The 109,960-nt window shown below is 68.4% G+C and overlaps 3 protein-coding genes across 3 annotated transcripts in view; all 3 read right to left on the bottom strand.

The window, feature by feature from the left end:
- The window catches only part of LTBP4 (latent transforming growth factor beta binding protein 4), a 41,324-nt gene extending 21,888 nt beyond the window's left edge, over window positions 1-19,436 (bottom strand). The window contains 8 exon segments of the mRNA XM_077840739.1: window positions 1-41; window positions 253-357; window positions 360-434; window positions 437-466; window positions 6,387-6,562; window positions 8,044-8,266; window positions 8,931-9,001; window positions 19,216-19,436. The exon segment at window positions 1-41 is cut by the window's left edge and continues 171 nt beyond it. Coding sequence (XP_077696865.1) covers window positions 1-41; window positions 253-357; window positions 360-434; window positions 437-466; window positions 6,387-6,562; window positions 8,044-8,266; window positions 8,931-9,001; window positions 19,216-19,436 — 942 coding nt within the window.
- An 11,563-nt stretch (window positions 19,437-30,999) lies between these two features.
- SHKBP1 (SH3KBP1 binding protein 1) lies at window positions 31,000-48,654 on the bottom strand. The gene is given in 20 exon segments (XM_077840086.1): window positions 31,000-32,151; window positions 32,379-32,511; window positions 32,633-32,687; window positions 32,689-32,812; window positions 33,103-33,199; window positions 33,734-33,889; window positions 34,179-34,349; window positions 34,720-34,836; window positions 35,226-35,313; window positions 35,480-35,577; window positions 35,580-35,594; window positions 39,492-39,682; window positions 39,862-39,952; window positions 40,462-40,632; window positions 41,521-41,601; window positions 42,732-42,790; window positions 44,065-44,138; window positions 44,735-44,780; window positions 46,186-46,239; window positions 48,560-48,654. Coding segments are annotated over 20 exon segments (2,436 nt in total). The 5' UTR covers window positions 48,628-48,654; the 3' UTR covers window positions 31,000-31,604.
- A 4,449-nt stretch (window positions 48,655-53,103) lies between these two features.
- On the bottom strand, window positions 53,104-108,809 carry SPTBN4 (spectrin beta, non-erythrocytic 4). Its single transcript, XM_077840082.1, has 36 exons — window positions 108,770-108,809; window positions 108,161-108,324; window positions 107,618-107,769; window positions 106,818-106,991; window positions 106,216-106,307; window positions 104,373-104,453; window positions 103,656-103,771; window positions 102,956-103,068; window positions 100,477-100,664; window positions 99,938-100,055; window positions 99,355-99,513; window positions 97,088-97,390; window positions 94,639-94,789; window positions 92,534-93,404; window positions 91,958-92,095; window positions 87,399-88,155; window positions 84,669-84,871; window positions 81,510-81,600; window positions 77,378-77,512; window positions 75,318-75,581; window positions 72,848-73,072; window positions 70,086-70,175; window positions 68,724-69,002; window positions 67,220-67,350; window positions 66,878-67,082; window positions 65,526-65,903; window positions 64,264-64,508; window positions 62,985-63,123; window positions 61,587-61,671; window positions 60,899-61,095; window positions 58,842-59,404; window positions 57,240-57,309; window positions 56,526-56,803; window positions 54,496-54,669; window positions 53,972-54,014; window positions 53,104-53,265 (listed from the first exon to the last, which is right to left on the bottom strand). Exons 2-36 carry the CDS (start codon window positions 108,306-108,308, stop codon window positions 53,104-53,106), a joined length of 7,518 nt encoding a protein of 2,505 aa, XP_077696208.1. The 5' UTR covers window positions 108,309-108,324; window positions 108,770-108,809.
- Window positions 108,810-109,960: the final 1,151 nt, after the last annotated feature.

Below are 109,960 nucleotides of genomic sequence, written 5' to 3' on the forward strand. Positions count from 1 at the left end.
GGGGGGGTGCTGCACGTGGACGTTCACCATGGACAGGGCACCTGAGGGGGCAGAGAGGGGCAGTGCCGGGGTGGGGGATGGGGCAGAGCCAGGGACCGGGCCGATCCAAGGGGAGGAGGTTGCGTATGGGGCCAGTCCCTGCAAAGCCCCCAGCTCAGCTCCCACGGTGCACCCCCCCCCCCCCACCTGCTCCCCAGGGAGACACATTTCCCCCCCCCGGCGATCCCAGCCTAGCCCCCCCGGGCCCCTTACCGTCCCGCTCCTGCTGGTGGTTGGCGAGGGGCAGGGTGTAGACGGATTTGGTGAGGGGCTGCGGCCCCCCTGGGCTGTCTTCCTCCTGCGCTGGGGCCGGGGCCTGGGCCGGGGGGCCGGGATCTGGCAGAACTTGCCGGTGAAGCTGGGGGGGCAGAGACACTTGTCCTTCTTGATGCAGACCCCCCGTTCTGGCAGAGCAGGGGGCACAGGACTGCAAGGCAAAGGCGCAAGTCAGGGAGTACCGGGGGAGCGTCTCCCCGAGGGGGGCTGCAGGGGTCTGCTGCCTATTGGGGAGCGAAGGACAGGGCCCAGGGACCCCCCACCCCCGAGTGCCCCTCCCAGGGCTGCCTGCGGTGGGAGGGGCCAGCTGGGGAGGTCTGGTTGGGTCACATCGTGGGTGGGAGCCAAGCGCCTTCGGTGGGGGGCTGTGACAGGGCCTGGCTTGTGTCTCGCTGAACCAGCGCGTCTGGATAGATGGGGCTGGGCTGGCCCAGACCCTGAGCGACACACAGGGGGCTGTGGGTCGGGAGTGAGGGGCACCGGCAGGGCCGGGGTAGCGGGGGGCTGCAGGTTGGGAGTGAGGGGCACCAGCAGGGCCGTGGGGGGGCAGGGCCGGGGTAGCGGGGGGCTGAGGGTCGGGAGTGAGGGGCACCAGCAGGGCCGTGGGGGGGCAGGGCCGGGGTAGCGGGGGGCTGAGGGTCGGGAGTGCGGGGCACCAGCAGGGAAGGGGGGGCAGGGCTGGGGTACTGGGGGGCTGCGGATCGGGAGTGTGGGGCACCGGCAGGGCCAGGGGGGCAGGGCTGAGGTAGCCGGGGGCTGCGGGTTGGGAGTGCGGGGCACCGGCAGGGCCGGGGGGGGCAGGGCCGGGGTAGCGGGGGGCTGCAGGTCGGGAGTGAGGGGCACCGGCAGGGCTGCGGGGGGCAGGGCCGGGGTGTGGGGGGCTGTGGGTCGGGAGTGAGGCAGCTCGTCCCTTGTCTGGCCGTTGCAGGCTCCCAGCACAAAGGCACAGCTGCCGGGCGGTGGGGGGCGGGGGGGCCTGGCTGGATCCAGATGTTCCTCCCACGCAGTTCAGCCATTAACCCTTAGGGTGCTGGGGCCAGTTACCACCATCCCCCCCCCTCCCCCGGCCCTGGGCAGGACGCCGTGGAGGGTCTGTCCTGGGGGGACCTTCAGGGACCCAAAGCTCCAGCCCTGTTGCCCCCCAGCTGGGCTGAGATCCCACCAGGAGCCACCTCAGCCCTGACACACTCCCTCCCTGTGGGAATGGCTCAGCCAGGCCCCAGGACGCCTGGGTCCCTCTGGGCTGCGATGGCTGGGAAATGGGCCCAAGAACCCGGCGCCAGGGCTGTGGGGGGAGTCGGGGGGGGGGGGCCCGCGCCAGGGACGGGCAGAGACCCAGCAGCTCATCTCACACCGACCCAGAGCAGCCTGGGGCTGGGCTGGACCCACAAAAGCTGAATGCCCCCCCCCAACCAGCGCCCCCCCCCAGCCACGGTGCCCCCCCAGACCCAGCCACCTCCCCCTCACCCCAGCGCCTCCCCCCAAACTGGCTGTGGTCCGAATGCACAGATGTTCCCAGCCCAGCCAGCTGTGCCCCCTCCCCCGCCCCAGACGTTGGTGGACCCTTGGCAGGCCGAGTCCCCCCCACGCGGGGGCTGAGCAGCTCGAGGAGACGCCAGGAACCGAGATGTGGGGGTCAGGCAGCCTCAGAGCTCCTGGCACGGGGCCCCCTGAGCTTAAACCAGCCCCTCAGGGGAAGGGGGCAGAGCCCTCCTGGGGGCACGGGAGGGGGCTTTGTCTGCAAAGACGCTGAGTGCCGGGGAGGGGGGCTCTGCCTCATCCCCTCGCAGGCCCCCTGCCTGAAATGAGCTGGGGGAGGGGGCGTCTGCAGCCCAACTGCCCCCCAAGTGCCCAGGACTGAGGGGAACACCCCCCGTGGCCGGGGACCCCATCAGCCTCAGCAGCTGGGAACCGCTGAGGAAGGGGGCTGCTGGGAAGTGGCCCGGGGGGGGTATTCCTCAGAAAGCTCCCCCCCCAGCTTGCCCCCGCCCCCGCTGTTCCCAGCATATCTGGGGCCCTGCCGCCAGCCCCACAGCCAGCAGGTCCCTATGGGGTGGGCGGTGCCTGCCCAGGGCGTGGCTGTGGGTCCAGCCGGCAAGGGGGCCCCGCAGCAGGACGCGGCAGGGGGCCAGAGGAGACGCTGTCTGGCACTCGGCAGGGGCTGGCAGAGCTCAGGGGGGCCGTGCCGGGGAGGGGGGGGCGGAGGGTGCCCCGAGGGACCCAGGCGGCCAGGCCGTGGCTTGCGCTCTCCCCTCGGCCCCTGACATCGGGGGCCGCCTCCCCCGGACCCTCCAGGGCTGGGGCGCAGGCTGGGCAGTGTCCCAGGGGACGGGAACTGGGCTGGGGACACGGCCCCGGCAGGACAGACACCCCCAGCCCGGAGCGCTGGGGACACGGGGGGCTCAGCTGGGTAACCTCAGCTGGAAAGACGGCGCCTCCGCTCAGCTCCACGCCCAGGGAAACTGAGGCACCGGGCGGGGAAGGGCCTCACTCAAGGTAGAATCTAGGCACCCTGGCGCCCAGCCTGCCCCGCATCCCCCCCCCCCCCCCTCGCTACAATCACTGGCCCCACTCCTCTCCCCGAGCCGGGCGAGAACCCAGGCGTCCGGAGGCAGCAACTCGGACTCCCTTGCCTGAGGCCCTTGTTTATTCTCCAAATTCCCAGGTTTTGCCCCCGGACGTTTGGGTGGGTCCAGTCGTCGAGCCGGGGAGGGGCTGGCTCCGGACGAGGGGTCCACACCCACCTGGGGCTGGGGCGGGGGGGCAGTCACACACGAGGGGCTGGGGATGAGCTCATGGGGCAGCGTGGGCGGGACCCAGAGCAGCTGGGACAGGCTGGGAAAAGCCTCCCCCAGCTCCCGGCCAGAGCTAAACCTACAGCCCCCACCAGCCCTGACCCCCGCCAGCCCCCCAGAGCCTCCCACATCCAGCTGTGACCCCCCAAGAGTCCCCAGCCAGCCCTGACCACCGCCAGTGCCTCAGAGCCCCCCACTTCCAGCTGTGACCCCCCAAGAGTCCCCAGCCAGCCCTGACCCCCGCCAGCCCCTCAGAGCCCCCCACATCCAGCTGTGAAAGCCCCTCAGAGCCCCCCCATCCAGCTGTGACCCCAGCCAACCCCCAGCCAGCCCTGACCCCCGCCAGCCCCCCACATCCAGCTGGGACCCCCAACAGTCCCCAGCCAGCCTTGACCTCTGACAGCCCCTCAGCCCCAGCCCCATAGCAACTCCTCAGCCACAGCCCCCCAAGCCTTCCCCCCACCCCGGTGCAGGCAGCAGGGACAGGAAAGGCTGGAGGACAGTGACTGAGCTGGGGGGGTGGGGGGCATGCTGCATCCCAGACCCCCAGGCTGCCCCATGGCATGGGGGTGCCTGGAGACAGTATGGGGGGGCATTGCCACTCCCACGCTGTAGGGCAGCCTGGGGGTCCGGGATACAGCATGGGGCCCCCTCCCCCCGCTCAGCCTGGTGGGGCGAAGTGGGGGCAACCCCACACAGGAGCACACGGGGCAGCTGGGTGGGGCAGCCCGGCACCTCCTACCCCACGGAACCGGGGTCCGGGCCGAGACGGGCAGCTCAGCTCCCAGCCACGCACCCCGCAGCCCCCCTCAGCCAGAGACCCCAAAGCTCCCCCTGCCCAGCCCCACGGCGTCCCAGTGGCCCAGCCCCACGCAGTGGTGACGCCAGCCAGCGCCCACAGGTGCAGGCCCTTGGGGGCCGGGCCGGGCGCGAAGGGGCCAGCGGGAGCCCTGCGGCTGGCCGGGGGCGGGGGCTGCAGGGCCCCCCGGCGCAGGCGGGGTGGGGGCCCGGCTGCCGAGGGCGCCCTGCAGCCGGGGGGAGCCGGGCGCGGCCCCGGTACTCACAGACGCGGAAGCCGGCGGCGCGGGCGGCGGGGCCGGCGTGGTCCCCGCTGTAGAGGACGGTGGCGTTCCCGCGCTCGCAGCGGTGGGCGCAGCGGGGCCCGGCACAGAGCACGCGGCACACCGTGGGGGTGAACAGCACCCGCAGCTGGCCGGGGGCCGGGGCGGCGGCCGGGGGCCGGCGGGCGGCCAGCAGGAGCAGGGCCGCGGGCAGCAGCAGGCGGGCGAGGGCTCCGGCCATGCCTGCGCCTCTGCTCCGGCTCCGCACCGAGTGCCCGGGCGGCTAATTGGAAGCAGCGCGGGGAGCTGGGCTGGGCCGGGTTCCAGCAACAATGTTTGTGAGGGACCTGAGCCACCGCCGGCTGCGTTAACTCTTCCCGGCCCCGCGCCCGGCGCCCGCAGCCGGCCCCCCGCGCCCTGCTGGCCCCCGCCCGGCCCTCGCCCAGCCCTCGCCCGGCCCTGCCCTCGCCCGCGCCCTGCCCTCGCCCGCGCCCTGCCCTCACCAGCCGCTCACGGGTGTCGCCCGGATTCACCAGTGCAAGCTCATGGGCACCAGCAGCCGTGCCCCCCCCCCCCCAGCACACATGCAGAGCCTCGGCTGTGCCCCCCAGTGACCTGACCGCGGCCCCCCCAGCCGAGCCCCCCTCCTTTGCTGCAGACAATGTAGCAGGCAACGGGCAGGAGACCCTCCTCGGCATTGGGGTGGGGGCAGCGTGAGCAGAGGCTGGGTGCCAGGTGTCCTGGCCGGGGGGCACAGGGGGGGCTCTGGGCCGTCCCCAGAGGGACAATTCACCCATGAGGTCATGCCCAGTTGCCATGGAGACAGCTGTGATGTCACCTTTTCCTGCCAAAGTCCGGGGGGGGGGGGGAGGAGATGGGGGAGGGGAGCGAAGAAGCAGCTGCCCCCCCTCGGTCCTGCCTGCCAGTCACCCAACGCTGCACAACTCCTGAGTGGGAAACAAGAGAGGCCCCCCCCAGCTCCGTGGTGCCCCTCACTCCCGACCCACAGCCCCTGCCAGCCCAGCCCTGGGCCCCCCCCAGCTCTGCCGGTGCCCCTCACTCCTGACCCGCAGCCCCTGCCAGCCCAGCCCTGGGCTCCCCGCATGCCCTTGTGCGACAATGTGGGACTGTTCTTAATGTTCTCTCTGAATATTGGGTGGCTGCCTCAGTTTCCCCTAGGCAGTTCTTAAGTTTCTAGGTGGGGGGATCTGGGGGTGTGATTGTCGCAGAGCCCTGGGGCCAGTGTGATGGCGTCTGCACAGAGAATGGCCAACACCCTGTCTCCTGGCCACTGATGGCCTGGGCCCCCCCCTGCAAAGGGGCCGACTGAAGGGGCCGGAGAACAAAGAGATCAGGTGGCCTCCTGGCCGGGAGAGAGACAAAGGCCGGAGGGGCTGGAGAGTTTCAGTTTGGAGCTGGCTGGGGAAATGGAGGGAGGGCCAGGGGGGGCTCTGGCCTCCCTGCCTCCCAAGACGGACCTGACTGAGGGAGTCCCATGGTCTGCACCTACAAGCTCTGTGTTGGACCATGTTCCTGTCGTCCAATAAACCTCCTATTTCCCCGGTGGGCTGAGAGTCCCGTCTGACTGCGGAGTTGGGGGGCAGGGCCCTCTGGACCCCCCCAGGACCCCGCCCGGGGGGACTCACTGTGGGAAGCGCACAGTGGGACAGGGGAGGCTGGAGGCTCCGGGGCCAGACCCAGGAAGGTGGAAGCTGGGGACGCGTCGTGCCCTGGGGACAGTCGGCGCCGAGAGGGGAGGTTCCCCAGAGTCCTGCCCGGCTTTGGGGGAGCAGGTCCCGGGCATCGCCCCAGTGACTCCCTGTCCCAGTGACCCCTGTGCAGCAAGGGGGGTGGGGCTCTGCCCTGGCTCTGGGGGGCCCAGGGGGGCCTCTCTGGTGCCCCCCCCCCCCGCAGCCGTTTCATTCTCATGTCAGAGCCTGGGAAAAGTGCCAGTTAATTAGCTAAATGCTCCTTACAGCTGCCAGGGTCATGGGGGAGGGAGCCAGGGAGGGAGCAGCAATGGGGCAGCTGGCCCCAGTGAGCCCCCTCCCTGCCAATGGGGGGCTGGAGGGCAACTACCTTCCTGGGGCAAGTGGCAGGGGAAGGACCAGGCTGGTGGGGCCACCCTTCCCCCACCCTGCCCTCCAGACCCTCCCCACTGCCCCCTCACCCCCTGCATGGCCCGCCCCCCACCAACTCCACCCTGCCCCCTTACCAGGCCGAGGGCTGCGGTGCAGGGTCTGCCCGCTCTTGGGGGGCCGGGTGCTGGGGGGGGGTGTGGGGCGGGCGGCCCGGCCCCGCTGGGCTTCCAGGTGCTTGGCCAGCACCGACGCCATCTTGTCCGTGGGGCCAGCGGCCCGGCGCCGCAGCACGGCCTGGAGCTCTGCCAGCCTGGGGGGAGCGGGGCACTGAGCGGGGGGGCACCGCGGCCAGAGACCTCCCTGTGCCCCGCCTCTGCCGACCCCCCTAGTGGCCCCCTACCCTCCAGTTCCCCCTCTGCCCCTTCCCCCACCCACCGACCCCCCAGGGACCCCCCTATCCTCCAGTGCCCCCTCTGCCCCTTCCCCCACCCCCAACCACCCCCTGCCCACAGTGACCCTCCTTCCCCTTCCCCACCTCTCCCCCCAGAAACCCCCTCCCCCTAGTGACCGCCTGCCTCCCACCTGCTGCCCCCCCAGGAACCCCCTGCCCCCCTCTGCCCCTTCCCCCACCCACCAGCCCCCCATGGCCAAGCTGGGCAGCTCCTTGGTCTTCCCCCACCCTCAGTTCAGCTGGGACATGAGCTCAGGGCCTTGGCTGGCTGCCTGGGCCCCCGCCCCGGCCAGCCAGGAAGGGCAGGGCCTGGGAACCGCCGGGGCCCCCCCAAACCACATGGATCAGCCCCCGCATGGGAACCTGACCCCGCAGCGGGACAGACGCTGCCCCCCAGGCTGGGGCCCCCACCTGCAGCACAGGAGACCCCAGCAGCTGGGAGGTGGGCTGGGGGGCACCAGAGCCCCCTGGGGAGAGGCCAAGCAGCCCAGGGGCCCGATGCTGCTGAGCCCCCCGCAAGCCCCCTTTCCTGCCACCCTAGAGCATCGGCTACCAAATAGGGGCCGACAGCAGCAGGCCGGGGGGGGGGGGGGATTTTAATAGGTCTATAAATAGCCCCGGAGCAGCCAGAGAGACACAGCGTCGCCCCCCGGGCTCTAGGCGGGGGAGGGGGTCCACTCTGGGGGCGCTGGCCCCCGGCCATTAGCCCCCCGTGTTGTTCCCCCATGGGGGGGGCATGTCTCCTGGGGGGTGTTGGGGGGCTCATGGGGAGTCTGCGCTGCCCCTGCCCCCAAAGAACTCATAGCCGATCCACCCCATGCACCCCAAACCAGGGCCCTGGAGCACCCCAAAATCATCCAGGCTAATGGGGGGGCTCCCCATGGGACATGGCCGGACCCAAGGGAATAATTTGCAGTGAGATTTTAGAGGAACAGATCAGAATCACAGAGGCCCCCCCTCAGTTAGTCCCCGATCACCCAAAGGCCTCACCCCCCAATCACCCCACGGCCCTCACCCCACCCCAATCATCCCTTCCCTACAGCCCTCACCTCCCCGGTCACCCCTTCCCCACAGCCCTCAGCCCCGGTCACCCTACAGCCCTCGCCCCCCAATCACCCCCTGGTCCCTGCCCCCCCGGTCACCCCACGGCCCTCACCACCCAATCACCCCCTGGTCCCTGCCCCCCTGGTCACCCCATGGCCCTCACCCCCCAATCACCCCATTCCCCAAGGCCCTCAGCCCCCAGGTCAACCCCCTCCCCACAGCCCTCACCCCCTGATCGCTCCCCTCCCCACGGCCCTCGCTCCCCCCGATCACCCCATGGCCCCCGCCCCACTTACGTCAGTGGCTGCCAGTGCACGGACGCTGCCCTCCTAGCGTTGGGGGCTGTGGGGCGCGGGGCGGAGGCGCTGGTCGGGCGGGGACTGGGCCCTGGGGGGAGCCCCAAGGCGGGTTCAGGGGGCACCAGCTGCTCACACCAGCGGCCAGCGAACCCCGGGCGGCAGGTGCAGACTTGGGGCTCCCGGCATAGCCCCCCATTGCGGCACTTCGGGGTGCAGATGGCTGGAGGGAGAGACGAGAGGTCACGGGGGAGGGGGAGACATGAGGGGTCTCCCTGTCCCCCCCAACATTGGCTCCCCCCAGCCCCCGCTGCTTCCCTCCCCCAACTCCCCCAGTAATCCCCAATCCCCAACCTCCTCATTCCCCCCTCCACTTCCCAGCCCCTGCCCCCCAGGTCCCCTCCACTTCCCAGCCCCCACCCCCCACTCCCCCCGACCTCCCAGCCCCCACCACTTCCCATGGCCCAGGGGTCTGTGCCCCCAAACCAGGACAGGGGACAGCTTGGCTTCCTCCCCAGGGTCCCCTCTCCTGGCCTGGGGGGTGGGGAGGGTGATGCTGACCCCGAACATGTGGGTGGAGGGAAGGAAGGGGGTCTGGGCAGGCTCCCCCCAGGAGTCACGTGCCCCCCCTCCACGTAACCAGCCCTGGGCTTTGCAGGTGGGGGTCTGCTGCCACCTGCAGCCCAGACTGGGAGCAGCACCGGGGGGGTGGAGTTGGGGGGGGGGAAGTGGGGCAGGAAGGAACCAGGAAGGGGGGGGCACATTCCCGGGGGAGGGGAGACAGAACTCCTCAGTGATTGCCCTGGAGATGGGGTCCCCACTCGGTGTTCCTGGCCCCCCCCCCAGTGTCCCAGGTCCCCTGTCCCCCGCCCCCCCCCCCCCAGTACCTTTTGTGCACTTCTGGGTTTTGGGAGCCAGGCTCCAGCCCGGGCAGCAGGTCACTCCGCACACGTGGGGGCTGCAAAGGAGACAGATGCAGTGAGGGGGGACCCCAGGGCCAGCCCCACCCCCACCCCTGCCCCAGGACTCTGCTCCCCGCAAGGCCCTGCCTGACCTGGTTCCCCTCCCCCACTCAGTCCTGGGGCACAGACCAGATCCAGCCCCCACCAGCAGGGCCCCCCACCAGAACAGCCCCCCAATAGCCCCCCAAGATCCAGCCCCCATCCCCTGCAGAACCAGGCCTAGTCCCCACACCCAGCCTCATGGGGGGTTGGTGCTGAGACACCCAAGCCCTCCAGGATGGGGGGCCAAAGAGGTAGAGGGGGCTGAGGCTGCCTGAGTTAACAGGACCCTCTCCCCATGAGGTGGCCATCAATGCGGGTCCTCCCATTGGGGAGGGAAGAGCCAGGACTCCTGGGTTCTGTCCTGGCTCTGGGAGGGGGCGTGACAAAGTGGGACCGTTCTTAATGTTTTCTTTGAATACTGTGTGGGTGCCTCAGTTTCCCCTAGGCAGTTCTTAAGTAGTGGTGGGATCAGGGGGTGTGATTGTGGCAGAGCCCTGGGGCCAGTGTGATGGCGTCTGCACAGAGAATGGCCGACACCCTGTCTCCTGGCCACTGATGGCCTGGGCCCCCCGACCCCCCACAAAGGTGCCAACTGAGGGGGCTGGAGAACAAAGAGATCAGGTGGCCTCCTGGCCGGGAGAGAGACAAAGGCCGGAGGGGCTGGAGAGTTTCAGTTTGGAGCTGGCTGGGGAAATGGAGGGAGGGCAAGATGGGGCTCTGGCCTCCCTGCCTCCCAAGACGGACCTGACTGAGGGGTCCTGGTCTCTGCACCTACAAGCTCTGTGTTAGACCATGTTCCTGTCGTCTAATAAACCTTCTGTTTCCTCGGCTGGCTGAGAGTCCTGTCTGACTGCGGAGTTGGGGGGCAGGACCCTCTGGCTTCCCCAGGACCCCGCCTGGGCGGACTCGCTGGGGGAAGCGCATGGAGGGGCAGAGGAGGCTGAATGCTCCGAGGTCAGACCCAGGAAGGGGGAAGCCGGGTGAGCTGTGTGTCCTGCAGACAGGCTGCTCCCAGAGAGGAGACTCCCCAGAGCCCTGCCTGGCTTCGTAGGGAGCAGTTCCAGAGCATCGCCCGGGGACCCCGTGATAACTGGTGGCAGGGGTGGGATCTACTGCACCCCATGAATGGCGCCTCTTGCAGTGAGTGGGGAGCAGTAAAACGAAGGGGGATTAACAAGGACCAGGCGTGCTGAAGGCTCACAGAGGAGCAGTTTCGGGGGCAGAGGAGCTACTGTGACACAGTAGGGAGCGGTGTTGACCTGGGAATGTGGCAGGGGAGTTTCATTGGGGATGGGAGACCTGAGAGCCTGTCACCTGAGCCAGGAGTGGGAGGGGGAGGGGGAGGTAGCACCTCTGCCTGGGAAACTGGACAAAGGCTGCAGGAGGGGGCCTGCTGACGGGTTTTGGTTTCAGTTTGGGGCTGGGTGGAGGAAGGCAGGGAATCCCAAGCCTGGGGTCTAAGCTCTCTGCTCCCCCAGAAGGACTTGACTGAGGGGTCCTGGTTGTACCCACAAGCTCTGTTTTGGACTGTGTTCCTATTGTCCAATAAACCTTCTGTTTTACTGGCTGGCTGAGAGTCACGGTGAATCCCAGGAAGAGGGGTGCAGGGCCTGGACTCCCCCACACTTCATGACAACTGGTGGCAGAGGTGGGATCTACTGCACCCCGTGAACGGCGCTTTCTGCAGTAAGTGACTGGGGAACAGTAAAACGAAGGGGGATTGACGGGGACCAGGCGTGCTGAAGATTCAGAGAGAGACGGTTTCAGGGGGCGGTTAACCCCTGGGAGTGTGTGACCAGAGGGAAGGACTTTTGCAGTAATAGGGTCCCCCGAAGGATTGCAGTGAGCGGTCCCAGGGGCGGAGGAGTCTGCAGCTCGACCCTGGCAAAGAGGGGGTGACCTCAAGAAGGACTGGCACACGAGGGGTTCTCGTTGGAAACTGTGGAAAGCTGCCCGGCCTGCGAGTGGCCAGCAGGGAGATGTACGCTAAACGCCTTAAGAGCGACCTGGTGGAGCTGTGCAGGCAGAGGGGGCTGCGCATTGGGGGGTCCACCAAGGAACAGCTGATTGCCCAGTTGGAGGAGAGGGATCGCTTGGATGACCCGATCCCTGTCCCTGAGGGAAGTCCAGCGAATACCGAGGGCACCCCGACCCCAGCAGCCAGCAGGGGATCCTCCCTGCGGAGCTCCCCATCCCTGGAGCAGATGCAGCTGGAATGGGAGAGGGAGATGAAAATGAGAGAGCTAGAGGATCATGAAAAGCAGCGTCGGCATGAGCAGGAGGAGAAGGGGAAACAGAGGCAGCATGAAGAGAAGCAGAGACAGCATGAGCTGGAGCTGGCCAGGCTGAGGAGCAGTGGGGCCCCGGCTGCAGTGAGTGCAGGGGGACCCAAGACTGCAAGGAGCTTTGATAAGTGCTTCCTGGCCCAGCGTAAGGAGGGGGAGGACATAGATAGCTTCCTGACGGCCTTTGAGAAGGCCTGCGAGATGCACAGGTCACTGGACCCCAAAGCTAACCCATGATGCCCCAGGCAGCGGCTGCCGCAGAACTGTGACTGGCCCCGAGTCTGGGATGTGGCCCAGCGGCACGGCAGGTCCTGCAACCCCGGCCAGAGGGAGGGGGAAGGCCGGGATCAGGGTGAAGCCCCCTTGAGACCCCGACCCATCATAGAGGAACCTTTCCAGAAGGGGGCTATGGACATAGTGGGGCCCCGCAGCAAGGCGACCCGGGCAGGGAAGAAATACGTCCTGGGGGTGATGGATCTCGTCACCCGCTACCCAGGGGCAGAGGCTCTGTCCTCCACCGAGGCAGACACCAGGGCAGACGCGCTGCTGACCATCTTCAGCAGAGGGAGGGTCCCCAGCGAAGTCGTTACAGACCAGGGGTCCAATGTCCTGTCAGCCCGGCTCTGGGGCTGGTGGGAGAAACGGGGGGTCTGGCCCACCTGGGCCTCTGCAGGTCACCCTCTGTCCCACGGGCTGGTGGAGAGAGTCTATGGGACCCTGGGGATGACGCTGAGGACTTCTATGGATCAGCATCCACAGGACGGGACAAGTACCTTCCCCACCGGTGGTGTGGGGACGTGCCCCAGGAATCCACCGGGTTCTTCCCTTTGAGCTGCTGTGTGGGAGGAGAGTGAGGGGACCCCTGGACCTGGAAAGGGAGGATTGGGAGGTGAAGGGGGGAGATCCCCTGGGGTGGGAGCCAGTCCTCCCATCAGGTGTCCCCCATTCAGAGTCACTGGGAAAGCAGTCCAGAGCCTGGAGAGAGAGGTCAAGGACATGCGGGCTTTAGAGATGATCCAGCCCTTCAACAGCCCATGGGCCTCACCCGGGGGGCTGGTCCCCAAGAAAGACGGGTCGATCTGGTTCTGTGGGGACTATCGGAAGCTCAATGCCATTACCGTGTCCAATGCCTACCCCATGCCTAGGCCTGGTGAGATCCTAGACAAGCTGGGGGGGCTCGTTACCTCTTTACTATGGATCTCACCAAAGGCGACTGGCAGGTGCCTTTGTACCCAGCTGCCAAGTTGAAATCTGCCTTCACCAGCCCTTTGGGGCTCTCTGAGTTCCTGGTCCTGCCTTTCGATCTCAAGGGGGCATTGGCCACCCCCCAGCACCGGATGGATCCGGTACTGAGGGGGATGGAGAACTTGGCCCTGGCATACGCTGAGGATATCGGTGTCTTTAGCCAGGCCTGGGAGGAACACGTGTCCCAGGTGAAGAGGGGGCTGGGTCGCCCGAAGCAGGCAGGACTGACGGCAACAGCTGGAAGGTGGGGATGACAGAGGCGTCATACCTGGGCCACAAGGTGGGGAGCATCTGCCCAAGCCCAGAGCCGGCCCAGGTCAAGATGGGGGCTCTTAACCAAGAGAGCCCAAATCGCAGCCCTCCAGACTGAAGCGCTGAGAGAAGACCCGATCCCAGTTTGACCCCCTGGGGTTTTGGGGTGGCAAAAGGGCACAAGCCGCATAAACCTTTCCACCTGTGGCCTGCGAGTGCTATCGACCACCCCCGACCAAAGGGAGGGCATGAAAGTGGAAGGGCCTGGTGTAACTCCTACCAAGGAATGGGAGAGATGCTGGGGCATCCATGGGAACGTTGGCGGCTTCGAACTTCCCCAGGTCAAAGGCTAAAGTGACCCCACTCAGCTCGATCTCAAAGGGGGGAGAGATGTAACGAAGTGGGACTGTTCTTAATGTTTCCTCTGCATACTGTAGGGGTGCCTCAGTTTCCCCTAGGCATTTCTTAAGTATCTAGGTGGGGGGATCAGGGGGTGTGATTGTGGCAGAGCCCTAGGGGGCCAGTGTGATGGTGTCTGCACAGAGAATGGCCTGGGCCCTTCCCCCCTGCAAGGTGAGAGCTAAAGGGTTGGAGAACAAAGGAATCAGGTGACCTCCTGGCCCGGGAAAGGGACAAAGCCCAGAGGAGGAGGGGCTGGAGGGAGTTTCAGTTGGGGGCTGGCTGGGGCATGGAGTGAAGGGCAGATGTGGTTGTCTGGCTCACTGCCCCCAAAATGGACCTGGCTGAGGGGTCCTGTTCTCTGCACCTGCAAGCTCTGTTTTAGACCATGTTCCTGTCGTCTAATAAACCTTCTGTTTTACTGGCTGGCTGAGAGTCCCGTCTGACTGCGGAGTTGGGGGGCAGGACCCTCTGGCCACCCCAGGACCCCGCCTGGGCGGACTCGCTGTGGGAAGCGCACGGAGGGGCAGAGGAGGCTGAATGCTCCGAGGTCAGACCCAGGAAGGTGGAGCCGGGAGCTGTGTGTCCTGCAGACAGGCTGCTCCCTGAGAGGAGACTCCCCCAGAGTCCTGCCTGGCTTCGTGGGGAGCAGGTCCAGAGCATCGCCCGGGGACCCCGTGACAGGGGGGTTGGCAGGGGCAGAGCAGGGGGCTGGGCTGAGAGCTGGTCTCTGGTTCTCACCCCTGGGACGCCTGGTCAGTGGACTTATTTTGCCCTGACCCTGGGGCTGGAGGAGACCCTGGGTCCCATCTCACCAAGGGGGCTGCATAGACACAACCCCCGCCCCCAGTCCTGCAGGAATGGGGGGGACGGGACTGGTAGAGGGGCTGGACAGCAGCTCAGTGTCTCCTGGCCCCAAGGCCCCATCACAAGTTAGAGTGAAAGTGGTGGGGGAGGGGCATGGTCAGACCCTCCCTCTGTGGGCAGCACAATGGGTGGGGGGGGGGTCACCTGGCTCCGTGGGGGGGACAGGAGGAGGCAATTCCATAGGACAGATGGGAAAGGAGTGGCTGGAAGGGGTGGGGACAGCCCATTCTGGCTCTCAGCCCCCCCCCCCCACCACTAGTCCCCACCCCCTTCCCAGAGCCAGGGAAAGAACCCAGGAGTCCTGGCTCCCAGCCTGTGCCTAAGTCCCCTCAACCTGTGGGGCGGTGCAGCAGGCTATCAAGGGTGCCCCTCCCCCGGCTGCCCGAAGAGAGGGCGTGGGGGGGGGGGGAGTCCTCTCTCCCTGCCACAGCCCCAGGGCAGCCTGCACCCCAAACCCCTCATCCCCGGCCCCACCCCGGAGCCTGCACCCCCCAGCCAGAGTCCTCACCCCCACCCCGCACCCCTTGGCCCCACCCCCACCACACATCACCGCCACATTGGGGCACATTATACAAATTCATTTGTATGTGGATGGGAAACGTTAGAGGGAACATTTGCCCTGCGGCCCCCCCAGCAGATCCGAGGTGGCAATGGAGGGGGGCAGGGAGTGCTCTGGCTGGGGAAGGTGGGGGGGGCTGGAGGGGGCAGAGTGGGGGCTGGGGACACCCTGGATGGGGAGGCTGGAGGGGTGGCGGGGGGGCTGGGATGCTCGGGGGGGGAGGAGGGGGGCAGGGAGTGCTCCGGACGGGGGGGGCTGGGGACGCTCTGGGGGGGGGTTGTGGGGGCAGGGGGCTGGGGACGCTCTGGGTGGGGGAGGATGGAGGGGGGCAGGGGGTGCTCTGGACGGGGGGGCTGGAGGGGGCGGGGGGGCTGGGGACGCTCTGGACGGAGGGGGGTTGGGGGGGGCAGGGCTCTAGCAGAGCCTCCTGTGCCCCAAATGGCTTTTGCAGCTGGGAGCCACGTGCAGGAACCGTCCCGCAGCAACTGAGCCACCCCCCCCCCCCGCCTGGGGCAGCCCCCCAGCTGTACTGGCCGGGGCCGCTCCTTGCCCTGCCTGGCCCCCAGCCCCCCCCCGCCACGCGCATGCAGAGGCGGGGGCTCCTCTCCTGGCAGAATCAGGCCCCCCCCCCCCGGCGCTGCAGAGACGTGGTGGGGGAGGGGCAGCTCCAGAAGGCGGAAACTTGGCCCCGAAATTCCTCAGCCACGTTTCCTCCAGGAGCTGCCAGGGCCCCCTCCCCTGCAGCCCCCCAGCTGCACGGAAAAGCCATCAGCCGCCTGCCCCCCGCCCCGCAACACGCAGCCTGGGGGCCAGGCCTGGGGGGTGCAGCGGGGCAACCCCCAGACCAGCCAGGGCATCTGACCCCCACCCCCCGGCACAGGGCCCCGACTCTCAACCCGTGGCCAAAGCTGATCCAGTTCCCAGCCCACTGACACCCCCCAGCTCTGCCAATGCCCCTCACTCCCGACCCGCAGCCCCCTGCTGCCCTAGCCCTGCGGCCCCCCCGCCCCAGCTCTGCCGGTGCCCCTCGCTCCCGACCCGCAGCCCCCTGCTGCCCTAGCCCTGGGGCCCCTCAGCCATGATCCCATGGTTACACGATCCCATTACAAGGTGGATTTGCAGCGGGAATGGAGGGCGGCGGGGGCGGGAGTGAGGGTTAGAGGCAGGAGTGGGGGGCAGGAGTGGGGGCCCCTGCGTAACCCAGGATGTTCCGAGGCAGGGACCCCGATGGGCTCCAGCGCCTCTGCCCAGCGCTGACCCCAGAGCCAGGTCCCTGTGGGGCAGGACACACTGGGACCCAGCCTCCCTCAGCCCCTCTTTGAGACGGGGGTCCAGCAGTTCTCCCCCCACAGCTCCTGCCGGCTTGTCCCCGGGCAGGACGCCCCAGACTGGGCTGAGCCACTCCAGTGTGCCTGTTGGGGGGCAACACCCCAGGGAACCCCAGACACTCGGCTGGGGCAGTCGGGTCCCAGGGCACTGGACCGGGGGCTGAACGGCATGGCTGGGGCTGCACCTGCTGGGAGCTGGGTGTGTGTCATGAGCCCCGTAGTGCTGAGCCAGTGGGGAGAACTGGAAAGGAGCAGCCCGGTCAGGGGGCGCAGGGCTCGGTCTCTATCCCCCACAGCACCTCGCCCTGGAGCCTGAGCCACTCCCTGCCAGGTCTGGCCCCATCCCCTCTGGGTGCAGTTTGAAGGCATTTCCCTTTGGGGCAGCCATGGGCCAAAACCCCCTCAAATGCAAATTCCCCAGACCCCCCTCCCTCAGCACCGGCAGAGCTGAGGGGCCAGGGCCGGGCAGGCGGGGGGCTGCGGGTCGGGCAGGCGGGGCGCCGGCGGGGCCGGGCAGGCGGGGGGCTGCGGGTCGGGCGTGAGGGGCGCCGGCGGGGCCGGGCAGGCGGGGGGCTGCGGGTCGGGCGTGAGGGGCGCCGGCGGGGCCGGGCAGGCGGGGGGCTGCGGGTCGGGCGTGAGGGGCGCCGGCGGGGCCGGGCAGGCGGGGGGCCGGCGGGGCCGGGCAGGCGGGGGGCCGGCGGGGGCCGGGCAGGCGGGGGGGCCGGCGGCGTCGGGCGTGAGGAGCGCCGGCGGAGCCGGGCAGGCGGGGGGCTGCGGGTCGGGCGTGAGGGGCGCCGGCGGGGCCGGGCAGGCGGGGGGCTGCGGGTCGGGCGTGAGGGGCGCCGGCGGGGCCGGGCAGGCGGGGGGCTGCGGGTCGGGCGTGAGGGGCGCCGGCGGGGCCGGGCAGGCGGGGGGCTGCGGGTCGGGCGTGAGGGGCGCCGGCGGGGCCGGGCAGGCGGGGGGCTGCGGGTCGGGCGTGAGGGGCGCCGGCGGGGCCGGGCAGGCGGGGGGCAGGCGGGGGGCTGCGGGCTGGGCAGGCGGGGCTGGGCAGGCGGGGGGCTGCGGGTCGGGCGTGAGGGGGGCCGGCGGGGCCGGGCAGGTGGGGGGCTGTGGGTCGGGCGTGAGGGGCCAGGGCCGGGCAGGCGGGGGGCGCCGGCGGGGCCGGGCAGGCGGGGGGCGCCGGCGGGGCCGGGCAGGCGGGGCCAGGGCCGGGCAGGCGGGGGGCTGCAGGCCGGGCGTGCGGGGGGCTGGCGGGGCCAGGGCCGGGCAGGCGGGGGGCTGCGGGCCGGGCGTGCGGGGGGCTGGCGGGGCCGGGCAGGCGGGGGGCCCCGGCGGGGCCGGGCAGGCGGGGGGCCCCGGCGGGGCCGGGCAGGCGGGGGGCCCCGGCGGGGCCGGGCAGGCGGGGGGCTGCGGGCCGGGCGTGAGGGGGGCCGGCGGGGCCGGGCAGGCCGGGGGCCCCGGCGGGGCCGGGCAGGCGGGGGGCTGCGGGCCGGGCGTGAGGGGGGCCGGCGGGGCCGGGCAGGCCGGGGGCCGGCGGGGCCGGGCAGGCCGGGGGCCGGCGGGGCCGGGCAGGCCGGGGGCCGGCGGGGGCCGGGCAGGCCGGGGGCTGCGGGCCGGGCGTGAGGGGCGCCGGCGGGGCCGGGCAGGCGGGGGGCTGCGGGTCGGGCGTGAGGGGCGCCGGCGGGGCCGGGCAGGCGGGGGGCTGCGGGTCGGGCAGGCGGGGCTGGGCAGGCGGGGGGCTGCGGGTCGGGCGTGAGGGGCCAGGGCCGGGCAGGCGGGGGCACCGGCGGGGCCGGGCAGGCGGGGGGCACCGGCGGGGCCGGGCAGGCGGGGGGCACCGGCGGGGCCGGGCAGGCGGGGGGCACCGGCGGGGCCGGGCAGGCGGGGCCAGGGCCGGGCGTGCGGGGGGCCGGCGGGGCCGGGCAGGCGGGGGGCTGCGGGCCAGGCGTGCGGGGGGCCGGCGGGGCCGGGCAGGCGGGGGGCTGCGGGCCGGGCGTGCGGGGGGCTGCGGGCCGGGCGTGCGGGGGGCCGGCGGGGCCGGGCAGGCGGGGGGCTGCGGGCCGGGCAGGCGGGGGGCCGGCGGGGCCGGGCAGGCGGGGGGCCGGCGGGGCCGGGCAGGCGGGGGGCCGGCGGGGCCGGGCAGGCGGGGGGCCGGCGGGGCCGGGCAGGCGGGGGGCCGGCGGGGCCGGGCAGGCGGGGGGCCGGCGGGGCCGGGCAGGCGGGGGGCCGGCGGGGCCGGGCAGGCGGGGGGCCGGCGGGGCCGGGCAGGCGGGGGGCCGGCGGGGCCGGGCAGGCGGGGGGCCGGCGGGGCCGGGCAGGCGGGGGGCTGCGGGCCGGGCGTGAGGGGGGCCGGCGGGGCCGAGCAGGCGGGGGGCTGCGGGCCGGGCGTGAGGGGGGCCGGCGGGGCCGAGCAGGCGGGGGGCTGCGGGCCGGGCGTGAGGGGCGCCGGCGGGGCCGGGCAGGCGGGGGGCCGGCGGGGCCGGGCAGGCGGGGGGCCGGCGGGGCCGGGCAGGGGTCACAGCTCTAGGACCTCGCGGGGGTCATGGCACCTGCTCAATTTGGGTGGGAAGAGGCCTGTTCCGGTGCCTTCCCTTAGGGAGCTGGGGGCAGGGGAGGGGCGGGGGGCGAGGGCAGGTGGGGGCCGGGGCGGAGGGGTGGGTGGGGGCAGACAGGGGGCGGGCACAGCAGCCCCGCCCCATGGCGGGGGGGGCTGGTCTGCCAGCTCAGCGCCTGCCTGGCCCCTGAGCGTGTTTCCAGATGGAGCCGAGCCCGGGCCCCGGCCACCCCCCGCGGCCTGACGAGGGGAACAGACGCCGCCCAGCCCCTGCATGGAGCGTCCCACCCTGGGATTCCACCCCCCACTCGGCCCCTGCCCCCCAGCTCTGGGCTCCTCCAGCCTGGGCGCTGAGGGCAGCTCGCCCCCTTAGGGCCCCCTTTGCTCTGCCAGGCCGGGGGGTCCCGGATGTGGAGACAGCCCCTGCCAAGCCCCCCATGCCCAGAGAGGCTGGGGGTGTCGCTCTCCCTCCCGGCCTGGCTCTGGGGCTGGAGTGCAGGCGAGGGGCAGGGAGCGAGGGAGAATGGGGGGGCGGAGGGGGGCCAGGCGAGGGGCAGGGAGCGAGGGAGAATGGGGGGAGCAGAGGGGGGCCAGGCGAGGGGCAGGGAGCAAGGGGTGTGGGGATGGAGACAAATCTGAGCCCATGGCCCCTGGTGGCCCCCAACCTCCCCCCACTCACCTGGCTGCCTTGGGTGCTCGCTGCCCCCGACGGGCCAGGGTCCGGCTGCGCTTCTCCAGGCGGGGGGGTTGGGGCCCGGCGGGGACGGGGCGGCCAGGCCGGGGGGGCTGGTCCCTGGGGGCGGGGCTCGGCACCTGGGACCCAGCTGTGCCCTCCCCTCGCACCTCCAGCAGCTGCAGCGAGGCCAGCAGGGTGAGGGCAGCCAGGGCGGGGGGCTGCATCCTGGCGGGGAGCCCCAGGGCATCCCCCGGGGCGGCGGCAGCGGCGCGGGGAGGGAGCCCTAGAGCGCACGGTTTGGGGGGGCCAGGGGCTCGGGGGAGGTGCGGCTCGGGGTGCAGAGGGGGCCTGGAGCGCGCGGCTCAGGGGGCCCCAGGGGCTCGCGGTGCAGGGGGGCCAGGAGCTCGGGGGGGGTGCGGCTCGGGGTGCAGGGGGGCCTGGAGCGCGCGGCTCAGGGGGCCCCAGGGGCTCGGGGTGCAGGGGGGGCCTGGAACGCGCGGCTCGGGGTGCGGGGGTGCCCAGGGGCTCGGGGGGGCGCAGCTCGGGGTGCAAGGGGGCCCTGGAGCGCGCGGCTCGGGGGCCCCCAGGGGCTCGGGGTGCAGGGGGGGCCTGGAGCGCGCGGCTCAGGGGGCACCAGGGGCTCGGGGTGCGGGGGGGCCCAGGGGCTCGGGGGGGCGCAGCTCGGGGTGCAAGGGGGCCCTGGAGCGCGCGGCTCGGGGGCCCCCAGGGGCTCGGGGTGCAGGGGGGGCCTGGAGCGCGCGGCTCGGGGGGCAGGGGTTCGGGGGGCAGGGGGGACGCGGCTCGGGCTTCCCTCCGGCAGGAGACAAGAGCGAAGCGGCGGAGCCGGCTCCTCGCCGCCCGGCCAATGGGAGCCCGGCCAGGCCCGGTCCCCGGCCCTCCCTCCCCGCAGCCAATGGCCGGGGGCCGGGGAGGGGCCCCGCAGCGCAGGTGCCTGGAGGGGGCTGCAACCCTGGGCGGGGCCGAGCGGGAGAGGGGGAGTCACCCCTGGGCCCTGGGGGCAGATTGGGAGAGAACCCAGGAGTCCAGGCTGCCACCCCCCCGACCACCAGCCACCCCTCCCAGAGCCAGAGAGAGAACCCAGGAGTCCTGGCTCCAGCCCACCTCCCACCCCCCTCTAACTGTTCCCACCTGTATTGTCTCTGAGCTGCGGGGTGGGGGTCAGGCCTCATCTGCCAGCCTGTGGCCAGAGCGGGGGCCAAGCCAGCCCCACGGGACAGGAGCTGGCCCTGCTGGCTGGGCTTGCTCTGCAACGCCCGCCCCCCCATGGGCAGCCCCTCCACCCCTGCTGTAGCCAGTGGCAATAGGAGGAAGGCGAGGGACTGACAGAACAGCCAGCATCTGATGGTGCCAATGTGTGCCTCAGTTTCCCTCAGCACTTGGCCTAGCTACCCAGCGGGTGCAAAGAGGTTAAAGCCGCTCTGGGGGGTGGCACAGAGATGGGAGGGGCTGGGACGGATGGGTCCTGAGCCCAGCCGGGTCAATGGAGGGTCCAGAGAGAGAACGGAACTTCCCGGCCTGACTGCTGACCCAGGAGGCCGGGAATCCCCAGCCGCTGGGGCCCGGGAGCTCAGCAGGGCTCTGCAGAGCTGGACGATGGGGCCGCAAGGTGCCAGATGGGGGGCGGGGACAGGCAGAAGACGGACAGACAGAGGAGAAACGCCAGGACAGAGGACGTCTTAACCTCGGGGTCTCCAGGCCAAGCTGAGAGCTCCCACTCCTGGGGCCCAGTGAACCCGCCTTTGGCCAGGCGGCCTGGGTGCCCCCGGCTCTGGGCTGGGTGCGTCAGGCCCTGTGGAGCGGATGAGCCCCTGGCCTGGAGCCGGGCCCGGCGGGCCTGACCGGGAGACTCCGGCCAGGAGGCTGCGTGGCCGGCCCTGGGGCTCTGGCATGCTGGAGACGTTCCTCCTCAGGACGGCGGATCCGCGACACGGAGACACCCAGCCAGAGCCGGGGGGTGGCCCAGGGGCTCCATGCACCCGCTCCCGCCTCCAGCAGAAATTCCAGCACCCGGGGGCTGAAGTCCATCAATATTTCATTGTGATTGTTTCACACACCCCCTTGCATATAAAACCACCAATTCCCACAGGATAGGTACAAAAGCTCCCCCCCCCCGGCAGGAGAACAAAGACCCCCCCACCCCCACACACGTGTTTGGCACAATTCCCTCGCCAGAGCAAACGCTGGGCATGGAAGAACAGGGGGCAGGGGGTAAAAAAGTCTGGAACTCTTCCCAGCTCAGGCCGTTGTGTTTGGGGGGTCGAGAGCCAGGGCCCCCCCTGGGCAGGGGCCTCGGGGACTCTCCTGGCTCTCTGGGCCGGTGATGGGCTCACCCTGCAGGCTCACTCGGTGCCCCCCGGACATGCCCTGCCGGCTGCAGCTGGAAAGGGGCCCAGACTCCGCTGGACTTCGCAGCCCCCTTGCAAGGAGCATTCGCCCCAGTGCCGGCCTGGGAAGTGGGGAGCAATTCTCCTCCCCAGGGAGGAGTTGGACTGTGTTCATTCCCCAGGCTCTGCACAGCGGGGTGGGGGGCAGGGATACCCCCCCGAGTGCTCGAAGAGGAAGGCCGGAGAGTGCCGGGGGCTGCACAGAGCCCCGCCGAGCCAGTGCAGCCGTCTGACACCCCATAAAGCACTTGGATGGGAAGAGCCCCCGTCCCCTCCTTGGGGCAGTGGCAGCTGGACCCCCCGTGGGGTAGATGCCCCGTCCTGTGGGGCGGCTGGGGGTTAAGGCTGCGGGTGCAGGGCAACTCCCTCTGACGAGCCAGGAAAGAGCTGACAGCCCACAAAAACAGAGAATCTCGACAACCGACCACTGGGGGGATGTGACTGGAAGGGGGCAGGAAATGGGGCCCAGGGCCTTTCCCCTCGAGGGCGCCGGCTCCCACCCGGCCCCACAAGCTGTTCCAGAGGCTGCACTTATAAGCCATGGGCCTGACATGTGCTCAGGGTCCCAGGGGTGAAAAGGGGCGTCTCAGCCCCCCAGCCTGGCGCAGACTCAGCTGCTGGGGGGCTCTGGGTGGCCTGGACAGGGGTTGGGGGGTCGGGATTGGGAATGGTGGGTGCTCAGCACTTCCCCCAGAGCCCGCAGAGCGGGTCCCAAGAGTGCCAGGCCGGGCTGGGCTCCACCAGCTCAGAATCACCGTTTAGAACAGACCCTGTCCCTGGCATCTCCGCCAGGGCGAAATCACCCCAAACGCCCCCTTGGTCCCCCAGCTCAGAGCCCCGTGCACCTCCCCCACCCACAGCACAGTCCCTGTCCCGGCTCGCGCTGCTGGTGTCTCCTCTCACGGGTCCGCGGGCTCCGGGCTCTGGGGGCCGGGCAGCAGGCGCAGTCTGGGCCCCCAGTGCCCCCTCGCTGTCCTGGGGGGCCAGTCCCTTGTGCTTGTTGCTGCGTGGGGGTGGCCAGTCGCTGGGTGCCTGGCAGGGGCAGATCTCCGCGTGCCCAGGGGCAGGGTCTGGGGCACACACACGGAAGGTGGGAGAGTGTCTCATTGCCCGGTGGGCACCCTCCAGGCCCCATCAGGCTCCCGGCACGGCTCTGGTACGGGTGTCACCAGCTGGCTGGCGGGGCCCCAGCGCGGCCCTGGTGCGGGTGTCTCTGGCTGGCAGGGCCCTGCCATGGGTGTATCTGGTTGGTGGGGCCCTGGCATGGCCGGGGCATGGGTGTCTCTGGCTGGCTGGGCGGGCCCTGCTGTGGGTGTCACCGGCTGGCTGGCCAGACCCCGGTGCGGCCCTGGCGTGGGTGTCTCCAGCTGGTGGGGCTCCAGTGCGGCCCCGGTGCGGGTGTCTCTGGCTGGCGGGATCCTGGCGTGGGTGTCTCCGGCTGGCGGGATCCTGGCGTGGGTGTCTCCGGCTGGCGGGATCCCGGTGTGGGTGTCTCCGGCTGGCGGGGCCCTGGCGCGGGTGTCTCTGGCTGGCGGGATCCTGGTGCGGGTGTCTCTGGCTGGCGGGATCCCGGTGTGGGTGTCTCCGGCTGGCGGGGCCCTGGCGTGGGTGTCTCCGGCTGGCGGGATCCTGGTGCGGGTGTCTCCGGCTGGCGGGGCCCTGGCGCGGGTGTCTCCGGCTGGCGGGATCCCGGCGCGGGTGTCTCTGGCTGGCGGGGCCCTGGCGCGGGTGTCTCCGGCTGGCGGGATCCTGGCGTGGGTGTCTCTGGCTGGCGGGATCCTGGCGCGGGTGTCTCTGGCTGGCGGGGCCCTGGCGTGGGTGTCTCCGGCTGGCGGGATCCTGGCGTGGGTGTCTCTGGCTGGCGGGATCCTGGCGCGGGTGTCTCCGGCTGGCGGGATCCCGGCGCGGGTGTCTCCGGCTGGCGGGATCCCGGCGCGGGTGTCTCCGGCTGGCGGGATCCCGGCGCGGGTGTCTCTGGCTGGCGAGGCCCTGGCGCGGGTGTCTCTGGCTGGCGGGATCCTGGTGCGGGTGTCTCTGGCTGGCGGGGCCCTGGTGCGGGTGTCTCTGGCTGGCGGGATCCTGGTGCGGGTGTCTCTGGCTGGCGGGGCCCTGGCGTGGGTGTCTCCGGCTGGCGGGATCCTGGCGTGGGTGTCTCTGGCTGGCGGGGTCCCGGCGCGGGTGTCTCTGGCTGGCGGGATCCCGGCGCGGGTGTCTCTGGCTGGCGGGGCCCTGGCGCGGGTGTCTCCGGCTGGCGGGATCCCGGCGCGGGTGTCTCCGGCTGGCGGGATCCTGGTGCGGGTGTCTCCGGCTGGCGGGGTCCCGGTGCGGGTGTCTCCGGCTGGCGGGATCCTGGTGCGGGTGTCTCTGGCTGGCGGGGCCCTGGCGTGGGTGTCTCCGGCTGGCGGGATCCTGGCGCCGGCTGGCGGGGCCCTGGTGCGGGTGTCTCTGGCTGGCGGGATCCTGGTGCGGGTGTCTCTGGCTGGCGGGGCCCTGGCGTGGGTGTCTCCGGCTGGCGGGGTCCCGGCGCGGGTGTCTCTGGCTGGCGGGATCCCGGCGCGGGTGTCTCTGGCTGGCGGGGCCCTGGCGCGGGTGTCTCCGGCTGGCGGGATCCCGGCGCGGGTGTCTCCGGCTGGCGGGATCCTGGTGCGGGTGTCTCTGGCTGGCGGGATCCTGGTGCGGGTGTCTCCGGCTGGCGGGGTCCCGGCGCGGGTGTCTCTGGCTGGCGGGGTCCCGGTGCAGGTGTCTCCGGCTGGCGGGGTCCCGGCGCGGGTGTCTCTGGCTGGCGGGGCCCTGGCGTAGGTGTCTCTGGCTGGCGGGATCCTGGCGTGGGTGTCTCCGGCTGGCGGGATCCCGGCGCGGGTGTCTCCGGCTGGCGGGGCCCTGGCGTGGGTGTCTCCGGCTGGCGGGGTCCCGGTGCGGGTGTCTCTGGCTGGCGGGGTCCCGGCGCGGGTGTCTCTGGCTGGCGGGGCCCTGGCGTAGGTGTCTCTGGCTGGCGGGGCCCTGGCGCGGGTGTCTCCGGCTGGCGGGATCCTGGTGCGGGTGTCTCTGGCTGGCGGGGCCCTGGCGCAGGTGTCTCTGGCTGGCGGGGCCCTGGCGCGGGTGTCTCCGGCTGGCGGGGTCCCGGCGCGGGTGTCTCTGGCTGGCGGGGTCCCGGCGCGGGTGTCTCCGGCTGGCGGGGCCCTGGCGTAGGTGTCTCTGGCTGGCGGGATCCTGGCGCAGGTGTCTCTGGCTGGCGGGGTCCCGGCGCGGGTGTCTCCGGCTGGCGGGGTCCCGGCGCGGGTGTCTCTGGCTGGCGGGGTCCCGGTGCGGGTGTCTCTGGCTGGCGGGGTCCCGGCGCGGGTGTCTCCGGCTGGCGGGGTCCCGGTGCGGGTGTCTCTGGCTGGCGGGATCCTGGCGCGGGTGTCTCCGGCTGGCGGGGTCCCGGCGCGGGTGTCTCTGGCTGGCGGGGTCCCGGCGCGGGTGTCTCCGGCTGGCGGGGTCCCGGTGCGGGTGTCTCTGGCTGGCGGGATCCCGGTGCGGGTGTCTCTGGCTGGCGGGGTCCCGGCGCGGGTGTCTCTGGCTGGCGGGATCCCGGTGCGGGTGTCTCTGGCTGGCGGGGCCCTGGCGCGGGTGTCTCTGGCTGGCGGGGCCCTGGCGTAGGTGTCTCTGGCTGGCGGGGCCCTGGCGCGGGTGTCTCCGGCTGGCGGGATCCTGGCGCCGGCTGGCGGGGGTCCCGGTGCAGGTGTCTCTGGCTGGCGGGATCCTGGCGCAGGTGTCTCTGGCTGGCGGGGTCCCGGCGCGGGTGTCTCCGGCTGGCGGGGTCCCGGTGCGGGTGTCTCTGGCTGGCGGGGTCCCGGCGCGGGTGTCTCTGGCTGGCGGGATCCCGGTGCGGGTGTCTCCGGCTGGCGGGGTCCCGGCGCGGGTGTCTCTGGCTGGCGGGGGTCCCGGCGCGGGTGTCTCTGGCTGGCGGGATCCCGGTGCGGGTGTCTCCGGCTGGCGGGGTCCCGGCGCGGGTGTCTCTGGCTGGCGGGGTCCCGGCGCGGGTGTCTCCGGCTGGCGGGGTCCCGGCGCGGGTGTCTCTGGCTGGCGGGGTCCCGGCGCGGGTGTCTCTGGCTGGCGGGGTCCCGGCGCGGGTGTCTCTGGCTGGCGGGATCCTGGCGCGGGTGTCTCCGGCTGGCGGGGTCCCGGCGCGGGTGTCTCCGGCTGGCGGGGTCCCGGTGCGGGTGTCTCTGGCTGGCGGGATCCCGGCGCGGGTGTCTCCGGCTGGCGGGGTCCCGGCGCGGGTGTCTCCGGCTGGCGGGGTCCCGGCGCGGGTGTCTCTGGCTGGCGGGATCCCGGTGCGGGTGTCTCCGGCTGGCGGGGTCCCGGCGCGGGTGTCTCCGGCTGGCGGGGTCCCGGCGCGGGTGTCTCCGGCTGGCGGGATCCCGGTGCGGGTGTCTCTGGCTGGCGGGGCCCTGGCGGGGCCCGGGCCGGTGCTAGACGGTGGTGTACACGTAGACGAAGATGATGACCAGCAGGTTGAGCACGGTGCCCGCTATGCCCAGCATAGCCAGGACTCGCTCCTCATGGTCCTCCTTGGCCTCCTGGCCCGGGCCCAGCCCCTCGCTGCCAGCGCCCCCAGGCACCATCTTCACATCCAGCTTCTCCACCCGCAGCTCCAGGTCTACCTGCTGGGGGGGCGCGACAGGGTGAGGGGCCCTCCCCACTCACTGTCCCCTTCCAGGCCCCACCCCCCCGTCTCTCCGCATGGGGATCCCCAGTTCCCATGGGGCTGGGGGGAACCTGGGGCTGGCTCCACGGCCCTCTGGACAGACACGGGAGGGGATCAGGTCCCCACTTTGCCCCGAGCTGCTGCCCCAGGCCAGGTGGGTCGGCAGCGACCCCTGGACTCCCCCTCCAGGCCTGCCAGTGCCCCTCACTCCTGACCCGCAGCCCCCCGCTTTCCAGGCCCTGGGCTGCCTGGCAGAAGGGGGGGGACACTCCAGCTGCCCAGCGCCCCCCAAAGGGGATCCCAGATTTGTGACCTGCTCCCTCACTGCACCCCCAGCCCTGCCCCTCACCAGGGCAGGGTCCCAGACGCCCCCCATACCCACCCAGCGCCAGGCAGGAAGAGATGTGACACCCCCACCACATGGGCCCCTCCATCGCCCCCCAGGCGTGACCAGCCCCGGGGAGGAGGCGGGGGGACACGGATCCAATGGGTGCGCCTGCCCCCCTCGCTGCCGTCAGCAGCCCCCAGTGACATGAGCACTACGTCAGCAGGGACAGGGGGACTCCCCCCAGCCCTGCCGCTGCCCCTCACTCCCGACCCGCAGCCCCCTGCTCCCCCCCAGCCCTGCCGCTGCCCCTCACTCCCGACCCGCAGCCCCCTGCTCCCCCCCCCAGCCCTGCCGCTGCCCCTCACTCCCGACCCGCAGCCCCCTGCTCCCCCCCCCAGCCCTGCCGCTGCCCCTCACTCCCGACCTGCAGCCCCCTGCTCCCCCCCAGCTCTGCCGGTGCCCCTCACTCCCGACCTGCAGCCCCCTGCTCCCCCCCAGCTCTGCCGGTGCCCCTCACTCCCGACCTGCAGCCCCCTGCTCCCCCCCAGCCCTGCCGCTGCCCCTCACTTCCTACCCGCAGCCCCCTACTCCCTCCCAGCTCTGCCGCTGCCCCTCACTTCCTACCTGCAGCCCCCTGCTCCCCCCCAGCCCTGCCGCTGCCCCTCACTCCCGACCTGCAGCCCCCTGCTCCCCCCCAGCCCTGCCGCTGCCCCTCACTCCCTACCTGCAGCCCCCTGCACCCCCCCCAGCTCTGCCGCTGCCCCTCACTCCCGACCCGCAGCCCCCCCCGTACCCCTCACTCCTGGCCCGCAGCCCCGCTGTCCCAGCCCGGGGGTCCCACAGTTCTATGAACACAGATTTTTCACGGTGGGGGGGATCCCCAAGAACCCTCATCCCCAGCCAGGGGAGCCTGGGGGAGGGGTGCGGCGGGGGGCAGTTCCTGGGAGAGAAGGTGAGGGGGGTAATTCAGAGTCCCCCCATATCCTGAGGGCAGGTGACAGCCAATGTCCCCATTGTACCGACAGAGAAACTGAGGCCCAGAGAGAGGAAGGGTCAGGCGAGAACCCAGGAGTCCTGCCCCTCTCCCCTTGTAAACAATGACCGGGGTCTGAGCCGGGGCTTGTTGCAGGGCCGGTACCGCGCAGCGGGGCTCTGCCCCATGGGGGAATCGGGGGGTGCAAAGGGAGCTGCTGTCTCCGGGGCTGGCGGGAGGAGCTGGGGGGGCCTCTATGCGCAGTGGGGTCCCCCCGCCCCAACCCCGCGCTCGACCACCCCCCCCGGACGCCTGGGTTCGCGGCCCCCCACTCCCGCAGGGGGGCACCTACCACGCACTGCATCGGGAGCAGCCGGCGCGTCGCGGCTCCTTCCGGGCCGGCTGGAGCGGGCTGGGGAGACGGAGCCGCGCGTTGGGGGGGGCGGCTCCAAGGCCCCCCCCGATGGGCTCCAGCCGCGGAAGGGCGAGAGCGGGCCTGGGCAGCGGCCGAGCCCCGCGCGCGTGAGTGTGCAAAGGGGGCGCGTGCAAGGGCCGAGCATCTGGGGGGTGAACGTGCGAGGGACGCGAGAGTGTCGGGCCGCCCGCTGGCGGGGAATGTGCAGGGGGGCTGGAGTGAGTGTGCAAGGGGCGAGTGTGCAATGGGGCTATGAGCGAGCGTGCAATCGGGATGGGGAAGAGTGTGCAATAGGGAGGGTGGAGGTGAGTGTGCGAGGAGGCCCTGGGGGTGTCACGGGGGGGGCTGGCTCCGTGGGTCGGTCCCTGGCCGCGCTCCAGCCGGTACCTGCGGCCACTGGCGGGGGGGGCGGGCTCTGAGCCCCACCCGCCGCCTGGAAGCTCCTAGAACCGCCCCGCGCAGCCCGGCCCGGGGACGCTCCAGGCGAACCCGGGGGCTCCCCCCCCCAGTCTCCATCTGCAGCTGCCCGAGCTGGTTGCTAAGCAACTGCCTCCGGGAGCAACATCCTGCATCGCAACCAGGTGCCAACGGCCGCGCGGAGGGAGGGGGCCCGGTGGCTGTAGAGGGAGGGGGACCTGGGGGAGGGGCAAGTGGGGAGCAGGGGGGCACCGCCTGATCGAGGTGGAGGTGGTGGGGGGCCTGGCACACAGACAGCAGAGTCCTCCCTGCTGAGGACCCAGGCGTCCAGCCCCCCAGGGATGCAGAGGCTCCCTGCAGAGGGGGATATCCCGGAGGGCTGAGCCTCTGAGCCTGGGGGGAGGGGGCCTGAGGGGCTGGGAAGGGAGCAGAGGGAGGAGGTGCCCTGTGGAAATGGAGTGGGGGCTAGTGGTTAGAGCAGGGGGGGCTGGGAGCCCGGACTCCTGGGTTCTCTCCCTGGCTCTGCTGCTACCTCAAATGTCACCATGCTCAAGTTCCTACCCCTCTCTGCCAGTGGGCGTCTGCTGCCTCCCTCCCCAGGCATTGCTGCTTGGATGGGATCCCCCCCCTTTTTGCTCTCTAGGCGGGGGCACCAGATGTTCTGGGCTTTGTGGGGAGCTGGGCACCCAGAGACAGCGGCGGGGGTCCAAGGCTGACGGGAGGGTGCAACCCCTAGCCCTGTCTCCTGCAGTCAGACTGGCTGGAGTGGGTGAAGCAGAGAGAGGGGCCGCCCCGTGCAGGGCCCCACACCCCACCAAAGCGCCGGGGGAAGCCACGGACGCCCCTGCTGGTTCACAGCCCCCCCCCGGGTCCAACACATGCCCCTGGCTCACTCCCCCCCAGACGCGGTGTGACCCTGGGCCTCAGTCCCTCTCTGCCATGGGGAGAACAACCCACCCGCTCTGCAGGCCAGGAGCTCTGTGGGGCAGAGGCAGAAACCGGCCGACGGACTAGCTCAGTATATTCTCACTTCTGTTTTAGAAACGGGGAATCAGAAGTGCAAAGGAGGGGCAGGGGCAGGGATTTGCCCAAGGCCCTGCAGGGAGTCGCAGAGATAGGAACAGAACCCAGGTGTCCGGGCTCCCCCCCAGAAGCCGCCCCGGTATTGCATCGGCCCCGGTTACTAGCCCTGCACAGGCTCTGGTCCAGCTGACTCACAGGCTGTTATAGAAACAGGCCGGAAGGGCCCAGGGGGGTGGGGGTAGGGGTCCCGTCCTGGGCAGCCTCAGGCCCCTGCTGCCAACCTTGCCAGCTGCCCACAACGTCCCCCTCACCCGGGGGTGCCCAGCGAGCCCCCCCGGCAGCAACAGCTGAGGCACCATTGCAGGCCCCGGGACAGAGCAGGTGGGGGGCCTGTAGGGCGGGCGCTGCTCCCCTGGGCCAAACTGGGTGTTCGGGGGCGAATGGAGGTGGGCGCAGGGACGGGGCTTCGAGGGCCAAGCACGGGGTAGTTTCAATGGACTTTCAATGGGGCACATAAGTGTGAAGTGTGTCCAGTGGGCGCACGGGGCGCGTGTGGCTTGCCGTGGGCACACATAGTATAAAATCCCACCCTGACTTCCCTGCACGCTGACCAATCACACTCAGGCTGCAGGCTGGCGGGGTTAGCCACGAGGCCAGGGGGGTCCGTCAGCCCCTTGCTGCCCCTGCGTCTGGGCATGTGACGATGCCCGATGGTGCCCAGCACAGGGCTCAGTCACGTCCCCCTGGCATGGGCACGGGTCAGCCTGGGCTACGCCGGGCACACAGCGCACGAGGGGCCGGTGTCACCCCAGGGTGCGGTCCGGCCGCAGGAAGTGCCCCGAACCCCAGAATCTACCATGCTCCCAGCACCCCCGGGTGAGTGTCAGGGTTACCTGGCGCCCAGGAGCACCGGGCTGCGGGGACGGGGCGGATCTGGGCTGGCTTGAGCCCCAGGCCGCTGGGGGAACCTCCTGCCTGCCCTTCCCGCAGAGGGCACCATGGGCCAGCCCCAGCTCTCCCAGGTAGCCCATGCTGTTCGGCTTAGCCCTCGGCACAGGCCAGGGTGGATGGGGGCTGATGCTGCTCCAGAGCAGCCAGCCCCCGTCACAGGAGTTTGCACAGGGTCTAGGCCCCCCGAGGGCCGAGTGGGACTTAGGCTTTGGGGGACCTCAGGAGGCCCCTCCCCTGCTCAGCCACTCCCCCCTCAGCTCTCCCCCTTCCTGGCCTTCAGCCGCAGCTCCCACAGGGCCGGCTCCTCTCCCAGCCCGGCCCGGAGCAGGGACAGAGTTGCCGGCTGGGTGTGGGGCCTGGCCAACCCTGCGTGTTCCAGTAACGCCCGGGGCCCCACACGCAGGGATCGGGCCCCACAGGTGTGCCAGGGAGCTGGGCCTGCCCCACGCCTGCCAAGGGACAGGCCTGGAGCCCGGCCCTTAGCTGCCAGGAGAGGGGGCTGGACCGCGCCGCGAGTTCAGCACGCCACTGAGGTTGAGCGGGGGGCCCGGCCCAGCCCGGCCCCCAGACACAGACACGCAGGCGGAGCGTGGGAATGCGGGTGTATTTGCCATGGAAGCCCCCTATTGAAACAGGCAGCGGGGCCCCACCCCCAGCACAGCGCCCCCTATTGCTGCCAATAGGCTTTGGCTTGCTAAGGGCTGGGAGGAGCCACCAGGCTTAGGCCCCACCTACCAGCCAATGACCTTTTCACACCTGCATTAGGATTTGCCCCTCCTGGGTTGCCCCAGACCACTGAGCCAGCACCTGAGGGGCCCAGCACCATGCAGGATGCGTGGGCACGCGCAGGGCACAGAGGGGGCAGGGGAGGGGGGCAGAGGGAGCCCCCAGGAGGAGGAAGACCAGCGAACCCATTGCTCTGTGAATAGAGCGCGATCCTGCCTCGCAGATGGTCCCAGGCCCGCCCCAGGAGGGCAGCCCCCCCTTTCCCTGCCAGCCCCCGCAGGACGCGGCTGCAGTGGGATCCGGCCCCCGCCCCACACGGCTTGCGGCAGGTCCCACGGGTGGAAGAGTCCAGGGCATCGGCCAGCCAGCTAAGCTGAGCAGAGCCTGAGTCGGGCAGCGGGCGTAAGGCCTCCGTGGTGAGTCAGTCCCGGCCGGGCCGGAGTCCCCAGGCCACTCCGCGGATGCTAAAATGAGGTCTCGTTCAGCCGGGCTTTGGGCGCCGCCAGCGGGACGATGGGCAGGGCCTCGCTGGCCACCGAGGGGGAGGAGGAGCCGGACCCCGGCAGGGCGGGGGGCAGGGTCCTGACAGAGGGGGTGGGGCTGGCTCCGGAGGGCCTGCGGGCCGGCATGCCGGGGGCACGTAGCAAGACCTTGCCCTTTGCTCCAAGGCGCCCTCCGTCGGGCTCCCCGACTGGGCCAGGCCTCCTGGCCTCGAGCCCGGAGGAGCGGGCCAGCTCGTGGCACCGCTCGACGAAGCTGCCCCCGCCATGCAGCCCGTGGGGAGCCCGGGGGTCGCCATCCGGTCCATCTGCTGGCCGCCGGGGGCAAGGCTCCGGCGCGGGGCCGTCACCGCAGTTCAGGGAGCTCTGGCTGGCCGTCAGCGCCGCGAAGGGGCCCTCGCGGGCCCTGGGCAGCAGCAGGCTCCCGCGGGCAGCGCTCAGCAGGAGCCCGGCGCTGCCAGCCCCCTTGGCGGGTCTGTCTCGGGCGCCATCGCTCCCCTGGGACTGGAGGCTGTCGGGAGAGGAGAGGGGCCGGGCGTTAGCCAGCCAGGCAGGCAGAGCTCATGCAGAACCGAGCAGCTCTCTGCAGCCCCACATGGGCTCAGGGCGCCCAGCACCGGCCCGGCTGTGAGACGCCAGCATGTGGAGCCCAGTTTAACCGGGCGCCCCCCAGACCCGGCGTAGCTCTGCCAGCAGGAGCCCAGCCCGCAGCCCTGGGCTCCCCGGGGCCCCCTGTACCTGGTGCTGGAGGCCCGGGGCGTGCCGGGGTGGGCGAAGGAGCAAGCTGGGCTCATGTCCGGGGTGCGCGTCAGGGCCAGGTCACACTGCTCCAGCTGCTGCAGCAGCTCCTCCTCCGTCAGGCCCCCCACCTCTGAAAGGGAGGGGGCAGAGCACAGGTCAGGCTGCCACGCGCTGGGGGGGGAGCACCCCCCAGTGCCAGGGAGCCCCTGCAGCACAGGGGCCGGGGGCGGGGGTGGGAAGGCGACGGGTACCTGGCGGCTTGCCCAGCATCTCCATGGCCGTGGTCAGGTCCCACATCTGCAGGCTTGCCGTTGGCGTGGCCCGTGAAGAGGTAACGGCGCGGGCGGGAGCCGATGCGGCTGGAGCCTTCGCACTCGTGCACCGTGAAGGCGGTGATGGCCGTGCCGTCCACGGAGCGCACCTCGCAGATCCTGGGGCAGGGGCAGGGCGGGAGCTGCGGGCCAGGACGCCTGGGTTCCTTCCCCCGGCTCAGCCACGGGCCCCGTGGGACCTCGGGCAGAGCCCACCCTCCCGGTGCCCGTCTCCCCTTTGTACAGAGAGGCTCCGCCACCCCCCCATCCCTCAGGGCCCCTCCACCACGGAGCCTCCCCCGCCAGATGCAGCGCCAGCCACGGTGGGCAGCCGCGAGCCACGTGACCCCACCCTACCCCCCAGCCAGGCCGTGTGGCCCCTTGACCCAGGCTCGGGGCCCCCCGGGTACCTCTTGCCGGTGGAGGAGAGACGCACGAAGACCTGGCTGGCGTCCGGAACCACCTTCTGGATGAAAACCTGCTGATCGTCCCGCTCCCCGAAGGGCCCTGCCGAGAGCTGCCGGTCAGTGCCCCTGGCCTCTGCCCCAGGGCAAGGACACGCCCGCGCCTCCTGCCCCCCGCGCCCCCTGCCCCCCACTGCCCCCACCCCGTTCCTGAGCACCGTCACCGCGCCTCCTGCCCCCCGTGCTCCCTGCCCCCCACTGCCCCCACCCCCGTTCCTGAGCACCGTCACCGCGCCCCCTGCCCCCCCCGTGCCCCCCACCCCGTTCCCGAGCTCCATTACCGTGCCCCCTGCCCCCCACTGCCCCCACCCCCGTTCCCGAGCTCCGTCACCGCGCCCCCTGCCCCCCCGTGCCCCCACCCCGTTCCCGAGCTCCATCACCGCGCCCCCTGCCCCCCACTGCCCCCACCCCGTTCCCGAGCTCCGTCACCGCACCCCCTGCCCCCCCACTACCCCCACCCCGTTCCCGACCGCCGTCACCGCGCCCCCTGCCCCCGTGCCCCCACCCCGTTCCCGACCGCCGTCACCGCGCCCCCTGCCCCCGCCCCCCAGCGCCGTCACCCCCTGGCATCACCCACCAATGTCGGTACCAGCGCTGCAGCCCGCGTGCCCGTCAATGTCCTCCAGGGACAGGATCTTGAAGGAGGCCAGCGGGGTGGAGCCCGGCTGCGTGGAGATCATGCCGCGGAAGCGCGTCACCGTCCAGGTGCGGACGTGGTTGTTATCGGCACAGACTGGAGGCCAGGGGGACAGACTCGTTTAACCAAAGGCTCCCTGAACCCCCTTGCCTAAGGGGCTCCCTTCCCCCATCACGAACAGGGCACCAGCTGGAACTAGGCCCAGGGCCCCTCACTCCTGACCCACAGCCCCCTGCTACCCGCCTCTCCCACTAGCCCAGCCGGTGCCCCTCACTCCCGACCTGCAGCCCACGCTGTCCCAGCCCTGGGTCCTCTCCCCCCGCCCAGCCGGTGCCCCTCAACACAGCAGCACAGCCCCCCAGCCCCGTTGCCTGGCGGCACCTACCCGAGATGAGGTGCTTCTCGGACAGCATGATCCTGGTGACGGGGCTGCGGTGCACGGTGAAGGTCTGGAAGAGCTGGGGCCCCGAGCCCACCGTCTCCGGGTGCTGCACGATCACCCGCACCGTCCCCGAGCTGGTGCCATAGGCGATCTCGATCCAGTTCCCGCTGTCGCCTGTGGGGCCCCATGTCAGCCGGGGAGAGCTCCCCCCGTCCCCCCCGCCGGGTTAGGGCCCCGCTCTCAAGCCATGGTTCAGTGGGGGGCCACGGGGAGGGGAGTTGGAACATCAAATGCACTATGGGGGGGTGGGGGGGGAGAGGGGCTGGGAGTCAGGACCCCTGGGTTCTCTCTCCAGCTCTGGGAGGGGAGTGGGATCTAGTGGTTAGAACGGGGGGGCTGGGAGCCAGGACTCCTGGGTTCATTACTGACTCCCCGGATGGCCGGGGACAAATCCTTTTCCTTCCGCAGCTTGAGGCTGAACCCTGGATGCTGCGGCTGGCCGGGGGCCGGGGGCCGGGGGGTGGGGCTGGGGCAGGCCCCTTACTTGTCTTGGGGGTGAGGTAGACGCTGAGGGCGGTGACAGCGTCCTCCGAGGGGTCGCGGTACAGCTCCGTCACCAGCAGGTCGTTGTCCTTCATGCGCAGAGGGAACTTCTGCACATCTGGGGGGGGGGGGGGGGCACGTGTCAGGGCAGCCCCAGCCCTCGCCAGCCCGGCGGGGCCAGAGCGATGCCCACGCTGCCCACAGGGCCTGCCCCCGGCCGGTGCCCGGCCCCTCCTGAGACACGCCCGTCGGCACAAGGCGGCACCAGGGCTCGGCGAGGCCCAGGCCGGGGGCTCAGAAGAGACTCCCCCCCCCACAACCCATCACCACGCAGGGGACGGGGATCAGCTCCCAGCCCTGCCCCTGCCCCGCGGGGCCCCTCCGCAGCTGGCAGAGCCTGGCCCTGGTGGGCGAGCAGCTGCCCCTGCCCCGCCCCCAGGCTGCCCCTGCCCCACCCCCGGTTCTGCCCACCCCACCCCGCCCCCAGGCTGCCCCCGCCCCGCTCACCCACGTAGTAGATGGAGCCGTTGTGGCAGCCCAGCAGCAGAAAGGTGCCGGCCGCGTCGTAGCTGCTGATGGGAACCACGTCCTGGATCTGCCGGGGGCCAAGAAGGAACCTGCTCAGCCACTCCCCCCTCAGCTCACACTGTGGCCCCCCACAGCTCCCCCCCGCTCGCCCCGCAGCTGCCCCGTCTCACGGCTCCCAGGGCTCTCTGCTGAGTGCTCCCCGCCCGCGGCTCCCCCCCGGCCGCCCCCCTCACCTGCCAGTGCTTGGTGACGGCGTTCCAGACACCGATCTTGCCCGTGTGGCTGGTGGCGATGAGCTGGCTGCCCACGAAGAAAAGCGCCTCCACCGGACCCCCAAGTGGAACACACCTGGCCAGGGAGAGGAGCCGTGAGGGGGACCGCCCAGGGCCCCCCCGCGCTGAGCTCCCCCACCCCTCGCTGAGCTCCTCGCCTCTGCCCAGCTCCCCGCACTGAGCCCCCCCATACCCCACCCCTCGCCGAGCCCCCCGCACTGAGCCCCCCATACCCCACCCCTCGCCGAGCCCCCCGCACTGAGCCCCCCATACCCCACCCCCCGCCGAGCCCCCGATACCCCACCCTGCCCAGCCCCCCTTGCCGAGCTCCTCCTCCACTCAGCCCCCTGCGCTGAGCCCCCCTATACCCCACCCCTCGCCGAGCCCCCCGATACCCCACCCTGCCCAGCCCCCTTGCCGAGCTCCTCCTCCACTCAGCCCCCTGCGCTGAGCCCCCCTATACCTCACCCCTCGCCGAGCCCCCCGCACTGAGCCCCCCATACCCCACCCCCCGCCGAGCCCCCCGCACTGAGCCCCCCTATACCCCACCCCCCGCCGAGCCCCCCGCACTGAGCCCCCCTATACCCCACCCCCCGCCGAGCCCCCGCACTGAGCCCCCCATACCCCACCCCCCGCCGAGCCCCCCGCGCTGAGCTCCCCCCACCCCTCGCTGAGCTCCTCGCCTCTGCCCAGCTCCCCGCGCTGAGCCCCCTATACCCCACCCCTCGCCGAGCCCCCGATACCCCACCCTGCCCAGCGCCCCTTGCCGAGCTCCTCCTCCACTCAGCCCCCTGCGCTGAGCCCCCCTATACCTCACCCCTCGCCGAGCCCCCCGCACTGAGCCCCCTATACCCCACCCCACGCTGAGCTCCTCGCCTCTGCCCAGCTCCCCGCGCTGAGCCCCCTATACCCCACCCCTCGCCGAGCCCCCCGCACTGAGCCCCCCATACCCCACCCCCCCGCCGAGCCCCCCGCACTGAGCCCCCCATACCCCACCCCCCGCCGAGCCCCCTGATACCCCACCCTGCCCAGCCCCCCTTGCCGAGCTCCTCCTCCACTCAGCCCCCTGCGCTGAGCCCCCCTATACCCCACCCCTCACCGAGACCCCCTCGCTGAGCCCCCCATACCCCACCCCCCGCCGAGCCCCCCGCACTGAGCCCCCCATACCCCACCCCTCGCCGAGACCCCCTCGCTGAGCCCCCCATACCCCACCCCCCGCCGAGCCCCCCGCACTGAGCCCCCCATACCCCACCCCTCGCCGAGCCCCCGCACTGAGCCCCCCATACCCCACCCCTCGCCGAGCCCCCCGCACTGAGCCCCCCATACCCCACCCCTCGCCGAGCCCCCCTATACCCCACCCCTCACCGAGCCCCCCGCACTGAGCCCCCCATACCCCACCCCTCGCCGAGCCCCCCGCACTGAGCCCCCCATACCCCACCCCCGCCGAGCCCCCCGCACTGAGCCCCCCATACCCCACCCCTCGCCGAGCCCCCCGATACCCCACCCCTGCCCAGCCCCCCTTGCCGAGCTCCTCCTCCACTCAGCCCCCTGCGCTGAGCCCCCCTATACCCCACCCTGCCCAGCCCCCCTCGCTGAGCCCCCCATACCCCACCCCTCGCCGAGCCCCCCGCACTGAGCCCCCCATACCCCACCCCTCGCCGAGCCCCCCGCACTGAGCCCCCCTATACCCCACCCCTCGCCGAGCCCCCCGATACCCCACCCTGCCCAGCCCCCCTTGCCGAGCTCCTCCTCCACTCAGCCCCCTGCGCTGAGCCCCCCTATACCTCACCCCTCGCCGAGCCCCCCGCACTGAGCCCCTATACCCCACCCCACGCTGAGCTCCTCGCCTCTGCCAGCCCCCCACGCTGAGCCCCCCTATACCCCACCCCTCGCCGAGCCCCCCGCACTGAGCCCCCCTATACCCCACCCCTCACCGAGCCCCCCGATACCCCAGCCTGCCCAGCCCCCCTTGCCGAGCTCCTCCTCCACTCAGCCCCCTGCGCTGAGCCCCCCTATACCCCACCCCTCGCCGAGCCCCCCGCACTGAGCCCCCCATACCCCACCCCCCGCCGAGCCCCCCGCACTGAGCCCCCATACCCCACCCCTCGCCGAGCCCCCCGCACTGAGCCCCCCATACCCCACCCCTCGCCAAGCCCCCCGATACCCCACCCTGCCCAGCCCCCCTTGCCGAGCTCCTCCTCCACTCAGCCCCCTGCGCTGAGCCCCCCTATACCCCACCCTGCCCAGCCCCCCTCGCTGAGCCCCCCATACCCCACCCCTCGCCGAGCCCCCCGCACTGAGCCCCCATACCCCACCCCTCGCCGAGCCCCCCGCACTGAGCCCCCCTATACCCCACCCCTCGCCGAGCCCCCCGATACCCCACCCTGCCCAGCCCCCCTTGCCGAGCTCCTCCTCCACTCAGCCCCCTGCACTGAGCCCCCCTATACCTCACCCCTCGCCGAGCCCCCCGCACTGAGCCCCCTATACCCCACCCCACGCTGAGCTCCTCGCCTCTGCCCAGCCCCCCACGCTGAGCCCCCCTATACCCCACCCCTCGCCGAGCCCCCCGCACTGAGCCCCCCCTATACCCCACCCCTCACCGAGCCCCCCGATACCCCACCCTGCCCAGCCCCCCTTGCCGAGCTCCTCCTCCACTCAGCCCCCTGCGCTGAGCCCCCCTATACCCCACCCCTCGCCGAGCCCCCCGCACTGAGCCCCCCATACCCCACCCCCCGCCGAGCCCCCCGCACTGAGCCCCCCATACCCCACCCCTCGCCGAGCCCCCCGATACCCCACCCTGCCCAGCCCCCCTCGCTGAGCTCCCCTATACCTCACCCCTCGCCGAGACCCCCTCGCTGAGCCCCCCTATACCCCACCCCGAGTCCCCCTTGCTGAGCTGCTCCTCCACCCAGCCCCACTCGCTGAGCCTCCCTATACCCCACCCCTCACCGAGCCCCCCGTGCTGAGCCTCCCTATACCCCACCCCCCGCCGAGCCCCCCACACTGAGCCCCCCTATACCCCACCCCTCGCCGAGCCCCCCGATACCCCACCCTGCCCAGCCCCCTTGCCGAGCTCCTCCTCCACTCAGCCCCCTGCGCTGAGCCCCCCTATACCCCACCCTGCCCAGCCCCCCTCGCTGAGCCCCCCTATACCTCACCCCACGCTGAACCCCCCTCGCTGAGCCCCCCTATACCCCACCCCTTGCCGAGCCTCCCTCGCTGAGCCCCCCTATACCCCACCCCAAGCCCCCCTTGCTGAGCTGCTCCTCCACCCAGCCCCACTCGCTGAGCCTCCCTATACCCCACCCCTCGCCGAGCCCCCCGATACCCCACCCTGCCCAGCCCCCCTTGCCGAGCTCCTCCTCCACTCAGCCCCCTGCGCTGAGCCCCCCTATACCCCACCCTGCCCAGCCCCCCTCGCTGAGCCCCCCTATACCCCACCCCTCGCCGAGCCCCCCGCGCTGAGCCCCCTATACCCCACCCCTCGCCGAGCCCCCCGCACTGAGCCCCCCATACCCCACCCCTCGCCGAGCCCCCCGCACTGAGCCCCCCATACCCCACCCCTCGCCGAGCCCCCCGATACCCCACCCTGCCCAGCCCCCCTTGCCGAGCTCCTCCTCCACTCAGCCCCCTGCGCTGAGCCCCCCTATACCCCACCCTGCCCAGCCCCCCTCGCTGAGCCCCCCTATACCCCACCCCGAGTCCCCCTTGCTGAGCTGCTCCTCCACCCAGCCCCACTCGCTGAGCCTCCCTATACCCCACCCCTCACCGAGCCCCCTGCGCTGAGCCCCCCTATACCTCACCCCTCGCCGAGACCCCCTCGCTGAGCCCCCCTATACCCCACCCCGAGTCCCCCTTGCTGAGCTGCTCCTCCACCCAGCCCCACTCGCTGAGCCTCCCTATACCCCACCCCTCACCGAGCCCCCCGCGCTGAGCCCCCCTGTACCCCACCCCGAGCCCCCCGCCCCCTCACCGATCTCGCTGCCGTTGCCGTCGGCCGGCAGGGCCCAGAGGATGATCTCGCTGCAGGACGCCACGGCCACCATCTTGTCCTGCTCGCCCAGCGACCCGCCCAGCACTTTGGCATTCAGGGCCACCCGCTCGATGACCCAGTCCAGCCGCGGGCTGCAGAACACCTGCTGCCAGCCCGACGTCTCCTTCATCCTGGGGGCCAGAGCTGGCGTCGGACCGGGCCTCGGAGCCGGGGCTCCCCCCGGCAGGCACGGCTGGCCCCAGCCGTGCCCGGGGGGAGAGGGAGGGTTGTGCTGCAGGGGTCAGGGGCTCCGGGGTCTGTTCGCAGTGGGACCCCCGTGGCCGGGGAGGCAGGAGACCCGTGCGGTTACCTGTAGCACACGAGGAACTGGGCGTAGGCCACAGCGATCCAGTTATGGTGCCCGCAGACGATTCGGACCATGCCGGGGTCACTGGCCGGCCCTGGGGCGGGAAGGCAGAGACCAGCACAAAGGAGGAATGGAGTACGGCTCAGGTGGCACACGGCAGATCAGTGACAGGGCCAGGAGAGAACCCAGGCGTCCTGGCTGCCAGGGCCCCTGCTCTAACCACCAGACCCCGCTCCCCACCCACAGCCGGGGAGAGAACCCAGGTGTCCCGGCTCCCAGGGCCCCTGCTCTAACCACCAGACCCCGCTCCCCACCCACAGCCGGGGAGAGAACCCAGGTGTCCCGGCTCCCAGGGCCCCTGCTCTAACCACCAGACCCCGCTCCCCACCCACAGCCGGGGAGAGAACCCAGGTGTCCCGGCTCCCAGGGCCCCTGCTCTAACCACCAGACCCCGCTCCCCACCCACAGCCGGGGAGAGAACCCAGGCGTCCTGGCACCCCCCCCGGCCTCGCCCCGCTGTAACCACTAGCCCCCAGTGCTCTTCCAGACCAGGCAGCTGGAGAACGAGGAGCTCCCCCCGTCCCGCCCCCAGGGCCCCCGTACCTGCCCCGAGGCCCCGCTCCTCCAGCAGGCGGCCCAGCAGCCCGGCCTGGCCCAGGGTGGGGGGCAGGGTGTTGCTGCGGCGCACGGGGGCCCTCTCGGCGGCGCTGTGCAGCCGGGCGGCCACCTGCGGCCCTGCCACGCTGTGCCGGTTACGCCGCTTGGCGGGGAACACTGCAAGAGGGGGGGCCGTGGGACCATCGGGGGGGGCGGGGCCCATCAGAGCCAAGCCGCCCCTCCCCCGCCCAGCCCGTCTCCTCCCCCGCCCCGCCCGTCTCCGCCCCCACCCAGCCCCTCCCCCGCCCTGCCCAGCCCGTCTCCGCCCCCCACCCAGCCCCTCCCCCGCCCAGCCAGTCTCCGCCCCCGCCCTGCCCATCTCCGCCCCCAACCAGCCCCTCCCCCCGCCCCGCCCAGCCCGTCTCCAACCACACCCAGCCCAGCCAGTCTCCGCCCCTGCCCAGCCCCTCCCCCGCCCAGCCAGTCTCCGCCCCCGCCCTGCCCGTCTCCGCCCCCAACCAGCCCCTCCCCCGCCCCGCCCAGCCAGTCTCCGACCACACCCAGCCCAGCCAGTCTCCGCCCCTGCCCAGCCCCTCCCCCGCCCCGCCCAGCCAGTCTCCGACCACACCCAGCCCAGCCAGTCTCCGCCCCTGCCCAGCCCCTCCCCCGCCCCGCCCAGCCCGTCTCCAACCACACCCAGCCCAGCCAGTCTCCGCCCCTGCCCAGCCCCTCCCCCGCCCCGCCCAGCCAGTCTCCGACCACACCCAGCCCAGCCAGTCTCCGCCCCTGCCCAGCCCCTCCCCCGCCCCGCCCAGCCCGTCTCCAACCACACCCAGCCAGTCTCCGCCCCCACCCTGCCCGTCTCCGCCCCCAACCAGCCCCTCCCCCGCCCCGCCCAGCCCGTCTCCGATCACACCCAGCCCAGCCAGTCTCCGCCCCTGCCCAGCCCCTCCCCCGCCCAGCCAGTCTCCGCCCCCGCCCTGCCCGTCTCCGCCCCCAACCAGCCCCTCCCCCGCCCAGCCAGTCTCCGCCCCTCCGTCACTTGGCCCGGGGCGCAGCACCCACCTGGGGGGGGCAGGTAGCCATTGAAGAGGACGCTCCCGCAGGCCGAGCGGTCAAGCTCCTCACGCAGCTGCAGGCGACGCACTGGGCAGGAGAGGGCATGGGGTGAGCTGCAGACCGCCCCCCCGACCTGTGCCCCCCCCGCCATTCCCAGCGGGGTGATCCCGTCTCCCCCCCCCCCGCCGTTCCCAGCGGGGTGAACCCATCCCCCCGTGCCCCCCCACACCGTACCCAGCGGGGCGATCCCGTCCCCCTGTGCCCCCCCCGCGCCATTCCCAGCGGGGCGATCCCATCCCCCGGTGACCCCCCGCGCCATTCCCAGCGGGGCGATCCCGTCCCCCCGTGCCCCCCCGTGCCGTTCCCAGCGGGGTGATCCCGTCCCCCGGTGACCCCCCACACCGTACCCAGCGGGGCGATCCCATCCCCCTGTGCCCCCCCACACCGTACCCAGCGGGGCGATCCCGTCCCCCTGTGCCCCCCCCGCGCCATTCCCAGCGGGGCGATCCCATCCCCCGGTGACCCCCCGCGCCATTCCCAGCGGGGCGATCCCGTCCCCCCGTGCCCCCCCGTGCCGTTCCCAGCGGGGTGATCCCGTCCCCCGGTGACCCCCCACACCGTACCCAGCGGGGTGATCCCGTCCCCCTGTGCCCCCCCCGCGCCATTCCCAGCGGGGCGATCCCGTCCCCCCGTGCCCCCCCACGCCGTACCCAGCGGGGTGATCCCGTCCCCCCGTGCCCCCCCGTGCCGTTCCCAGCGGGGTGATACCGTCCCCCCCCCGTGCCGTACCCAGCAGGGTGATCCCGTCCCCCCCGTGCCCCCCCCACGCCGTACCCAGCGGGGTGATCCCGTCCCCCCCATGCCCCCCCACACCGTACCCAGCAGGTTGATCCCGTCCCCCCCGTGCCCCCCCACGCCGTACCCAGCGGGGTGATCCCGTCCCCCCCATGCCCCCCCACACCGTACCCAGCAGGTTGATCCCATCCCCCCCATGCCCCCCCACGCCGTACCCAGCGGGGTGATCCCGTCCCCCCGTGCCGTTCCCAGCGGGGTGATACCGTCCCCCCCGTGCCCCCCCACGCCGTACCCAGCGGGGTGATCCCGTCCCCCCCGTGCCCCCCCACACCGTACCCAGTGGGGTGATCCCGTTCCCCCCCGTGCCGTACCCAGTGGGGTGATCCCGTTCCCCCGTCCCCCGCCCCCACCCCGCGCCGTACCCAGCGGGGTGATCCCATAGAACTCAGCTTCGTGCAGCAGCAGGGAGATATTGACGCCCCTGGAAAGACACAGCGACAGGCTAGGTCAGGACAGAGGCCGGGATTGGAGCAGCACAAGGCAACACGGAGGATGGTGTGGATTGCACTCTCAGCAAATTTGCGGATGATACTAAACTGGGAGGAGTGGTAGATACGCTGGAGGGCAGGGATAGGATACAGAAGGACCTAGACAAATTGGAGGATTGGGCCAAAAGAAATTTGATGAGGTTCAATAAGGATAAGTGCAGGGTCCTGCACTTAGGATGGAAGAATCCAATGCACCGCTACAGACTAGGGACCGAATGGCTAGGCAGCAGTTCTGCGGAAAAGGACCTAGGGGTGACAGTGGACGAGAAGCTGGATATGAGTCAGCAGTGTGCCCTTGTTGCCAAGAAGGCCAATGGCATTTTGGGATGTATAAGTAGGGGCATTGCCAGCAGATCGAGGGACGTGATCGTTCCCCTCTATTCGCCATTGGTGAGGCCTCATCTGGAGTCCTATGTCCAGTTTTGGGCCCCACACTACAAGAAGGATGTGGATAAATTGGAGAGAGTCCAGCGAAGGGCAACAAAGATGATTAGGGGTCTAGAACACATGACTTATGAGGAGAGGCTGAGGGAGCTGGGATTGTTTAGCCTGCAGAAGAGAAGAATGAGGGGGGATTTGATAGCTGCTTTCAACTACCTGAAAGGGGGTTCCAAAGAGGATGGCTCTAGACTGTTCTCAATGGTAGCAGATGACAGAACGAGGAGTAATGGTCTCAAGTTGCAGTGGGGGAGGTTTAGATTGGATATTAGGAAAAACTTTTTCACTAAGAGGGTGGTGAAACACTGGAATGCGTTACCTAGGGAGGTGGTAGAATCTCCTTCCTTAGAGGCTTTTAAGGTCAGGCTTGACAAAGCCGTGGCTGGGATGATTTAACTGGGAATTGGTCCTGCTTCGAGCAGGGGGTTGGACTAGATGACCTTCAGGGGTCCCTTCCAACCCTGATATTCTATGATTCTATGAACACCAGATTTGCCCGGGTTCGGGGCACACCCCCTGGATGTGTGGGAGCCCCCCACTGCCCCAGGGGCTCAGGCAACGACCCACAGGGCCAGGCGCCGCACAGACCCAGGACGCTGCCTGCAGTCCTGATGGGCTGGGCAGACCCCCCTTTCCCCATTTCCGGGGCCACCGCTGAGGAGGAGGAGCCAGGAACGCCCCAGTGCTCCTGGACATCCCTGGCACAGGGGGTCAGACGCTTTCCCCGCGCCCTGCCCAGGGTGTCAGCACCCGCAGGGCCGTGCCATACCTGGGGTCGAGCTCCTTCGTTCGCAGGAAGTTGAGAATGGGTGCAAAGACGGTGGGGTCTCGGTCGATGAAGATCTGGGGGGGCAGAGAGCGGATCAGGGGGCGTCTCTCCCATCAGGAGCAGCACACACGGTGCCCCAGGAGCCGCACTCCGCGCGTCTCAGCCCACGGCCCCATGGCTGGGAGCCCAGCGGGGCCCAAGCTCGCCACATGGGCAGGTCTCCAAAGCGCAGCTGGTGACCGTACAAACCAGTGCCCCAGTGCTCGGTAGCAAGGGGGGCTCTCCTCACAGGCAGGGCAGGCCCCTGTGGGGTGCTAGGGGGCGCTGTGGGGGGCTCAGCAGGGGACGCTCTCCCCTGGCAGGCAGGGCAGGCCCCCGTGGGGTGCTAGGGGACGCTGTGGGGCAGGGAGTGGGGCAGGGGGCTTGGCAGGGCAGGCCCCCGGGGGGTGCTAGGAGGCGCTGTGGGGCAGGGAGCGGGGCGGGGGGCTCAGCAGGGGGCGCTCTCCCCTGGCAGGCACTCGAGAGCTCTGCACAGACAAGGTGACCTCTGGGCTGCCAGATGCCTCGTGCCACGGAGGGACCCTTAATGCTGAGTATGCAGCCGATCTGGCACGCGGCTCCCGCGACCCGCAGCCCGGCTCCCCACGCTGCAGCCCCGGGGGTAACTCACCGCTCCCGTTTCATCCTTCAGGGTGGAGATCCGGCCACTCAGGAGGCTGGAATTTAAACAGAGACAGAGGTGACTGCTGCTATCCACCCTGCGGGCTGGGGGCCACACAGGCCCCGACCGAGCGGAAAGGCAATTACAGAACCCCAACCACTATAACCTCAGGGCCGTGACGCCGCACCACCAGCTCCGCTTTGGGCAGAGAACAGGCCGGGTCAGCCCAAAGGTCCTGTCTGCCGACCGAGGTCAGTGCCAGGTGCCCCAGAGGGAATGAACTGAACAGGGAATCACCAAGTGATCCATCCCGTTGCCCATTCCCAGCTCCCGGCAAACAGAGGCCAGGGACGCCACTGATGGACCTGTCCGCCATGAATTTATCTAGTACTTTTTTGAACCCGGTTATAGTCTTGGCCTTCACAGCATCTCCTGGCAAGGAGTTCCACAGGTTGACAGTGCGTTGTGTGAAGAAAGACCTCCTTGTGTTTGTTTTAAATCTGCTGCCTGCTAATTTCCTTGTGTTCTGGTTCTTGTGTTGTGGGAAGGAGTCAATAAGACGTCCTTATTTACTTTCTCCACACCAGCCATGATTTTATAGCCCGCTATCACATCCCCCCTTAGCCGTCTCTTTTCCAAGATGAAAAGTCCCGGTCTTCTTAATCTCTCCTCATACAGCAGCCTTCCATCCCCCGCATCATCGTTGTCACCCTTTTCTGCACTTTTCCAGCTGCAACAGATCCTGTTTGCGATGGGGCGCCCAGATCTGCAGGCAGCGTTCGAGAGGGGGCGTACCAGGGATTTACACCGAGGCAACCTGACATTTTTTGTTTTATTCTCTCTCCCTTTCCCACGACAGCTTTTCTGACTGCTGCTGCGCACTGAGCGGGCGTTTCCGGACTCCCAGATCTCTCGGGGGGTAGCAGCTAATTCAGGCCCCAGGGGTTTGTCGGCAGGGGGTTGGTGCTGAGGTTTTGCTGCCCCCTGGACCCTTCACTTGTATCGGTTCAGAGCAGACTGATCCCTGGGGAGCAGACTGGGCAGGACCTGACGAGGGCCCCCCAGGCTGGGGCCCTGCGCCTTGCTAGCCTTCGGTGCCGGGGTGGGGCACAGGACCCAACTCGGTCCCGGGGGAACCAGCAGCCGACAGGAGAGTTCCCATGAGCCCTGCCCGGCGCTGGCCCGCGGCTGCCTGGCCCTGCGGGGCTGTTTGCACCTGCGGCCGCTGGATCGGCGACACGAGAGGCAGGGCCGCCAGGAACCTGGCCCCAGGTGGGCGGAGGGTAATAGGGCAGGTGCCTTGTACCAAACCCAGAGCAAGAGACGCCCAGGGCTGCGATGGGCCGGCTGTGCCGAGGGCAGGCTGCCCCCAAGCCACCGTGCCCCCGCCTGGCCGGGCTAGGGCCTTTCGCGCCCACGCACGGGGACAAGCAGCCGGGCCGGGCTTCTCTGCCCGTCACCTTGAGAAGAACGAATCCGAGATCCAGGTCAGGGTCTGGCGGGACGTGCTGAACCTGCAACGGCAAAGGGCGCAGTGAGCGAGCGGCCGGGCATGTCAGGGGGACATGGAGCATGTGGAGAAGAGTGAAGCAGGTGGGGGGGGGCAGGGCTGGGCGGGGCCTGGCCGGGGGAGAGTGAAGCGGGGGCGGGGCCGGCCGGGGGGGGGGGGGGGGAAGTGAAGGGGGAGGGTCGGGGCCCGGGGGGGGGGAGTAAAGGCGGGTGTTCGGGGGGTTCCGTGGGGGCGGGGCCCGGGGGAGTGAAGGGGGGCGGGGCCCGGCCCGGGGGGGGGGGGGGAGTGAAGGCGGGTGTCGGGGCGGGGGGGGGGTCCCGTGCACGGGGGGTCCCGTGGGGGCGGGGCCGGGGGGAGTGAAGGGGGGTGAATGAAGGGGGCGGGGCCCGGGGGGAATGAAGGGGCGGGGCCCGGGGGGAGGAGTGAAGGGGGCGGGGCCCGGCCCGGGGGGGGGAGTGAAGGGGGCGGGGCCCGGCCCAGGGGGGGGGGAGTGAAGGGGGGCGGGGCCCGGCCCGGGGGGGGGAGTGAAGGGGGGCGGGGCCCGGCCCGGGGGGGGGGAGTGAAGGGGGGTGTCGGGGGGGATCCCGTGGACGGGGGTCCCGGGGAGGCGGGGCCGGATGGGAGTGAAGGGGGGCGGGGCCCGGCCGGGGGGAGGAGTGGAGGGGGGCGGGGCCCGGGGGAGTGAGGGGGGCGGGGCCCGGCCGGGGGGGGGAATGAAGGGGGGCGGGGTCCGGCCCGGGGGGGGGAGGGAAGGCGGGTGTCGGGGGGGGGGATCCCGTGGACGGGGGTCCCGTGGGGACGGGGCCGAGGGGGAGTGAAGGCGGGGCGCGGCCCGGGGGCGGAGTGAAGGGGGGTGTCGGGGGGGATCCCGTGGACGGGGGGTCCCGGGGGGGCGGGGCCGGAGGGGAGTGAAGGGGGCGGGGCCCGGCCCGGGGGGAGGAGTGAAGGCGGGGCGGGGTGGGGCGGGGCCCGGCCCGGGGGGGGAAATGAAGGGGGGCGGGGCCCGGGGGGGGAATGAAGGCGGGTGTCGGGGGGGGCGGGGATCCCGTGGACGCGGGGTCCCGGGGGGGAGTGAAGGAGGGCGGGGCCCGGCCCGGGGGGGGGAGTGAAGGCGGGTGTCGGGGGGGGGGAGATCCCGTGGACGCGGGGTCCCGGGGGGGCGGGGCCCGGCCCGGGGGGGGGGAGTGAAGGCGGGTGTCGGGGAGGTGATCCCGTGGACGGGGGTCCCGTGGGGACGGGGCCGAGGGGGAGTGAAGGGGGCGGGGCGGGGCCGGGGAGTGAAGGGGGCGGGGCCCGGGGGGACTGAAGGGGGGTGTCGGGGGGGGGATCCCGTGGACGGGGGGTCCCAGGGGGGCGGGGCCGGAGGGGAGTGAAGGGGGCAGGGCCCGGCCCGGGGGGAGGAGTGAAGGGGGGCGGGGCACGGCCCGGGGGGGGGGAGTGAAGGCGGGGCGGGGCCCGGCCCGGGGGGGAATGAAGGGGGGTGTCGGGGGGGGCGGGGATCCCGTGGGGGCGGGGTCCCGTGGGGGCGGGACCGGGGGGAGTGAAGGGGGGCAGGGTCCGGCCCGGGGGGGGAGTGAAGGCGGGTGTCGGGGGGGGCGGGGATCCCGTGGGGGCGGGGCCGGGGGGAGTGAAGGAGGGCGGGGCCCGGCCCGGGGCGGGGGGAATGAAGGCGGGTGTCGGGGCGGGGATCCCGTGGACGGGGGGTTCCGGGGGGGCGGGGCCCGGCCCGGGGGGGGGGGGAGTGAAGGCGGGTGTCGGGGCGGGGATCCCGTGGACGGGGGGTCCCGGGGGGCGGGGCCGGGGGAGTGAAGGGGGGCGAGGCCCGGGGGGGGGGGGTGAAGGCGGGTGTCGGGGGGGCGGGGATCCCGTGGACGGGGGGTCCCGGGGGGCGGGGCCGGGGGGAGTGAAGGGGGGCGAGGCCCGGGGGGGGTGAAGGCGGGTGTCGGGGGGGGCGGGGATCCCGTGGACGGGGGGGTCCCGGGGGGGCGGGGCCGGGGGGAGTGAAGGGGGGCGAGGCCCGGGGGGGGGTGAAGGCGGGTGTCGGGGGGGGGCGGGGATCCCGTGGACGGGGGGTCCCGGGGGGCGGGGCCGGGGGGAGTGAAGGGGGGCGAGGCCCGGGGGGGGGTGAAGGCGGGTGTCGGGGGGGGCGGGGATCCCGTGGACGGGGGGTCCCGGGGGGCGGGACCGGGGGGAGTGAAGGGGGGCGAGGCCCGGGGGGGGGAGTGAAGGCGGGTGTCGGGGGGGGCGGGGATCCCGTGGACGTGGGGTCCCGGGGGGCGGGGCCGGGGGCCGCGAGGGGCGGGGCGGTCCCGGCCCCCGCTCGCCTCTTGCCCCCCACGTTGAGCTGGATCAGCTCCGCGCCCGGCCGCGCACTCCCGCCTGGCGCCGCCATGTCCGCGCCCGCGCCCCGCTTCCGCCACCGCCCCGCCGGGGACACGCCCACCCCGCGCGTTGATTGGTCTCCGCCTCGTCCCGGGCCCGCCCACCCCGCGCGCTAATTGGTCCCTGCCTCGCCCCGGGCCCGCCCACCCTGCGCGCTGATTGGCCCTTACGTCGCCCCGGCCACCCATCCCGCACACTGATTGGCCCCCGACTAAGGCCTGCCCACCTCGCGCGCTAATTGGCCCCCGCCTCGTCCCGGGCCCGCCCACCCCACGCGCTGATTGGCCTCCGCTTCGCCTCACCCCGGCCCGCCCCCCCCAAGCCGGCTCTGCCTCCGTCCCACCCCTTAAAGGGGCAGGCCCCGCAGAGGATGCAGTGGACCCCACCGCACCGCTCGCTTGACCCCGACCCGCTCCTGCCCCTCCCTTCCCCACGTCCCCGGCCCCGTGACCGGCTCTGACCCCTCGGGGGGCGGCACGTGTGTCACCGCGACCCCCCGGGCAGAGTCCGCAGCCGGGGGGACCCCTCACTGAGGCGCTGGGGCCGGGGCCAGGGCCTGTCCCGGCGCGGGGGGGGGGCAGCGGCACCCCCTCCCCCCAGCTGCCCCCGCCCCTCCCCCTTCCTCGCTCCCCCCTCTGCCCCCCCAGCTGCCCCCCCTTCCCCCTTCAGTCTCACCCCTCAGCTGCCCTCACCCCTCCCCATCCCTTCCCCCCTTCACTCCCCACCCCCCTGCAGGTCCCCTGCCCCCCCGACGCCCAATGCTGCCCCCGGCCTTGGGAATTTGCTCCTTGGTTCTAGTCCAGCTTCAGCCCCCGGCTGCTGGGTTGCCCTGGGCCTGCGAGACGAGTCCTCGGCCCCCTCCCTGGGCAGGGGGCTGGAGGCGCCCCCAAGCCCCGCTCCCGGCTGCGCCCCCTCTGCAAGCACACGGCACCGGGCGGCTCGCTGGCCCCCAGACTCTCCGGCCAGCCCGTCCCCTCTATTGGCTGCAAGGCGTGAAGCCGCTTGCCCCCTCGCCGGGGCAGCTGGCCGGGAGCCGCAGAGACACCGCTCCGCGCCGTGCAGGGTGGGCCAAATGGCGGCAGGTCCCCCAGAGCCGAGTCCGGCCCCTGCCCCATCGCAGCCCGAGCCTCCTCTCCCGCCCTCGCTTGTACGATCTTCACAAACCGCTCGCCGCTTCCAAAACGCGGCCCTGCCCAAGGCCGTCCAGCACGGGAGAAATAAACTCAAACCCAGCCCGCAAACGCACTCGTTCTCGGGAAGGTTTTCTTTATACAGGAGGAAAAACATGGTTTAGAGCAGTTACCCCCTGGCCCCGGCCCCCGGCCCCGCAAGGGAAGGCTGGGGCTGCATGCTCCGGCCAGGGAAGCGGCTTCGTCTTGACTCTCTCCCACGTTGTTGCAAGGAGGCGGGGGCTGGCTGCGGCCTGGCGCGATCTCGGGCTGGCTGCGGGTGGGTATAAAACGGGGCTGGGGGGTGACCCAAAACCGAGGGCGGGTTGGAGGGTGGCTGGGCGCTGCACCGGCAGGCTTGGGGACGCTCTGGGAGCCGGGGGCCCCGGCTCGCTGCCCCTTGAGGGCCATTAGGGGCAATGCTCCTGAGTGGCAGCACGGGGCCCTGGAGAACTGGACCCCCAGATCCAAGCGTGACCCCGGCTCGGGTCCGCCCCAAGAACCAGCCCCGGAGATGGTCGCCCACTTCACGTCTCTCGCCCCCTGCCCCCTGCGTTGGCCCCGGCCCCAGGCTCCCTTCGAAAGGCTGGGAACCTGGCTACAGCTGGGGCCATTCCCAATGGGGCGTCTCTTCGGTGTCCGTCTGGGCTCAGGGTGTGGGTGTGAGTCTAGTCCCAGCACAGCGACCTGCAGGGGCAGCTCCTTGGATCCACTCTGGGCTTGACGCTTCCTGGCGCTTTGCTTTCCAGGGCCCTGGGTCCTGAGCCCCAGCCAGCAGCTGGATTCCCGAAGCAGTCGGCCCAGGGGCCCGATCCCCTGACAGTCACCACCAGGGCCCCAGCCCGGCTCTGCACTGCTGCGAGTGATTGCAGCAGGGCAGGGTCGGGTCAGGCAGGGGCTGTTTTGGCCAAGAACCAGCTGCCCCCTGCCCCAGAGCCTCCCCCAACACTCGGCCGCCTGCCCGTTTATTGCATAAAGACGTGCCCCTCGTGTGACCTTGGAAGAGCCCCCCCCGGCTCTTCCCGCTGGACCCCGATGCCCGGCGGCCACAGGCTGTGGCTGGGGGCCAGGCCGGTCACACACGTGCAGAGCCAGCACTATGGCTTGTTAATGGCACCGGAGCCCAGCCCACAGCAGCCGGGACCTCTGAACTCTCGCCTGGGCCAAAGCAAGGGCCGGTCCTGATCTCCCCAGGTTTGAAGGTGCAGGGGCTGCTGCCCAGGCTCCCCCAGGGGACGGGATTCCCCCTGATGCCCCCCGAGCCGGATCTCCTGGGGCCTGAAGGCACCGGGCGAGGGCTCCTGGTTGGGGGGACGTGAAGAGGGACCACGGAGGATGCGACAAAGGAACGGCTCCTCTGGGGCTGCTTCACCATGAGACCTTCCCCCGCGCCAGGGCAGCGCGTCCCCGCGCACTGGGGCTAGGCGAGTCGGGGGAGATGGCGCCCAGGGGCCTGGAGCCTTGCTCGGCAGGGGCCCAAACACGGCCTATGCAGGATGGGCGAGGGGGCAGAGGGCTGAGCAGCCCCTGGGGGTACAGAGCCCCCCAGGCCCAGCAGTTCCACCCCTCGCCGTGCCCTGTCCCGGAGCAAATGCTCCAGCCACCATCCCCGCCCACGGGGCGAGCACCGCACCCAGGCTGGCAGCGGGGCCTAGCTCCGTTTGCGAGAGACCTGGCCCTATGCGGCTCCGCCTGTGGGCTGGCGGGACAGGGCCGGGGGAGCAGCGCCGGGGCCGAGATCTCCCTGCCCCGCCGCAGGGACGGACCAGTCGCGCATCTGACTTCCCAGGATGGCAACGAAACCCCAGGACCTGTCCAAAGCTGGCAGGAAACCGCGGGATCTGGCCAAGCACTGCCGATTCTGTACTGATCCACACGGCAGGGCAGGCCCGGGATGCTGAAACGTGAGCGTGCATGGACGTGTGTTCACGAGAGTTGGCGTGCAAGGGCATGCACGAGTGGGAGATGGAACCAGGGGCTCAGTGCGGGGCAAGTCTCGGATACCGCGGGCGGCGTCAGGGCCAGGGGCTCTGTGGCTGCGGCTGGCCGGTGTGCCAGGCGGGCGTCAGGAGAGCCTGCTCCCCCAGGGGACGAGATGCCAAGCGCAGGGCTGCAGGGAGACAGACCAGGCCAGGGAGGCAGGACTCCCTCTCCAAATGCCTGCCCCACCCGGAGCCGTGGGCACTGCCAGTCAGACGGAGGAGAGGTGGTGGCAGAATGGAGAGCCGCGTGAACCCCCGGCCGGCGCCCCCCACCTCGCACAGGCTGCTCTGGACGAGCCGGGGGCAGAGAATCGGGCTGTCTGAACCCACCCTGGCCAGCGATGGGCCAGAGCGGGGCAGGGCATGCCGGTCCTGGCACAGGCTGGGACAGCCAGGAACGCTGGGAAGGACCCATACCTCGAACCCAGGCCCTGTCCCCACGATCCCCGGCTGTGCCAGCCTGGGCTGAGGGCGTAGGGGCCTATGCTGGGCCTTAAGGGGCCAGCACACCATTATATGGACCTGAAGGCCGACCCCAGCCCTGCCCCCTTCCCTCGCCCGAGAGCTGTGGAAACCCTACACTGTGTGTGCTCAGAACCCGCCCCCGGTGCGACGGGCCCACATTCATAGCGGGCTCAGCAAGAGCCAGGTGCCCAGTTCCCTTATGTGAATTACCCAAAATGCTTAAACCCCCTGGGAGCGTCTACCTGAAAAGTGTCCCATCCCCTCCCCTGCCCCGGAGACGCCAAGCGGCTTCCCAGCCTGGGGAGGGAACAGAACTGCCCGCCCCGATCCAGCCCCTGCACCACGCAGGGAGAGGGGCGATGACTCGGGGTGCGGGGGGGAGAGGCTCCTGTATGCCCCCCGGGGGAGGAAATGAATTGGGCCAGGCCTAACGACCCACTGAGGCCCTTCCCCACTGCACAGAGTCTCTGAGTCCCGTGGATTTCCCTGCCCAGCCCCGCCCGGTGCCGGCTTTGCATATATCGTCCGGTGGTGAGGAGCCGGGCCGGCCGGCGGCTCCCGCTGCCACGAGCTGGACTCCTCCAGGCACCAAACGGGGAACATAGTGCCAGGGTCCCTCCAGCGCCCGGGCGGGGCTGCCCGCATCCTCGCACCCCTTCGCGGGTGTGTTTCAGGGCACCCCTCTCCCCGGGGGTCCTGCTCGGTCGCGCTTTCCTGCAGCGGGGCGTGCGGGGGGCCCCCAGGTCCAGGGGCTGTCCGGGATGTGCGCAGGAGGGGGCTGGCTCGGTGTGTGACGTGGAGGGACAACGCTGCAGCCCGTGGGGTGGTGGGGGTCCGCTCTCAGCCCCCCGCACGCTGCCCCGGGCCGCCTCACTTCTTCCTGCCGGACGCGCTGGCCCGCCGGTCGCTCTCCCGCCGGGGGTTGCCCTCGTCGGTGGAGGAGGTGGTGAGCAGCGCCTGGCTCCAGCGGGCGATCTCGGCGTGCTCCTCTGTGGACGCAGCCAGCGCCTGGAGCCAGTTCTTCATCTCCTCCTGCAGGACAGAGAGGCCAGAGCCGCGTGAACCCCCGGCCGGCGCCCCCCACCTCGCGCAGGCTGCTCTGGACGAGCGGGGGGCAGAGGATCGGGCTGTCTGAACCCACCTGGCCCTGGCCCCCCAGTACAGCAGCTGGCTGGGGCTGGCATGCCTGGCTGGCCCCCCAGCAGGCGAAAGTGTCGCAGCTTGACTTGCGGGAGCGGCTCAGGACCCAGCCTTCCCGGTGCCGTGCGCCCTGCCCTGACTGGGATCGCTCCGAGGCGGCCCGGCGACAGGGCTCGGCTCCCCGCCATGGGCACAAGGGAGGCCGAGTGGAACTTCACCCAGCGTCAGGGCCCGGAGAACCGGCGCTGCCCGTCCGCCGACCCGCGCGCCCCGCCGGAGCCTGGTCACGCCCTGCCCCGCTGGCGGCTCCCAAGTGACTCCTGCTGGCCCCTGGCTGCGGCCGCGCCCGTCGGCGGGACAGCCGGGGTCTAGGCCCCGAGTGCGAGGGGAAGGGGTTTGAAGGCTCCGGGGCCTGGCCCCACTGCTGGGCGCTCCTGGAAACGGCGCTCAGGGGCCGTGGAAGACGTGAGAGTTGGCGGCTTGCCCAAGCTCTGGCAGGGGTCGGGTCCCCCTTGTGCTGTCTGAACCCCCCACCCCCCTCAGCCTGCGGCGAAGCTCCTGGCCAGCCCCAAGGAGCGAGACCCCTGCCGTGTCCTACCTCGTCCTTGGCCTGCAGCAGGAATTCGTTCCCATCGCCAGTCCTGGGGGAAGCAGGTGGCATGTTAGTGTCGTGTGGGATTGGGGGTGTGACGTGCGAGGGGGGACGTGCGAGGGGGGAGCGCTGGGTTATGGGGGGGCTGCCTGATAGAGGATCCCCCCAGTCGGCCCATGGCTGGCTCCCCGGCTGATCAGGACGCTATGTGGAAGCCCAGGGGGCTGCGTGCAGGGGGTGCCCAGGGCTGGGCTCCAGGAGAGGCCCTGGATGGCGGACGACAGAGGGATGATGGTTGCTTCCCTGCTCCAGCCCCACAACCCCAACTCGCCCCTCAGCACAGAGCCCCTGAGCCCCTGGGGCAGCACCTGCCCACACAGCTGCTGCCCCCCAGGGCCTGGTGTCTCTGGGATGGGGCGGGTGCCTGGTGTCTCTGACCTGGGGGAGGGAGGGGGGCGGGTGCCCAGTGTCTCGGGGGGAGGGCAGGTGCCCGGTGTCTCTGACCCGGGGTCGGGGGTGGCTGGACTCACTTGAGCTTGAAGACGTTCTTCTTCTTCTTGTAGTCGCTGGCCACCTGGCTGGTGGCCTGGTGCAGGGGGACCGGCGGCTCCCCGCCGTGGGTGCTGCCCGACGCCTGCCCCTTGGCGTCCTTATAGAAGCCCAGGTCCCCTCTGCTCAGGACACAGTAAAGGTTTACCCAGGACCTACCAAAACAGAGCGAGCCCAATGGAGCAGGGCAGACTGGGACCCCCCTGCCCATCCAGCCATACGGGGCAGGCCTGGGGTCATGGCCCCATGGCACCTCCAGGGGCGCTTCTGGGACCCCAGGAGGAGACCTCCTGCAGGGGAGCCCGGCTCAGCTGGCCAGGGCAGGATCCTGCCCTCCACGTTATGAGTGTGATAGACCATCTCACTGGCAGGGGACAGGGCCCAAGAGGGTTAATGGTCTCCCAGACTGACGGACCCAGGGCCCAACTTGAGAGACCGGTCAGGAAGAGACGGAAACGAGGAGAGCTGTGAACTGCAGCCGGCTTGTTAGAGAGAAGGGGGCTGTCAGCTCAGGGCTTGGGAAGTCAGCAAACAAGTCGTGTCTATTGCCATGGCTTTGGTTCAAAGATCAATACAGGAATAGTAACATTTAGGAGGACTCTGGAGGGAACTAGTTTTATTGTCTGTCTCTCTTTGAAGGTTGTGGTGACCTGTATCTGAGCTGTGGAATGGATAAATCACGCTGGGCTAATTGCCAGGATGTTTGGGAGAAGAGAAGTTAAGCCTGTTGTTTTCTCAGGCCAAAAGGCTGCTGGAAATGTATAAAGACCCCGGGGCACAATCCTTCTTCATCTCAGATCTGCCAAGAAGGGGAAACCCTGAGCCATCAGGATTGAGATCCCCAGTCACTGACTGGAGTCGCCCTGAATATGGACACTCTCTAAAAGGACTTTTGGCAACTACAGACTCACCGTCTCTGCTCTGTATCTGGGCCTCAAGAAACTGAACTCAAGTCTGTCTGTGCATTGATCTTTCACCCAACTCTCTCTCTTCTTTTTTAATAAATGTTAGTTTATTTAATAAGAATTGGCTATAAGTGTGTATTTGGGATAAGATCTAAGTGATCATTGACCTGGGTCTGGGGCTTGGTCCTTTGGGATCGGGAGAGCCTTGTTTCTTTTACTGGGGTATTGGTTTCCATAACCCTTTGTCCCCATACTGAGTGGCGCTGGTGGGGATACTGGGAAACTGGGGTGTCTGAGGGAATTGCTTGTGTGACTTGTGGTTAGCCAGTGGGGTGAGACCAAAGTCCTCTCTGTCTGGCTGGTTTGGTTTGCCTTAGAGGTGGAGCAACCCCAGCTTTGGGCTGTAACTACCCTGCTCTAAGCAATTTGTCCTGAATTGATACTCTCAGTTGTGTCCCACCAGAGGCAGCATCGTTACAACATTATTGTAGCTTGTATTAGAAGAACTGCCACAAGACTGTGGTGAGCAACAGCCCAGATCAGGACCGCATCGCGCCGGGCGCTGCCCAGACCCCAGCCGAGATCAGGGCCCCGTCGCGCTGGGTGCTGCCCAGACCCCAGCCGAGATCAGGGCCCCGTCGCGCCGGGCGCTGCCCAGACCCCAGCCGAGATCAGGGCCCCGTCGCGCCGGGCGCTGCCCAGACCCCAGCCGAGATCAGGGCCCCGTCGCGCCGGGCGCTGCCCAGACCCCAGCCGAGATCAGGGCCCCGTTGCGCCGGGTGCTGCCCAGACCCCAGCCGAGATCAGGGCCCCGTTGCACCGGGCGCTGCCCAGACCCCGGCCGAGATCAGGACCCCATCGTGACGGGCGCTGCCCAGACCCCAGCTGAGATTGAGGCCCTGTCGTGCCGGGTGTTGCCCGGACCCCGGGGAGTCAGTGATGGAGCTGGGAGCTGAACCCCAGACTCCAGAGTCCCAGCCCGGTGCCCGCCCCGCTGGTGGGGGGCTGCTCAGTAGTGGCCAGGGCAGGGGACCGGCTCCCCTCCCCCTATCTTCCCCCGCAGCCCCAGCCCACTGGGCCCCCCGCTCGCGGCCCCGGCCCCTCACCTGTTGGAGGCCTTCTTGTTGGGCCCCTCCAGCTCGTGCTTGCGGAAGAGGAAGCCTTCCAGATGGACGGTGTGGGTGGGGGGTGGGGGGGGCGGGGCGCTGCTCTGGGCCGGTGCCGAGCGGGACCTGCGGCTCTCCCCCGGGGGCTGGCTGGGGTCCCTGGGCCGCGGCCTCCTCCTGGGCTTGGGCCTGTCGCGGGCCCGCGGCCGGTCCGGGCGTGGCGTCCTCTCGGGCAGCAGGTCAAGGCTGTTGGGCAGGTGGGTGGGGGAGTCGTGGGGCTGGCGGGGCAAAGACAGAGCGTCAGGTTGGGGCTGGACCCTGGACGGGCAGAGCCCCCGTCTCCCACCCGCCCCCAGGAGACAGAATCTGGCCCTGATCCCGGGTCCCCTTGTGCTGTGGGCAGGGGGCCCAGGAGACGCTAAGACCCCTTCGCAGTCCTCTGGGGCAGCTCTAGCTTACGTCCTGGCCCCACAGCGCTGAGCGACGCCTGGGGCCAGGCCGCTGGCCACTCTCCCGAGACGGGGTGTCGGGGACCCCTGCTTCCTTCTGAACCCGGCTTCAGGGGCTTTCCCCTGCAACGGGCAGGAGCAGACAAGGCAGCGGGCAGCTGAGCAGTTAACCCGGCTCTGCAGACCCGGGGCCAGATCCCCGGCTGGCGACAACGGGCCATCGCTCCTCCGACTCGTGCCACCGGACACCGCGGGAGACACTTACCGGGGCTGGCACCTGGGCAGTCGACTCCTTCTCCTGCAGCTGCTCCACAATATCTGCCAGCGTGGTTTTGCTGCCAGCGAGGAGAGAGGGTGAGACGCGCGGCGGTGTCGGGCTCTGGGAAAGGGGGTCACGCCGGCCCAGGGAGGGGTCCAGACAGAGCTGGGACGGTGCAGCGCGCTCAGCATGCAGGGGCCATGCAGACAGGTGTCCCGCACGGGGGGGTGAGACTCACTCCCGAGCACCCTGTCCCCCTCCTCGCACATCCCTGCGCCGTGCTCATCTCCCTCCTCTGGAGTACACGGCTACAGATTGAAACTGGTTTTTCGGCGCTGGGGTTTGTAGGTTTGGGCGCAGACGGGGCGTGCAGGGAGGGGGATCGGTTCTGGTGCAGCTGGGGCGTTGGATGCCAGCGTGGCCAGGTCTGCCCGCCAGACGCTCCTGGGAATGGCAGAACTCACAGAAGACGGCAGCCGGGACCCCGAGGATCAGGGAGCATGGCACTGCGGAGCAGGGGGAGCACTTGGCTGGCAGAGACCGGCCTGGGTTTGATCCCTCCCCGCCAGAGAGAGAGAAGCTGCACGAGGAGTTTGCGGCTTGGCAGCTGAGGCAGAAATGAGCCCAACACAGATCACACCGCCGGGCAGAACGGCGGGACGCTGCGCGGGCCCAGCTGAGCAACGTTGAAAGCCCTCGTGGTCGTCTCAGATTCCCAGGGGAGCCAGGCCTGGCTCAGCTGGACCCCGCTCCCAAGCCGAACGGGGGCGCTCAATCTTGTTCGAAAGCACGAGACTGGCCTCAGACTAGGAGGCCGCTGGCCTCGCTCAGCCAAGGGACACTGGCAATCCCGAGCCACGGTTCAAGTCTGAGCCTCGAAGAGATGTTACGAGAACAGCCCAGGGGGCCGCAGGGCAAGAGAACAAAGCCCGAGCACGAAATGTGCAACCAAGTTGGATACTGACAGGAATGTGGACTCGAGCTTCCATCCCTGGTCTGTTCGCGTCGGGCGAATTCAATTCTAGAGAATTGAATTGCTTTATTTTTACATCCACTGGCTGCCCCGTTTGGTGGGATTGATTTTAATTATTTACGTTTAATTCATCGATTGGTTTCGGAATCAGATTATTTCAGGTTGCTGAGAATGCAGCGTGCGCAATCCCCCAGCCCCCGGCTCGTGTTTGCACCGTCACTGCGACAAGGCAAGATGCAAAAGAAAAGCAGGCTTGTAGTGAGAAACCAGCTTGCTTTTTGGTTCAGTTTCTATAAAACCAGGTTACCTTTGAATCGCTCTGTGGTTCTGGCTGCCGGCCAAGCGCCCAACCCGGGGTTACTAACACTGGGCCTCGGGGACCCCCAGCTGTCCAGGGGTTTGTCCCGCCCCAGTTCGCCCTCTCCCGGGCCCCAGGACAGTGACATGTTTCATGGGCACATTTCAAAACAAACTGTGACACGCTGGCTGGATCGAACCCCTGGACTTCGGGGTGCCGCCCAGGCCCACCGGCAAGCGGTGAGCTAACACCCCCCCCCCGGGAGGACGTTCTCTGGGGTGCCAGGGGCCCAGAGACGCCAGCGGGGGCCTCCCCGGGTGTGCAGCGTGGCACTCACCCGCCCCCTTTGGGCTCGTGCCGGGGCGTCTCCTGCTCGCTGGACTCCTGCCGCTCCAGCCGGCGCTCCCGGCGCTCCCGGCGCCTCTCCGGCTGCTCGTGCCGGGGCGTCTCCTGCTCGCTGGGCTCCGGCTGCATCTCAGCCCGGCTGACCTGGCCCGGCTCTGCCAGCACCGCGCCCGCCACGGGCACTTGCAGGTGCTGGCTCGGCTTGGCCTCCAGCCTCTCCTCAGCGGCCGCCTTGGCCTCCCTCAGCCTCTCGGCGCTGGCGGCCAGGCCCTCCTGCACGCGGTCGAGCCAGGGCTGCAGCCGCTCCGGCTTCATCTCCTGCCGCACGTAGGCCACCTTGAGCTCCAGCACCTCGGCGGGCTCGCCCGGGCCCCCGCTGGGCAGGGCCGGAGCCTGGGGCCGGCCCCGCAGCAGGTCCTGACGCTCCAGCTTTGCCTCGGCCTGGCGCAGCAGCGGGGGGCCCTTGGGGCCCGGCTCGCTGGGCTCCCCCAAGAACTTGCGGCCCAGGAGTGGCGTGGCCGGCTGCTTGCTCTGCTCGGCTTTCAGCTTCTCTAGCTGCAGGGAAAACGGGCTCTGGTTAAAGCCCAGGGCTGGGAGCCAGGACTCCTGGGTTCTCTCCCCAGCTCTGGGAGGGGAGCAGGGGCTAGTAGTTAGAACAGGGGGGATTGGAGCCAGGACTCCTGGGTTCCATTTCCAGCCACCGAGATGGTGAAATTCCTTGCCCCATATGGTGTCAATCGGGGCATGGCTGGGGGCGGACCGGAGGTGTGGCCAGAGCCCCCTATGCTGTTCCCTGCCCCCCTGGGGCTCATGGGGGGGTGGATTGGGGTGTGGACAGGGCAGATCAGGGGCATGGCCAGGCTCCCGAGCTGTGACTGCTTGCTGCCCCCAGGGCCCATGGGTGGCGGATCGGGGGCATGGCCGGGGGTGGATCAGGGGCGTGGCCAGGGAGGATTGGGGGCGTGGCCAGGGAAGGATCGGGGGCGTGGCGAGGCCCCTGCACTGTGGCTGCTCCCTGCCCCCAGGGCCCATGGGGGGCGGATTGGGGGCATGGCCAGGGTCGGAGCAGGGGCATGGCTGGGGTGGTGGCTGGGGGCATGGCTGGACCGCTGTACTGTGGCTGTTCCCTGCCCCCAGGGTCCACGGGGGGCAGATCAAGGGCGTGGCTAGGGGTGGATCGGGGGTGTGTGCTGGGGGTGGATCGGGGGCGTGGCCAGGGTCGCCTATGCTGTGACTGTTCCCTGCCCCAGGGCCCATGGGGCATGGATCGGGGGTGTGGCTGGGGGAGGCTGGGGGCATGGCCAGCCCCCTGCGCTGTGGCTGTTCCCTGCCCCCAGGGGGGCAGGTCGGGGGCATGGCTGGGGGTGTGGCCAGGCCCTGCGCTGTGGCTGTTCCCTGCCCCCAGGACCCAGGGGGGCAGATCGGGGGCGTGGCTGGGGGAGGCTGGGGGCGTGGCTAGACCCCTGCGCTGAGGCTGTTCCCTGGCCCCAGGGGGGCGGATCGGGGGCGTGGCTGGGGGAAGCTGGGGGCGTGGCCAGGCCCTGTGCAGTGCTGTTCCCTGGCCCCAGGGGGGCGGATCGGGGGCGTGGCTGGGGGAGGCTGGGGGCGTGGCTAGACCCCTGCGCTGTGGCTGTTCCCTGGCCCCAGGGCCCACGGGGGCAAGGCTGGGGGCGTGGCCAGGCCCTGTGCAGTGGCCGTTCCCTGCCCCCAGGGGGGCGGATCGGGGGCGTGGCTGGGGGAAGCTGGGGGCGTGGCCAGGCCCTGTGCAGTGCTGTTCCCTGGCCCCAGGGGGGCGGATCGGGGGCGTGGCTGGGGGAGGCTGGGGGCGTGGCCAGGCCCTGTGCAGTGGCCGTTCCCTGCCCCCAGGGGGGCGGATCGGGGGCGTGGCTGGGGGAGGCTGGGGGCGTGGCCAGGCCCTGTGCAGTGGCCGTTCCCTGCCCCCAGGGGGGCGGATCAGGGGCGTGGCTGGGGGAGGCTGGGGGCGTGGCCAGGCCCTTGCGCTGTGGCTGTTCCCTGCCCCCAGGGGGTGGAGGGGGCTGCCCCCCGTACCGTGGTGAGGCGCCGCAGGGAGCTGAATCTCTCCTCCCAGGAGGAGGCCGCCTTGCGAAAGGCCTCGTGGCGCCGGATCAGCTGCTCCACCTCGTCCACGCTGCTGCCCAGGTCGTGGCTCTTCAGCAGGGGCTCCTGGGCCGTGAGCCAGGCGTCGGCCACCACGGCCTCCTGCGCAAACTGGTGCACTTCCAGCACTGGGGAGAGCGGGCGAGAGGGGGGTGAGCACGTGGCCCCTCCGCACCCCCCTCCGCCCCAGCTCTCCCCTCGGGGGGGTCCGTCCGGGGGCTCCACATACCACCACCAATGGCAGGAGCCGCACCGCCGGGGGGTGCTGGTCTCAACGTGCCCGTCCACAGATGGGCCACTGAACACTGGCTCGACTCGCCCCGGGCACACGGCAACTAAGAGCCGAGGAGAGAACCCAGGCATCCTGGCTCCCCTCCCTCCCCTGCTCTAACCACTAGCCCCCACTCCCTGCCCAGAGCCAGGATAGAACCCAGGCGTCCTGGCTTCCCTCCCTCCCCCCCTCTAACCACCTAACCACTAGCCCCCACTCCCCGCCCAGAGCCAGGATAGAACCCAGGCGTCCTGGCTCCCAGCTGCCCCCTGCCCCGGCTTGAAGCACTCGCCCCCAGGTTCATTAGAGGGTCCGTCCCAGCCTGGGGGGCGGGTGCCTTGCACTCACTCTGCTGCAGCCACTCCCAGTGCTTGTCCCACTTCTCAGTCAGCTCCTCCTTCTTGGCCAGCAGCTTCTCCAGCTGGCCCTTGATCTGCAGAGAGATGCGTGTGTCTGCCAGGGGTCTGTGCACCCCATATCCTGGCCCCCGGCGGTGCTGGCCCCTCGCCCTGCGCAGGGGCCCGGGGACCACCAGGCTGGGGAAATCCAGAGTGCGAGGGGTCCAGCCCAGGGGTTGTGCCCCACTGCAGGAGGGGGCGTGAATCCACACCGCAGCGCTGTGACTGTCTTGCTGATTGGGGGGCACAAGGGGGGCTCGATCAATGAGCCAGACAGAGCCACAGAGACAGGCCCAGGTGGGGACGGTGTGACGGATATTGGGGACCTGCAGGGACTGGCTAGGCAGATCCGGGCACAACTCTCCAGCCCCTGACTTCTCGCCTGCTGTACGAAGGGGGAAGAGTGTGGACGGACAGCCAGCCTCAGGGCTGGATGGAAGGGGAAGGATCCGTACGCAGAGGGCAGGGGGCCTGGATGGGGACAGACCGAGTTCTCCCCACGCTGCCCCGGGGCCTGTCAGTGCCTGCTCTCGGGGTGCTCTGTCCCCACCAGCAGCTCACTGGGAGCAGGTGGGGACCAGTAGGCCGAGGGTCTGGGGCAGGCAGCCACCGGGCCAGATCCCAGCTGCTGCAAACAGGCCCAACTCCAGGGAAGCCGTCAGAGCGATGCCCAGCCGTGCCCTGGCCCGGGACTGCCCCGGAGTCCTGCAGCCTGGCACCTTGTTATGTTGTATGTGAGTCTTACTGTTTTGCAGGAAAGCTGTGTGTGCCTCAGTTTCCCTGTGTACTGCACCAGTGTCTAGGTGGCGGGAATAAGCATGTGTGACTTTTGTGAGGGCTGCTCCAGCTGCCTGCGGGGATGCTCTGGCCGCCCCTTCGTCACCTGAGACCCAGGCGGGGGATGCGACCAGGTGACTCTGGCCTGGGAAGCGAGACAAAGGCTGGAGGAGGAGCAACGGGCAGGGCAGGGGCCAGGCAGCTGGACGGGAGTTGGTCTCGGCAGGCTTTGGGGGCAGAGGGAGGGCAGAGCCCTGGCTCTGGGCTCCCCTCCCCACAAGGTGGAGTTGGCTACAAGTCACTGATTTTGACGCTGTGCTCCGGTCGACTCATAAACCTTCTGTTTTCCCCGCTGGCCGAGAGCCCCGTCTGACTGCGAGGTTGGGGGCAGGGCCTCTGGCCCCCCCCAGGACCCCGCCTGGGCGGACTCGCTGCGGGAAGCGCACGGAGGGGCAGGGGCGGCTGGAGGCTCCCAGGTCAGACCCAGGAAGGTGGAAGCTGGGGACGCGTCTCGCCCTGGAGACAGTCTGCCCCAGCCCCCTCACCCTGACCCCAGCCCCGCCGGCGTTACCTCCTCGGCTGCGGGGCTTCTGTTGAGCACCAGGGTCCTGCCCAGCTCCACGCAGGCCGCGATGCTCTGGCTCCGGGCGTCGATCTCGCTCTTCAGGCTCTGGTGATAGTTCATCAGCACCTCCACCGAGGACACGTCCCTGGGGGTAGACGGGGCAGGCCTGGCTACCGGGGAGGAGCAGGGTCGGGCAGAGGAGCCCCCAGAGCGGCCGCGTGGGCTCCAGGGCCCCGACCCTGCCCTCGGATCCGCGCCAGGGGGACTTCCCAGCCAGCCCCGTCCCCACCGGGTCCTCCCCAGGGTGCCAGGCCTGGACAAACCTCCTCACTTCCTCAGACACCCAGAGGGGAGAGTCCGGACCCCGGGTTCTCTGCCCCCTTCCTGCCTCCGGAAGCTCAACCACGGCATTTGGCGTGGGTCCCTCCATCCATCTCTCCATCAGGGCGACCGCTCCTCGGAAGGGCCAGGGCACGGGGCGGGGGGTTGAGGAGCCTGCGCTGGTGACTGTGAGAGGGCTGGCTGGCTGCTGCAGGATGGAGGGAAGGAGGGGTGAGGCGAGGGATGGAGTGAGGGACAGAGGGATGGAGGAATGGAGCGAGGGATGCAGCAGGACGGAGGGATGGAGCGAGGGATGGAGGGATGGAGCGAGGGATGCAGCAGGATGGAGGGATGGAGCGACGGATGGAGGGATGGAGCGAGGGATGCAGCAGGATGGAGGGATGGAGCGATGGATGGAGGGATGGAGCGAGGGATGCAGCAGGATGGAGGGATGGAGCGATGGATGGAGGGATGCTGCAGGATGGACGAATGGAGCGAGGGATGGAGAGAGGGATGCTGCAGGATGGAGAGATGGATGGAGGGATGGACCGAGGGATGGAGGAATGCTACAGGACAGAGGGATGGAGCGAGGGATGGAGGGATGGAGCGAGGGATGCAGCAGGACAGAGGGATGGAGCGACGGATGGAGGGATGGAGCGAGGGATGCAGCAGGACGGAGGGATGGAGCAACGGATGGAGGGATGCTGCAGGATGGAGGAATGGAGAGAGGGATGCTGCAGGATGGAGAGATGGAGCGAGGGATGGAGGGATGGACCGAGGGATGGAGGAATGCTACAGGACAGAGGGATGGAGCGAGGGATGGAGCGAGGGATGCTGCAGGATGGAGGGATGGAGCGAGGGATGCTGCAGAAGGCTGCCTGGCTGTCTGGCTACCGCAGGCCAAGGGCTGAGCCGCACGGAGCCGTCTGAGGCTCCCAAGGCCAAACCCCGGTGGCCCCGGTACCTGGGCTTCTCACTGGTGCCGATCTGGCAGATGATGCCTTCCATCCAGGAGATGAGGTCGCGCACCATGCTGGTGAAGCGCATCTTCTCCGTGGTGGTGGTGATCTGCAGCCGGCACGCCTCGCATGAGCTCAGCAGCTCCTTCCACGCCCGCATCACATCCTGCTCCTTGGTGACGATGGCATCAGCGTTCTCCCCGGCGTACACCGTCCGCAGCTGGGCCGCCCCCTCCTGCAGCTGCCGCACCTGCTGGGGCACGGGGGCTGAGCGGAGCGGCCCGGGGCTGTGCACTGGGCATGAGGATCACTGCACCTGGCACTGCAATGCAGCTGCTTCTGGGGTGGGGGCATGGGGGCCGGTTACGCAGGGCCCCGTGGCCGGGGGCCGCGAGGCGTCCCCTCCGGGTGGGGCGTGGGGGCCGGTTACGCAGGGCCCCATGGCCGGGGGCCGCGAGGCGTCCCCTCCGGGTGGGGCGTGGGGGCCGGTTACGCAGGGCCCCGTGGCCGGGGGCCGCGAGGCGTCCCCTCCGGGTGGGGCGTGGGGGCCGGTTACGCAGGGCCCCGTGGCCGGGGGCAGCGAGGCGTCCCCTCCGGGCGGGGCGCAGGGGCCGGTTACGCAGGGCCTCATGGCCGGGGGCCGCGAGGCGTCCCCTCCGGGTGGGGCGTGGGGGCCGGTTACGCAGGGCCCCGTGGCTGGGGGCCGCGAGGTGGTCCCCTCCGGGTGGGGCGCAGGGGCCGGTTACGCAGGGCCCCGTGGCCGGGGGGCGTCCCCTCCGGGCGGGGCGCAGGGGCCGGTTACGCAGGGCCCCATGGCCGGGGGCCGCGAGGCGTTCCCCTCCGTGTGGGGCGCAGGGGCCGGTTACGCAGGGCCCCGTGGCCGGGGGGCGTCCCCTCCGGGCGGGGCGCAGGGGCCGGTTACGCAGGGCCCCGTGGCCGGGGGGCGTCCCCTCCGGGCGGGGCGCAGGGGCCGGTTACGCAGGGCCCCATGGCCGGGGGCAGCGAGGTGTTCCCCTCCGGGCGGGGAGCAGGGGCCGGTTACGCAGGGCCCCGTGGCCGGGGGCAGCGAGGCGTCCCCTCCGGGCGGGGCGCAGGGGCCGGTTACGCAGGGCCATGTGGCCTGGGGCCGCGAGGCGTCCCCTCCGGGCGGGGCGCAGGGGCCGGTTACGCAGGGCCCCGTGGCCGGGGGCCGCGAGGCGTCCCCTCCGGGCGGGGCGCAGGGGCTGGTTGTCCCCCCGAAGGCCCCTTCCCTGCCTCGCCCCCTCACCTGGCTCACCAGCACCTGCACGTCGTGCTCGAAGGTGCTGAGCACCCCCTGCAGGGCCCCGGCGGAGCTGCGGGACTCGCGGGCCGCCACCTCCGGCAGCCGCTGCTGCTTCTCCTCGATCTGGGCCAGCAGGTCCTTGCAGTGGCTGAAGAACTTGTGCAGCTCGTGGGAGGCGGCCAGCATCTGGGCCCGCGTCCCCATCAGCTCCAGCAGGTCGGCCCAGGCCTCGTTCAGCCCGTCCTTCCACTCCGCGATGGTGGCCGCGTCCACGTGCCCGTAGTCGATCAGCTCGTCCACCATCTGGTTCACGGCCGAGAGCCGCTCGTTCCCCACGCTGCCCGTCTCGCTGGCGAACTCCGTGAACTTCTCCTGCAGCAGCTGGGGGGCGGGATGGGGGGGTGAGCGCACGATACACGGACCAGGGCCCGGAGACCACGGCGGGGCCCCGGAGCGTGGCCTGGAGCCCGCAGGGCGGCACACAGCGTGTGGGCTATGACACATAACCAGCCCGTGGCCTAGGGCCCAGCACTGGGAGCCCAGCCGGGGGAGGTGGAGAGCAGCACGGAGCCCGTGGGACAGGACACGGCAGGGACCCAGCACCCAGCCTGGCACAGAGAACCCGGCCCCGGGGCCATGTGGCCCAGTCTGGAGTGTGTCAGCCCTGGGGCCCAGGGGGGCATGTGCCATGGGGTCACCCAGGGCAGGACACAGGGGGGCGTGTGCCCTGGGGGCACTGGGGCAGGGGGACGTGTGCCCTGGGGGGGGTGCCCTGGGACCGCTGGGGGTGATGCGGGGCGTGTGCCCTGGGGGCGCTGGGGCAGGGGCCGTGTACCCTGGGGGTGCTGGGGCAGGGGGACGTGTGCCCTGGGGGGGGTGCCCTGGGGCCACTGGGGGCGATGGGGGGCATGTGCCCTGGGGGTTCTGGGGCAGGGGGACATGTGCCCTGGGGGGGGTGCCCTGAGGGCGCTGGGGCAGGGGCCGTGTACCCTGGGGGTGCTGGGCAGGGGGACGTGTGCCCTGGGGGGGCGTGTACCCTGGGGTCGTTGGGGCAGGGGGACGTGTGCCCTGGGGCGCTGGGGGCGATGGGGGGTGTGTGCCCTGGGGGTGCTGGGCAGGGGGACGTGTGCCCTGGGGGGCGTGTACCCTGGGGGCGTTGGGGCAGGGGGACGTGTGCCCTGGGGCGCTGGGGGCAATGGGGGGTGTGTGCCCTGGGGGTGCTGGGGGGCGTGTGCCCTGGGGGTGCTGGGGGCGCTGGGGGGCGTGTGCCCTGGGGCGCTGGGGCAAGGGCACAGGGCACAGCGCGGCCCCGCCCGCCCCGCCCCCAGCGCCCGCCCGCGGGCTGCCTCCCTCACCGTGACGTGCTCCAAGTCCTGGCCCAGCTCCGGTGACCCGGCCACCACCTCCTTCTCGGCGATCCAGTGCTCCAGGTCGTCCACCTCGCGGCCGAGCTGGCAGAGCCAGTAGTGCTGCTCCAGCCTGGCCTTGCGCTCCTCCGCCAGGCCCTTCAGAGACACGTAGAGCCGGTCAGCCCGAGACTGCCGCCTACTTATCTGTTCGCTGGGCAAGGACACACCTGGTCAGTGCCGAGAACCGCGCCGGCGAGGGGCGGGCGGGGTGGGGCGGGCGGGGCGGGGCGGGCGAGGGACGGGCGGGGTGGGCGAGGGGCGGGCGAGGGGCGGGCGGCTCCCACCTACCTGGCGGGGTGGCCCAGCTCCAGCAGGGCGCGGCACTGGCGGGAGAGCTGGGCGACCGTCTCCTCGTAGTTCTCAATCGTCTGCTCCAGCAGCAGGTGCTTCTTCAGCAGCTGCAGGGTGCTCTGCTCGTCCTGGGGCGGGGAGAGGCCGCTGGGGTCAGCGGGGGGATCCCGGCCCGGGGCCCGGCCGCTCAGGGGTGGGCGAGGGGGTAAGCTGGCCGCGCTGCCAGGCCACTCCCAACCATCGGCTCCCGCTCCTGGGGCTCCAACAGCCCAGGGGAGAGCGCCCCCTGCTGCTCGCACCCCGCTCCCCGCCCCACAGCGCCCCCTAGCGCCCCATGGGGCCAGCCCCGCCTGCCGGGGGAGAGCGCCCCCTGCTGCTCGCACCCTGCTCCCTGCCCCACAGCGCCCCCTAGCGCCCCATGGGGCCAGCCCCACCTGCCGGGGCAGAGCGCCCCCTGCTGCCCACACCCCGCTCCCTGCCCCACAGCGCCCCCTAGCGCCCCATGGGGCCAGCCCCGCCTGCCGGGGGAGAGTGCCCCCTGCTGCTCGCACCCTGCTCCCTGCCCCACAGCGCCCCCTAGCGCCCCATGGGGCCAGCCCCACCTGCCGGGGGAGAGTGCCCCCTGCTGCCCACACCCCGCTCCCTGCCCCACAGCGCCCCCTAGTGCCCCACGGGGCCGCCCTGCCTGCTGGGGGAGAGCGCCCCCTGCCGAGCCCCCCCACCCCACAGCGCCCCCTCGCGCCCCACGGGGCCAGCCCTGCCTGCCGGGGGAGAGCGCCCCCTGCTGCTCGCACCCCGCTCCCTGCCCCACAGCGCCCCCTAGCGCCCCATGGGGCCAGCCCCACCTGCCGGGGCAGAGCGCCCCCTGCTGCCCACACCCCGCTCCCTGCCCCACAGCGCCCCCTAGCGCCGCCCTGGGCCAGCCCCACCTGCCGGGGGAGAGCGCCCCCTGCTGCTCGCACCCCGCTCCCTGCCCCACAGCGCCCCCTAGCGCCCCATGGGGCCAGCCCCGCCTGCCGGGGGAGAGCGCCCCCTGCTGCTCGCACCCCGCTCCCTGCCCCACAGCGCCCCCTAGCGCCCCATGGGGCCAGCCCCGCCTGCCGGGGGAGAGCGCCCCCTGCTGCTCGCACCCCGCTCCCTGCCCCACAGCGCCCCCTAGCGCCCCATGGGGCCAGCCCCACCTGCCGGGGCAGAGCGCCCCCTGCTGCCCACACCCCGCTCCCTGCCCCACAGCGCCCCCTAGCGCCCCATGGGGCCAGCCCCACCTGCTGGGGGAGAGCGCCCCCTGCTGCTCGCACCCCGCTCCCTGCCCCACAGCGCCCCCTAGCGCCCCATGGGGCCAGCCCTGCCTGCCGGGGGAGAGCACTCCCTGCTGAGCCCCCCGCCCCGCTCCCTGCCCCACAGCGCCCCCTAGCGCCCCACGGGGCCAGCCCCGCCTGCCGGGGGAGAGCGCCCCCTGCCGAGCCCCCCCGCCCCACAGCGCCCCCTAGGCCCCCCTCACCTTGCCCTTCTCCTCGTTCATGAGCAGCAGCTCCTGCTCGCTGAGCCAGGCCTCCACCTGGCCGGCGTCGAAGTGGTATTGCTCCACCTGGTAGGTGGCGTCCAGCAGCTGCTGGCGCTGCTCCGTCTGCTCCCGCAGCGCCCCCCACAGCTCCCGCAGCCTCTCCAGCAGCCGCCGCACCCCGTCCGCCTCGGGGCTCCTGAGGGAGGCGAGGGCGCCCGCCCGGGCCAGCACCTCGTCCACCCGGGGCTGGTACGTCTGCAGCTCCCGCCGCAGGCTCTGGTGGGGGGCGTGGGGGGCGGGTCAGCGGCACCCAGTCACACATACGGGGGGCGGGTCAGCGGCACCCAGTCACACATACGGGGGGCGGGTCAGCGGCACCCAGTCACACATACGGGGGCGGTCTCGGCAGCACGGCGCTCCGCCAGCTGGGCCCCCCAGCACACTGCACAAAGGGACTGGGCCCCATAACCCCCACCAGCAAGGGGGGGTCAGTGCCCAAGACACAGAGAGGGGCAGGGGTCGGATCCCCCCAATGTCACACAGAGCCAGGCACAGAATCCAGGAGTCCTGGCTCCCGGCCCCCATCTCTAACCACTAGCCCCCACTCCCCTCCCAGAGCCAGGGAGAGAACCCAGGAGTCCTGGCTCCCGGCCCCCATCTCTAACCACTAGCCCCCACTCCCCTCCCAGAGCCAGGCACAGAACCCAGGAGTCCTGGCTCCCAGCCACCACCTACCCTCTAACCACTAGCCCCCACTCCCCTCCCAGAGCCAGGGAGAGAACCCAGGAGTCCTGGCTCCCGGCCCCCATCTCTAACCACTAGACCCCACTCCCCTCCCAGCGCAGGGGAGAGAACCCAGGCGTCCGGGCACCAGCCTCCCCCCCCCCAGCTCTAACCACTAGTCCCCGCTCCCCTCCCAGAGCCAGGGAGAGAACCCAGGAGTCCTGGCTCCCGGCCCCCAGCTCTAACCACTAGTCCCCACTCCCCTCCCAGAGCCAGGGAGAGAACCCAGGAGTCCTGGCTCCCGGCCCCCATCTCTAACCACTAGCCCCCACTCCCCTCCCAGAGCCAGGGAGAGAACCCAGGAGTCCTGGCTCCCGGCCCCCATCTCTAACCACTAGACCCCACTCCCCTCCCAGCGCAGGGGAGAGAACCCAGGCGTCCGGGCACCAGCCTCCCCCCCCCCCAGCTCTAACCACTAGTCCCCACTCCCCTCCCAGAGCCAGGGAGAGAACCCTGGAGTCCTGGCTCCCAGCTTCCCCCACTCTTCTCCCAGCGCAGGGGAGAGAACCCAGGTGTCCGGGCGCCCAGCCTGCCCTGCTGCAGGATCCCAGTGCTGGGCGAGGACCAAGCACCCACCTGGTTCTTCTTGATGAACTGCTGCACGGCCTGCAGGCTGCTCCCGGGATCTCTCAAGGTGGCGAGTGGCAGCCGGTCCTGGACCCAGCTCTGGAGGGAGACGGGATGGAGCAGAGGAGCTGTGGCATGAAAACCGAGGGCTGGGCCCAGGCCGGGCCAGGGGGCCGGGGCGCAGTGTGAATGAAGCAAACCCGAGGGAACGGCAGCACCTGGATCAGACCCTGTGCACCAGACCCCGCCCGCCTGGTGTAAATCGGTGTCATTGCACTGGAGTCACTGGGCCGGATTGTAATCGTGGGATTCATTGTTTGTATTTTGTATAGTTTAGAAGAAGGATAAAGAAGAAGAAGATAACCATGTAGCATGTATGAAATGGACCGATGTACGCTGATTGTATTCTGCCGGCCACCCTGACTGGACCGCAGGAAGGAATGACTAATACATCGGACAGGCGGCCTGTGTCTGAACTGATGTTAAGGCAGGAAAAGAGCAGAACAGTCCTCATGGCTGATTCTGGTCACCTTTGGTTTAGGAAAAGTTTTCATGACAGTGTTTGCTATAAGGTCTTGTTTCTTATCTGCACTGCAAACCAAGTTGTGTGAGGTTCTTTTGTAATCCCTTTAGTAACCATATAACCCTTCCTAAAATGGATTCCTGCCTGAAAGTCTCTGTTCAATTGTTTGGGGTGAGGAAAGGATGGGTGCGTGGTTAAGGAAGAGTGTGAAAGCCTCACAAATGTCCAGATGTGTGAGAGACTTGGAGAAACAATCAGAAAACACCCATTGTAGCTGATGCTAAACGAGTTTAGCAGCACTGACGACCTCAGAGGTGAGGCAAACACCCCCGAAGGTGAGACAACAAATAAGAGAGAACAGCAGAAAACCCTGAGATTAACCCCATTTAAGGACTAAAGATTACAGAATGACATTGCAAAGTTAAACTTTCACCCAGACCACACCACATGATCCATTGTCTACAGCCAAGCTCTGAGATACAATCGCATTTGCTCCAACCCCTCAGACAGAGACAAACACCTACAAGATCTCTGTCAAGCATTCATACAACTACAATACCCACCTGCTGAAGTGAAGAAACAGACTGACAGAGCCAGAAGAGTGCCCAGAAATCACCTACTACAGGACAGGCCCAACAAAGAAAATAACAGAACGCCACTAGCCATCACCTTCAGCCCCCAACTAAAACCTCTCCAACGCATCATCAGGGATCTACAACCTATCCTGAAGGATGACCCATCACTCTCACAGATCTTGAGAAACAGGCCAGTCCTTGCTTACAGACAGCCCCCCAGCCTGAAGCAAATACTCACCAGCAACCACACACCACACAACAAAAACACTAACCCAGGAACCTATCCTTGCAACAAAGCCCGTTGCCAGCTGTGTCCACATATCTATTCAGGGGACACCATCACAGGGCCTAATAATATCAGCCACACTATCAGAGGCTCGTTCACCTGCGCATCTACAAATGTGATCTACGCCACCATGTGCCAGCAATGCCCCTCTGCCATGTACATTGGTCAAACTGGACAGTCTAAGAATAAAAGAATAAATGGACACAAATCGTAAAAGAATAAATGGACACAAATCAGATGTCAGGAATTATAACATTCAAAACCAGTTGGAGAACACTTCAATCTCTCTGGTCACTCGATTACAGACCTAAAAGTGGCAATTCTTCAAGAAAAAAACTTCAAAAACAGACTCCAGTGAGAGACTGCTGAATTAATTTGCAAACTGGATACAATTAACTTAGGCTTGAATAGAGACTGGGAGTGGATGGGTCATTACACAAAGTAAAACTATTTCTCCATGTTTATTTCCCCCCCCCCCCCACTTTTCCTCACACGTTCTTGTCAACTGCTGGAAATGGTCCACCTTGATTATCACTACAAAAGGTCCTTTCCCCCCCGCCACCCCGCTCTCCTGCTGGTAATAGCTCACCTTTCCTGATCACTCTCCTTACAGTGTGTATGGTAACACCCATTGTTTCGTGTTCTCTGTGTATATAAATCTCCCCACTGTATTTTCCACTGCGTGCATCCGATGAAGTGAGCTGTAGCTCACGAAAGCTTATGCTCAAATAAATTGGTTAGTCTCTAAGGTGCCACAAGTTCTCCTGTTCTTTTTGCGGATACAGACTAACACGGCTGCTGCTCTGAAACATTGCAAAGTCCACAGACTAAAGTGGGAATTTACAAGTATAAACCTGGGGTGTTTCGCTATAAGACTCTGGGGTCAGTCCTGCAAAGCCTCGGAGCATCGGATCGCGACCGACAGAGTCCAGCTCCTCACTCGCGCTCAGTCTGCCTGGCCGTTGGATTGACTCGGGCTACGCCAGACTGGGAACTGGAAGACCATCTGGGGTGTGTGTGTTTTACTTATAAGCATAACAAGATCCCCCCCCGGTGGAAATCGGTGTCACTCCATTGGTGTAAACTGGTGTCACTCCACTGGATTTATCAGGGCCAGCCCCCCAGCGTGTGCAAATCCGCGGCGTTCCGCTGATCTCAGAATGCACCAGTGCCCGGCCCCACAGGGCCCCACCTCGCAGGTGTGGGGCCGCCCCGACACTGCTTGGGCAGCCGGGAACTCCACCTCTCCAGCCCGCTCCATCCCTGGCCTTTCTGGTGACTGGGGCTCTAACCGGGTCCCTGCCTGCTGGGAGCCACTGGCCAGCTCCTGGAACTGGGGCAGGGGATGGGAAGCTGCCCCCCGTCCCCCCGGCAATCCCCGACTTACGATCTCGTCCTCCAGGTCGCGGCAGACCTGATGCACCTCCTTGGAAGCCAGCAGGATCCTCCTCCTCTCTTTCAGGGGCTCGATGAGGCGGACAATCCGTGTCCCCACCGCGTTCTGCTTCTCGTCCACCGCCTCCTTGCTGGCCGGCTCCAGGGGCAGGGAGGCCAGCTGCGCCTGGAGCTGCCCGGCCTCTTTGTACCACTCCTCCATCTGTGACTCCATCGTCTGCGAGAGACAGAGACAGCAGAGGGGTGAGGGCCAAGGGCTGAGCGTCGGGGGCAGGGCGGCAAGGCTGGGGGCTGGAGGGAGGCACGGGCCGGGCACGGTGCAGGACGGCGAACGATCACACGGGGTCCTTCTCACCTCGACCTTTACGAGCCACGTTCTTGGTGGAGAATGGGACTCGACTCCCAGCCCACCCCCGGCCCTGCCCGGGACACTAACTGGAGACAGGAGCCCCTGTGAGGGCCACTTGGACCCACGGCCGGCACGTCAGGCACTGTGTCACTGCACAGGAGCCAACAGGGCCCGATCCCCAGCCTGTAGCTCCTGGGGGCCTGACTCCCAGCTGCTCGTCCCCACCGGCGCACGATGAGCGTGAAAAGCTTCCCTTCCACGCACCCTGCGCTGGCGTGACCGGGAAGGGGGCAGGCAGCAGGCAGCGGTGGTTGGGACCCATGGAGCTGCGCTAATTTGCACCCACTTGGGATCTGGCCCCTCCGCTCCGGCCGGCCCCTGTGAAATCGCCTCATGGTGCTGTCTTCACGGAGGGGCAGCGGGAAGGGATCAGGCCCGGGGCTTTCAGCGCTTCCCCGAGCAGCCCCCTTCCTGCCCCGGGCCCGCAGGAGGCTGTTCTCCTTCCGGAGACGAATGAGCCCCGATCCCGCCTCAGGGGCGGCTGGGGGAAAGCCACCTGGGACTCATTTCCCATGTCTCGGTGGCAATGGAAGTGAAGAGACGGTCTCCCTGGTACGCACATCGCTGTGCCTGCGAAGGTCCCCCCGCCATGCCCCGGTGCCAGGGCCCTCGTTAGGTTAGACGCCAGCCTGCCACGGCGCGGGGCCTGGGATCACTCGGGGCCCCGGGGATCCAGCCCAGCGTTTCTGAGTCTGCGACACCGAGTTAGTTACTCCTGGGCAGCTGCACCTGGCTGGGAGCGGTCGGGGTGAACTGAGCTAGGCTGGAGGAAGCAGGGCTCCCCAGCCGGGCATGGATCTCAAACCCGGGATTACAGGCCCCGGCGACTGACCACGGCCGCCATCGGACCCCAGCTTCTGGGGATGTAACGAAGCGGGACTGTTCTGAATATTTCCTCTGAATACTGTAGGGGTGCCTCAGTTTCCCCTAGGCAGTTCTTAAGTCTCTAGATGATGGGATAAGGGGGTGTAATTGTTGCAGAGCAAAGGGCCAGGGTACATAAATGGCGACACTCTGTCTCCTGGCAACTGATGGCCTGGGCCCTTTCCCCCTGCAAGGTGGGAGCTAAAGGGTTGGAGAACAAAGGAATCCGGTGCCCTCCTGGCCCGGGAAAGGGACAAAGCCCAGAGGAGGAGGGGCTGGAGGGAGTTTCAGTTTGGGGCTGGCTGGGACATGGAGTGAAGGGCAGACTTGGTTGTCTGGCTCACTGCCCCCCAGAATGGACCCAGCTGAGGGGTCCTGTTCTCTGCACCTGCAAGCTCTGTTTTAGACCATGTTCCTGTCGTCTAATAAACCTCTGTTTTACTGGCTGGCTCAGAGTCCCGTCTGACTGCAGAGTTGGGGGGCAGGACCCTCTGGCTTCCCCAAGACCCCGCCTGGGCGGACTCGCTGTGGGAAGCGCACGGAGGGGCAGAGGATGCTGAAGGCTCCGAGGTCGGACCCAGGAAGGTGGAAGCCGGGTGAGCTGTGTGTCCTGAAGACAGGCTGCTCCCAGAGAGGAGACTCCCCCAGAGTCCTGCCTGGCTTCGTAGGGAGCAGGTCCAGAGCATGGACTGGGGACTCTGTGACAACTGGTGGCAGAGGTGGGATCTACTGCACCCCCACTTCCCAGCACAACGGGCCAAGACGTGCGGAATCCAAAGGGCTGCCCCAGTGTCCTCCTCACTGGGGTTATCTGCCAGCAGCGTGGTGCTTGGCAATCTGCTCCTAGGCAGCCTGTCCTCAGTGACAGGTCAGCTCCCGACACCAGCAGCCAGACCGGGCCTCACAGGGGTGTGAACGTGACTGGGAATCAGGGCCAGGCCCCTCCCAGCCACTCCAGAGACTGGCACCACGGCTGCAGAAACGGCTTGGCCAACTGCAAACACAGAGTCCTGGCTCCCAATCCCCTGCTCTAACCACTAGACCCCCCTCCGTTCCCAGAGCTGGGAGAGAACCCAGGAGTCCGGACGCCCAGTCCACCCCTTCACACTGCCTCCATGCAGCATCCCCACGTGCTGGGCTTGGTATCCCACGTCCAGCCCCCTCCCAGCTGGGCCCCGCCCAGCCCTACCTGGAGTTTCTTCAGCTGGTTGTTGACGGTGGCCAGGCTGGCACCAGCATCCACAGCCTGCAGCTGCCCCTCCATGTTCACCAGCCTCTTGTCCAGGTCCGCATAGCTCTGCACCAGCTGCTCCGCCTTGCTGGCCTCGAAGAGCTGCTGGGCCCTGGCCTGCGACGTGCTCTCGAGCTCTGCCCAGCACTGCCGGATCTCTTCCAGCTGCTTCCTCACCGAGCCGGCCAGCTCCGGCTTCTCCTCAATGAGCTGCCGGCCTTCCTGTGCGGGCAGAGGGCAGGATCAGCGCCAGACTCACCCTCTGCTGCAAAGCCAGGCCCGGCGCCCAGGCCCAGCCTGGGACCCCGCGGCTCCGCGAGGGCTGGGATCCTGGCCCCAGTGAGGTCAGCGGGGCAGGATTTCACCCCCTCGGGCCCAGAACCCGTCAACGGGGTTGCAGGGCTGCGGGGACGGCTCCTGACGCCTGCCTGCGCCTGTCCTAGCTTTGGCAAGCCAGGCGCAGACCTGTAACCGCCCCCCACCACCCGCCCAGCCAGAACCCGGCTCAGCACCTGCACCATGCACCCTTAGTCCCCATCGGTACGTCAGCGTATCGCCAGAGACATCGGCTGGGATCAGGGCCCCGTTGCGCCGGGTGCTGCTCAGACCCCAACTGAGATCAGGGCCCCATTGTGCCTGGGGGGGCTCACGGCTACACACACACAGGGCTGGGGGGGACACGGCTCCTCACACAGCTCAGGGGGGACATGAATCCACAAACACACACGCAGCTGGGGGGGACACGGATACACCCCCCCAGCACACACATTTTATAAGCAGCCTCATTGCTTCTGCCTGGGAAAGGTCTCTGTGCCCCCCCAGGGCTCCCTCACACCAAAGGCGGTCGGTGGAGGACACAGGCCGCCCCGCAGCCCTCTGCGCCTGCGAAGCACCCTGGCATCCCTTGTGCGACCCCCGGGCCCAGCCCCTGCTCCCAGCAGCGCCCAGAGCCAGACGTAGGGGAGACGGTTCCCCCACTGAATCCAACCCTTCCCGGGGGCGGGGGGCGGCCTGACCCCTGCGAGCCGCGGAGCCCCCTGCCTCTCCCTGGCGCTGGGCTCTGACCCCGGCCCCAGTCTGTGGGCACAGCGGGCTCGGCTCTGCAGTGTGAGCTAGTCTGATCCCCCCACCCGCTGGGCGAGGGGGATCGCAGGTCCCCCCCGCCCGCCACCCCCGGGCTGGGGGCCTCACGGCGGGGGCACGCGGTGGTTCTGTGCCCAGCACACGGGCCGGCAGCGCCTGATCCGGGCGGGCGCTTCGGATCGCTGGGCCGCGGCTCCACTCAGGGCACAGACGGTGCCAGCCGGGGGTCTGTTCCCTGCCCGGCGTCCAGCTGCTCCAGCTTCAAGGGCACGACACCATTTACGCCTGCTTAGGAGCTGGTCCGAGCGGCAGGCAGCGCTCCCCCCCGCTGCTGCCCCCGAAGGACAATTTAACGTCAGGGGGTTTATTGGGGTGGGGGGTCCCCCTGCTCCAGAGACGCAGGCCCCAGGTCCGGTCCCCTTGGTGCAGCTCCCTGGAATCCCTCCAGCTTTACCCCCGGTGAGCTGTCTCGGGGCCTCCGGCAGGGCCGCCCCGGGCGCCCACGCCTGCAGGCCGGGGGTCCACGCTGCGGCAGCCCACCGAGAGCAGGCGGCTGCGGGGGTGAGGCCCCCCGACGCCCCCGTCGCCTCCCCCTCTCTGCAGAGCACACGCCGGCAGGCTGGCGGCCGAGATGCCAGCCCGGACGCCCAGGCCGGCCAGGCTGCCTCGGGCCGGGACACGTCCCCCAGTGCCAATGCTGCGAACGGCAGGCGGCAGGGCCGGGGCCTGTTCTCATAGGGACCCCCGACTTTCCGCCCCAGGGGGCGCAAGGCAAGGGCCGGGCACCGTGCCAGGCCGGGCACCCCCTGCCCCGGGGATGGACAGGAGCGCGGGGTCGGAACGCAGCTCCCCGGGGGCAGGGAACGAGCTGAGCCCGCGGGGGAGGGCTGGGGAGTTGGGGGTCCCTCCCGGGGCGCACCCGCTCCCCGTCTCACCTGCTCGATCTGCTCCAGCCACTCGCGGTTCTGCGCCAGCTCGGCCAGGAACGCCCGGTGCCGCAGCCAGCGCTGGTGGGGCTTGGCCGCCGGGTCCCCGGCCATGGGCCGCTTCTCCTTCATCCAGCCGGCCAGCTGCGGGCACAGAGCGGGGCTGAGCCGCGGGGTCCCCGCCCCGCGCCCCGCCCCGCTCAGCCCCCGCTGCCGCAGCCACCCGCGCCGCGTCCCCCCCGCGCGTCATGCGGGGCCGGGCGGCTGCGCTGGGGAGGGGAGCCCGGCCCCGCACGGCGCCTTGCATCAGCCGGGCCCGGGGGGGCTCCCAGCTCAGCTGGGGCGTGACCTTGCTGGGCTGGGGGGCCGGGGCCACGTGAGAACAGAGACAGGCAGGCAGAGGGGTCGGGGTGGGGACGGACAGAGGGACAGACAGACAGGGTAGCTATGGGGACGGACGGAGGGGCAGGTGTGGGGATGGACGGACAGGGTAGCTATGGAGGGGGTAGATGGGACTGGGGACAGAGGATGGACAGACGGGTCCGTGTGGGGTCGGACAGAGGGGTCAGTGTGGGGACGGACAGAGGGACAGACAGACAGGGTAGCTATGGGGACGGACGGAGGGGCAGGTGTGGGGATGGACGGACAGGGTAGCTATGGAGTGGGTAGATGGGACTGGGGGCAGAGGATGGACAGACGGGTCCGTGTGGGGTCGGACAGAGGGGTCAGTGTGGGGACGGACAGAGGGACAGACAGACAGGGTAGCTATGGGGACGGACGGAGGGTCAGGTGTGGGGATGGACGGACAGGGTAGCTATGGAGGGGGTAGATGGGACTTGGGACAGAGGATGGACAGACGGGTCCGTGTGGGGTCGGACAGAGGGGTCAGTGTGGGGACGGACAGAGGGACAGACAGACAGGGTAGCTATGGGGATGGACGGAGGGGCAGGTGTGGGGATGGACGGACAGGGTAGCTATGGAGGGGGTAGATGGGACTGGGGACAGAGGACGGACAGACGGGTCCGTGTGGGGATGGACAGAGGGGTCAGTGTGGGGACAGACAGACGAGCGGTGTGGGGACGGACAGAGGGACAGACAGACAGGGAAGCTATGGGGACAGATGGAGGGGCAGGTGTGGGGATGGACAGACAGGGTAGCTATGGAGAAGGACAGGGGGTAGATCTGTGGACAGAGGATGGACAGACGGGTCCATGTGGGGATGGACAGACAAGCAGTGTGGGGACAGACAGAGGGACAGACAGGTAGAGGGGAAGCTATGGACAATTCTGGACACCCCAGGATCTGGATTCACCTCCCTTTGGTGCCCTGAGGAGCTGTGGAGGGGGTCAGGCTCCAGGTGCGACTCAGCACTGACCCCCCCAGAGAGGGACGGCCCGTGACCTTCTCTGGGCCCTGCCAATGGCTCCCCCAGGTCTTCCAAACAAATGGACCCGAAACAGCCCACCCCTCTCCTGCCACCGACCCCGAGAGATCCAGCCACACAGGGAGGCTGGGGCAGAGCCAGGGACAGAACCCAGGCGTCCTGGCTCCCAGCCTCCCGCTCTAACCACTAGACCCGCCTCCCCTTCCCAGAGTCCAGCATCCCAGGGCCCCTCCAGCATCCCAGGACTCCCAGGCTGCAGGGGCCCATGTCCCAGCGACGGCCCCCCCCCACGCTCTACGGGGCCCAATCTCCCAGCAGTTGCACCCTGGGCTGCGCCCCCCTCCAACGGGCGCCGGGTTAACTAGAACCCGGGTCACTGCAGCTGGATCTGCCTGCATCGGGGCACTGGCAGCCCCGCAGATTCACGGCTTCCCAGGCCAGAAGGGCTCGTTGGGATCCTCTCGCCAGCACCCCTGGGCCCAGAGCTGCTTTCTGAGCATTTCCAGAGGGGCAGGGCTGGAGCATCCCCCTGGTTAGTTATACCTGCTGCCCCGTCCTGCATGTCAATCCACCGACCTGTCCCAGAGCCCGCAGCACGGGGCCCCGGCCCCCTGCACAGCAGGGAGGGGGCAGCCGGGCCGAATCCTGGCCCACAAGGTCGCAGTGACACTCAACCCTGGCCCGGTCACCCCCTCGCCGTGCCAGGCCTCACCTGCCAGCTGCTCTCGGCACTGGGGCTGGACAGGAGGCGGGAGGGACCTGTCCCCGGCGGGTGGGGCTGGCCGCAGGAAGGGGGAGCCGGGGCCGCCTGGCGCAGGGGCCGGGGGTGTGTGTGTGTCCCGTCTCCAGCTGTGCAGCAGGGCCTGGGGCAAGGGGCCCAATCCCCAGCTGGTGTAAATCAGCATCGCTCTGCTGGGACCACTGGCTGGCTGACACCCGCAGAGGGGCTGGCCCACAAAGCCCCGGGTGCTTGCCCTGGAGCCATGAGTGGGCCAGATTCTCAGCTGGTGTAAATTGGCCCAATTCTATTTACATTAATGCAGCTACGCTGGTTTACACCAGCTGGGGCCCTGGCCCAGTCACTCCACAGCCCCATTGTTATTCCAGCCCTCCTCTTCCGCCTCCCCACAGCTCTGCCGGTGCCCCTCACACCCGACCCGCAGCCCCTGCTAGCCCAGCCCTGGGCCCCCCAGCTCTGTCGGTGCCCCTCACTCCTGACCCGCAGCCCCTGCTAGCCCAGCCCTGGGCCCCCCAGCTCTGCCGGTGCCCCTCACTCCTGACCCGCAGCCCCTGCTAGCCCAGCCCTGGGCCCCCCAGCTCTGCCAGTGCCCCTCACTCCTGACCCGCAGCCCCTGCTAGCCCAGCCCTGGGCCCCCCAGCTCTGCCGGTGCCCCTCACTCCTGACCCGCAGCCCCTGCTAGCCCAGCCCTGGGCCCCCCAGCTCTGCCGGTGCCCCTCACACCCGACCCGCAGCCCCTGCTAGCCCAGCCCTGGGCCCCCCAGCTCTGCCGGTGCCCCTCACTCCCAACCTACACTCACGTGCTCTGTGGGCAGCCCTGAGCTAAGGGCCCCGGCAGGAAAGTCGGGGGCACCGCAGCTGCTCGTCAATGCCCAGCTGTGCCCAGGGCTGGCTCAGGCCCCCAGCCGCCCGCAAGCACCGGAGCCAGCTCGGAGAAAGGGGGCAGATTGCGGCGCGCCATGCGCTGGGCCTGCCCCTCTCCCCCCAGCACAATTCATTACCATAGCACCCGCGCTGCCTGGAAACGCACCAGCTGCCCTAATTAGAGGCAGTGCTGGGTGGGGGCAGGGCTAGCCACACAAATGAGGCAGGAGCCCGAATACATTTCGCTATTGAAATAATCAGCGGCTGGGGCTGAATTCAGCTCTTGGATGCATGGGGCTCCCCTTCTGCCTGACTGCATCGTCCGTCCCCCATCCCCACGTACGCCCCGCTGGCTGCCAGGCAGCCCCTCGCTAGGTCTGCGTCCAGCCCTCAGCGATCCTGCCCCTCTGCCCCCTGGCACCCCTCACCACAGTGCCAGGGCGCGTCCCCCAGCCGCAGCCCCCTGGCCCGGCCATGCTGGGGAGCCTTGGCCATCCCAGCCGCTTCCACCACCCATGAGGAGACAGACGGGGGCTGAGCTGCCATGTAGCCAGCCCAGCTCAGTGAAGGCTCTGTCCATGCCCCCGAGGCCAGCGCTGTGGGCAGACCTGGTGGAGAGACTTGGCTGGACTCTATTTCCCGACAGGGATTCCCAGCCCCCTGCCCCGGTTCTGAACCCTGACGTTCCCGCCAGCCACGGCCCACCTGGAGCGTTCGCCCCGTCTCCAGGCCCAGCTGGCATTGCGGGGCTGCTCAATGCAAGTGTCCAGCTCGGGAGGAGAGGTTTGGAGACCAGGAGTCCAACTCCCCCCATGCGTCCCCCCCGACTCCAGACAGTGCTGAGCCCCCCATTGAGGCATCCCAAGCGGGCCCCTCTGGAGCCAGGGCGCCCCCTGCTCCTTCCCGGAGCTCGGTGAGGAAGCGGTGTAGAACGCCGCTCTGCATGGCCAACCCAACAGGTGCCCGCCGAGGTCAGTGCCCTGCTCGCCCCAGCCACGGGCAGCCTGGCTCCTTGGCGCGCCCTGGCCCGTGGGAAAGCCAAGCGCCCATGGGAACAGAGCCCCGCCAGAAATGCCAGCAGCAGGCGGGGAGCCGTGAGCATGGGGCTGCCGGCTGCAGGACGCACGTCACCCCGCACGGGGCCGGGGCCGCACCTCGTGACAGTTCTGCAGGAAACGCTGCAGACCCAAGTGGTCGGTCAGCTGCTGCATCCGCTCCTGGGCCAGCTGGAAGTTCCGGTGGCTCCTGCAGAAACGAAAGGTGCTGGCTCAGCTCCCTGCGGTTCCCGCTGCTCCGCCCCTCGCCGGGGCCTTCCAGCTGGAGGGATCCCAGGAGCAGAGGTGGAAACACCCAGCAGGAGACCTGCCCTTCATAGCGCCTGTCTCCAAACGCGCCCGGCTGTCACTGCATTTCAGGAGCATCGAGAGACCCAGATCAGGGCCCAGACCCGGCCGAGATCAGGGTCCCGTCGCGCTGGGCGCTGCCCAGACCCCGGCCGAGATCAGGCCCCGTCGCGCTGGGCGCTACCCAGACCCCGGCCGAGATCAGGGCCCCGTTGCGCTGGGCGCTGCCCAGACCCCGGCCGAGATCAGGGCCCCGTCACGCTGGGCGCTGCCCAGACCCCGGCCAAGATCAGGCCTCATCACACCGCGCGCTGCCCAGACCCCACCCGAGACCAGGGCCCCGTCGAGCCTGGCGCTGCCCAGACCCAAACCGAGATCAGGGCCCTGTCGTGCCGGGCGCTGCCCAGACCCCGGCCGAGATCAGGCCCCATCACACCGCGCACTGCCCAGACCCCAGCTGAGATCAGGGCCCCATTGAGCCGGGCGCTGCCCAGACCCCGACCGAGATCAGGGCCCCGTCGAGCCTGGCGCTACCCAGACCCCGACTGAAATCAAGGCCCCGTCGAGCCAGGCACTGCCCAGACCCCGGCCGAGATCAGGGTCCCGTTGTGCCGGGTGCTGCCCAGACCCTGACCGAGATCAGGCCCCGGCCGAGATCAGGGCCCCGTGGTGCCAGGCGCTGCCCAGACAGAACCAGAGACAGTCCCTGCTCCAAAGAGCTCCCAGTCTGAACAGACAATGGGGAAACTGAAGCAAAGGGGGGGGAAACAGCAGATAATCCAGGTGTTCTGACCCCCTGTCACCGAGTCCCCGGGCCATGCTCTGGAACAATTACACCCCCTTATCCCACCACCTAGAGACTTAAGAAATGCATAGGGGAAACTGAGGCACCCCTACAGTATTCAGAGGAAACATTAAGAACAGTCCCACTTCGTCACACCCCCACTCCCAGTCCCACTGCCCTACTCACCAGCCTCCCCTGACTTGACTGGGAGTTCAGCACACATGGGTTTCACCCTGACCAGGGGTCTGAACTGTCTGGCTGGCACGAGGCTCCCCGGGCCTGCCAGGGCCATACCAAGCTGGCACCACCCTCTGGCCAGGCACAGCCAAGGAGCCAAGCAGGACCCCAGAGCGGGTGTTTGCTCCGGGCTGGGCAGAACCCACAGGCCAGGGAGGGAGGGTGGCCCAAGCCCTGCGGAGCATCGACTGGCAATGGGATCCAGGCTCAGCTGTGAGCCAATCGCCCTCTCCGAGGGGCTCGGATCAGTCCTGAGAGGAGCCCGGGATGGGTCCTACATCTCCAGGGAAGGGCTTTGCCAGGAGTCCCAGGGCCTTTCCCCAGAGCTGCTTCAGCTCTGGCTGTGGTATCTCCAGACACTTTGGGGGGGCAAACCCAAGCTCCCCGCCTGCCCCAGGGACATGGGGAGAGGCCGTGGGATAGGAGGCCCTGAAGAACGAAGCTCCCAGGTCCTGGCAGGCTCGGCCCTCCTGCAGGGCGGGAAGAAACGGGGCAAAGCACCCGGCGAGGACTCTGGAGAATTACCCACAATCATCCGAGCGGGCGGAGACGGGCTCTGACCTGTCTGTGCAGCACCTGGCACAGGGGGTCCTGCTTCAGGACTGGGGACCCTCTGAGCTGCCGTAGCACGGACCAGACCAATCGAAAGCATTAGGAACGGAATCACTGGGCCCCGGGCCTGCCAGCGTCCCTTCGTTCCCACAGCCACCGCTGCCACGACCACCATCACCCAGGCCAGGCCGCTGTACCCGGCCCAACAGCGCGAGAGACAGAACAACCGGCCCCAGCTCGTACCCAGCACCCACCACTGGGACCTCCAAGCGCCATACAAAGCAGGGTGGGCGTATGACCCCATTTAACAGCTGGGCAAACTGAGCGACCGAGTGCAGTCGAGAGCTCCCTGGTCAGCCGGTGCCTGGGCAGAGCCGGGTCTCCTGACCCCCAGCCAGCTCCTACCCACTGGGCCCCAAATTCAACGCGGGATCCACACGCACTCGCTTTGGCCAGGGCAGGCCGCAAATCGAGGGACACAAGCCTCGCCACATACTCATTTAGGGCATAATTCCAGCAAATGAGGCCAAGCGGCCTAGTTTTTAAGCCTCTCCTGGCAGCCGAGACAGGAGGTTCGGGACGGCCCAGGAGACGGGGCAAAGGAGGGCAGCGAACTGAGCTGGAATGAGCAGACGACCGATGCCCAGGACAAGGCAAACGATTCAATTAACCCCGTGCCTCATTATTCGTTACAAACGCACCCCACAACAGTGGCTCTAGCCGGTGGGCGCGGATAAATATCCTGACGATTCCACTGTAATCGAGGGTGGAAGGAGATTAGCGGGAGGGACACCTGGCCTGGAGAGGTCAAGGGGAACGGAGACGCGGGGGTGGCAGCTGCCGACCCGACCCACCGCACGGAGGGGAGAGAAGCACTTCACTGGCAGCCCAGGGCCTTTCATCTCAGACGTCAGGGTTCCCCAGCACCCCCCACACGCAGGAACCAGCTCCTGGATCCATCGGGGCACCTGTACCCCCATCACCGCAGCCTCTGGGCATCTCCGAGTCCCGAAGGGACGTCTCCTCCCTCCGCCCATGTGGCACTGTTCTGCCCATTGCCCGGGGGACACGGAGAGACCCGGGCCCAGGGGCGCTCGTACCTGACCCCCACCGATTTCGAGGGGCTCTGGTCCCGAACCCCTCAGGGAGCTTGTGAGAGGTCACGGGGGAGTCCGTGGTGCAGTGGGGGACTGAACCCGGGTCTCTGGTGCGTGGGTGAGACAGGGGCTGACCGGAGCCTGGGCCCGGCAGGGTCACGGGGGGGCTAAGCAGCACTTGGCCTGCGGGGGGCAATCCCCCAGAAGCAGCCCCCTGGGGAAGTCGCGGCCCAGCTGGAGGGGACAGCCAGGTGGCTCGGGCCGGGAAGGGGCACGTGCCAGGCGCTGCGTGGGGCCTACTTGGCTCTGAGCTCTGCCATCTCCTCCTGGGCGCGCTCGCTGTAGGGGCTGCCCTGGCGCACCAGGCTCTCCCCGGCCTGCAGGGCCAGCGTCGTCCTCGGCATGCTCAGCTCCATGGTGGTTACGAAATCCTTGTGCTTCTTGATGGCCTTCTCCACCGCCTCCACCGTGGTGGGGAGCTCCGCGTGGGCCAGGGTGGACTCCTGGGGGGGAGCGGGAGGGCAGGGGTTAACACTCAGCGCTTGGGCAGCCTGCAAACCTCCCCCCGACCACACACTCCCCCCACCGGCTCCCCCCGTGGTGGGAGGAAACTGAGGCACAGAGGGGGAAGCCACGTGCCTGGGGTCACCCAGCAGGTCATGGGATAAAGCTGGGAAGAGAGTCCTGGTGCCCAGCATCCCCCTCTCCCCGGTATAACCACTAGATCTCACTCCCCTCCCAGACCTGGGGGTAGAACCCAGGAGTCCTGGCTCCCAGACCCCTGCTCTAACCACTAGTCCCCACCCACTCCCCAAGCCAGGGATAGAAAATCCCTCCCCGTCTTTCCTTCTCCGCCACGTTTGGGGCCATGCGCACAGCGGCCCCACTGCCAGGCAGCTGCGCTCAGAGGCGCCTGGCAGCCGTCGCTCTGCGTTGGCGTCAGTTGGACGCAGCCCGCGGCAAATGCCAGCTCCCCCGTTGCCAGCCTGAGCGGAGGAGCAGAGCCGCTCCCCTGGGCTCAGGCCTGGCTCCAAGCCTGTGGGCTTTGGGTCAAGCCCCTCATGCTGGGCACCGCAGGGGGGCCAGAGACAGGGAACCCGCAGAGACCCGCGCGGGTCCCCGAGCCTAGGTCCCAGCTGATGCCCTCAGCCCCAGGCACTGCCCCGGAAGAGCAGCTCCCTCTCCGCAGGGATTCCCCTGGCCTTGTCTGCAGCCAGCTCTGTTGGAGCCGGCCCTGCAACCACCCCGGAGCAGAGCTTCCTCCCAGTAACCGTCTGCCTGGCCTGCCCGGAGCGACACCTGGAGCGGGAGGCGAGGGCACGGGGCACTGACATAACTGCCCCCGACTGGCTCCAGCTAGGGCCTCCTCTTCCCTCCCGCTCCAGGGAAGCTGGGAGCCGGCTGACGGCTGGGGGATGCAGGACACAGAGACCCCTTATGCAGCCCCCCGGCCGTCAGTGGGACTTGCTCACAGGCTCAGAGTTGTGCAGCTTCTTTCAGGGGAGTCAGGAGACCTGGGTTCTGTGCTCAGCTCCGCCACTGCCCTGCTGGCTGACCTTGGGCAAGTCCTTTCCCTCTCTGGGCCTCAGTTTCCCCTCCCACTCCTGGCCTATTTAGACTGGAAGCCCTTTAGGACAACACAGGTCTCTCACTCTGTCTGGGCAGCGCCCAGCTCGACGGGGCCCTGATCTTGGCTGGGGTCTGGGCAGCGCCTGGCGTGATGGGGCCCTGATCTTGGCTGGGGTCTGGGTAGCGCCCGGCGCGACGGGGCCCTGATCTCGGTTGTAGCCTCTGGGTGCTCCCATAATACTCACCATAACTCACAAGTGCTTTCCTGAACTGGGTCCTCACTACAGGCCCTGACTCCCCAGTTTCTGGGCTGCCGGTTGCTCCTCTGACAGGGTTGAGCCCCCATTTTAGCCAGCGTTTATTCCCAATCCCCCCACAGAGCCTGGGGCTCCATTTCCTGCTGTCCTGGATACTCTGGGCTGGGAAGAAAGGGGGTGGTGGGGAGCGGTGGGAACAGGGCCCTTGGGGCAGGAGCCCACCCTGCTCAGATTTCGTGCACTAAGGGGCCGGTTTGATGATCCGTGTCCCAGCTCAACAACCGGCCGACAAATCATCCCACTCGAACCCAGCTAATGCAGCTTCTGGCCTTTCTCCGGTGCCGGGGTGCGCGTAATCGGACTTTAGAGCCCAGCTGGGAACCCGGGGAGCGACTCAGCCGTAACAGACGCCAAATAGTGACCAGCAATGAATTAGCCATTCGTATTTAGGAATAACTAGCAGTTTGATCAGTATTGTTTTCTATGTAATGCCATTAGCTAGCTAGTGGTATTTGTTAAGTATTAATTACTCATTGGTATTTGATAATTTGCTAATAAATGTATTGCTAATTACCAAATGCTAATGAATAGTGAGCAATATCTAGCATATACCAATTAATAATTATCAAATAGCAAAAATTATTAGCAGTTAATACATGGCAAAATCCAATAATTATCAAATACCATTTAATTATTAGCAATGAATACTTAGATACCAAATAGTTAGCAAAGATCAATAAATTAACAATATTTAGAAATAGCCAATTACCAAAATCAGTAATTAGCAATTCATTCTTAGCAGATACGAATAGTTTGCAAAGACAATACATGAGCAACTGATATGAAGTAATAACTAGCCAAAGAGATATCAATTAATAATTAGCAAATACTTAATACTGATTAATAGTAACGCTCAGTAAGTAACTTAGCTAACTGCAATCACTGCAAATTAATTCTTGGCCAATGGCAATTAATACGTAGCAAATAATTACCAAATATTAATAACCTTGCAGGATTTAGCAATCATTGGCCAGTCATCTCCATTAATAAGGAGCCATTGATACTTAACAAATGCCATCCATCGCTCACAGATATAACCAGCAGTTCGTCCTGGACAATAGCAATGCATCAGCCATGGGTGATTAGCCGTCGCCCTGCAATGCCCCGCGGCGACACACCCTGCCGAGCAGCCCCGCCCCGTTACCTGGTTGTACAGACACGCCTCGGCCTGCTGCACGTCCCTCAGGAACAGGTGGAAGACGTGGGCCTGGACCAGCGCCACCCGCCGGCTCTCCCACATCTGCAGCAGCTTGTTCCAGCCCACGTCCAGCTTCTGCAGCCAGTGCTGGAGCGAGAGGCAGGGGACGTCGGCCTCTTCCAGGGCCAGCAGGTCGCTGGCCTCCTGGATCGTGGTGTAGTCCTCCTCGTAGCGGTCAATCTCCTCCTTGAGGGCCACGTGCTGGCTCAGCAGCCGCTCCGCCCCCGCCAGGTTGCTGGGAAGTTCTTCCGAGGCCACGGCTGCCTGAGTCTTCACCAGCCAGGTCAGGAAGTTGTCCAGGTCCTGGATGAACTGCTGCAGCCGGCGGGCCACAGAGAGCGAGTCCTCGCAGCCCTGCAGGGTGCTCTTCAAGGCCTCCCACTCCTCGCTGATCTCCTCGAAGTGCAGCAGGACGGCCAGCGCATGGGCCGGGTGGGAGGTGGCCAAGGCTTCCCCCTCCTGCTGCAGCTCGAGGAGCTTGGGTTCCAGCACCACCAGGGCAGCCTCCATGGTGGAGAGCTTGCGCTGCAAGGCCAGGACGCCACCCAGGTCGCCGGTGCTGCACTGGCTGGCCTCCACGGCGCGCCGCTTCTCCCGGATCTGCGCCTTGATCTCGGTGCACTCCAGCAGGTAGTTCTGGATCCTCAGGACGGAGCTGAGATGGTCCTTCCTCTGCTCCACCAGCTCCACCACCCGGTTCCACCTGGGCTCGCCAGACACAGAGAAAAGCCCATCAGCGGCTTGGGCACGGCCATGTGGCACAGGCCCTTCCCCGCACGCCGGAGACGCTCGGCTCGCCTTCCAAACCACCCACCGGAGCCAAGGCCGGTTCCACCCCGGCGGCAGTGGAGAAAAGCTGGGAAAGGCTAAAAACACCAGGCAGCAAACGAACCCCAACAGGAATTCATCTGAAAACAATACATCCCCTGATACGCAAACCAATCTCCTGACCCACGGGCTTTGCGTGCTGGGGGCTGGCAGAGATGCAGCCAGCTGGGGAAGGAGGACGGCCCAGCCCGGTGGTGAGGGCTCTCGTCTGGGACCTCGGAGACCCCGGGGGCAATTCCCTGCTCGGCTCCAGGAGACCTGGGGCCCAGATGCTCAGAGTGTTTTGGCGCTTTGCTCCCACTGGGCCGAGGAGCTGGGCTGTCTTGCCGTGGTGTGGAGCTAATCCACCTCCCCGAGAGAGGAGCTGGGTCGCGGGAGAAGCCCTTCCAGCTACACGGTGCTGGCCAGCCTGGGGCTTCGGTTGGCATAACCGCCTGGCTCAAGGGGGTGGATTTCCTACACCCCCGAGTGAGCTCGTCACACCGATGTAAGCGTGTAGTGGCCTGTGTCGTGCTGTGCCTCAGTTTCCCAGATGTGCCAGGGTAATAGCACTGCTTGCCTCCCAGGAGTGCCCAGGCCAACGGGCAGGTTGCCGGGTACAGCCGAGGTGGGGCCGTAGACAGGAAGCTGGTAAATGTGCAGCGTCATTGTCAAATGCCAAGCCAGAGAGAACAGGACGGAGGCAGTTAACAAATGCGGATAAAAACAGGAAAAAATCGACTGCTTTGGTCATTTTCCAAGAACATTTTTCACTGAAACAGACAATTTTGGACAAAACAATGTTTTCTGGGGGGTTTTGGATTTTTTTTTTAAAGCCAATTTTCATGTAAAACCCGGTTTGGGAACGAGGAATGTTCGCCCAGCTCTGCTCCGTGGCTTGATCTCAGCGGGCTTCAGATCCGGACCGCGGTTTCCTGGCCAGGGGGTGCGGGAAAGGGGGTGTGGGGGGTGCGTGTGCGTTCCTTGCCAGGGCACGGCTCCGTCTCCCTCTAGTGGCTGTGTCCCGAGCGCGGCTTACGAGTCACCTCTGTGGTACCAGACCGGGGCCATTAGCCCAGACAAAGGGGCTGTGGCGTTGAGGCGCAGAGCTGGACCCCCGCACGGCAGCCAGGGGCTGCGGGCACCGTTACACGTGCCTCAGGCAAACGGCAGGAGACACAGCTCTCGTTTCCAGCGACCTCAACTCCTGCAGCCTCCGTGTTCAGCGCCCAGCACGAGGGGCCGGGGCCGACATGCCAGGGATGCTGGGTGCCACTCTCAGTGCTCAGCAATTTCTGCCAGTCAGCCCCCTCAGGAGACGCCTCCCGATGGAGCCCAAGCCACCGAGGAGCAATGGTCCCACGTTGCAGTGGGGGAGGTCTCGGTAGGAAACGCTATTTCACTAGGAGGGTGGTGAAGCACTGGAAGGGCCCCGTGATCACAGCTGTTCCGCCAGCATTTCCTCTCCTACCCCCGCCCTCGGGGACCCTAGAGCTGCCAGTGTGAACCCCTAAGCAGGCCCCACTTCAGGGGGCCCATGAAAAGCCGTTGGAGCGGTTCCCGATGCTGCTGGGACCCAGACACATGGCCCCGTTGAGTCCCATGGAAAATGAGCCGGCCGGAGCCAGCCGTGCGCCAGGGAGGAGGAGCGGGTGGGCGGGAGGGCGGCTGGAGGTGTTCAATACACCCGCAAAGCAGCACCATGTCCCCGGGCAGACGGACAGACCCCGTCTCAGCTGCCTGGCACTCCCAGGTCTAGCCCATGCTGCACACGGGCCCTTGGCACGCTCCTGGCTCCCACCCACCGACCCTGTGGTCTCTGGGCCAGGGAACTGGGCAGCGGGTTACCCAGCGAACAGAGCGGACAAGCCCCAAGCCCCCAGGCCAGGTGCCCGTCGATCTCCGGGCATGGGCAGGGCCATTAGCCGTGTGTTACAGACGCGGCCCGGACACACGCTGTAGAACTGATCCATGAAATTGTTTTTAATTGTTCACTTTATTAACATAAAACTTCATAAGTAAAGTTTTATGAATGGAACTACATCCATTCATAAAACCAGGTACCCCAAGAACTGGCTAATTGAGTTTCATTTTCAATCCAATTGCTGCTTAAATCACTGAAACTTGCACGGCCTCAACATGGGAACGTCTGCTCCCTGTTTGCCGTTCCTTACACGTGGCCATGGTGTAACCCAAACTCCACTGTACAACGCTCACTTCATTTTCGCTAAACCCTGCTGTAACCTGATGAGTGTAGTTTCGATGCGGGAATGAGGGATGGATGGATGATGGACTCAACCTCCAGCCCCAGCCGGTCCTGATAAAATAAAGTGTAAACACCAAGGGCTGAAGATGCAGACAACAGCCCTGACAAAGTAAGAAGAGTCCACCCTCAAAAGAAAAGAACAGAGGTACAATTGAAGAATCATCAAAGCCAGGTCCCAGGCTGAAAGTCAGGTCTGCAAGTGATGGGTGATCACTCACTCCGGACCCAGAGCAGCCTGACACAGCAAGACCTGTAGACTCTGGATTCAAGCTAAAGCCTACAAACAGGATGGGGGAGATGGAAGACTGTCACGGAGTGTGGGGGAGTCCAGGCCCTGCACCCCTCTTCCTGGGATTCACTGAGACTCTCAGCCAGCCAGTAAAACAGAAGGTTTATTGGACAACAGGGACACAGTCTCAAGCAGAGCTTGTGGGTACAACCAGGCCCCCTCAGTCAAGTCCTTCTGGGGGAGCAGGGAGCTTAGACCCCAGCCCTGGGGTTCCCTGCGTTCCTCCACCCAGCCCCAAACTGAAACTAAACCCCCCCAGCAGGCCCCCTCCTGCAGTCTCTGTCCACATTCCCGGGCAGAGATGTCACCTCCACCTCCCCCCCAGCTCAGGTGACAGGATCTCAGGTCTCCCATTGAAACTCCCCTGCCACATTCCCAGGTCAACCCTCCCCCTCCCTGCTGCCTCACAACTTTGGAGGGTAATACCATATGAACTGGAACCATAAACTCACTGAACATTAAATCCCACCAAATGAGGGTAGATCCATCCTCATCATCGTATCCGCTCATTATACTCCACACCTGAACATAGCCATTACATGGACAACATACCCCCATCGCTCAATGTCTGTCCTTGGACCCGTTAAACTTTCACCACCAATCGGGGAGATGGCAGATTATGTATTCCTTATGCCATCCGCTCCTAAACCGAATTTCGCACCCCTTGATAATCTGTACCTTATTCCCTGATAACCAGAAACTTCTATGCCTAAACTCTGTGCCGTTTTCTTTTTACTTCAACATTATCTTAATAAAATTATTAATTCTGCTGCCAACATGGAAGGGCATTGGTGCATGCCCAACAGAGACCCAGCCCTTCCTTGAGCCCGGCTTTCCTGGCCAGTTCGCCGCCACAAGCCACGAACCTACGCCACGAACTCGAGCTACATTCAGGACTGGTAACTATCTAGCAGCTGCAGAACAGTGTGTGTACATTGTATGTGTGTATTTACATTGTGTTATTATAATAAACGTGACATCTTGTCTTGTCCCCTGAAACGATCCTGTCCAGTTTTGTCTGTATAACAACGTGGAGACCCAGAGAGCCGGGAATTGAACCCAGCCCCGCCTCTGATCCTGAGGCCCCCCTTCCGAAGCCTCCCCCAAGGCCCGCAGAGTGCAGGCTGCCCCGGCCCCACGTACCTGCTGTTCAGGTGGTCCCGACAGGACTGCACCTCGGACGCGCTGGGGTGGCCGCCCTCCACCAGCTGCTGCACCGTCTCGTTCACGTCCAGGATGCGCCCCATCACGCTGCTCATCTCCTGGTCCAGGCTCTCAAACCTGCCCAAGGCGCACAGGGGCTCGTGGATAGAACAGAATCGTACGGGGCATTCAGAACCCCGGCGTCCTGGCTCCCCACCCTTTCCCCCTCCTCCCAGAGCTGGGAATGGAACCCAGGCGTCCTGGCTCCCAGCCCCCTGCTCTAGCCACTAGGCCCCACTCCTCTCCCAGAGTTGGGATAGAACCCAGGAGCCCTGGTTCCCAGCCCCAGCCCCAGCTCCCCCCCCCCGGCTCTAACCACTAGACCCCTCTTCCCCCCAAAACTAGAAACGGAACCCAGGCGTCCTGGCCCCCAGCCTTTCCTCCCAGAGCTGGGAATGGAACCCAGGCGTCCTGGCCCCCAACCTTTCCTCCCAGAGCTGGGAATGGAACCCAGGCGTCCTGGCCCCCAGCCCCCCGGCTCTAGGCCCCAGCAGGGAACAGACCCGCGAGCCAGACCTGTGCTTCACCACTTCCACGTCCTCCAGCTCCTGGGGCGCGTGCATGCCGGAGAGCCATTGCTCCTTCTCGTCCAGCCAGCCCTCGCAGGCGCGGACCTCGCCGAACATGCAGTGCACGGCCAGGGCGTCCTGCAGCCACTGGTGCCGCAGCACGGCCACCTCGGCCACCTCCCCGTAGAGCTGCTCCACCTCCACGATGCGGATCTGCGCGCCCAGCAGCTGGCGGTGCGGGGCGGCCAGGCGGGCCAGCTGGGCGCGCAGGGCCAGGACGGGCGCCCGGTGCCGCTCCAGCTCCTGGGCCGCGGCCGCCTGCTTGCGGAGCAGCGCCCGGCTGGAGCACTCGTCGTGCCCGAAGTCGTCGCTGGAGGCCAGGCGGTAGCTGTCCCGCAGCCAGGCCAGCAGGTCGTCCGTCTCCGCGCTGAACCGGTAGAAGCTCAAGGCCTCCTGCAGCTTCTGCTGGTGCGTCCCCGTCACCTCCTCCAGCCTCTTCCAGCCCTGCTGCACCTCCCGCAGCTTCTCCTCCAGCTGGGCCGTGCCGGGGCGCTGGGTGGCCAGCAGCTGCTCCCCCTTCTCCACGGCCTGGTGCAGCAGGGCCCGGCGCCCACCCAGCTCCCCCAGCATCAGCTTGTGCTGCCCGCTCAGCTGCAGGACGCTGCTCAGGTCCCTGCCGCACGGCTTGGAGGCCAGGATCTGCTCCTTCTCCCGCACCCAGGCCTCCGCCTCCTCCAGCTCCTGGAAGAAGGCCCACAGGTGGCGGGAGGCCTCCAGCTCCGTGCGCCGCTGGGCCGCCTGCTGGCGCAGCTCCTCCAGGCACGTCTGCACGTGGGTCACACGGTTACGGATGATCTGGGGGTCGCAGGGCTGGTAACCTGGGGCAGGGGAACAGGAGAGACGTTGGGCCCTGCTCTTAGCCGCTGATTGCTGCTGTGGAAGAGCTGCTCCACCAGGGTCCTGGCTCCCGGCCCCCTGCTCTAACCACTCAGTCTGATTGCCCTCCCAGAGCTGGGCTGGAACCCAGGAGTCCTGGCTCCCGGCCCCCTGCTCTAACCACTCAGTCTGACTGCCTTCCCAGAGCTGGGCTGGAACCCAGGAGTCCTGGCTCCCGGCCCCCTGCTCTAACCACTCAGTCTGACTGCCTTCCCAGAGCTGGGCTGGAACCCAGGAGTCCTGGCTCCCAGCCCCCCCTGCTCTAACCACTCAGTCTGACTGCCCTCCCAGAGCTGGGCTGGAACCCAGGAGTCCTGGCTCCCGGCCCCCTGCCCTAACCACTCAGTCTGACTGCCTTCCCAGAGCTGGGCTGGAACCCAGGAGTCCTGGCTCCCAGCCCCCTGCTCTAACCACTCAGTCTGACTGCCCTCCCAGAGCTGGGCTAGAACCCAGGAGTCCTGGCTCCCGGCCCCCCTGCTCTAACCACTCAGTCTGACTCCCCTCCCAGAGCTGCAATAGAACCCAGGAGTCCTGGCTCCCGGCCCCCTGCTCTAACCACTCAGTCTGACTGCCCTCCCAGAGTTGAGCTGGAACCCAGGAGTCCTGGCTCCCGGCCCCCTGCTCTAACCACTCAGTCTGACTGCCCTCCCAGAGCTGCAATAGAACCCAGGAGTCCTGGCTCCCAGCCCCCCCGCTCTAACCCACTAGACCTAACTCCCCTCCCCAGTACAGCCCTCGTCTGTTCTGAAAATTGTCTGCCTGCCCCCAGATCTTGTTCAGGAGCCGGGTGCCCATGGCTTTGCACAGGAATCTCTCCCACGGTGCCTTGGGCACTCAGTCCCCGGGCCTGGCCTGTTGGGTAGAGACCCAGAGAACCCAGGAGTCCTGGCTCCCAGGCCCCCCACCTCCATCTCAGCCCACCTGGGCCTGCACGTTCTCTGCAGAGGGCGTCTGCCGTCGGACGCGGGCTAGGAGATGTCCCAGCCGGCTACAGGAGCCATGCTCTGCTCCTGAGCGAGGTCCGGGCACCGGGCGCCGCTGGCGAGGGGACCAGTGGCTGGGATAAGCTGCCGTTCGGACCGGCGCAAAGCGCGGCCCGGCCCCGCCGCCAGGCGGCCCCGCCGCCAGGCGGCCCCACCGCAGGGGTCAGGGGACCCTGCCGCAGCCCGCGCTTACCCTCCAGCTCGCAGAACTTCAGGGCGGCCTGGTTGAGAGCCTGCACCCTCTCGCTCTGGGCCGCCACGTCGGCCTCCAGCAGGCCGTGCGTCTGCAGCAGGTCCTCCACCTCCAGCAGGTGCTTCCCCACCTCCCTCGACAGCAGCGGGGCCTGGCGGGACCAAGAGCGGGCGAAGCCGTCACCGCTGGGCAGGCGTCCAGTTGCGAGCGACCCCAGGCAGGGCGGCCTCTCTGTTACGTACAGCACCTGGCACCACGGGGCCCCGAGGCCCTATCGTAACGCCCACAGGAAGTTACTGGCCTGGCACGATTCTCTTCTTCCAGGGGCCTGATGGGGGGACTCTGGCCGGCCAGCAGCCAGGGGCAACTCGGGCTGGCCAGTGGCCCGGGGGTCAGGCCAGTGCTCGGGCTGGTGGCCAGGGGTCAGGCCGGCCAGTGGCCTGGGACTAGCAGCAGGTGGGTCGGGGCTCGGGGTGGCTGGCGTGGCTAGGGCAGGTCATCTGGCGGGGCCGGGGCTCAGGGCAGCTGGGGTGGGTGGGCCGGGGCTCCTCTGGCCACGGGGGGCTCGGGGCTCTGGTGGGCGGGGGCCGAAGCAGCAAGACAAGGGTTTGGGTTGCCAGGCATCCGGTCGAAAAGGGATCCTGGAGGCTCCGGTCAGCACCGCTGGTAATAGTCCGGTCAGCGGCTCCGGGGCTAAGGCAGGTTCCCCGCCTGCCCTGGCTCTGGCCGCCAGGTCCCTGCAGCCCCTAGGCCCATGGGCAGCCAGGGAGGCACCGCGTGCGGCCCCCGCCCCCAGTGCCGGCTCTGCAGCTCCCATACGCCGGCGGGCTGCAAGGACCTGGCAGCCACTTCCTGGGAGCTGCAGTAAGCGCTGCTGGGACCCCGAACTCCCTTCCACACCCCAGCCCGGAGTCCCCTCCTGCACCCAAATTCCCTCCCGGATCCCACTCCCTGCAACCCCCCTCACAACCAACCCCTGCCCCAGCCCTGAGCCCCATCCCGCACCCCAAACCCCTCATCCCTGGCCCCACCCCAGAGCCCGCACCCCCAGCCGGAGCCCTCACCCTCCCGCACCCCACAACCTGCCCCAGCCCAGTGAAAGTGAGCGAGGGTGGGGGACAGCGAGCAGTGGAGGGGGTGGGGGATGGAGCAAGTGGGGGCAGGGCCTCGGAGAAGGGGTGGGGCAGGGGTGTTCGGTTTTGTGCGATTAGAAAGATGGCAACCCTAGCAGGGGAGAGGCTTGGGTGGAAGGGGAGGAGCCGGGGAGCTAGCCCCCCTGAAGTGGGGGTTCAACTGCCACACCCAGAGGCTCCAACCGAGATTGGGGCCCCGGCGTGCCGGGCGCTGCACAAACACAGGCCGGGATCGGGGCCCCGTCGCGCCGGGCGCTGCCCAGACACAGGCCGGGATCGGGGCCCCGACGCGCCGGGCGCTGCCCAGACACAGGCCGGGATCGGGGCCCCGACGCGCCGGGCGCTGCCAGACACAGGCCGGGATCGGGGCCCTGTCACGCCGGGCGCTGCCAGACACAGGCTGGGATTGGGGCCCCGACGCGCCGGGCGCTGCCCAGACACAGGCCGGGATCGGGGCCCTGACGCGCCGGGCGCTGCCCAGACACAGGCCGGGATCGGGGCCCCGTCGCGCCGGGCACTGCCCAGACACAGGCCGGGATCGGGGCCCCGTCGCGCCGGGCGCTGCCCAGACACAGGCCGGGATCGGGGCCCCGTCGCGCCGGGCGCTGCCCAGACACAGGCCGGGATCGGGGCCCCGTCGCGCCGGGCACTGCCCAGACACAGGCCGGGATCGGGGCCCCGACGCGCCGGGCGCTGCCCAGACACAGGCCGGGATCGGGGCCCCGGCGCGCCGGGCACTGCCCAGACACAGGCCGGGATCGGGGCCTCGGCGCGCCGGGCGCTGCCCAGACACAGACTGGGATCGGGGCCCCGGCGCGCCAGGCGCTGCCCAGACACAGGCCAGGATCGGGGCCCTGTCACGCCGGGCGCTGCCCAGACACAGGCTGGGATCGGGGCCCCGTCACGCCGGGCGCTGCCCAGACACAGGGTGGGATCGGGGCCCCGACGCGCCGGGCGCTGCCAGACACAGGCCGGGATCAGGGCCCAGGCGCGCCGGGCGCTGCCCAGACACAGGCCGGGATCGGGGCCCCGGCAGAGCCTGCCCCACGAGCTCGCAGTCTGAGCAGACCGTGGGGGGAAATGGGAGCCCAGCAAGGGTGAGGGACGTGCCCAAGGTCCCAGTTCCCAGCCTGGTGCCCCAGCTGCCGGCCCCCGCTGCAGCTCTGCCCACAGCAGCCTCTCTCCGCCTCTGCGGACTTGGCCCCCCAGTTCACACAGGAGCCTTGGCTCCCCCGGGTCCTGGGCACTGGTTTAAACCGGGCCCAACCCCTCCAGGCCACGAGCAGGCTCCCCGCTTCCCCCCACTCCCTGCCCACCTGCATCTCCTCCATCCAGCCGATCATGGAAACCATGTCCTGGAAGATGGTCTGCAGAGCCAGGCTCTGCTCCAGGCGGGCCCGCCGGGCACCCACCAGCTCGGTCAGCAGCCCCCACTGGCGCAGGATGCTGCCCTTCTGGGCGCTGATGCGCCGCACGTCGTAGTAACCCTCGGCCTCCAGCGCCATCGCCAGCTCCGCCACCACCTGGATGCGCTCCTCATAGGACGAGACGTCCGCCTCAATGGCCTCGTGCTTCTTCATGGCCGCCTCCGCCGCCGGCAGGTCGTAGCCAAAGTTGTCCTGGGGGCGGCGGGGGCGTGAGAGAGAACACAAGAGCGGCCAGACCAGCTCAGAGCAAAGGTCCCTCTCGCCCCGTATCCTGTCCTCCGGCAGTGGCCAGTGCCAGGGGCCCCCGAGGGAACGAACAGAACAGGGCAGGGAATCACCGAGTGATCCATCCCGTCGCCCATTCCCAGCTCCTGGCAAACAGAGCCCAGGGAGACCATCCCGCCAATGCTGGCTAATAGCCACTGACGGACCTGTCCTCCATGAACTCATCTAGTTCTTTTTTGAACCCTGTTACGGTCTTGGCCTTCACAACATCCCCTGGCGAGGAGTTCCCCAGGTTGACTGTGCGTTGTGGGAAGAAATACTTCCTTTGGTTTGTTTTAAACCTCCTGCCTGTTCATTGCATTGGGTGACCCCTAGCTCTTGTGTTATGAGAAGTAAATAACACACCCTTATCTACTTTCCCCACACCGGTCATGATTTTACAGACCTCTGTCGTATCCCCCCAAGTCGTCTCTTTTCTAAGCTGAAAAGTCCCCGTCTTATTCATCTCTCCTCATGTGGCAGCCGTTCCAGCCCCCGATCATTGTTGTTGCCCTTTTCTGAACCTTTTCCAATTCCAATCTACCTTTTCTGAGATGGGGCGACCACACCTGCAGGCAGGATTCCAGCTGTGGGCGTCCCATGGATGGATATAGAGCAGGGGGTCTCAAACTTGAATCACCAGGAGGGCCACATGAGGACTCGTACGCTGGTCCGAGGGCCCCCGCCCCCCACTCCACCGCCGCCCCTGCCTGCGGGGTGCAGCAGGGGTCTCAGGGCAGGGAGTTGGGGTGTGGGGTGCAGGAGGGGTTCGGGTTCCGGCCTGGCACCGCTTACCTTGAGTGGCTCGGGGAAGGCAGGGGCGCGTGCCGGGGCCAGGGTAGGCTCCCTGCCCCAGCCCCGGCCCCACAGGTACCCACAGGCAAGAGCAGCTCCCGGAGTGCTCAGCTCCCCCTCCCCCGGGGCTGCAGGGGCAGCGCGGAGCCCTCAGCACCAAGAGGTTGGCAAATCCGCGGGCCGGATCCAGAGCCCTGAGGGGCCGCGTGTTTGAGACCCCTGATGTAGAGGCAACGTGATATTTTCTGCCTTATTATCTGCCCCTCTCTTAATGGTTCCCAGCGGTCTGTTCGCTTCTTTGGCTGCCGCTGCCCGTGGAGTGGATATTTCCAGAGAACCGTCCGCAGTGACTCCAAGATCTCTCAGGAGTGGTAACAGCTAATTCGGACCCCGTCATTGCCCATGTGTAGCTGGGATCATGTTTCCCCTTGTGCACCACTTTGCATTTGTCAACGCCGCGTTTCATCGGCCCTTTTGTGGCCCAGGCCCCCAGTTTTGAGAGTCCCTTTGTAGCTCTTCACAGCCTGCCTGGGACTTCACTATCTTGAGTAGTTTTGTATCATCTGCAAATTTGGCACCTCACGGTTTACCCCTTTTTCCAGATCGTTTATGAACATGTTGAAAGGACTGGTCCTAGTGCGGACCCCTGGGGGACCCTGCTATTTACCTCTCTCCATGCTGAAAACCGACCATTTATTCCTACCCTTTGTTTCCTGTCTTTCAACCAGTCACCGATCCAGGAGAGGACCTTCCCGCTTCTCCCGTGAGGGGCCAGCCGGGGCACGAGGGAGGGACCGGGCCGCTGGGGCTGTATGTCCGTGAGAGCGGGACTAACCACTAGCCCCCACTCCTTTCCCAGAGCCAGGGAGAGAACCCAGGAGTCCTGGCTCCTAGACCCCTGCTCTAATCACTAGGCCCCACACAGGTGCGGCACTGCCCGTGGGGCAGTAAGGTCAGGGCTGCTTTGCGTCCTGTTTGTCTCCGGTGCCACTGGGTTCGCCTGTGGGCCCCGGGGGCTGGGTGGGCCCTGGCGGGGCTACGGGAAGCCGGGGCGGGGACTGCGCGGGACGCTGGGGAGGAGCCGCGTGGGACCTCACCTGTGCCACCAGCCGCTGGTTCTCGCTGAGCCAGGCCTCCCGCATGCCGGCCTTGTGGTCGAAGCGCTGGGCCAGCAGCTCCAGCTTCTCCTGCCGGATGAGCTCGTTGCGCAGCGACACCTCCCGCTCGTGCTCCACCTTCTCCAGCTGGGCCCAGGCCTGGGGGCAGCGCGGGGCTCAGAGGGGTCGGGGCCGGGGGCCAGCGCTCCCTCGGGGGGCCCGGGCTGTCCCTGGAGCCCAGGAAGCCCTCGGCCCCCAGCCCAGGTTCTCAGCGCTCTGGGGGCCTGGACTGGCCCAGGGGCGGCTTATGGGTACCATCCTGCCCAGAGCTTGTGAGGGGCCCCGATCCCACGGGACAGGCCCCGAGTCCAGTGGATGCAGACAGGGCCTGGTGCAGGGCACCAGTGCGGGAGAGACCACAGGGGGATGGGTCTGTGTGAACCCCCTGACCCCTCTGAATGGCCCCATTCCCCCATAGATCCCCACAGCGCCCCCACACTCCCTCAGCTCCCCCGCACGGCTCCAACCCCACCAGCTCCGTCCCCCGTGGCCCCCCCAGCTTCCCCTCCCCCCGCGGCTGCACCTTGTTGATGTCCGAGATGCCGCAGCCCTCGCCGGGCACGTAGAGTTTGCGGCTGAGGCCACGCAGTTTGCTCTGGATGCTGAAGAGCAGGACCTCCAGGTTCCCCTTCTCCTGGAACCTGCCGAGGGAGCCAGGCCAAGCATTACGCCCCCCCCCTCGGCTGCCCCCCTCCAGCCATTGCCTCCCCCCGTCTCCCCCCAGTCTCAGAGCCCCCCCGCCCAGGGCTTCTCCCACGGATCAAACAACTCCCGAGTGGTTCGGGCTCTTCCCGGGGCCCGATCTGCCCTGGGGGATTCCTGGGGGGGGTCAGGGGCACCTCGTGCCTGGACGCCCTGGGAAACTCTCAGCCCAAGGATGCCTGCAGCCAGCTGGGTATAGAGACCCCACTTCCAAACCCGCGTCTACACTGCGGCTCCAGCCAGGCTAGCTGCACCGGTTAGAATCTGGGTGAGGAACCACCCGGCATTCTGCCCCCGCCTGCCTGGCGCCCCCGCCCGGCCCCCACCCCATTGCCCCATGCGTCGCGGGCAGCCGCTCACTTGACCGGCTTCTCCAGGGTGCAGAAGGTGGTGAAGGTCTGGAGCTGGTGCTGCACCCCGGCCAGGGAGTTGGCGAACTTCTGGTTGCTGATGATGGCGACGGTGCGCTCGATCCATGCCAGCAGCTCGGCCGCCAGCCGCTCGTACCGCTCCATGAGCGCCTCGAGCTCCACCGCCTGGTCCAGCACCTGTGGGGCGAGGTCATCGCAGGAGCAAACGGGCCCTGCGCCAGGCACCGGGGCGCCCCGGCTCCTGCCCGCTGCTCCCCGTCTGCTGGAGACGCCGTCGGCTCCCAACCCTTCAGGATGCGCCCTGGTGCAGCCAGGCCAGGCAGGGCGGGTCTGTCACCCTGCAGCAATCCCAGCGCGGAGGCGGCTCTCCCGGCCTAACGGGCTTTAGACCAGCACATGGAAAGGACTAGCCACGTTTATACTGGTCCAACCGCATCCCGCGGCACCGCTTCAATCGCACCAGCAGAGCCCAAGGGCTGATCTAGTCCAGTCTAGATGGGTTCTCCCATCGCCGGGGCAGCCCGGCCCTGGCACCCCCTCTGCATGCGGGTGGTAACCCCGGGGGGTTCTGGGTGTGTGCAGCGCCTGGCACAGGGGGGCCCTGGGCTATGGCTGGGGTCCAACGGCAACACGAATTATAACAAAGCAAATGCATTTCACGGCAGAGACCCTGGCCGAGATCGGGGCCCCGTCGTGCCAGGCGCTGCACAGACTCAGAGTGCCCCAACAAGCTCACGGACTAGACAGGCCAGGGCGAGGTATTTCCCAGTGCGGACAGTTCCGTTTCCATCCCCCTGGTTCCCATGTGCTTGGCCGAAGCTCCCTGTGAAAACCCACCAGGCCCCTCCACCCTCCTTGGAATCTCTCCGTCCTTCGCCCCCTGCTGCGGTGCCTATGAAACAGGACCACGCGCCATGAAACACGGGCCCAGAGAGGGGACAGTGACTTGGCCGATGTGCAACACAGCAACGCTGCCTGAGTCTGCAGAGAGCCAGTTGCTGGGAGTCCCCTCTCGGATCTGATCCCCCCAATCTGCCCCGAGCGTGAGTGACGCAGCGATGCTGCCTGGGTCTGCCGAGAGCCTGTCCCCGTCGCTGGGGGGGGGGGCTGCCCTGAACAGACCCAGTCCTCCCGGGCACAGCCTGTTGGCCATGCTGCCGCTCTGGGAGTGGCCCGCTGGGCGGAGGTATCTGCTGGCCGTCCGAGACTAGGGGTACCCCGCTGGCTTCCCCTAGCCCCACACTGCTCCCCTGGCAGTTCAGACAGCCCGGGTACGGTGTGGTGCCCTCCCCCCAGCTTCTCTCCGTAGCCTGGCGGTCCTTCGCCGTGGCAGCCCTGTGCAGGGGCAGCTCCGCCCCGGGGCTGATGAAGATGCTGCCAAGGAACGGCTCAGATGGGCGTAAAAGAGCAGCTGGCAGGGCCCAGCTGGCAGCAGTGATCTCGTCAGCAAGGCGGCGGGGGCCGGGGGGGGAAGCAGCTGGCGCCTTCCCTGGGTGCCGCCCCGAGAGCGCCCCCTGCTGCCCACCAAGAACCAACGGCAAAGGCTGCTGCCTCAGGAGCTGTGCCCGCCTGGCTCCACCCCGGCCTCGCTGGGCCAGACAACACCCTGCCTGCCAGCCCCTTCCGGGGTCAGCTCGGACCCCCCGGAATACCCTCGCCAGGTCATAAATTAAACCACCAGCAGGGGGCTCCAGACACAATTCAACCCAGCCCCACCATGCCACGTGCCGGGGAGGGGGCTCTCTGACTCGGCAGCACTTCACACTCGCCTTGCACTAGTGGGATTGGCCGCACGAGGGGAGCTGGGCCCATTACGGGCACTGGCAGCTCCCAGGTAGGCTCAGGGTCAAGCCCAAGTAACTCAGCGAAAGGGAGCGCGGGGGCAGATGGAGGAACAGGAAATGTAAACCCCACGTCTACAGGCTCCAGGGGTCACGGACTACATCAGAGCTCAGCTGCCAGAAGTCGGTCCAATAAAAAAATACAACCTCACCCACCTTGTGTCTAAAGAACCAGCAGGTTTCCAGCTCACACTCAGGAAGAAAAGCTCAAAACGTGACCCGAGTGTGAGCAACGCAGCGACGCTGCCAGAGTCTGCTGAGAGCCTGAGCCCATCGCTCTGAGGACTGCAAACTGCCCCCTACATCTCAGCCCCACTGCTCCGGGACACAGTGGGGCCCCGATCTTGGGTCTGCGCAGCACCCGGCACAAGAGCGGGTCCCATTCTCAGCTGGGCTCTTTACAGTCCACCATGATACGACGCTGCAGTGCGCCAGGAGCCGCACACAGCCATACCCCCGTTCCAAACTGAGGGCGTTATTGCAGATTAGGGACTGGCCCTTGTTTAACATCCCATGAGGAATCGCGGTCGCCCTGCAAACGGGTCAGCGCCCTCTGCGGTCCCCCAGCAGGACCCAGAGGTAACCGTCGAGACCAGAGCCCACCGGCAGCGTCCCCCAGGCACCCACCTTCCCAATCCTCTTCCCCTCCACTGCGAGGGCCTTCATTTTGGAGAAGTAGTGGTAGAAAGAGACCACGTAGGTGATGATGGACTTCTCGTCCGGGTTCTCCATGTTCACATCTGCCGGGTGGGAGAACCGAACCGCTCAGCAGAGACGTCAGATCTGCCGGCCGAGCGCCCGAGATCAGCGCGAGTGGCTTAGCTGGTGCCTGTTCCTGCAGCTGTGAGCACCTCGCCACCTGGACTGATTTTACCCCCCCGCCCCCGGGGCGGCCAGGCCAGGCTAGTCTCCCTGGGTCATAGGCGGGGAACCGAGGCTCCCGGAGGCCACGTTATTATTATTAGGTGTACTACGGGCGTGCCCAGATGCCCCAGCCATGCAGCCAGCCCCCACCGCGCTAGGCGCTGTACAAACACAGCCCCTTCCCCAGAGAGCCCCCAGTCCGGGTGTAAGACAAGTGACAACAGGCCGACGGGGAGCACAGGGCACGACACAGCGATACCAGCGAGCGTGGTGAGCGGGGCTCTCAGCCAACCAGCACCGGCTGCTGTGGGGCTCACCGGGTGACCAGACCCAGGGCGGAGGGGAAGGGGCTTGGCCACGGTCACTCAGCCGGTCAGGGGTCTCCGACCCCCAGCTGCTGTTCCACCCCAGAGGTGGCTGCACCGCGTGGTGTGACCCTGCTCCGTCCGAGACAGGGAGTTACCTTCCGGGTCCAGCAGCTTGGTCAGGCCCAGCTGCTGCTCGGCCACGTTGAAGGCCTGCTGCAGGTTGTAAGTAGCGTTGGATTTGGTGAGTTTGCTGAAGTCGACGATCTCCGGCCTGGGAATTCAACACAACACCTGATGGACCTTCGGTGGGACGTGTGGGGCAACGGGATGGGCCCCTGGCGTAGAGCCATTTATCCTGACTCCCACCCCCCCTCTAACCACCAGACCCCACTCCCCTCCCAGAGCCAGGGAGAGAACCCAGGAGTCCTGGCTCCCAGCCCCCTCTCCCCGCTTTAACCAACAGATCCCACTCCCCTCCCAGAGCCAGGGAGAGAACCCAGGAGTCCAGGCTCCCAGCCCCCCTGCTCTAACCACCCGACCCCACTCCCCTCCCACAGCTGGCGATAGAACCCAGGAGTCCTGGCTCCCAGCCCCCCTGCTCTAACCACCCACCCCCACTCCCCTCCCAGAGTTGGGGATAGAACCCAGGAGTCCTGGCTCCCAGCCCCTCTGTTCTAACCACTAGACCCCACTCCCCTCCCCGAGCCGGGAACTCTCCATTCTGTTGCCCTGATGTATTCCAGAAAATCAGACCCCAGCTGGGAAGCTGCCAGGGAATCAGAAACAACCCAAAAGACTTTGGAATCCGGACCCCAGGGAGGGGGGGAGCACCCAGCCCCCCACCGCCTGCCAGGAGGCAGCCGCCCGCACACCTGTGCCGGTGGATCAGGGCGTTGAAGGCCAGCCCGTCCCTCCAGCTGGTGGTGAAGTTCTGGATATTCACTTCCGGGTACCTGGAGGAGGGTCCGAAAGGAGGGGTAGGGAAAGAGTTAGTACAACCGTGCGCAGAATGACCACCCGCCCGCCCGGCCCACCACGGCTCTGCTCGGGGCATCAGACTCGCAGCAACCTCGGGACAGCCTGGGCCGATCAGAGCCACCCTCCATCTAGCCCAGATGCCAGGGGGGATACAGCCCGGGATCCCAGCACCCACTGCACTGGGGGATACGGCCCGGGATCCCAGCACCAGCTGCACCGGGGGATACGGCCCGGGATCCCAGAACCCACTGCACCAGCCGGATACGGCCCGGGATCCCAGAACCCACTGCACCAGCCGGATACGGCCCGGGATCCCAGCACCCGCTGCACTGGGGGATACGGCCCGGGATCCCAGCACCCACTGCATCGGGGGGATACGGCCCGGGATCCCAGCACCCGCTGCACTGGGGGGATATGGCCTGGGATTCCCGGCACCAGCTATTCCAGACCCAGAACCAGCCGCCAAACCCAAAAACTGACCATCCGCCCAACACGCACCTTGGTCCAAGCGACCCAGCTGTGCGCCCAGAGAACACCCAGTCCCTTCGCCCGCCCGGTCCCTACGCCTGCCTGGAGAATGCCTGGTCCCTACGCCTGCCCGGAGAATGCCCAGTTCCTGAGCCTGCCCGGTCCCTATGCCTGCCCAGAGAACGCCCAGTCCCTACACACAGTCAGTCCCTATGCCTGCTTGGAGAATGCCCAGTCCCTACGCACGCCCAGTCCCTACACCTGCCCGGAGAATGCTGTGATGAAGCAGGACTGTTCTTAATGTTTCCTCTGAATAGTGTGGGGGTGCCTCGGTTTCCCCTAGGCAGTTCTTAAGTATCTAGGGGGTGGGATAAGGGTGTATGATCCTTGCAGAGCCCTAGAGGGCAGGTGTGGGCAGGGGTCTGGACACAGAGAATGGCCGACACCCTGTTTCCTGGCCACTGATGGCCTGGGCCCTTCCCCCCTGCAAGGTGAGAGCTAAAGGGTTGGAGAACAAAGGAATCAGGTGCCCTCCTGGCCCGGGAAAGGGACAAAGCCCAGAGAAGGAGGGGCTGGAGAGAGTCAGTTTGGGGCTGGCTGGGGACGAGGAGTGAAGTGCAGACGTGGCTGTCTGGCTCCCTGCCCCCCAAAATGGACCCAGCTGAGGGGTCCTGTTCTCTGCACCTACAAGCTCTGTGTTAGACCATGTTCCTGTCGTCTAATAAACCTTCTGTTTTACTGGCTGGCTGAGAGTCCCGTCTGACTGCGGAGTTGGGGGGCAGGACCCTCTGGCTTCCCCAGGAACCCCGCCTGGGCGGACTCGCTGTGGGAAGCACACGGAGGGGCAGAAGAGGCTGAATGCTCCGGGGTCAGACCCAGGAAGGTGGAAGCCGGGTGAGCTGTGTGTCCTGCAGACAGGCTGCTCCCAGAGAGGAGACTCCCCCAGAGCCCTGCCTGGCTTCGTAGGGAGCAGTTCCAGAGCATCGCCCAGGGACCCCGTGACAAATGCCCGGTTCCTGAGCCCGCCCAGTCCCTACACCCGCCCGGAGAACGCCTGGTCCCTATGCCCACTGATCTAGGGACCACCAGGCAGAGCCCGCCCTGCCAGAGAGCACAGCAAGGTCCGGCTCAGGCCTGGCTCCCTGGGCCACGCCAGGAGGGAAGTGAGGAGTCACGGCCCTGGGCGTGTCCCGTGCCCCAGGAGGGACGCCCCGTGCGAAGGCCAGCTGGGAGCTATGGGGGCACCCGGGCAGCTCCAGGGCCCCTCACCCTGCCGTCTTCATCTGGCACCAGAGCAGCAGCGCGTCCTTGGCCGAGCGGGTCTCCCTGTTGTCTTCCGTCTCGATTTTAATCACCTGGATCTGGGCGAAGGGGGAGGATGATTGACACACGCGCCATGGAAATACTCAGCCCTCCCCCGCCGGACACCTGGGTTCCACTGGCCACTCCCCTCCCCCTGCTCCACAAGTCCTGCTGGGGAATCCCCTTAAGACACAGCTGCACCACCTCTGCCCCCATGCCCGGCCCGGGGGGGACCCCTGTGTGGGGTCAGCAGGTGTGTCTGGCCCTTTGCCACCCGCCTGGCTGGGCGGGGGCAGTGCCCTGCGATCTATAGGGGGATCACTTCGCCGTTGGGATGCAGCCACCTCTGGGGTGGACAGCAGGGGCTGAGTAACAGTGCACAGCGGAGCGGGGCATGCAGGGAGGCAGGGAGAGGCAGAGCGCAGTGGCCTGCCCTGGGGCTGGTCTGTCCCCAGGGATCTGTCACTGCCCCATGGCACCAGGCGCCAGCCCCGCCGGCAGGGCAGAGCGCCCCACATCTCGCTCCCTGTGGCACAGCGCCCCCTGGAGCCACCCCCGGCCCCTCCCACCTGGAAGCGCAGGATGATGGTCCAGACGAGCCCCAGCGTCAGGCGGTGGTTCCCGTCCACGATGTCGTGCGAGCCGACGTTCTCCAGGTGCACGCGCTGCTCCTTCAGGAACTGCAGGGCCTTGTCCACGTTCTCCAGCGAGTGGATCCGCATGCGTCCACGTGTCGGCTTGGGCTGGGGGGCCACAGGGAGGGGCCTGAGCACCGCGCCTCTGGCTCCCCGTGCCACGCAGGCTCCCCCGGGCTAACGCCCCGTCCTCGCCCTGGGCCAGGCAAACCGCCCTGAGACACCAGGAGGGGCCCCGCCCCAGCCAGGCCCTGGCCCCACCCGGGGAGCCACCCGTGCTGGGCACAGCCGGAGCTGGGCACTGGGATAGCACGGTGAGGGTGCAGGACCGCCCCAGGCAGAAGGGAGGGACAGGGAGGAGCCCTGACAGACAAGGGGCTACGTATGGGGACGGACGGACGGACAGACAGGAGTACTGGGTACACAGCCATGCCCATCCCAGATCCCCTTTACAGAAGCACCCCCCAACCCCACCATCTGCGGCTGACTCCCGGGGGCGATTTCTCTGTCCGTGCCAGCTAGGGACACCGTGCCAGGGTCCTGCCAGCCCCGGCTCTGCCCTGCACCGGCTGCAGCGGGCAGAGTGAGCGCCCCGCCGTCGCACCCGAGGGCAGACTCTGGCAGGGCAGCCCCCGGGGTCCCCTGCCTCGCTGCTCTTTGCTGCTGGGGGCCTTTGCCCGGGGCAGAGCCAGTCCCCAGCCCCTGCAGCACCGGGCCGGCCGCGGCGTTCTCACCAGCTGCTCCCCAGACAGCACCTCCAGCAGCTTGGTCAGCATGTAGCCGTCGCGGAGGTCGGCGTAGAGGTCGCTGATGCGGCAGGACACCCGGGCCAGGTGCGAGTTCACCCACTTGGTGAAGGTTTTCTTCTGCACGGCCTCGCGCTCATCTGCCAGGGGCAAACGCAGCACGGTCACTGCCCTGCCCACACCCAGCCTGTGGAGATGGCTAACCACGTGTGCAGGGCCCCCCACTGCACCCCCGCTCTAATCAACAGTCCACTGCCCTGCCAGAGCCGGGGACAGAACCCAGGAGTCCTGGCTCCCAGCCCCCACTCTAACCACTAGACCCCACTCCCTTCCCAGAGCCGGGGACAGAACCCAGGAGTCCTGGCTCCCAGCCCCCCACTCTAACCACTAGACCCCACTCCCTTCCCAGAGCCGGGGACAGAACCCAGGAGTCCTGGCTCCCAGCCCCCCGCTCTAACCACTAGACCCCACTCCCCTCCCAGAGCCAGGGAGAGAACCCGAGTCCTGGCTCCCAGCCCCCTGCGGACGTACCGGCGAGTGCTTTGATGCGGGAACACTCAAACAGCTTGGCGGTGACCGTGGTGTCATCCCAGACCTGGTTGTCCGTGTTCTCCCAGCGGGTGTTGCTGTTCTGCGACTGGATCTCCATGTTATCCAGCTCAGCTGCTCCGTTGGCCATCGGGGAGCGTTAACGTCTACCAGAAACGACAGCAAGTGACAGGCTCTGGGCCGGGGTTTGCGGAGACCCTGCTCCAGCCGGCAGCCCCAGGAACCGCGAGCTGGATCAGGGCCTGGCAGCCGGCCTGGCTGCTGTTTTCTAAGCAGCGTGAACAGTGTCAAGCACCTTCCAGCAATCGGAGCACGATAGTTACTGATGCATGTTCAGTGTTCCTGCACGGCGCCCCCTCTGCACAAAACCCTCCCCCGCCTGCCCAGGAACGGGTCTCCCACAGTCACCCGATCGCTCTTCGTGCAACTGACAACGCACCAAGTGTGTGCACGAGGGATCGGCACCGGGGAAAGCTGCACGCACGATTCACTGCCCACGTGCGTGCGGGGAGGCCGTCCCCTGGGCACGCCAGTGACAGAACCGGCATCTGCTGCACCCCAGCTCCACGCACCTGGCTTCTGCCCACGTACCTGCCGTCCCGCGTGTCTAAACATCGCACACAGGCGACCGCAGCAGGCCAAGCTGCGCCCACAATCGCCCGTTGGACAGCGCTGCTGCTCAGGGTGTGTGCGTTCACACGCACGGAGCCGCGGGGGGGGCAGGCTCTGTGCTGCACACGCACGGCCCACCATGCACAGGCCCCCTGCTCGCCTGCCAAGGCTTTGCACACGTGCGAGTCACCCAGACGACGCTGCCCACGCTCAGAGGTGAATTCCCTGGGGCAGGGACTGTCTGTCCTCTGGGCCTGGCCAGCCCCCGGCACAAGGGATTCCTGAGCCCAACCGGGGCTTTGGGGCCTGCCACGACCCTAACGGTTCAGCATAACCCCAAGGAGCCGACACTCTCCCGGCACGGAGCCAAAACGCCGCACGCAGAGGCCAAAACCCAGAGGAGACTTCACGGGCCGCTGCAGAGTAGCTGGGCCCGACGCACGAGTAATCTGTACAGAGCTGCTTACCAGCTGGCTCAGAGCTGTGCACGGCCCCGTCCATCCGGGACCACCAGCTCGTCCCTCCTCACAGCCCCATCCTCCGAGCCTGGGGTGCGCCAATCCGTGTGCAGATCTGGGCCCGAGCAGGGACCGGCCAGGGTCTGGTGCGGGACGTGCACTCCTGACTCCTTAGTTACTTCGCTGGCATTAAGCAGCAGCCAAGGAAGGGGGGATTTGCCCAGCAGATGCCGACTTGCCAAGAAGGTGGAGTTTTCTGATCAAGAGAGATTATCCTGCGGGGTGCACAGCAGGGCTGCAGGGGGTGGTGTGGCCACTGGGAGCTGGGACTCCTGGGTTCTCTCCTGGCTCTGGGAGGGGAGTGGGGTCTAGTGGCTAGAGCAGGGGGGGCTGGGAGCCAGGACTCCCAGGTTCTATCCCAGTTCTGCCCCTTGGCCCGCTGGATGATGTGGGGCAAGTCACTTCTCCTCCCACCCTCCATCAATTTACACTGTAAACTCTCCGGCACAGGGTCTGTGCAGCGCCTGGCACAAGGGGGCCCTGATCTGAGCTCGAGTCTCTACATGCTACCGTAATACACCTAATAATGAGCTACTAAAATCTGTGCCTTTCCCTTTGGGCTCTGCTTCCCCATGTCTTAGTGTAAAATGCCACCCTCGTGAGCTGACAGCGTCACCCTCCCTTTGCACTGGTGCGATGGCAGCGCATGGGG

This window comes from Eretmochelys imbricata, chromosome 23, assembly GCF_965152235.1.
Source record: "Eretmochelys imbricata isolate rEreImb1 chromosome 23, rEreImb1.hap1, whole genome shotgun sequence".
NCBI classification, from domain to species: domain Eukaryota; kingdom Metazoa; phylum Chordata; order Testudines; family Cheloniidae; genus Eretmochelys; species Eretmochelys imbricata.

What these genes read in the sequence shown, in the direction of transcription:
- SPTBN4 (XM_077840082.1), bottom strand. Translation starts at nt 108,308, where the DNA reads ATGGCCAACGGAGCAGCTGAGCTGGATAACATGGAGATCCAGTCGCAG. An exon ending in TGCTGTCTGGGGAGCAGCTG is followed by an intron (nt 106,992 to 107,617) that starts GTGAGAACGCCG and finishes GTGGCCCCCCAG; the next exon opens with CCCAAGCCGACACGTGGACG. An exon ending in GCTGGATGGAGGAGATGCAG is followed by an intron (nt 94,790 to 97,087) that starts GTGGGCAGGGAG and finishes TGGTCCCGCCAG; the next exon opens with GCCCCGCTGCTGTCGAGGGA.